This window comes from Balearica regulorum, chromosome 5 (genome assembly GCF_011004875.1).
Source record: "Balearica regulorum gibbericeps isolate bBalReg1 chromosome 5, bBalReg1.pri, whole genome shotgun sequence".
Classification (NCBI taxonomy): Eukaryota; Metazoa; Chordata; class Aves; order Gruiformes; family Gruidae; genus Balearica; species Balearica regulorum.
Genome location: NC_046188.1, coordinates 11,102,160 through 11,240,278, shown reverse-complemented (window position 1 = coordinate 11,240,278; position 138,119 = coordinate 11,102,160). Strand labels below are relative to the sequence as shown.

Below are 138,119 nucleotides of genomic sequence, written 5' to 3'. Positions count from 1 at the left end.
TGCACATCAGAGGGAGATGTCAGCCAAATCCATGGGAAGGTGCCAACAACATCCTGCAGCTTCGCTCCGCAGCCTCCTCCATACACAGGCACTGCCAGGCTTCTGCAAGGTGTGACCTGATGCGTGGCACATTGCACAACCAGACAGGAAAAGGCCAAGAGATCGTTCTGTTGTCCTGCAGCAGCAATAAATATCACAACAATAAATAACCACTCTCTCAAGCCGTGGTATTCCTTCATGTCGTCTCAGCTTCAAAATGGGACCAGAAAAATGGTGGCCAGGAGAAATGTTACCCAGCCAGAACTGCCCACTTCATAGCGTATGCAGTATTTCCAAGTACAGATGAGCCCCGTTAATCACATGTTTCTGTGCACAATAAATGTGTTTCTTCTGGAGTGCCACTGTTGTAGACCCTATTAGATTCTTGTTCTTGGTGTTTAACAGTCACACACCCCGGTTTTAAGAGCTTACAAGTGAAATTAGATGAGACTCCACACAGTGAAAGGTGACAAGAAAGGGGCAAGAGAATGACAATAGTGTTTGTTTACGTCAGCTGGTTATTCCTACACCTTGATTTCCAATTATTTAACATTCAATGATTAATTATCAGCATAGAAGGGGAATGACAATCCTGGCAATTCAGTAGCAATGGTCACGTATAGCAAAGAAAAGAATTTCAGGATAAAGAAAAAGGAACCTTAATGGCAATCTTTGGCTGAGAGATAAGGAGTTATCACAATTAGAACAGGGAGTTGTAAATTAATTCTGTCATACGCAAGAAGCTGCTGCGCTGGAGAGATTCTCTGAAGGTGATGCCTGTGCATGAATAATTACACTTTGTTCAGGGTGTGCAGCTTCCTTCCTGGATATGTTTTGCTGTGGATCTTTGTGACCAGGTCTCAGTAAAAGTGGGATTTTGATGCATCAAATTCTTTCTGTGGCACATCTGAATTTACGATTCCCACTGAAGGGTCAGTTTTGGGTGACATGATGCCCAGCACCCTTGAGACAAGACATCCAGCAGAGATCTCTGCTGAATCCCGTAGAGCTCCAGGGCTTCAGGACAAAGGTGACTGCTTGTTATCTCTGCTGACTGAAGTGTGATGAGAAGTAAGTCAGTTTATTTACTTGGACCACTTTGAGCTCTCTGCCCACAACTATGTCACCATTCACCACTGTTGTTTGGAAAGTTCTACGTTCAAGGACATCATAAAACCAGAAGTATGAGATGTTGCTAAAAATTACCATGCTACTTCACTGCAAAGTCACACTCTGTATCTTCAGTGGCTTGAACCAGCAGATACAAAGGAAATCTCAATAAATGGTCAAATCACTAGTAATTAATTCCTTTCTGATGACTTTATGGGACTGGACACGTAATTCTGATTGATAACTGAAAAAACAGCTGGTTGGTGAACATGAAAAACAAAAGTCGGTACAAGGTTTGTGATGGCTATTGCAATTAAGCATTGCAATCAATTACAAAGTTATTAAAGCACACTTAGTGCATGGCAGCTAATCTTAAATATGAATTGTTTGGCTGAAATATTCAGGAAAAGGTAGTGATTCCAAGTGTCAGCTTCCAGGGTCTAACCTGAACCTTAATGGTAGAACAAAAGGTGGCTGGCATTTTATGAAAGTCAGCTCCTCTCATAGAATCAGGCACATGGGAAGTGAGGCATTCAGAATTACTGGTCATGTCAAAATTGTGTTCACTGGCTATTTAATTTGTATTTGTATTTCAAATTAAAAAAAACAACCCACAACAAAACAACACAACATAAAAAAGAGGCGAAAGGAGAATTGATAATGAGGAGATAATAAAAAAGTAACCATGAGACCAAACTTTCCTGACATTTGGTAAAAATACTAGAGAGATTGTTTATCCAGAGTTGATTGCAAAACAGGACTCAGTGGATTCCATTTCTCATACACACATCTCCAACTGCCATCTCAGCCGCACTGCTGTGGCTCCTAAGCTTCCAGTGGAAAGTCATGGCAAAGTAAAATCTACACCAGAAGTGCAGAAGTACCTCCTCATTATTTGCAATATGCTTTTCCTAATATTTTTTAGGGCTCCTATAGCCGGAGTTGAAGCTTCTTAATATTGAGCCCTCGATGCAGAGGCTGACGTACCTCCCAGGACACATCTGTTTGACAGCTCACATGCCATCTCTGCAGCACAAGGATTGTTTTTACAACTGCCGATGCACAGGTAATTGTACCCACTTATCCAGCCTGCAAGTCTGCAAAGCCCTGAGGTCTCCTAATTCTAGATGTGTTATTAAAAGAACTGACATGTTTAACAAATAAATAAAAAATTTGAAGTAGAAAACAGAAAATTTGTACTGTTATTTACTGCTAGCTATTGTGCTACTGTATACAGACAAAGCTTGACTTGAAAAAATCTCCCCAAAAGGAAAAAAGTACATTAGTTCGTATAATGCAATTTACAGAGTTAACTCCTGGAATGAGCAAGCTGTTAAATCAGAACAAGGGAAACGGTGAAGAGCGGTATTACACACTAAATTGGTATGTAACCTCAGGGACAATGAACTGTCTGTTTAGATGGAGCACATGAGATACAACCCCCTCTCCTGCTAAATTGATAACTTTGGATTTAATCAAAATTTTGTGCATACAATGGTGGCATTTTCCAATAAAATGTGAATTCTTAGCTTCACATGAAGATGTTAACCATATTTTAATTTCTAGCAAATCTTTATTAATTTAGCTACTGAATGGCAAACCCCCAATCTTTATAAAATTTTTTGGTTAGAAAAACATTCCACCCCATCTTATTTCTGTATAAATCACTTGATGTTATTTAGACATTAATCTCAAAAAGCTTCCAATTTTGAGGAAGCATTAGGCCATCTCTCAAGGTGTTTATTACTGCAAAACAAGTTACTATCAAGTTATTATTATGTTCACATTGACGCGTAGTGGGCTGCTATATTGACAAATGAGTTTGAACCAATTAAAGTAAACAAGAAGTTGCTCCATCAGTGTTTGCCATGAACATATGGAATGCTGATTTCCCAGGGTGGGAGAAAATCCACTTGCACAGAGGTTTTTCTGTTTACCAGGCCCAAGAATGACAGGTACTTTACAGGACATGTGGACTCCAGGTCTTTGTTTAAGAAACTTCCAACCTAATTTTAGGTGAGCGATAATGAGCAAGAACAGCAAATCAGTAGGGAAATGATGAGGAAGGTAAAAGTGATAAGCTGAGAACTGGTAAGCTCCATGTCCAGGCTTAGTTTGCTTGTTGGATTTATTTTCAGTTTAGAATTGTCAGATAAAACATGCTGTAGTACAAGGAACAGAACTTTGAGTTGTCCCGTGCCCTTCCATGATATTCCATACCGTGGAATAAGGTATTAGCAGGAAAGTATTGGGATCTTTTGCTAAAGGCGTGTGGGGATATTGATGGATAAAAATGATAGCACCTCCCATTTTACTCCACATCATTTTTTCAAAGTAGAACCCCCTTGAAATATAATCTTCCTCTCGTTACCAGAACATTCATGATCTTCCCTATTCTGCCATGCAAACAGCACACCCTTTTATGTCCTCCCACAAGCTTACCCTTCATCTTCACTTCCTCCCAGGCCAGCTCTTTGTCTCTTACAATCACCCCTGGCATTATGTCTCCTTTTGTGCTGCCCTCTTTGTTTGACGCTATCAGCTGATTAGTATTTGCTTCCTCCTTCCAAGAAAACTCTGCCTGTTGTACAAGGTGCTCAAACCACCATGTTGCATGTTACAGTGTACAGGTTTCAGGGGTGTCAGTGCAATCAGAGAGCTCTCAGCATCTAGTCAGATGAGTCCACACTGGTGGATAGCATAGTCCTTTTTATTGGGTTTGTGCCCCTGAACCGCAGGCACGTGGGGAACATACCTGCTGCTTGCTTAACAGGGCATTTATTGCACTGTGGTCCCTTAAAAACCAAGCACAGAACAACTGTAGTCGTACATAGGCAGCTGAAAAGAGTAGGATATAAATGATACCTAGTTTAACCATCAATAGAAATTAAGGACTAATTACTGTTCCTTCTAATACAACTAAATTTTTCCCTCTATACAATTTCAGAACCTATTCTATTATTTCAATGCTTCAATAACCTTTCATACCTTCACAGACTAATACATGGCTTCTCTCTTGTGTAGCACTATCTGTCCATTTCTACTGTTAGGCACCTCTACCCTTCTGCCCTTTAAAACCTGCAGCCTATTCTGTGAGACTCCACCTAGCGAAGGCAGGTAGCAAGACATTAGCTTTCTTACTTTTATAATTGGGGGTATATGGGTGACGAACTGAACTTACATAATAATTACATAAATAAATTAAGTGTACATTTTCCCACTGCTCTCTGACATGTAAGTTACTTAAAAAGTACATTTTTCATATTAGCAATCTAAGGGAATGTATACATTGACTAGGTGGATCCCTTTAAGCCAATAAAGTTGACCCTAGCCACACCCTTACATACCCCATGAAGAAGCATGAGACTTGTACTCTCTTTTATTATATTCTTCCCTGGAAAAAAACCAAAAACTTAAACAGTCAATAAAACCACCAACATTTATTAAAAAAAAAAAAAATCCAAAGCAGAAGATGATTCATCCTGCCTAAGCCCCATACAGGTTCTTGTATCTCATTCCCCCTGGGTGCCTCAGGCAATTCCCCACTTAGGGCTCAGAGTCCTTCTTTAGGGGCCACCAGCTGTGTGCATCTGAGCGTTGACCTGAACTGCGATGGGATCTCACCAGTGCAGTAGTGGGTTCTGACTGGTTTGGCTGGAAAGGGCTTTTGCACCCAGTTAGTATGAACAGTCAGGTTATTACTTAGCTGAGTGGTACTGTGGAGCCATGGGTGTGGGTTTGTGTTTGTCAGGGGCAGGCGAGAGCTGGCAGTATAGTTAGCGAGGGATTATATATAGAATACAGCTGGTGCGATCGTGTTGTGCATGCTGTGTACATCACCGGCAAGAGTGGGAGACCTTGGACACTGTGCCATAAAGCAAATGACTCTTCTCACAGTGCATAAAGAGCTGCCTTGCTTCCATAGACTTCCACTGATGCCAAGGACAGAGGTCCCCTTTCAATCAACGCACAAATAGTGCACCAGGGAAAGTGAATATCCTCTTGAGAGAATGAAAAGGTCCAGAAAACCCTTACGGATAGGGCTATCTGGAAGAAGACACAAAATTAACTTCTGGGTTTGAGTCTGACAGGGCAGAGTAGAAGAGCAGGAGCTGGTTTTACCAAAGTGGACTGAAATGCCTCCGGCCTAGATCCAGGGAGCTTCCTCAGCATGAGGTTTGCATAGGCTCCTGGAGCAACCTGTCTGCTCCTGCTTCTGGTGTGAGCACAGCGTTCACATGAGTCGTGCTGGAACAACTGCTGCACAGCCATAAAGGCTTCTCCCTCGCCTGCTGCTCTGTGATGCCTGTATGGGCATTTCCTCCAGGACCGGCTCCTATATATTTTTAAAGGGTCAAAGATCATAGAATCTGGAGCACCAAAATTCATACACAGCACTTAGTTCTTTAAACATTCAAAGCACTGTATAAACATTAGTGAAGCCTCATAAGATGAGGTAGGTAAGCATTATCTCTCCCTCTGAAGGTGTGGTGAAGTGACTTGGCTGAGGCTGAGTCACTGGCAGAGCAGGGTTTACCATCGACATCTTTTTGAAATGATGTCTCCTGGGCTGGCTGGCGAGAGCAGCGTGTGGTCAGACAACGCAGGCAGCCTGGCACCACCAATGGCCGGCATCCCCACTGCCACCACAGGGAAGCCTGCTGTTAGGCTACCACAAACCCCATCCTGAGGTGACAGTGTATGAAGGCCTTTCAGCTTGCCCCAACAACATGGATGCAAAGCCTTAGTGAATTACATGTCATTCCTATTCTGTTGATGAAAAGAGTAAAATTGAGAGGAATTAATTGAAGAAGACCAAACTCAGAGATGGTGGCTCCCTGAGTCGTGGCTATGTGCCTGATGAGGAGCAAGCAGCCTGATTTTTGGAAGTTCAGGATGTCCTCCCTGTTGGCTGCCCAACAGCTAAAATCAGGCCCTTCTTCATGTCTCAGTCTTGGTTTCTTAGTCCTGCCTTTCTGAAACCAAGTGGTGTGATCTTCACAAGGCAAGGAAACGCTTAGCAGCAGAAAGCAAGCTCCAAAAAGGTGCGGTTCTCCCCAGTGGTGACTCCTCAGATGCCTCACCTGGGGAAACTTCTTGCGAGGAAAAACTTCTTTACTCTGAGGGTGACAGAGCACTGGAACAGACCGCCCAGAGAGATTGTGGAGTCTCCTTCTCTGGAGATATTCGAAACCTGCCTGGGCGCGATCCTGTGCAACCTGCTCTAGGTGATCCTGCTTTAGCAGGGGTTGGACTAGATGATCTCCGGAGGTCCCTTCCAACCCCTGCCATTCTGCAATTATGTGATTCTGTGAAATGGCAGCAGGGCTGTGTGGAAAGGAAGATGGTGCAAACCCAGCCCCCTGCACACAGCAGGTGGTTTCTCACACCATTGAGCTAAAAAAAACAAACCCCACACTGAGGAGAGTAAAGCTGGCAGTGAACACTTCCAAGCTGGGCAGGGGTACCACTGTGCCACCCTTGTGGAGAGCAGGGCAGCACATGGCAACACCACCAGCCCACACAGGGAAGCCAGGGGGCTTTTGCAGATTTTTTTCTGCAGGCAACCCTCCGCCTCTCAAAGAATATTGGCTGGTGGGGAAGGAAGAGAGACCTGGCTTCGAACACCCGGCATGGCAGGCAGGAGATAGGGCTTCTCCACCTCAGGCCTGCCCGGCGGCTGGCTGGGTGGGGAGTGGCCTTCCTCAGCAGGCGCGATGCCACGACAAGCATGGAGCCTGGGCCAAGGCGGGTATTCACACTGCGGCGCTGAAATCCCCCAGAGAACGTGATGGGCCGGTTTAGGGCTTTTTTGTTTTGTTTTGTTTTTTACGGCTGGCAGCCAGGCGAGGGGAGCCGGGAGGGTGCCGAGGGCAGGCGGCCCGTCAGCGGCAGCTCCTGTCAGGAGGGCGCAGGGTGGAGTTTCTTACTCACCTCCCGGAGCCACCTCCAGCTTCGGTGAAACCTGTCGAGCAGTTTCCCCCCGGTGACAGGGCGGAGGGCGGGCGGGAGGAAACGCGCCGCCTTGGAACAGGTTTGTCCTTTTTTACCTGCTGACGTTTGGCCGCCCCTGATGATGGCTGGAAACAAAACCGCCCCGTCAGTGCGAAGGCAGCCTGGAAAAACTGGTCGTGTCAGGGGCGAGGGCTGCATTCCTGGCTGCCGCGGCAGGGGACGGCTCATCCACCGCGAGGTACCCGCGCGGGTATAAAAGGGCCCCGCACGGCGAGCCGCGGCAGAGGGGCGGTCGCGGCGGGGGATCGGCTGGCCGGTACTCGTCCTGGGCTGTCTCCGAGCAGGGTTCCCTGAGGAGAATGACGCTTTTTGTTGTTGTTGTTGTTCTTTTTAAACTTTTTTTTTTTATCCTTTGAAAAAAAGCTTGTTGCCTCCAAGCTTTCAAAGCCCCAGCGCAAGGCCAGGGGGATGTTCGCGGGACGGTGGCCATGAGTAAGTGGCGGCGCTGAGTGAGGAGCGGGCGGGGAGAGAGGGCGGGGGGCACCGGGCCGGGCAGGGCGCTCTCCCCGCGACGCTGGAGCCGCCCGCCCGTCAGTCCCGTGTGTTTTGTCTCGTCCCCAGGTCCGCCGTGGCGAAAGGAAGAGCCAAGCCCGGGCAGGAGCGAGCGGGAAGCCCGTCCCCCGCCCCGCTCCCCCCCGCGGACCGCGGCTCCTCAGCCTCCTTGGTGCAGTGGTTCTTAACAGTTCAACAGTTCTCTATCATAATTGTGAAATGTTTAGGACCACTTGACCAGCGAGGCCCGGGCATCGGGCCGGCAACGGCGGACGAGCGAGCCCCCTGGCGCCGCCGGAGACCTGCAGCGCCGGCGGCAGAGACGGGCCCGGCCCCCGGCCGGGGTGACCCGGCGGAGCGGGGAGAGCTGCCGGGCCGGCGGCGGGGAGAGGGGCGGCCCCGGGGAAGGTGGAGCTGCACGGCGGGCCGGAGGCCGGCGGGAACTGCCCGGCCCGGCTCCGCCGAGAGCTCCCGGGCTCGGTCGCAGCGCCGGGGGCCCGGAGCACCTGGGACGGTGGGCGAGGAGAGGGAGGCGGAGGGCCCGGCGGGGCAGGAGGAGCGTACCGTTCCGCCAGAGCCGCCGCTCGCCGTGGTTCCCGCTCTGGGAATGGCAGAAAGAGTAATGTCAGTGCAAGTACTTTAAAAAAAAATAATAAATTATTGCATGTACTGTGGGAACGGAGGAGTTTAAAAGGAACAGGTAGGATAAATCCTTCTCCTACAGTTGCTGTCAGCTGGCTCTGTTAGAGGAAGGTTGCTATACTTAGTGCATAACCACTTATTCTCTCCTCTATTCCCCCCATACATTCAGGTACACAGATTTAAAAAAAAATCAGATTGTCTTTGACTCTTCAGGCTCCATTCTTCAGGCTTCCCACCTTTCCACTGGTAATATATGCAACATATTTTTTTTCGTTTCTTTGAGTGCCCTTTTATTAAGGGCAGTGTAGCCTTTATGCTGTACTGGTTTATACTGCATTTGCCCTGTATACACTTACTGCAGGTGGTTAAAGGATTATCTGGACTTGTCTTAACTTTGTCAGAATTACTTCAGTGAGAATCTGCTTTTAAGACTGTTGCATTGATGGCCTGACTTAAAGGTCTGTGGATTTAATCAAGTTGGATGGACCTCAGATAAAATGCTGGATCTTTCAAAATACAGCTGAATAATTTTGAGGTTTTTGAAAAGAGGAGGGAACCCCCCCCCTAGAAATAGCAATTCTGACAACAAATTATTTTCCTTGTAAAAGATAGCTTTGTAAATGACAAGTTCTTCCTACCTTGTGCTCATTTTTCTCACCCTTACTCTACTCTAAGAATCAAATGGAACTAGAAATGTTAGGCTTTTTTCTTTTTTGTTTCTTTTAACTTGCATCTAAATAAAGCAGCCAGTAGAGTAATTCATAAAGTGGAATTTGCTTGAAACTTGACCAAGGAAGCTTTGTGAGCCTGCCTATGTATATGTTCTAAACCTTAAACTAACAAGGTGTATATGTGTATTCTCATAATCACTTCTGTGGTATTGTGTTTGCTTCAAAAATACACTGTCTGGCATGAACATGAGGTGTGTGAGTATAACTGCAGGTGATTCTCGCCTCACTAAAGTCAAGAAGAGTTCTGATGTTGCCTGGAGTTGAGCTGCGATCTTTAGAAGAAGAGCTTCCAGGAGAAGCTGGAAATAGTCAAAGAGCAGGCAAGCCTGATATGTAAAAATGCTTCTCCAGGACAGCCTAGAAAAGCATGATTTTTACCTACTGCTGTAACTCAGAACAAGTTAGGCAAGGTTAATTACAGCATAATAGGGTTTAATTTAGCTGGGAATGAGGGTATGGTGGCTGCTAGCAGTGTTTCTCAAACTGCAAGACTGGCCTCCTTAGGCAAGCTTACACAAGCCCAAGGCAAATGGAAAAACACACTTTGTCTGGGACTTGGCAAAGGTGGAACCCCCACATCTATTAATGATGATTCCTCATTTGCCAAGGCAAAAATTGAAATGCTCTCCCAAGGAAAAGATTAACGACCTGTCCCACTTAAGGGTCTGATGATTCAATACCATTCTGTCTGGGTTCTAATATATGGCACTCATTATCACAGTCTCTGAGCACCTCCCAAATATTTTAAAAGAAATAACACTAGTGTTCTGCACACACAGTTCTCATTAATTTCAGTGGGTGTTGTGAATGTTTAAACACAGCAGAGCAGAGCCCTGAAGAGTTGAAAATAGACTTGCAAAACACACTGTGGGTTAGATCCACAGCTGGCTTGAATCGGCACAACTGAGTGGAGTTGTACTGATTTACACCAGCTGGGATTTGACCCAGTGTTTTTCTCTCCTGCCCCATCTCCAGTTGATAAGTCTCATCCTCTCAAGTGGCTATATCCAAGCTGTCTGCTGGCTTCAGTAGGAATATGAACTGTGCAAAGTAGGTTTTCCTGTTTGCAGGGAATCCTCTTTGCTCTTCTTAGTGCAGATCAAGATGATGTAAGTGTTGGGGTTTTTTCCTGTGTTTGAGTGCAACGTGTCCTGATAAAAGTTTGAAAGAAACCTGTCTGATAGGGGTAAAAAAGAGTTTTGTTTTTTTAAAGGATAGTGTCAGTCATTCTGGAAGAACAAACGTGTGGGGGAGGTTCTGCTTACATGAAGGCAAGAACTTCATGTTCTTTTACTGGGTTGTCCATGTCAAGACAAACTTCTACTGGTTACTTACAGAAACCGATGTTTCATTATCATCCATGGCTGAAATCAAGAGAGCGTTGCAATATTATTGGAATGTCTTTCATGTGTGTTGTGTTTTATTCTGTGACACTTTAAAGGTATGGAATCAGGTTGACTTCTAACCATTGTTTTTCTTCTCTCAGACTGGGTGAACTCCTGATGACAGGCTTGTAGTTTTCATAAGCTGGCAGTAAGCCATGTGGATGAACAAACAAACAAACAAAAAATCCCCAACAAATACGCAGTGAAAACCTCTGGGCAAACAGCCCTTCCTTGTGATATTGTCTAAGCTAAGCAAAAGCCTGAGGGGATGAAGGGAGGAGACTCTTCTGCCAAACTTAGCAAAATGTTGCCCAGCAGTTGCAGAGCATGTCTTTAGCTCTTACTATTAACATCTCAGACAATCTTTCAGTTTCTTATCATTGAAATCTTGGCCTTTGGATAATAACTTTTTATTACCTTTTTTTTTTTCACTCCCTTTTAAAATGAACAGCAAAGGTATGGCCAGAATGGAAGCATGGGTGGATTAAACCTTCTGGTTCTGGACTAAACCCTAGTCTAAGGAGGCATTTCTCATTGTCTGCTCTGCCCAAGAACAGGAAGTAGAAGCACATTCCTCCCACCCTGCCCTTTTCTGTAGGCTGCTTAATGCTTTGGCATCATCTCATAGTTTCAGTATACACAAATATGTTGTATGGGATGCTGATTGGTCAGAGGTTCAGGTGGCAACACCTAGTAAAGTATGCATTCAAATCAAATTCATGTTCGAATTCAGAAAGGTGTGTTTCAGTTTGCTCTTTGTCAACTACTGAATAACACTCCTCTGCATATGAGCAATCTAGATACTTCTAGAGAAGCACCAGCTTCTCAGCTATTGAGTAATGGTGTAATCAGGGCATCTTAGACATCATGCTTAGGCTCTTGAACAAGAGGTAGTTGCATCTCTAGGAGTCCTGTTTTATGAAAAGCTAATACCAAAACCCAGTATTTCTAGACATCAGTAGTCAACATTTACAGAGAGTTTATGCTTAGTTCCTGGGATGGTACTTGCAGTGTTGTTCACACAGTAATTTCCATACTGAGAGACCAGACATCCACCACTTTGAGCATCAGAAATTCTTAGGCCTGATCTGACCATTTGCTTTAGTGATCTAGGGGGGGAGAAGAGGCTCGCCCACTGCTGGCAGCTTCTAGTCCCATAGACATGAATTAATGACCAAACTTTCAGCCCATGTAAATTGGCATATTGACTTCCATTTCTGTGTAGCTATACTGGTTTACCCCAACTGAGGTGCAGGCCTTGAAATTATTTCTCCCTGAAAGTATTTTGTGCTCAAAACTGATGATAGAGAATGCAGATAATTTTTGAAAAATATATTTTCCAAATACAGCTAATTGTCCATATCAGCAGTAATAGCATCCCTATGAGATAAAAAGGTGACAAAGTCTGTGCTTGATTACAATGAAAGCATGATTTTTTTGCTAGCTGATTTGTTTCTGATTCCCTTCTTTGACAAAAATTTATCTGGCAAGCTGTGATTTTAGAATTTGTATGACTTTCGTTTTAAAGGTGTTCATCGTATCCAGCAATTTATACTGGTAGCTGATGAGTGTTGGTGATCATCTCACTAAGTAGTTTTTGTTTTCTCTCTGTCTGATAGAAACCAGTGATTTACATCTCCCTTTAGCTTACGTGGCTTCATGTTCTTAGACAGACCCAGCTCTCAGATAATGGTTTTTACTGGTATCTGGGAATACCAGTAAAGAGAATGCCTTTTGAAAGCACTAATTCCGTACAAGCATGTCCAGCAAGTTTGTTATGTCTACTGTTGGAGCTTGTTTCCTTCCCTCCATTTTTATGACAAATTTGGGTTCCAGGGAGTTGTGGTGCAGCAGTATTTGAAGCTGGAGTAGTGTTCTGCCAATTTACCTTTTATTGGACACTTGGATATGATTCACCTGAAAAAATGTAAATAAAACATCTAGTTGCTTGAACAAACTTTATGGTTAGTGCAGACAAATGGCTGTTCTCAGCTGTGATTGATTTCATCATCTTAAACTGGATGGCTGAAGTAAGGGAAACTAATTCTACCTTAAAAGTACCTGTTTCTCTGAGTTTGCTAGAAAGTGGGGCAACATCACTAAATCAGCCACAAGACTTATACATTGTGGACTATGGTGACTTGAACCCCCCTGTGAGTCTCTCCGCAGTCTTAGTCCAATACAAACACTCTAGCTGTATGTTGCTGCTCAGCTCCATCAGTTAGATCCATGTGGTTCCTCAGCTGCTAGGTTTATGTGAATCACCTTTTTTCTTGCTTCCTGGAGTGCAGCAGGAAGCAATTTTTAGAACAACAGGCACTAAAATTAGAAATAATTCAGTGACACTTTTATAGTAGCCGCATGCAGGAGTACTTGTTCTGTAGTAGTTTAACCTTCACAGTATCATAAAACAGCTGTAGAGCTGGTTTTGGTGTCAAGATGAAATAAATTTATAATAATGTTTAGTTACCACATTTCATGAGTCTTACACAGAGCTATTTTGCCGGTAGCTTGTTTCCTGACTCCGTTAGAAATCAGGATGGGAGAACTGGCCTCAAACCAAAAGCCCCAACTGTTTGTTTGGGTGTGAGGTTTTGTTTGGTTATTTTTTTTCTCCCAGGAACATTGTGCATAGTTGATCTGGATGAATACCCAAAGTGTAATATATTGGCCCTTTTTTCATTTTAGGCAGTTTTAATCTGTTCTAGCAAATGCCATCTTATCTGGGTCTTGCAGCATTAGCCAACCTTATGAACCTGTTTGATATCAATGGTTCATTAATTGCTCTGGTATTTTCATCCCAAATCCCTTGTTAGCTGGTGTCGTTCCTTGTTAGCTCATTTTGTTAGCTGTTTTTTGCCCCAAGGCTCCAGCTTCAGGATTCACGTGATTTAAGGATAACCGAGAATCTTTATTTAAGACAGTTCCTAGCTCTCATTGTGGCAGAAGGGTTTGAAATAGTATTCTGACGACACAGAAATGCTCAGAAACTGGTAAACAAATGGAATCAAAGCCATTTTTACTCTCATGATTTTTGTTGTAGAGTGAGGATGAATGATTCATTATGTCCTCTTTTTTCCCTTCATTTTCTTAATGCTTGGAATTGGCAATATTACATTGTAATAAGCCTCTAAAGATGTTCTCTATTAATATTATGACATCCAAACAGCCAAATCTTTTCTCTTTCACATGGGCTTAAAACCAGGAAAACACCAGTTATTTGCATACACTGATGGAACAGAATAAACAAGCAGAAGATACTAAAACTGCTACAATGATCTGTGCATTTGTCATTTCAGGTAAAAGCAGGGATTCCCAATCCCAAATGCTGTCTGGCCCAACCTGTGTTTTGTTGATCTTATTACCAGCTCAGAAGGCTTGTGAAGCTGTATTGGTGCATGGAAAAACTACTTTTGGTGGGATGTTGAGAAGGGCAGTTTAAATACTGGCAGCAAGAGATCTGGAAGAAGGTTCCCTTGATGCCTCTGTTGCCTGGGGGGTGGAATTCCTAAGCACCTGGCTCCAGGCACGGGAGGATTTGGAGTATGAAGAAGTGGCTCTTTGCACCATTGCCTTTCTCTTTGCAGTGTCTTGAGCTTCCTCCTGAATTTTTCCTCTCCGAATAAGCAGCTTCCTATGGTGTATGCTGACTTTTGTGGATCATGTTCCTGGGCACCTTAATCTCCCCATTGATGGACCAGGATCTGAAAGGTGATGTAGAATTAGGAGGAGAAAGTCTGGCAGAATTTTTATTCTGATGCGTTCCTTCCACTCGCGTTGCAGCCTGTGTATAGGCTTGCCTCATCAGGCCGTGCTTACATTCACACAGCTTGATGTGGGCTCAGCAGAGATGTGCAGGTTTCTTTGGGGACCACTGTTGGCTTCATACCTCAGCAGCTCATTGCCAAATACTGGAGGTCAAAGTGGTGCCATCCCAGGCTCCCTCTAACCAGATTCAGATGTAAAATTGTAAAAGGCAGTTTTGTGCTCATGTCAAATTAAATAGTGTTTTATTGTTTTCATAGACTCAAAGTTTATAAGGCCAGAAGAGGATATTCACATGACACTAATTTTAGATGGCATGTGTGAGAGGCTTATCTTCCCAGACATCTCCAAAGGAGGACAGAGGACTGTAGTGAGGCTTCTGGACAGAATCCCCTTTGCTATAGAGGGAACATAGAAGACAGGCTTAAATCAAATGCATGTCAGAGGCAGTGTGAATGGCTTCTATTGGGATAAGCTAGTTCCCTCTCTTGCATAACACTGGTAATAGGATGTCCCTGGAATATTTATGGTTTGGAGTGGAACACATCTTTTACAAAGACATGTGGTCCAATTGAAAAAATAAGGCAATTTCCAGACTCTAAAATAAACAGGAGATTCATCACATATAATAATGTTGTTCACGTCTTCCCTCCCTATTTTTCTTTCCCTAGTAAATACAAACATATTTTTCCTGGCTCTTCTTACGCGTTCCATTTTATAATATGGGTTTAAAGAAGAAGCAGAGTGACCATGCTACTTTAAAAACAGGCACTGGATTTTTTATGTTTGTGCAGACCCTGCATTAAACATCTAATATTCCAAAAGGGGCCAGCATCTTGCAAAGTCGTGCCTTTCCATCCCCAAAGCCTAAACTTAGCTCCAAAATCTGTATTTAGACTTAATTGTAAGTGGTCTAGAAAGTGAACTGGTAAGATACTGCATCTTTCAGCCTGTTGGCAACCAGGAATATGGGCATTACCAGTATTCACTTGCTGTCCAATAGTCATCACATCTGGGCTGGTGTCAGTTTGAATCCATACAGCCATGACTTCAGATGCTATTTAGTGATGACAGAGCGATCGGTGAAGGGTGTTTCTATCACAGAAGTTTCAGCATATGAGTATGGCTCCATGAAGCTATGAATTATTACTTAGTATTTATTGATCAATAAAAACAAATAGAGAATGTGTTTGCATAAAACTATTTTTTGTGCAGAGAGCGCTAACCTGGCTTCAGGTGGCTCCTCTGAGAGCAAGTATCAATAATCTTCCATGTACCATGAATTCCAGAAAGAGCATACATTAAGATTATATTTACACTTTTTATATGATTTCTATTGAGAAAATCCCAATAGCTGTGAATTTGACTTCTGAATGGTTGGGAGTCTGGGGTGAGTACATGCAACCTTTTGAAAACTGGGGTTATTTCTGAGTACTGGAAACTGAGCAAGATCTATTAAGGAGCTGAAAATAATAGGCTATTATGGGGCTAGAAGAGCTGCCATGTTGCCAGAGGAGCTGGGAGCTCTTGCTGTTCATGAAGTAGAGAAACTGTGGATTGGCGGTGGGTGAATGGGGCGTCTCACTACAGGATCAGCGTGGTGAGGAGCTGGCCTAGGAAAGCAGCCAGCCAGTGTGTTTATTGTGCTGTGCTAAGGTCTTGCTTCTGGGTGGGTTTGGTGAAAGGTGAGTTGAAAAGAAGGCAGAGGGGATGGGTGCCTTGGTGGGGGAATGTGTTAGGAAAAGGGTAGAAAAGAGAATGTCTTAGGTACTCATTTACTTTGGGGTCTTTTTCAATGAAGTTTTGACCCCTTATCTCTCTCCCCCATTGGGACGTCTGCCTCTGCGTGGGAATGCTACTTTTTCTGGTGTTTTCTTAGCCTTCCCTTGCCCTCTCTGTTTCCCTCTCTTTTCCTTTTTTTTTGTGTCCTTTCATCTTCATGCATCTTCTTCCTGACTGTATTTCCAAAATCCTGTTTCACTCTGGCCTCTTCTCCCAGTCTCACCTGCCAGAAGAACCAACAGAGGAGAAAGTAACCTTTGTTGCTCAAAGATGTTGCAAGTTTTTCCAGGTAAATCCCTGTTGTTTTATTTAGCGGAATCAGTGAACCAGGGAGATTGCCTCTCCCAGTTATTGTTTTGGTCTTGTGAAGAAGATATTTCTGAATTCTTTCCTCCCCCACTGGAAACAAACTTTTCTTTTGTTTGAATGATCCATTTGCATCTGGTATATGATGGACTGTTTTGGCTTGATGCGTTCAGCAGAGCTGGCTGAAGGCTTCTCAGCTATGCAGGCAAAGCAGACAAAATTTGATACATTACCCTATAAATAAGGGCATGGGCCAGATGTCTTCTGCAATTAGAAGCAAAAATATTGGGGGAGAGATTCTGGGTTGGTATCCCTACTCTTACGGGGGAGATGTGCCTGTATGAGAGAGCCAGAGAGACCTTCCCTTTTTCCACAGCAGGGCCCGTAGCTTCCAGAGTCTCTTTCAAGAGCTCTGGCAAAGGGAACGGAGGCACTGGTGCTCATGGTCATTTTGCTGTCTGGTTGCCTACTGCTCTAGACAACTGCTTGCTTTGCCGGTAGCTGGAGCTGGTCCCGCTTTTCATGCCCTCCATATTTGTTGCCTACTGGTTTAGCATGGCCCAGAGATACAAATGCAAGGACATCGGTAAGCCCATAACAGCCTCATGCAGCAGTAAAGTATTTGTAGCTTGAAAATGTCTGGGTACGAGTGGGTACAGAGGGAGTGCTTTTCCAGTTTAGTGAACCATTTGTAGTTTTAAGTGTCATATTATGCAAGAACCTGTCATCACTCTTTGTGTCATAGGCTCTCCAGCAATGTTTTCCATGTGCAAGACTGATGCTCTCACACCCCCTTTTCGCCTTGTTTCACAGAAAACTGCATTAATTCTCCTTTGCTTTCTCAGGCTGTCAGCGCCCTGACATGGGTTCAGCTCTTCATCCTCTCTATCCTAGGACAGAGAATAAACAATATACAGCCAAACTTCAGTGCAAAAGTTGAATAACTCAAAAAAGAAAGTTTTCTGAAGAAGACCGATGAATTGGTTGGTCTAGCCACTTGATTTTAAAACTTCCTTTATAAGGCACCCTCACGCAGGATGGCGGGGGGGGGGGGGGGGAAGGAAACAAAGGAGAACCATTGATGGTCTGCTGATTCATGTGTTTATTACGGTATGTGTTTTATTGGGACTTTTTATAACGTGCAAAAGGCATGGCTAAACTCCAGCAGTTGCCATACAGGTATTCCCTGCTCCGCTCGACTTTAGGCCTTCCTGACTGCCGACTTTTCTTCGGTGCCTCTCTTTAACTCTGGATTAGAGGATTTGAGAGCCGTTCCTGCAGCAGCAGAGCAGGGGAGGGCGCCGGGTTGCGGGGCCGGTTCCTGGCCGAGCAGTGCCACCTGCCGAGACGGGGAAGCACAGAGCCCGAACTGCTGCGCCGCGGCTCTGGAAGCGCTGCTGCTTGAAGGCTGATAAGTACTCTTTGTTTTGTGTTTACTTGAGGTTTGGGATTCCAGCTTCTCTGGTGTAGTTCACAGGATTACCAGTGTTTCTCAGTCAAAAAGTTCTTGCGTGTTGCTGCGAGTGAAATCTCCTCTGAGGAGTCACTAGGCTGCTGAAAAGTAATCACCTGCTCTGTTCTTTGTCTCTTACTGACAAAGCAGCCACATTTTAGTTGAGATACACAATTTTCTCTTTCCAATCACATATATTTAAAAATTGAATTTAGAAAATAGAATCTTTATGCTTGGTTAAAGGATTAAGAAGGCACTTGGCTTTGGTCAGGGAAGGAAATAAAACAGCAACTTCTCCAGTAAGACAAGGCATTGGATGAGCTGAGAGAAGATACTAGAGGAGGCCACATCAAGCTCTCCGGAGGACGTTTTCTGACTTTGTTCCTTACAATATAATCTTCAATGTGTAGGGGGGGACAAGGAAGGGTAGGAGGCTGTATTTCCAGGGCCATGCTTGATATGTTTTCAAGTCACAAAAGCTGTAAATGCTTCTGCTGTGTGTGGCCAGCAAAGCCAATTCTTTCTGCTGGAACTTCCTGGGTATTTTCATGTTTGTTGTGATGCTATTTTACCTTTGATGAAAATATGGTTGTGTAGAATTTGATGTTTGATTTTTAAGAGTTGTTTGTCACAAAGCAGAGTGTCCCTGGGAGTGCCTCCGTGTGCACAGGGAGACGGCAGAACTATTTGATGAAGGCTAGAAGTCAGGGCTGGTTTGTTCCCTCACTCTTTCCCTTCCCCTATGCACAAAGTCTCCCCTAGGTCCCGTTTGCTGCCCAGGATGCTCACAAGCCCACGAGATGGTTTCCTTGTCATCCGGCATCACTCCACTACTGTGAGGAGGAGAAAGAGGAAGACACTTGATTAATCCCAGTTCGTGCCCCTGCAACAGAGTGAAGATTTGCCCGTGCTGCCCCCTGGACCGCAGCAGCGGTGGGCAGCATTGAACTGCTACCTTCTTTAAGGCACGGGTGATTTTTATTGCTTCTCACGCTGTTTGTGCGGGCTCAGTAACACAAACCTGCCACGGGAGAGAGCAGAACAGTCACCAGATCACCCACTCCTGCGGGAGCATCTGTCACCACCCATCCCTTGCAGCTCCCGCGGGATCCCTCTGCCAAAGTAAAGAGGAGATTGAAACACAGCCCCAAAGCTACTACCAGAAGCTTTTCTGGTGTTTGTTTGTTTGTTTGTTTGTTTTTTAAAAACCATCTGCCCCACACGTCCGCTGAGGCAGGGCCGTCTTCTCCTGTTTCTCCGCAGGAGGAGCGGCCGCTGGGCGGAGGGAGGCGGCAGCGGCTCCGCGCTGGGCCCGGGCTGCAGCGGGGACGCTGTCCAGGGTGCTGAACCGTCCCCTCGCCGCCCGGCTCGGCCCGCTCCAGCCCCGGCAGACGCCGCGGCGTCCCCGTCCCCCGGCAGCACGGAAAGGGGACCGGGTTTTGTGTCCCCCCCGTCCCCCCCCCCCGGTACTGCACAGCCTTGCGACGGACTCTCCGGATGCGTGTCCCTGCAGCGCAGGAAAAGGTGGTTCTAACCAAGTGGGCAGAACTCGGAAAAAGTAATCCTCACTCCCACCAGCCCTCTTAAAAACCATCCCACCAAAGGTTAAAAGGAGTCAAGAGGGTTGTGGGGGGTTTTTTTGCCTGTCTTCCTATGGGCTGCTGCTCAAATGCATCTGGGCAGAGGGTAGTGAAATAGTATTAGAACCACAGATCTATAGTGCAAGCAAGACACTAATGTGTCTGGGTAGGCATGCTAGGGCTGAGCATAAGAAGCACCTAAGCAAGCAAGTGAGGGTTAAACTGGCATGATTAGGGTGACAAGAAATTAAATGGGAGACCATGGGCTGCATACTGTCTCTCTTTATGACTTGCAAATTAGAATGGAAATTAAAAAGCTTGAACACAGAGATCCCCACGCCTCCCAGACACGGACAACTGAGCAAAAGATTGTCTGCAACTGTCTTTCATTAAGTAGTGTCAGGCTTTCCTTCCTCTGACCTTCACCAGTTGTTTATAGGAGGGCTTTCGATCTCCCCATGGAGAGCAGGGTCTGAGACCAGCTCTGAGCTGCCAGGCCCAGGTGGTGACAGGAGAGCGCTTGCATCAAGTTGTTTTATTGAGCGCTCTACTACAAGGCAGGTCATGACCTGGGGCTTGCTTAAGCTCCTGCTTTGCTCCAGATGCGTGAGATGCACCTGAATTGCCCCAAGTGTGGGTAGAACGTGGCCCTGCCATGGTAGGGAGCCCTGCTGCTGCCGTGGAAACTGAAAAGGGGGCCTGCAGGCCAGGCTGGACCCCCAGGATCACAGGGGTCCAAAGAAGCTCCAGTGTAGTGAGCAGAGGGCAGAGCCCCAGTGTCATGGGGAAGAGGCAGGCATTCAAGTGCAGAGCTGGAAGGAGAGCTGCCTGGAGGCAGGACGGAGCCTGCCAGCCCAGCTTACCTCGGGGACAGAGAAGAAACTTGCCGCGGGGTGGGGGGAAGGGTGTGAGTTTGCCCTCTCTTCTCCATGTGTCCTTTCTGGCCCTTCTCGTTCAGATGCATCCCACCCATGGCACCACCGAGCAGCCGTCGCGGAGCCAGCATCTTCCCTCTCGCAACCCTCGGGCTGCAGCTGGCAATTGGGAGAGGGCTGGGGGCTTCTCTGGGTGTCACCCCGGACCCCAAGGGCGTCTCCGAGGCGGCCGGTCGGGTCCTGCAGCCTCACGCAGTCACCCCTGGGTCTTCGGGGTGCTCGCATCCCGTCTGCGTCTGAACATGTGCGGGGAGGGAGAGTGAAAGTGTTTGCTTTTCACACCGGTTTCACCGATACGATGGTTATTTTTCTCCAGGGTGTGCAAGGGCTTAAGTTTCCCTTGATGGTCTCAACTGCCCGCCCCGCAAATCAATTAAACGCCGGCACCCGAGCCTGATCTAAATAAAGGAGAGGCCGCACAGCAAACAAACAAACCAACCAACCCACCCCAAACAAACAGGCGCCCCCGCGGCTCCCAGGACGCCCCTCGCGCCCCCCCCCCCCCCCCCCCCCCCGCGCAGCCCGGGGTGGGGAGCGCCCGGGAACACCCCGAAACCTGCAGCTCCCCGCGAGGAAACTAGGTCCCCTTCACCCCGCCCCGGGGAGCGGGTCCGGACCCCCCGGTGCCCCCCGGCTTCCCACCGCCGGTGCGCGCTGCCCCGCGGCCCCCAGGTGTTCTCCGGGCGGGACGGGGCCGGAGGAAGCCGCCTCCGGGGGAGGAGGGAGGGGGGGTCTCCGCGGGGTCCTGCCGAGCAGCGCCCCCGGGGCTTTCCCGTCCTCCTTCCCAGGTTTGGGCTGCGCTTGGGTTGCCCTCGGGGCCGGCTTTGAAACGGGACGTGCCCGCCTCCTCTGGCCGCGCTCCCAGCCCGCTCCGCCATCTATCTCTTTAAAGAACCACTAATTTATCGTGTTTTCCTAATTATGTTTTATTTAGCTATTCATGAGCTATTTGGTGTTCCAGTGTCTAGGGCTATTCCTGCTCTGCTTTCCTTTCTCTCCCTCCCCCTCTTCCCTCTCTTTGATGTCCTTTTGCATATTATACAAACAAGATCAAAAGCTACTTTTACCACCTCCGCCCACCTCACGCAATATTTGTTACGGGAGAAAGTGTGTTTCGGGTCGAAACGCTGCCTTGTTAGAGAGCTACTACCTGGCTGAAACCTGGGGCGGGGGGAACAGAGAGGGGGGACACGACACCAAGTACATGAACTTTAAAGTGAGCCCTATTACCACGTTATTTAAAGGTCTGATCGTGTCAGGTATAATACTGAAGAAAAATGTTATGTCGAACAAAATGCTTATATTTTCCTGCGGTATTAATGAGAAGCTTGCCCTGGGCTATTTCCCCATCTCAGAGGGCAGCAGATGCAGAAAGTCCTTGGGGAGTAGATCTTTGAAATTTCATCAGCATTCATGGGTGACCTAGCCTTTTCAAACACAATGATAGACATGATAAATCATCTTTACAACGAATTCTAATTATCCTTTATATGGCCGGGTTGCCTCTCGAAAAGCAAAAATCTAACACTTTTCCATATTGCTTCCAGATTTTTGTGAGGGTGTCAAAAGTCTTGTGCCATCCTTCCTCCTTGCTGCAGACCACACTGCATGACATTAGCCCTAAACCTGTGAGTGTGCAGGAGTCAAACTATTAAGTTACACGCTTGCCTGTATTGAACTAAATTTAATTCCTTTCCTCTCTTACCCAATGAAATTATGTGGCGCGGTGTAAGATAGGATTAGAAGTATATCATTATAGCAATTAATACTATAATGCCTCCATGATTAGTGTGCTACATTGAATTTCATGGATTTTTGCTCACTGTTGCCTAGATTTCCCTTGGGTCCTCTAGCCCAAACCATTGTATTCTTAGTAAATTAAATGTGAAATCACAGCAATATACTTAATAAATCCTCTATCACCTGTATGGTGTATTAATAAAGGAGTCCAGTGCAACCTGTACAGCATCACCTTGCAGTCTGGGATGCACACTGGGAAGGCCTTTTCCCCCGAGGAGACGGCAGCTGCCTGCTGTGTCCCTGCTCTCCTGCCCAACTTCCTCTCTGCTTGCACAGCAGGTCCAGGGGAGCAGAACTGTGGGAGCCCAGCACCGCTCACCCCAATGCAGAGCCCAGGGAATACGGATTTAGGCTTTTGGCTCTCAGAGGGAATGCCTCACTCCATGGTTACTTATGGAAGGGAATGCATTGCAATGCAGTAACCCTCCACCCTGCCTGGGGACTTGGATGAAATCCCCTGCCCCTTGCTGGCTCCCCCTTCCCCGCACAGGGAGGTTCAAGTCTCCCCATCTCCCCTCGGGGAGGGAGGAGGTCTTTAAAGAGGAGCCTGTTTGAAGTGGCCCTGATGGAAATGGGGTTATTTCAGAGGTACAGTAATGGCTGTCTGGTTATCTGCAGCCAGGGCTCTGTGGCGGGGAGATAAGATATTTATTAAGAGACCCATTTTAATGCTCAGGGATCGCTTTCAGAGGGCCCAAGAAAAATGGACTTTATCTAGTCTATTATTATATACAGTCACCCCGTTGATGTTTTACTTTAGTTTAGACACCGTGAATAAAAGCTAATAACTTTCTCTTCAGCTTGTTTATCAGCAAGACACCTGAGGGCAGTGGGGTGGGGAGATACTTGCTTTAATAGGGGTGATTGAAGAGAGACTTTCCAGGATTAGGGGTGAGGTTGGGGTTGCATGGGGACCCTCAGTGCCTGATGTTCAGGGCATATTTTAGACCCAGACCTTCCTAGAGTCCTTGCCAAGAAAGAGCCTGGGAAGAGGGGCAAGCTGTGGTGCAGAAGGGAGACCTGGTGGGCTGGCGGTGGCCTGGGGACAGGGAAGAGCTGGGCTTTTCTTGGGGGCAGACCAGCACGATGTGAGTGCTTAAACTTGGGTTCGGCTGAAGATGTGGAGATGAGGACAGATGCCTCAGGCTGTCTCCAAAGCAGGCAATGGGCCTCCTTGGCCATGTTTGGCTATGCCCTTGGATGTTTCCAAGCCTCTTTCTCCAATGCATGGGAAATGAAGTTTGATGCTTTGTGTCCTGGTGATGGGCACAGTTCTACCTCATGCTGAGCACCTGGGCTGAGGGCCTTGTGGGAAACTCTTGGACAGCTGATGTCCAAACCACCATGTTGCTTGAATTGGTTTTCTTCTTCTGCCCTGCCCTTCACCCTCTTCTTTCCACTGCCTTGGTAATGTGGCATCTTCCAAGCATGGGGATCTTCTGGGGCAGGGGAATGTCCCACTCGTGCAGGGGAGGGTGGTGGAAGACTTTGCATGCATAGTGGTGCACAGAGACAGGCGGCTGGGATGGGCTTGATGGGGGGGTGAGAGGATGTGTCTGCAAGGTGGCACAGGGGCTGGTCCCTGCAGACTCCGTTCCCACGTGGGTTCAGATGTTGGCACATGTCTGGTCTGAGATGTCTGCATCAGGAAGGGATGCAATAAGGAGTCAAACAAATCCTTGCCTCTTTGCTGTAAGCATCTCACCATTCCTTTCCTCCTCTCCTTCATCCCAGCAGCCCTCCTGTGCCTGCCTGTGACACCTGTATTCCACCTCCATTGTACAGAGCCACCCATTAACTCATCTTCCTCATCTAACACACAGGCTCATCATTAGCTGGAAGCCCAGAACAGGCAACCTAGTAAATTCACAGTGAAGAGAAGCTATGGTGTCCTCCTCTCCTCTCCTCTCCTCTCCTCTCCTCTCCTCTCCTCTCCTCTCCTCTCCTCTCCTCTCCTCTCCTCTCCTCTCCTCTCCTCTCCTCTCCTCTCCTCTCCTCTCCTCTCCTCTCCTCTCCTCTCCTCTCCTCTCCTCTCCTCTCCTCTCCTCTCCTCTCCTCTCCTCTCCTCTCCTCTCCTCTCCTCTCCTCTCCTCTCCCCCCTTCCCTTCCCTTCCCTTCCCTTCCCTTCCCTTCCTTCCCTTCCCTTCCCTTCCCTTCCCTTCCCTTCCCTTCCCTTCCCTTCCCTTCCCTTCCCTTCCCTTCCCTTCCCTTCCCTTCCCTTCCCTTCCCTTCCCTTCCCTTCCCTTCCCTTCCCTTCCCTTCCCTTCCCTCTCTCTCTCCCTCTCCATCTCCATCCCTCCTTCCCTCCCCCGCCACCCCGCCACAGTACCCACGGCCACGCAGCTCACCTCCGACGTGCCGGCCCCCGGCCGAGGCCAGGCTGCGGGGCAGGACCTCAGCCCTGCCCAGGGCCCAATTGCGGGTGGGAAGAGCGGGACCGGCCGCGGCTGCCCATTGCCCCCCCCCCCTCCCCAGCAGGGCCCGGTGCCCGGGCGGGGCGGCCGCAGGAGCGGGGGGGGGGGGGAGCCGCGCTGCCCCGCGGAGCCCGGCTAAACGGATTATTCAACTCACTTTCACTGCAGGCATTATGAAACGGGATAATGCTTTTGTCAGGGGGTGAATTATTTGTTTAGCGGGAAAGTACACGGGAAGGGATTAACGCTCTGCCCAGAGCCTCCTCCCCCGCTTTGCCGGGGAGCCCGATCCATCCCGCCCGCCCCGACGGGACCGGCCGCGCCCCGGCGGGGATCCCCCGATGCAAGAACTCTGCCCGGGCCCCCACACTGGGACACGCGTGGGGACAGACGTCCGTGGGGGCGGCAGTGCCGCGGCGGGGGGGCGGCCGGAGAGGCGGCCTGCAGGGAGGTCTCCCGGGGCGGCCATCAGGGGCCTGTTTCTCGGCCCCCTCTTGCCGTCCTCACCCACTGCAAATAAAATTAAGGAGGGGGAAAAACAGAGGGGGAAGCTTTTCAGAGGAGTGAAAGGCCGGATCCTTTCAGGAAAGTGCTTCACTTCTGCTTCCTCAGGCTTCCTTTTTTTTTTTCCTCCCCCTCCTTTTTTTTTTTTTTTTTTGGTGCGTGTCTTTTTTTCCCCTCCTAAACTGACTTCACTGGCAGCTTTTCCCTCCTTGCGCTCACCCCGGAGGAGGAGGAGAAGGAGGAGGGGAAGAAAAAAAAAAAAAAAAAAAAGAACCCAACAACCCATCCACTAAACCCACCCAGCAGTGGATGGGGGGAGGCAGGAGGCTCGCAGTGCGGGCTCCTGGCCAGCGGGCGGTGGGAGCCCCCTCGCTCGGCGAGCTGATGGCCGGCGGCGGGGGAGCAGGGCGCTGCCGGCCCCGCGCACCCAGCGCAGCGGCAGCCCCGGCCGCGGTGCCGGCGGGGCGCTGAGCGGGGCCCGCACCCGCGCTCGCCTGTCAGGCAAGGTGCGCTGGAGGGGGGATAAAACGGGAGGGAGAGCGGCGGAGAGAGGCGGAGAGAGGCAGGGAGGCTGGTGGGTTTGCCCGGCTGCTGGCTACCTCACCCCGGCAGCGCGTATCCTGGCAGATGAAGGAGTAACTCACCCGCGTCTGGCTTTTTTTCTTTTTTTCCTTCTTTTTTTAAGGGGTGGGAGGTGTTTCCTATTTTATCCCTTTTTTTTCTTTTTTTTTTTTTTTTATTTTTTCTCCCTCCTGTGTGTGTGTGTGTATACAAATACATCGCCTCCGCTCAGGGAGTCGGATATTTCCAACCCCAAACTATGGCTTTTCAAAAATCGCCCGATGCCTCCAACGCCACGAGGAAAAACCCCAGCCTGCTGGAGATAGGAGCCTTGTGCTTGGACTCGGAGATCATCTTCGGCTTCACCAGCCACCTCCTGCGGAGGAAAGCCAAGGTAAAGGGACCTTGCCCCAGCCCCGGGGGGCTGGGGGCCGGGAGGGAGTCGGGGAGGGGGGGGGTGGTGTCCGGCTGCCTCCCCTGCCCCGAGCTGGCTCACGGGAAGGGGATGGCAAACTTGACGATGCGAAGTTGGCGGCGTCCGTGCCGGGGCGGGTTTCAGCACCACGAACAGTCCTGGCGGCTCCGCGGAGCGGCGCGGAGCAGCGCGGAGCGGCGCGGAGGGACCGCGCTGCCCGGTCCGCTCCCCGGGTGCGGCCCCCCCCCGGGCACCGCGGCACCTTATGCTCCTCGGCTTGAAATGGGACGGGGGACACCGTGTTCCAGTATTTCCAGAAGGGTTTTTTTACTTAATAAGACAAGGAGGTGGCTCAGTCCAGCAGCGCGGCTCAGATCTCAGCCTAGCGCCGGTCGGGGAGCACACCCCTTTACCCCCCCCCCCCCCGCCCCGTCTAACCTGAGACTTGGAGCCGAGGGAGCGTTTTGTAGCCGTTACTCGGGCACATGAAATTTCGAATCAAGTTCCCGGAGACTCGCAGAGCCCCGAGCAGGCGAGAGAAGGGAGCCGGGGCGCACCGCCCAGGTGCCTCTGTCTGTGTCAGCCCCGCTTCCCCGCCTGCCCCCCCCTCCGGGCGAAGGGGACGAGACGGGCACACGGCAGCCCCCGGGCAACAGCCCGCCCTCCCCCCATCTCTCCACCTCCCCACCCAAACTTTTTTTAGGCTCCGGGCGGGCGGTCCGGGCGGCCGTGGGGCAGCGGCCGCGGTGCCTCGAGGGGCTCTGCCCGCCGTGCGGGGGCCCCTCAGCGCTGTGCCGGGGTGCACATGGCCCCAGCTCACCCCCGGGGCATGCACCCATTTGGGGGAAGGCGCTTCGGACACGTGTTAGAGAGAGCCAGGAAAGTTTAAGCGGCCGGGGAAGGTGCCTCTCGGGGCGGGTGGATTTTTTTCCCGTACATATTTTTTCCCCACTCTTTGTGCTCGGCGCTGCTCACATCACCGCGGACCCCACCCCACGGTTCAGCGCCACCAGCACCCACCCGCGTGATGGGGGGGAAGGACACAAGGAACCGCGTTTGGCAGCGTCGGACAAAGCCGCCGCCGTCCCCCGGCGCGGCCCCGCCGCTCCCCCGCGGAGTGCCGGCTCCGGCTCCGGCTCCGTCCCGGGTGGGACCGGGGGCTCCCGTGTGCGGCCCCGCGGCGGCGCCGGCAGGTGGCGCTCTGGTCACAGGGACGGCGGCGGCCGCGCTGCGCCCCGCGGGGCCGCTCCGCAGGGCCCGGGCACGTCCCGGCTCGGCCCCTGCCCACCGCCGGCCGCCGCGGAGGCAACGGGACCGGGCAGCCGGGGCGGGGAGTAATGACAGACAGTGGCGCATATTCCTTTCTCTGGGGAAAAAGAACTCTTAAAAAAAAGTGCTAAATATACGAGCCGGAGCGGCAGCCAAGTAGACAATTAGCTGCGAACGTTAATTTCTCCATCTGTCAGGTCAATTTTCGCATGTAGGAACATCCCATCGCGCCCGCCGAGCGGCTGGGGAGCCGGCCCCGGGGGGGGGGGGGGGGGGCGGGCTGTGCCCCGCGGCACCGCGCATCTGCCCGCGGAAGGGGGGGGGGCACCGCGGCGGAGAGACACCCGCGGGGGGGACACCACAGCACCGCGGGGAACAGCACCAGCGGCGGGGGTGGGGGGAGGAGACCCCCGTTTGCAGCTGGCCCGCACCCACAGCGTCCGCGGCAGGGGCCGACGCCTGCGCGGCTTTCCTGCCTCTGCGCTCCGCAGCGGGACCCGCACCCCCACCCCGGCCCTTTTTGCCTCACTCCCGAGGAACTTGGGTGGTGGAGTGTGAAGGAGGCAACCGCGGGTGTGCCCACGCTTTACTCACACCGGTTTGGGACTATCCTGTAGGGTCACTATGAAAAGGCATCTTCCCCCGCCCCCCAAAACCCCAAACCTAAACCCCATCCCGCCCCGCTTACCCCACCCCACCCGCCCCCGCCCAGCCCCTCCTCCCCTGCCCTCCGAGCACTTTTCCAGCTTTTTTTTCCGACGTGCTCCCGTGCTCCGGGTCCTTTCCCGTGCTCCGGGTCCTTCCCCGTGCCGCCGTGGGGAGCTCACTCCGCCTCCCTCTCCCAACCCAAACTTCATTCCCCTCTCAACATGGGAGGCAACATCACCTAGCGCGGCAGCCCGGACGGCGGGGAACCGGCGAGATCCCTGGTGGCAGTCCCCGACCCCCGCCCCGCCATGGGCGCCGCGGGCCGCCCGCACCGCCGGGCACCGCGCCGCCCGCACTAGCGGAGCAGGGCGCAGGGCAGGGGCGCATCCCCCGCTATCATGATCGCGGCCGCCGGCAGGAAGGGTCTGGGACCTGAGCCCCGGGCACCGGGGGTAAGTTGTTACAACACTCCTCCCCGCGTTTGGGCTTCTTTTAAAATTTTTTTCTTTTTTTTTTTTTTTCTTTTTTCTCCACCTTTTTTTCCCCGCGAGGGGGGTGGGAGCCGCGTTGCCTCCGCGTTCCGCGGCACTGAGCTCTGCTCTCTCCGCAGGTGGCGGAGGGGAGCGCGGCGCGGGAGCTCTCCCCACGGAAGAGGCTGCCGGCCGCCGCCGAGGAGGAGCGCTGCGCCAGCCGCCCGCCGCCCGAGGGAGCGGGGGCAGCCGCGGGGGCCGAGCCGCGGCCGCTGGAGCGGGCGGCGGCCGGGGGCTGGTGCCGGAGCTGCCAGGCCCAGCTGGCCGAGCTGAGGAGGCAGGCGGCGCGGCTGGCCGCCGGCGGCTGCCCGCCCAACGCCCCGCCGGTAAGTGCGCCCACGCCGCCCGTACAGCGCCGAGCACCGCCGGGCGGACGCGGGAGGCGGGGGAGAGCGGGGATATGGGGGGGTGCGCGGGTTGCGGGAGCCTGGCCCCCAGCCTTGGCGGGGTCAGGTGTAATCCCCGGGGATTTGGGAGGAGATCGTGACGGCAAAGCCGGCGATTTCCAACCCAGGAGGGTTCTTAAGAAGTTCAAGGCTATCCCGTCCCAGGCCTTATCAAAAAGCGAAACTGTGCGGCTGGACGCTCACCCTCTGTTACAGTCACTGGTTACCAGAAACAGTTAAAAAAAATAATAGCGAGTTTGGCAAGAGGAGCGGGAGAGCAGACGATGTGTGCGGGTGCCGTCCGGGACGCGCACTCGGTGGAGCCCGGAGCCGCTCCGAGAGCCCCGGTGCCAAAGGAGCTCCCCATCCCGCTCTGCGGGGGAGCCCCCCCGGCCTGTACCTCCCGGCCCGGGTGACACCGTGTCGGGGATGCCGGCTCGGTGCTGCAGCTGGGCTTTGCAGCGCTTTCATCCTTCCTAGGAGAAGCTGCCGGTAGCTGCGATCCAGCTCCTCCTCCTGAGGAGCCCATAAAATGCAGCTGAAAAACACCCACTCGCGTTTGTGGCGCTGGAGCAAAGTTTGAGCGGGATGGTTTTGCTGAGCTTTCGCTGTCTGGGTGCTTCAGTGTACCTCCCTGGCTGATGGGCTCATTCCCGTCCTCGGTGTCACTGGGGCAAGCCGGGGCTGTGTCATTTTCTTCCAGTTTGTGCCTCGCGATGGCCCTTCACATCTGGTCGTAAATGGAGAAAGTGCACGAGCGTGGCAGAGGTTTCCTGTAACACATGCGTAGCTTGATTTGTGTGTATTGTAGTTGCCTGCCCATTTGCTCTTTCCGTGTTTGTTTTCTGTATATCAGAGGTCTTTATTATTGTTGTCCCTTTTCCTTTAGTAAGGGATGTGAAACAAAACTTTTAAAAGGTGATACAGGTGAAAAAAAATACAGACTCTTGATACAGAGGCTTGCCTAGATACCTGAAGAGATCCTAAGGGTTAGCTGATGGGGCAAAATGCAACAGAAACCCCTGAGATTCTGTTCCAGCGCACACAAAACGTGTGTTGGGTTTTTGATAACATTTGGAAGTAACGTATTGTTTTCTAAACAATGCTTATCTGGCTGTTTGCAAGAATGGGGGGGGAGGGTCTGAAGAGGAAGCCAAACCCTACTGACCTTCATTTTCATTCAGAGAGTTCCTGTATGATCTACAGAATTTCCATTGAATCTAAATATAGTTTTGTTTGAAAGCGCATTGTGGAGCAGTGTCCGAATGCACTGTGAGGTTTGTATTTTCAGGCCGGATCCAAAGCCCTTTGAAATCAACAGGAGTCTCTCTACTGACTTGCTAGATTTGGAGCAGGCTCTTATTTCTGTGGTGTAAAAGGTCACGTATCTTATCTCATTGAATTCAGGACTGCTGGACCTTTTGTTTTCTGGATTGCCGCAAACGGTGGAGAGAAGTTTAATTTCCCCTCGTGAGGTGCATGCGATAGGCTGCTTCAGCGAGGAGCGCATAAATCCCTGCTCCTGTTGTTGGGGTGGGCCTCTGCCGTAAAGAATAGCGTCCTATCTGGGAGCGGATCTCTGTCATGGGAAAAAAAAGCCGCCAGTGCAGGAGAGTCAGGGGGCCTTGGCCAGGTGTTCAGGTGAGGAGACCTGTGAGCAAAGGGCTGTTTGTGTGGTCTCTTTTCTGCAAGTCTCGGGGGACTTCCTTGATAAGCACTTGATGATGGGTAAATTAATCCCCCTTTTCTGCAGGGTTTCAAAGCATGCCTAGGAACGTTAATAAAATAGCAGTCATGATAGTGTCAGAACCTTGACAGGCCTGATCACAGAGTAACAGATACCTGGAGTTTACTTATTGAGTAGCATACAGCAGAGTTAGATGTTTAAAAATTTTTAAAAATACATTTTCTAATGCTTGTGAGACCTCTAGCCTAATTGCAAGCTCAAACCCCCACTAATCCTAGTGTAGCGAGCAGCTCCTCAGGAAGGAAGATGCAATAAACAGTCCTACTTACTGCCTTCTGAGTGTGAAGTAGGTTAGCGGGAGATAACAGTCAGAGGTTCGGCTACTCAGCTGCTGTGAATTGCCCTTGCAGTGGGAATCTGATGCAATATGCTGGCAGGTTGAGCACTGTGTAATGTTTGTGCCAGAAAGGCAGCTTGCCTTTTTTTTTTTTTTTTTTTCCTCCTTTCTTGTTTAATTGTATAACAAGACATCTAAAAAAAGCAGCTCCCCTCTGTAAGAGTTCCATGCCCGTGCAATAAAAGTCCAAAGAGTTTCTTATAAGCTCTTCTAACATGCTGTCAAACTAAGCAACTACTGGATGAGTAAACACCAGAAGGCTACTGCTTGGAGCACGCTGCTCTCAAAGGATTTACCTCCTTTGCCATAATAATTAAGGGATCTTTCAGCACAGATTCAGAAAGATTTCCACAGCTGGTTGAAAACCCTTTGGAAAGGTGGGTGGGTGCCTCAGAGATGAAAGAAGGGCTAGTTTCCTGCTGTTGATATCTTTCCTGATGAAAGAGAGGAGGTGTATTCTCATGCGTGGGGCAGCTGACAAGGGATTGAATTCACATTAGAATAAAAAGCCAACCTACTGTTTGCAGTCTGCAGGGATAACAAATCTAATTGCTTGAGAGGGCTATGATTCATACAGTTTATGTGTTGCTGTCCTTTCAATTAGACGTATTTAAAATATATAAATAATTTAAAGTTTCGGTGCTCAGATGATGTGCATTGATTACAGAATACTGTTAGTTGTTTGTGTCTCTTTAAAGTCCTCCAAATCTCTGTGGACAGCTGATAAAAAGATACACCTCTTTGCTTATGCTAAAACTCTTTAACTGTTCTCCCAAGTACAAGATTTACTGCACCCTCCACTGTCAGTTCCCTTCTTTTTACTGCTGCTGCCTTTACAGTTTGCTGCCACAGTGAGGCCTATGTGTGAATCAAAATGTGGTTTTCATCAAGCAAGGATGGAAACGAGCAAAGTTTAATCTGAAATTATTCCAGATTAGCATTTTGGTATTGCAGTATCAGCATCAGTTGGCAGATCATGTACTGAACTATTGGAGGAGAGGGGAAAAAAAAAAAAGTGCCTTTAGGTGCCTTGGTTTATTCCTAATTAAAAGTTTTGTATGTGCCTTGCAGGCTGTGTCCCTGGGGAGCTGGTAATGGGATACAGGATGTCCTACCTCCAGGGTTCTGGCTGGAGTGGAGAGCAGGTTGCTGTGCCTGGAAGTTGTTGCTGTTGGCAGCTGTGGGGCAATCCACGGGAAATGAGTTGGTGGTCTCTGTCTCACTCCCAGTTGGCAAATAGCCTTGTCGCAAAACCACCACAACAATTACTGCTAATTGGCATCACTGTTGGCAGTTTCACAGGAGAGGCTGAGAACTGAATGGGGATGTAGATTAAATTAGTAATAATAATACTTAGCACCTAAAATCTTCACAGTGCTTCACAAATGCTAATTAATTAATTTGCATGATGCCCCTGTTTGGTAAACCCAAACGTGCTGTCATTTCTAAAGAGGTGCATGTCAGAGCGAGGTGTGTGTCTGAGAGGAAGGGGACGGGCAGGGACTGTCCAACACCAGAGATGTATGTGCTCCTGCAGCTGCATCGCTGGAACTCAGCTCTGCGCTCATCCTTAAGGATGTACAGCTACTGTAAAATGGTTTTAGCTAATCTCTTAGGAGCAGAGGAGGAAAGCTCTCCTGGTATGAGGAACAGACACACTGATACAACTGCATCCAAAGAAGGGTTTTATACTGGCAGAAATATTTTGGTTATAGAAAAGTAATAATCGTACCCAGCTATACTGGAATAAAAGAATTGTTTTATCAGTACTGAAAGGGGGCCCAGATCAGCAGAAGTTCACTGTGGAAGTGTTCAGCATTGAGGAATGGGTTTCTCCCAGCCCAGGGATTCAGACACCTCATTTCACCTCTCCCATCCATACTCACCCTGACTCCCCAACCCCCCCAGCAGTCTGAGCAGTTTGTCATGTACCTACTGCCAGTGCAGGCGGGTGTTGGGGGCAGGAACATGCATATTGTATTGTAGCTTGAGTTCAGCCAAGTACTTGCTGTCGTCTTTTTTGAGAGCTTCTTTTCTATCCTGTCGTGTCGTGTCCGTGTCATCTCATTGCCCCCCCCCCCCCAAATTGCATTATCTGCTCTGCACACCACTGAACGGCTTCCTGGCAGTTTGAGGGACAAAGGAGCGAGTGTGTGCTCTTTATTGCTGGTGGGATGGACAGCGCTTTTTCTCTGGTATCTAAGAAAAATGAGTATTATCTGTATTCCCAGTTGACCGGGTAAGCTGTGGTTGGGGTACAAAGAGGCATGCTGCCAGCCCCGGTCTGCAGAGAGTCTTGGTGACCAGGACAGGTCATGCCTTTGGTTGCTAATGAACCATGAATCATTTGAGGGAGCTAAGCAAGTCCTAGCCTGCCATGTCCTTGGCAGGGCTCTGTGTTACACCAGCAAGAGTTGGAGGAAGCCCAGCTTCTCCAGAAAAAAGGGGAGGATAGCAGTGGCTTTAGACACACTGTTTGCACTGACGTGTCTGAGCTGCGCAGATGCCACGCAGTGCTGCTGGATTGAACTCCCACCACGCCTGCTTCTGATCAAAGCAATGGTCTCTTGGTACACCTCTATGTGCTGCTGATCACATCACCTGACGGGGAGATGAAGAACAAAGTTTTGGGAACGGCATGCTCTTTCCTGTGGGTTTCTCCTGTATGCTAAATAACCCCCACACATTCCCGCGAGCAGCAGAACTAAGGAAGGATGGTTTGTTAGGATGGTTGCTTTGCTCACCTCCTTTGCCCTTCCCATCCCTCTGCCTTAATCCCAGCTGTTCCCTCCTTGTCCCTGGTGACTCGATAAGAGGCAGCACCTTCTCTGCATCTGTGGAGTTGCACACATACTGTTTGGTTGACAGTAAGCTAGTATTCCCTGGCCATCTGGCTTCTGTCAAACAATTAATAACAAGTGAGTCCTGCTCAACTTCTCTCACTGCCAGTTTGTGGAAGTTGTAGGAACTTGCTCTGAGCCTTTGACCTCAATTTCAGATCATTTGACAGGTTCAAAAGCTGTTTAGGAAAGCTGGCAGCCAGGAGGATGGAGAGAAGGGCAATGCAGCAGTTTCTTTTTGGAAAACCAGGCTAGGAGGACAGGCATGGGATTGAGGACTGTGGTCTTGATGTATGAGGGCCAGCTATGCTTTCTTATTCCCACCTTGGCTACTCTGATGGCATAGTATCAGCAGGGCAAGGAGCGCTTGCATAATCCCTGGTACTGGTACCTGGCTCCTCACTGTTGTGTGGACTGTTGGGTGCTTCAGGAGCCTCCACCGCACATCGTGGAGCCTAGGAGAGGGCTTTGTGCCCTTAGCATTTGCCTGCAGGCTCATGCTTCCCTGAAAGCGCGAGGGTTTGGAGCATGTGGGGACTTCTCTCAACATTTGACGTGCACTTGGAATAGGTCTAACCCTTTAGAAGCAACCCCTCACTTTTTGCGGACTTTTTCTTCCCATGCCCATTGTTCTCTATTAATGCGTCAGCCCTTTCTACTGAGTGGCACAATCACCTGGAATTTGAGAGTCCTGGTGATGGTTTAGAGACCCTGTGCTGTCTTGCCTAACTTTGGGGCCCTCGGTTACTGAGGGGCTGCTTTTTCTTTTCGTGGGCGGCCTTTCTGCAGCTGGATTGATGTGGATGAGGGGAATTGAGCAGGAGAACTGTGTCTTTTACAGATTCCTCTCTAGAGGAATCCTGGTTTCAGGGCTCTCTACAAGCACTAAATGCACCTTAAAATGTTCTATTTTTAACACTTAAAAAATGCGTAAGTGGAAAAGTAATGTCTTAGTAAATACGAAACTACAGGGCATTTTTTTTGAGATGCACAGTTAATATTTAATTTTGTGAGAGAGACTCTTGTAGAGACTTGGCTGTGGAGCGCTTCAGGCTATGAGCTCAGATGTGGATTTCGGGTACGTACGCAGCCTAATAATGGGGTTAGTGACAACACCGTGTCAAATGTGTTGACATGAGCAGTTCCCTTGTTTCAGTCAGTGCAGTAGTCTCCGTGCTATGTGATAGGCTGCGGAAACTAATTGTAATGAGTTTGCTCTAGACATTTAGGATTTTCAAGCATGCCCTTTTAAAATACAGGTGAGCAGGATTATCTTGCAGTTCAGATGCCAGAGGCAAGAGACCTTCTCACTGGGGGTTCTGAAGTGGGGGAACGGGGATTGCGCAATTAGCTCAAGGTACTGCGGTCTCCCGGGTAGCTGAGGGTAATTAGTATTGCTCCGGCTCTTTCTCTAGCTAATTCCTTCAGCACCCTGCCCTATTAGGGAAAAGGGAGGAAACACATAAACCATTTCAAAATCCCAGGGGGTGGAAGAGAGCATCTGCTCCTAACATCTGAGGTTACTTTGAACCTGTTGAAATATGTAGTAGCTGCTTTATTGTTTTTGCCAAGAGTTTCCACCTACAGTGATCCCAACCTCTGACTTGTTAGCAGCGGGGTTGTAGGAGGCAGTAGTCATCCTCCGCTCCCCTGGCCCACAGCAGCTGATAGTGGCTGCTGCTCTGGACCTGGCACCACAGGGTGCTGGAGCGGGGATGGCTGAAACCACCAAGAGATTTTTCTTTCCCAAGACCAGGATCGCCCACCACACAGTTGCTGCATGGGTCTCCTGCCGCTTGGGTACCCCATGGTAACTGTACCCTGTGGGTCTGAATCCTTTTTTCTACAGTGAGGATGCTGATGTAGAGAAGAGCCCTGGGTTTTCAGCTGGCAGATGAACTTTTTGTCATGAAAAGTGAGCGGAGCTTTTGCTTCACCCTGGCTAGAGGAGGAAAATCTATCTGGAAATGTGTGCATGTCTTAAGGAGGATTTTCCGTGATGATACTTTTGCCTTTCTTAAAATTGGATTACCTTCAGGAGCCAGATCTATTAGGAGATGGCTCACATTGAGTGCAGCAGACAGCTGTCCATTTGGGAGTATTGTATACTCTTTTTTTTTTTTTTAATTTACTGGAAATCTATGGAATTTACTTTGCCTGGATTTGTCTCCCTGTCCTCTGACTTCAGACCTGCAGCACTGGAATAGCTATTTTGTATTTACATGTCCACTGTATCCCCAAATGGAAGGCATCTTCAGGAAGGCGGGACTCTTGTCTCTGTCGCTGGCTGTGCTCGTGATCAGGAACAGGCTGATTTCTTTTACAAGTGTATACTAATTTTGTGTAGTCTTTCAGATGCGCGGCTTATGGGAGACAACTTGGCCTTTACTTTCAGGAGAATCATGCCTCCTGCTGCCTTTGTTAATAGGAGGAGTTGTGTCCATTGCAGGGATGCAAGGCCTGAATTTAATCCCCAGATCTGCCACTGACTTTGTGAATTTGGGCAAGTTGCTTAATATCCATGTGCTTAATTTCTGTTTTGCTCATCAGAGAGGAAATGCTTCCATCTTTTGTTCATTTCCAGTAAAACTCTTTTTTGTTTTGTTTTGTTTTGTGATGGGAACGCTCTCTTGCTTGTATGGCAGCGAGCATCATCATCAGCTGTTCTTAGTAGAGCTGACTGCTCCTGTTAAATGCATAACAACGAAGAATAAATAATAACACAGGGACACAGAAAACAGTGGACTCTGTGACTTGCAACTGAACTTTCAGGTTGGATGTCGAGGATGGGGTTCTGGGGTTTCTGCAACAGCAGAAACAGCAAAGCAAGCCAGGGACTTCAGATAAACTGTGATGATAGTAACAGACAGTCCTGAAACTCTGCCTGCTCACCAGGAGGGGAGTGGTGAGGCCGTGGAAGGGGACTGAAGGTGCTGCAGTATATGTTCAGGCAAAGGGGAGCTTCTTTAAGTAGCAGGTATCAGATGAGCTCGGGGAGCATGGATTAGAGCTGTGCCGATGCTATCTAAAAGGGGTTTATCTGCATACTGCGCTGTGCCTCCCTGGGATGAAACTAGAAATCTGATGTGGCAATGTGGTGTGGCCTTGTAGGAAACTGGGAACTCGTTAGTCACTTCAGTCCCTCATACTGCTGTTGAAGTTTATGCCAAAGTGTGTTACTTAATAGTTTTTCATTAAAAATGTTTTATTTTTAAGTGGAAAAAGGAAATTTTGTCGAGGAACCCAAGAGCAAAGCTTCAAATGATCTAAGCAAGGGGTGGGGGGAGGTGAGGGTATGTCACTTTGCAGGAGCAATGTATTCTTCTCTAGGATAAGTTAAAGTGAATGCAGACTTTTGGTGTATAGTTCTTTGGATTGACTTCTTTGCTTTGAAGCTGTATGAGCTTTAAGGTGTAGCTGGCAGATGTTCATTTTCATGTTGGAGAAAGAATGTTTAACTGGTATAAATATATCCACCTATTTTAGGCAGCATAATGCCATTGTTGCATGTTTGTTTTATCACTAAGAGTCTGACTGTTGTATGCATCACCCTAATGTACAGTGAATCAGCGAAATCTCAGCACTTGCTCACCAAAAAAGGCTGAGGTGTGCACAATTACCCTTTTCTCAGAGTCAAGCCTTAAAATCAGTCTTTGATCACCATTCCTGGAGTTCGGTAGGCTGCTCTCAGTTTCATCGGGGGCTGGGCCGGCATTACCATACGTCAATACCTGTGCAGAATTGATTGGAACGCCGGATGGCTGTGGCAAAATGATCAATTTTCATTTAGCTCTTAGCAAATCTTCCCCTAACGTTGCCGAGGGATTTTACACTGCTTGGTGAATGGGATGGGAAGCCTTCTGTACAAAACTGAAACGTGATACTTCTGGCTAGGCTGGGCATTGACTGGCTTTCAGCATTAACTGTGAAAGTGAAGCATTAGTCCTAGTTCTCTCAGCATTCAAAAGATTATGTTTAAATGGGTTTCCTGTTTTACCACAACATACAATTTGTTACAGCATGGATTGTGTCACTGTCAGTGTGTATATATTGGTCAGTGCTGATTATACTGAAAATGGGCAACGTTTGGCTTTGTGTTTTAAGTCATTTGGGAAGTTAGATGTACACAGTTTGCATTGTGCTCTTTTTTTATTGCCTTGTGTTGTTCTCGCTGTATTGTGCGTTGTAGCAGGTATTTACTCCTTTTGGCATTGTTGCTATTCTCCTGGACTTCAGAGTACAGCAGTACAGCTTTGCCCGTAGCTTTATCAAGTACAATTTTTTTGAAGGGGTTGCCTGCTGCTTTTGCATCTTACATGGCTCCTGAGCAGTTCAGAGGTGGTGGCTGTGCCCAGGGTACATCACGCAGCCCTCAGCAGAGCAGTACTGCTGAGTGTTTTGGAGGAGGTGAGCCTGCTGGGGTGGTTTAGGTCAACGGCACCATGCTGTATCAGTGGTACACATCTGATTCCCATCCAAAAACAGGGCTGTTGTCATCTCCAGACTGTGATGTGTCTCCAGGGACACTCTGGGATGTGGCAGTTTCATCAGCTGTCAGAAATATCATGCAAGTGGCTTGTACGATCAAGAAGTCTGGCCATCCTTGTTTCAATTGCTTTACTACTTCTGGGTCGTCTGTAGAGGCTCTGTGTACTGCTTGGTGAGGAGTGGTGAAAACATTCAGCTCTTTCCTTGGTAGTTGTTGAGTCCTCCTTGAGCGCCTCTGGACAGAACATGCCAGTGTTGTGACAGACCATCTCTTTAACACCAAATTGCCTAGTGTGGGGGTGTAAAACCAACTGCTTGTATCTACTGCCCAACTGCAGCCAGGCTGTAACGACCAATGGCACAGTTCCCAGGAGGGTTAACTGGCCAAGAGCCAAACCTTAAAATGTGCTCTGTGCTTCGTCTGTGGAGTGCTTGGTAGATGTTGGTGTGGAATTGGCTCCAGAAGCCAAGACAACTTCTAGGCCTAGGTGACCAGTCACCAGCCCAGACTGGGAGCATCCTCCATGGCCTGTTTCATGAAAGGAAATGATTTTCAGCTGCAAAAGTTGGACAGATCTGGCCTCTGTTCAGCAGGTGAAAAAACTTGACTAGTGATGCCGGAGCACCTGACGTCCAAATGATTGAAGGAAGGGTAGGGAGACAGTTGAGTGAGCTAATCCCTGGCAGCCAGGGCAAGGAGGGCTTTGCTTCCCATGCTTAGGAGAAGTGTAAAGAGCATGCCAACCTCTACCAGCGTTGGACTGTCTGTTGTGTTGAAAGAGTAGCAGAGTTGTGTTAGTGTTTTGGCTTGGATTTAGTAGAAGTGATTGCTGAGCCTTTGAAAAAGGGATGTTTGGCTGACTTGGGTATTATTTGAGAAACGTTAGCCATGTTATGATAACGCATCAGTTTTGTGTTGAACACATGTATGTGTTTTTGTTTGTATAGGGACCTGGCCGCTCCAGTTGTGAGAATGAGTGTTCTAGTAACAGAGATGAAACGGAGTTCAACCTTTGATGAAAATGTCACATAATCCCCACACGCACACCCTAATGCTGGGTGTGTCGTGAGGAAGAGAGGTGTTTCCATACCGCTGCCTGGCCCTGGGCCATCTGGTCCCAAGGAAACAGTCATTAGTGATGAGAAACAAATTTGCTCTACAAAATTTGGCCTTTGAAGGATGGAGGCAAGGCATGAGTGTCTTTGCCACTGTCATTTCTGGGCAACACAGGTCCTCCTTTTCTGGTAGGTGGGCAGAAGACGGAAGGGCTGGTTTGTCCCAAATACCACTTTTAGAAGAAGTGTCTTAGCCTTAATATGAACTACAGATGCTGCAGAGCTTTTGTAAGCTATCTTGAAAACTATGCTGTGGGTGAAACACAGGCCAGGATTTGGCCTGTAACTATTTTGCCTGTAGCTTGTAATTAAATATAAAGTTAAACCCAGAATCTCCAGTTAAAATGTTCAGGTGTTAGTGTAGCTTGTATAACTGTGAATGCAGAAGTGAGCTATTTTGCTGCCTTTCTCTGAAGATTTTGTTGCAAAGAAAGGCAAGTACATTTGACATTCCTCCAACAAGCTCGCACAAGGGTAATTTTGTGTGGATGATTGAGTGGCATGGAAACACTGTAAGATATTGTCCTTTTGTGGGTTTTGTAAAGAGGAGATACAGTTGAAGTAATTTATAATATGCAGAGTCTCAGTAGTCTGCTGAGAGAGCTTCTTTCAGCAATTACCTGTAAGAATAAAGTAAAAAGCATTTATTATTGATATTCGCATTCCACATATTAAGAAATATTTCTTCTGATATTGTTAATTTTTTATTTGTAGGCTCCAAAGGAGTATAGAGTAAGACAAATGTGGTCGAGGAAGAAAAATATATGAGTTAATGTATTAAGTTTACATATTTTTCATTTGATGGATTTATGGTTTTTAATTACACCTTCATGTCTTGCATTGGGATCCCTGGGGGCCCTTTCTGAATCTCATGCTTATACTCTTATAAAAATGAGATGCTTTAACCTGCCACCTTGTGCAGTCTTACTGCTGCTTGACTGACCTCTGGTAAAGTTACTTTTTATTTGAGACCTCCGCAAAGAGCTAAACGATTAGAAAATGATTTGTGTGATTGATTTAGAGAGTTTTTCAGCCTGCCATGTTGAAACACAGGTTGTAAATGTGTTTCTCTGGTGGTTGCATGGAAGGGTGGACTTTGTGTTCAGCATTTGCCAGTTTGATTGTGAGTAGCAACACCCTGGCCTCAGCTTATGGCCTTACTGGCTCCTGGTGGGGTGTTTGGCAGTGAAAGTAGTCGTGTGTTTGGTAATAACCCTTTGGGGAGCCATGACTGAGTTTAGGGAAGAGTATTCTCAGTAATATGTTGTCCTGAATCTGGCTGTACATCTCCCTACTTCTGTCTTCAGTTACATATGGCACTGGATTTTCATTTCATAACAGTTTGCATCGTGGTTCTTTTATTGACAGTGGAATTGAAAACCTGTGTTAACAGGTGGAAAATGAAGCCTGTTGGCGCTGTATAGTTTCAGTTGATTTACAGTGGTGAAACAGAAGAGGAAGCCAGACTGCAGAACTGGGTCAATGTCTGTATTCCAAATCCATCTCTGTGTAGGTATCATTACCTCTGTCTGCTTTTTTCCAGCACATCCTCTTCATTTTTCTGTTCAGTGGGATCATAATTGCCTGTACGTGGGGGGCAAAAAATAGTGCCAGGATCTGTTTGGTATAACTGAGACGTAGCTTACCCAAGAGGCAAGCAACCCAGGCTGATAATACTCAAAATTTCCAAAATAAATTTGCCTTGGGACTGACCCTGAGCATGAATATTCAGCCACAACTTGAGCCCCTTCTCCTCAGATTTGTGCTGCGTATCCTTTTATTATTCTGGTCATGGCTGCTCTTAAGCACGTGCAGCTCAAGAGCAAAATAGCTCTGATTTGTGCTGTAAGAATTTAGTTGGGTTTCAGCTTCTTATTGCCAAGTCTTTTGGTGACATGAAAGATGTTATATGCAGGACTGGCTTTTCTGACCCACCCTGTGTTCTTCACTGAGCTTTTTATTGCTGCGGGAGGGCTTGACTCTTACACGATTGGGTGCAATGAAAATCATGGAGTAGATAGTTAAGAACTGCAGTGCAGAATAAACACTTGACCCTGGGAAGTGAACACAAGTGAGAACACAAAGGCATTGTTCTCTGAGGTGATGCATTGGAAGATCTCTGCTTTTCTGTGTTTTCTTTTTGTAGTTTGCATTTTAATTCTTCTTGCTAGTCCAGGTTCAATCTGATTTTTCTTTCCTCTTGCCACTGGAGGATCAGCCCTGTTTGCCAGTGTTGGGAAGTAGTCTAGAGCATCCCCTCCTTTCTAAAGGCTGTATTTCCGCTTTCCTGGGAAGCGGGGAAAGGTCTGGTACAGAAGGTCATCTCACTAAGCATAATGGTACAGGAGGAGTTCACCTGCCTCTAAAGGAGAGAGCTGAAAAATGTCTATGATTGTTCAACAAGAAAAAATATAGATGCTGTGTGAAAAATCTGCTTCTTTCTGTACCTTGACAGGGTTCCTTAAGTCTGTGCAAGAGCCAAGAGTTAAAGTAATCCTCATCTTACAGAGGAGTTAGTTAACCCAGGAGTCTTGTAGCTCAGCTGAGTACAATACAGGAGTGACATCAGTGAGAGATTAGAAGCAGCTTTGTTATCTTCAAAGACTGTTTACTTAATGGTTGGGGAATTGCTGTGTTTGTAGGTAGAGGTAGGAAATGTCCTTGGGCAGGCAGGAGCTGATAGCATTAAACAGAGGAGTAGTGTTTCTCCTCAAGCATTCTTACATTGCATGTGTGCTTCTCCCAGCCTGCTGGCTGCCTCTCCTTTTGTGTACACCACCAGTACCGGGGTCTTTAAGAGATTGTCAAGGTAATTTTGGATGCTAAGCACTGAACCCAAGCATACCCTTCTAGCTTTTGGGTTATTTCTTCCATGTCCTACCGACTTTGGCCCTGCATAGGGTAATTATATGGACAGTCTGTAGCCTCTGGCTTGTTTTTTCATTGTTTGCCTCTAATTTTCTTCCAAATTCCTGTTAATTTTCAGGGGAGATGTGCTTACAGGGTAGCATCTGAAAGCATACCCTGAGTTAGTGTATGTGTCTGTGGAATGGTGGGGAGGGAAGGGAAGAAGGGAGCAGGGTGTGCTGCTTTTCAGTGCTGGGCTACTGGTGCTTTGTCCAGTGGTGCGATGCGATGGGTGCAGGGCATGTGTTGCTCTGCGGCGTTGGCTCTGCTGGGAAGCACGTTCTGTCAGGGGAACGAGTCCTTCTGATAAATGTCCCCATCCAGCATCCAAATGGTGTAACGACCTGAGGAATCAACTTCTATGAATCCTGAGGCAGTATCACTTGTATTTTTCTTACATATATACATCTGTAAGTTTTCTTTAAAATGCTGGTTAGAGGCATTTTAAAAATCTCAAAATTGAGCAGTGTTACCTACCCTTGGATAGTCCAGCTATTGCTTGTAATCATATGGAAGAAAATACGTAGTTGGTTTGGGGTTTTTGGAGGATTCTTGTGCAGGACTTGGATCTCTTCTGCAGAGTTCCTTTTGACAGCAGTGAAATTACTTCTGATCTCCAGTAAAAAGGACAGTTTGATTTGCAGATTGCTATGTAAAATCTGCTATAAACTTAATTTGGAGTCCACCAGCGTATGTCCCCTGCATGCAAGTGTTTAGCTCTTCCATTTTTCTCATGAAAAGATTCCTGTAAAAGTGGTCTCTGAAGTTGTGCCTCACTGGCATTTTTTTAAAGACAAAGCAGAGATGCAGTGTTCCAGGGAGATATATTTTTGTTCGCAGCTGTTTTGAATGCTCATTTGATGTTAAGTCTTTGTTCAGTCCAGTTCTATGTCATTAATGACTCTGGAGTAAGTAGGTATGCAGAGCTGGAGGAAATCCTGTTTTATACGTTCCTATTCTAGGAGCGCCTCAGAAAGACTAACAATAATGCTGCTTGGTGAGGTAATGGGTAAACATAGTAAGAAATAAAAACGTGCTTACTCCTTACTGAAGCAGAAAAATAGCTTATGAAGCATAATGTTGTGTTTGATACGTGTAGATAATCTGACCTGCTTCAGTCTGTGGATTAAGGCATTAGCTGGGGCAGCCAAAATGGCTTCTCATTAAGAACCTGTCCCTCTGGTTGTAAAGGAGTTGTCAGCAAATGCTAATGAGAATAAAAAAGAAGGAGCACAGTCATAACCCAGTGAAGTCACTTGAAAGGTTTGCCTTGACTTCAGTGTTCAGTTAATTCCCACCTGAGGTGGGAATCAGTGTTATCACGAGTCCAATATGGGCACTGGTTCTAGTCAAGGGGGTGGGTAGTGCACAGCAAAGCTCTGGTGAAGCCTTGGGTTTGTACCTGTCTGCTTCATGGCCCTTTCAAGGTGCTGTACGAAAGAGAAAATGGGGGCATCCCCTAGCTTGTCCTTCCCTTTGCTGAATGAGTGAAGTTTAGTAAAGAGTATTTATTTTCAAGAAGAACCAGTGTTCTCATAGGAGGTCAAATTTCTTCATCAAGTTCTTGAGGAAGTCAAGGCTGGACAGCCTTTCAGTACGTAAAGGGGGCTTATAAGAAACATGAGGACAAACTTTTTAGCAGGACCTGTTGCGACAGGACAAGGGCTAATGACTTTAAACTAAAAGAGGATAGATTTAGATTTGATGTAAGGAAGAAATTTTTTACAACGAGGGTGGTGAAACACTGAAACAGGTTGCCCAGAGATGTGGTAGATGCCCCATCCCTGGAATTATTCATGGTCAGGTTAGATGGGGCTTTGAGCAACCTGATGTAGTTGAAGATGTCCCTGCTCATTGCAGGGAGGTTGGAGCAGATGACCTTTAAAGGTTGCTTCCGACCCAAACTATTCAATGATTCTGTGATCTTGGCAAGTAGATGGACCAGCAGTAGAAAAACAGGATGAAATTTTGGTAGCAGTTTTGGGAAACGACTTTTTTTTTTAAGAAGAAAATGTGCAATTGTGTAATTTTTCCATCAGCCATCTTCCATAGCAGCATGTGTGGGTACAGTGAAACATCTTGGCTCCAGACTACTTGCACTATCTGTGAGACAGGGCTACCTAGGGACCTAGGGCAAGTCAGCTAGCATTACGTTTTTAGATATACTTACCCCATCTAGCATATGCATTTTGCTCAGCATGCAATTGCACACTAGTGAGTTGCATGTATATATACGAGAGCCCTCCTGTTGGTGTTCCTTATATATGCACCATTTTTTATGTGCATTAATCTGGTACATATACTTCAATTATATTTCTAATCTCTCTCTGCCTTCATGTTTTTGACTGTGAAAAAGCAGTGATCTCTTTTCTTTGAGTAAGTAGGCAGAGTCATACTTGTGACATATTTTAAGACCACTTAGAAGAGATAAACTTATTTAAGTGCTTGTGACTTACATTGTTTTGCTTTATTTGATTCCTTAAATGTCAGCCACTCTGAACAGTTCCTCAGGTTTTCCTCTTTTATTTGGGAAGTGTCAGCTGACAAGACGGCAGCTGGTGTGCTGAAAGCATCATTCCCTTAAGAATTTGGTGTGTGATGTGTTTAGCTGGGGAGAAAGCACAGTGACAGTTGCCCTTTTGGTTGTGTGTTGGTGGTTGGTTTTTTTTTTTTTTGGTTTTTTTTTTTTTTTTTTTAGTTTTTCCCCTAAAAGTTGCTGTCTTGCCCTGTTGTAGTTTTCTTTCACCATTAAACCAATGTGTGTAGCTGTGCAATGCCTTTCAGGTAGTGAGATAGAGCCCCGTGTGCGTAATTGGCTGGCACTTGGTTGACCTAAGCTGACGAGTCTATACATAGTCCTGATTCCTGCCTGCCAAAAAAGCATCTGATGCAGACAGCTGCTGGGAGTGTGACCCCTTCTGGGTACGTGGATCGTGCGTGGGCATGTGCCTTCCTACCTGTTTGGTGGGTGCGGCTACCTCCAATGCTTTCTGCTCTCCTTCTGTGCTTTTGGAGAGGACAACCCCACCAGAAGGCCTTGTCCTAGGTGGAGGGAGCTGGGCTGCCTGTGCTTATCTTCTGTAGAGGAAGAGATGATCGTGGCACCCTTATGCAAACACTGCTTCTTGGTGGAGTATTCAGGGTAAGGGAGTGAAGAGGTGAATACGTGTTGGGCATCACAAGCTTGTAACTGCCGGGTGGAAAGTGCAAAGGGGAGGTTGCTTGAAGCATCTCCTTCCTCCAGACCCCAATAACTGCATTGTTGGCTCAGGATGTAGGATGGAGGGAAACTATCCATTAATAGCGGCTTTCCAGAAACACTTGAGATCAGAGTCTAATGAGTATGTATCACCTCTAGCCTATCTTGCTTGTTTCAGGTTATGTTGTGATGGCAGTCCTGATCATTATCTCATATTAATTTTCTAGAGCATGATGTATGTGGATACACCTACTGCGCTCAGAGATTTCACTGCAAGATTAGAGACATGTTTAGGAAATTAGTAATGAGAGAAAAACGCGTAATTAAAAATGATATCAGTTTGTAAGCTCATCCATCTTCAGCCAGCTTGCTTGAAGAGAAAGGAGTCTTACACAATGCTTAGTGGTGGGAAAACACACTTGGCTTTCTACATTTTAAACAGGAAGGAACTATTTAAATGACAGACTTACAATAGTAATCGGGGCATTTACTTGGGAACGTTGGATCACATATTGTAGCTGCATAATGTTGAGGTCACACAGACCATATAAAATAAAGACAGATCTCATTATGTTTGGGGTTGTTTTTTTTAGTGATGCATTCAGACAATTTTTTTTTTTTACTTATTTGGACCCTGTTTAAAGTAATTGTCCTTGTACTGAAAATAGCATTCATATTTTGAGGTAGTCAGATTTACATATGCTGAATATTGGCTGTAACGTTAAGAGGTTGCACACTTAGCAATTTATTTGTTTCCTGAGATATGCAATTTTATGTGAAATGTCTTAAATTCAAAGTCTGCAACAGAATTTTAGCTTTTCATCCCCAATGACCATTATAAAATTGCCATATGCCTAAAAATGTGCTTAGCACAACTGTGATTGTTCAGACTGTGAATTTCCTCTCATTTTATGATGGGATCCTTAGTTCAGAATAAAATTATTCTTCAGCAATAGGAAAAACACCATTTGGTTGTATATGGTTCATTATAAAATGCGGTAACTTTTAGGCATTTCAAACAGTACACATGCTTTATTTGAGTTTTTGTGCTATTTTTCATGAACCATTAACAGTACCTTGTTGTCATTTTTGTCATGATATATCCATAAACTCAATTATCTTTCTCTTTGGTCCAACTTGCAAACACATAGAAAACCTGAGCAGATGTCACAGCAATAACCGGGTGTACACTGTAGTACTTTGCAAAGTTTTAATTGCTGCAGGGATGTTTCCTAGTTAATGGATCTGTTTATTAAGTGTTTCTATCTGTGTCTTGTTCAGGAGCGTACCTTAAACATGGTATTTTAAGGCTGAGTCTGGCTATTTTATCTAGTGACAGCCTCAGAGTAACTTTGCAGAGGAACGTGCTTTTTCAGTTACGATGTCCATAGTGCGGTTAGCAAAACTGCCAAATTGCTTGTTGTGTCGAGTATTGTGTAATTTGTGATTTTTTTTTGTAAACTCATTAAATGCTTTAGAGTTGCGAGTTTGACACTGGGGCCTAGACCCAGATGGGCCTATGAATGTGACTAGTGTGTAAATATTCACTCTTATTGCCTCTGTAAGCACTCTGGGGTAGGGCTGGTCATGGGCCATGAAAAATGGTCGGGGAGCTGGAGCACCTCTCCGATGAAGAAAGGCTGAGAGAGTTGGTGGTGTTTGGCCCGGAGAAGAGAAGGCTTCAGGGAGACCTTATTGTGGCCTTTTAATACTTAAAGGGGGCTTAGAAGAAAGACGGGGAGAGACTTTTTACCAAGGCCTGTAGTGTAGGACAAGGGGTAACATTTTTAAACTAAAAGAAGGTAGATTTAGATTGAATATAAAGAAATTCTTTCCTGTGAGGGTGGTGAGGCACTGGAACAGGTTGCCCAGAGAAGTTGTGGATGCCCCATCCCTGGAAGTGTTCAAGGTCAGGTTGGATGAGGCTTTGGGCAACCTGGTCTGGTTGAAGATGTCCTGGCTTATTTCAGGGGGGTTGGAACTAGATGATTTTTAAAGGTCCCTTCCAACCCAAACTATTCTATGATCTTTGGGTGGCTGCTGATGGTGGCTGTTGGGTGTTCACCTGTGAGCGATGATGGCTATTGTCATTTGGGAGAAGGGACAATGGTTGAGAAAGGTATGGCCAAAATGATTCTCCAAAGACCAGCAGTTCTCAGTGGTGTTTGGAGCAGGGAGACATTAGGTTGGTCGCCAAAGACCCGTCTTGTCTGGGAGCTGGAGGTCAGCAGCTGTGATGGAGAGTGTGGGCAGCTCCCTGGTGTTCCCTGTTATGCTCACCGATGGAGAACCAGCTTTCCTGGAGAGCTGTGAGGGGAGGCACAGTCTCTCTTGGCAGCCACTTTTGGGGTCTGCACTTGTGTGTGTGGAATGGGGAGATGTGGACGCGGTCTGAGGATGTCTCGAGTTGCCCTGTGCTTACTGCCCAGAAGCAGCTGCATGGCAGGAAAAGGAGACCTTTGGTTCATGGCTCTGGGCAATGCTGGAGATTTGTACCCAGACCAGGCCAAGGAGTCTTTTATGAGCAATATTATGTATTGATGGAACAATGAGAGAGAAAATCTTTTCCCAGGAATTAAATAATTGCTTCCTTGATGAAATGACCCAACATCTGGCTCTTGTGTTTCATGTATTTTGTCATGTAGATGTAACTGTTTGCTTTGTTCCTGGCAGTAATGTTAACTTATTAATGTATGAAGCTGTTTCCAGGTCAGTGGAAAACTGCATATAAATCTTTATTACACGTACTTGATTGTCTTTAACTCTTTGTAAGATATAATTAGCATCCAGTAATCATACTGTGGTGCTGTTGCTGTGATTACACTGGTAGTTAATGTGCAGTGCAATTCTGGTTTTATAGACTGGAGCTAATGTTAGCTTGATTAAAATAAAGGATAAACATTGGCCAGTGTTGTGGGCCAGTTAATTTTCTCACCTTTCTGCTGACCAGTTTCATTGCCTCCTACAGTTCTGATATGTGACTGCCTGCCACCGAGTGGCTTCTGATTAAAAAGCTGTGATTTTTAATATGTGGTGCTTCAGGCTGAAGTGGAGCCACTTTCAGTAATGGGTCTGTGATGGGAGGGAAGAAGTGGATTGCGGCAGGGTCTTCAAGGACAGTGACTTGGCAGAGTGCTAGTGCCTAGAAATGTTTTGATCCTATTGTAATGAATAGCTGCTAGTTCCTGTTGTTGTTTCTGTTTTGATTGAGTGCCCAGCTGGTGTATGGTGGAGATAGGATGTTAGGGCAGGGAAAGGAAGTAACTGTCAAAAGTGCATCTCCCTTAGGAAAGCAAGAATGTGGAGGCACGGTAGAATTGGGGTTTAAATAGCACTTATTTTTCCTTGGTTTTTGTAGCGCACTGACCATGTGCAATTTTCCACATGCTGGGTAATGGAAAGTTGGCCCCAGAGGAAATCACTTTGTAAGTCAAGTTTGAGATTATAAAATCAATCACTGTTGGGTCACTAATTGGTGTGGAAGATAGGAATTTCCTATACAGTATGATAAGTTCATTGGCTTTCTGGCAGTGTGTGCACAGCGAGCTGTTTAGCCAATGATATTCTTTCCTGGTTCTGTTGTTAACTCAGGAAAACCATCAGGTCATTTATAGCTACACCCAAATCGCTGGTTTGTTTCTGAGTAGTAAGGGGAGGGCGGGGGGAGTTTGATGTAATATAGAATCTACATGTGTTTTATGAAGTTTGTTTTCATCTCTTTGTAGCATAATAGTGAAGCTTGGCAGCCACATGGGAGTAGTGAAGATTGATTGCTCTTGGTGTTAAGCATCTCACATCTCTGAGTTTATATCAACACAAGCCTTCTTCCAGCAGCAGCATCTGGCTCATTGGCAAGATCTGCGGGCAGTTGTTCTGATCGCTCTGGAGATGCCTCTGGCTGTCATGTGGCTGCCGCCTTGGCTGTGCTGCTTTGTTATTCTAGCTGGTCCCATTTTCACTTGTTTATTTTTTGGCTTACCTTTGATTCTGATGAATTGCTCCTGAGACTGTGGTCTTGAATAAATCTTGCCCAGCTTCCTCATGCAGGGACATCCACGAGATGCTGATGTTAATTTATTTCAGTGACTATTTGCTGATTGGAGCTGGAGCAATAACGTCCCAGTCTGCGCCTTCTGTGCAGGTTTTCCCTGTGAATCACAGCAACACTCTTGTGAAGTAAAACACACATCTTTGAGCACATCCTGCATAATGGGTTTCTCTGAGACTGGAGCTGCAAGCATAAATCAAATATTACCAGTAGACAGTCAGTGTCCAGAATGGTGCTGAGAGTCCTGGAATCAACCACTTGGATTTTTCAAGTTGAGCATAGGGAATAAAGTTTCTGGCCCAGCTGATATAAACTAGCACAGGAGCAAAGAATAATGTATGTCAGCTCTGGATTTACATCACCTCAAATGCTGTCCCTGTCTGTTTGATTGTATGTTTTTTATTCATATACCTTGTGCTTTAAAAACATGATTCTTTAAGCAGTACTGTGGCTTTGGAAGACATGTTGGGCTCAAATAAAAGTGAGTGTTTCTTAAAATACTGAAGCATCTATTTTCATTAAATAAGCCCATCAGGGTCACTGACTCTTCTCGTTGAAATTAGCGGGGCTGTGATGTGCTGGAGGCCGGACAAGATGGCTATCTTCACTGGCCTTTAGCTCTAACGATCTGTAGAACTGCTTCGGCACTGTCCACAATGGGAGCTGTTTGGTGAGCTGTCGGATTTTATAAGGATGTTAGCAAGGCGTGATTACACACAGTTTTCTGGTTTTAAACGTGTATTTACATCTAGAATAGTAATAATAAAGCAGCTTGAGTGGCATGTATGTTTGTTAATTGATTTACTGCAAATTTGACGTATTATCTACAGCCACAAGACTTCATTTTAAAATGGAGGGCGAAGTCTGCACACTAAGATGTAACTTAACTCATCACCCAACATTTCATGGGTGTTTTATGAAATGGAGAGGCAGGTTGGTGAAAGAGTTCATTGCTGATTTGAGGTTAGGAACGGGGATGCTTCAACTTAGAGAGGGAAATATCAACTTTGCATTCAGTATGAACGTTGCCATGGATTTCTTCAGGGCCCAGGTCTCACTCTGGGGCTGTAATTTCTCTTCTTGAAAGAACCCTTTCCTCCTCTGTACTTGGCCTTTTCCAGCAGGTGATGAGGCAGCTTCTTTTCCAGGGTCCCAGAACACAAATTAAAATAAAAACATCCTTTTATGTAGTACCTTCAATTGAATGGAAACATAAATGTATCCTATGATGTTAGGCATTGTCTACATTTGTGGAATTTATGTCGAAGCAATGTTAGATACCATAAATGTTTAAGAGCCCTGTAAGTGTGACTGGTAGGACAAGCTAGAATCTTTCATCTCTTAGTTGCTGGGTTTAATAGGATCTGGCTTGAAGGGTTTTGAAAGCTGTTGCCAGGTATTTGATTGCTTGTGTGTCTCAGGAGATTAGTCTTTTCTGTGCGTGTGAGGAGCCTGAAAGGGTTCACAGAGATATTTTAGCCAGCCATCTGTGGGTATGTCTACATGTATGTGTGTTATAGGCAGAAAAAAGCTCACTCTGCCCATGCATTTAATATGTTTATATCCCATGTTGCAGCAGAGTGTATAAACCCTATTAACATGGCTTCCAAGATGCTCTGAGCATGGGTGGAGTGTGTTTGTGCCTGTGGGCATAGCCGCATTGATTTATGTTTGTAGAAGAGAGACCTTAGGCAAAGGGAGTTGGTCCTCTTTGATTACACCAGACTTTTGGATGGGGAGAAGTTGCACATCTTGCAGGTTTCACCGGGCAAATGCAGGGCTTCTTACCATAAGGATTACAGGTGGGTGTTAATCACAGGAGTGTTGTCCTGCTCACACAAGTGTGATTTGCTGGGCCTACAAAAGCAATTCTTATTTGTTATTTAGGTCACGTAGAAAATGTACAGTGCCTTTTGGTGCCCAGTCAGGTATTTTAGAGGTTCAAGGCTGTATACATGCTTTATCCGTCACAGTGCAGTATTGAAAGGCTCGTTACAAGACTGTATGATCAAAGCGTAACAGCCAACTTGCAAAAAGTGGTATTCTTATGGGAAGCCAAAGTACTGTCATGCAAAGCAATTGATTGATCTGACATGGGACTATTAGATATAAGTTGTTTTGTAGATAAGGATTATCAAATACTAATCAGGTAATGACTGTTGAAGACCAACAGGATCAACAAAAACAGCAACAAGACAATCTCACTACTAATAATAATCACCTTGTTCTTGCTTTGTTTCTACACAGTGTCTTACTATGACAATGCTACTTGTTCATGGTTCACAATGTTGTGGTGCTAGGGGCTGAACTTCTCATCTAAAGAAACTGTTGAAATAGGAGAAGTCTGTAAGTAAATTATAGCCATAGAACACACTGGGCTATTTTAAGTTTTCAGGAGCTTTTTAAGTAACTTGTCCTTATTGTTCTTTGTTCAGTGTATATATTTAGGTTTTTGATATCTCTGTCCATCTGTCATTTGTGTGGGTATCTGGGGGAAACCATACCTTTTTTTTTTGTGATTATCTGTTACTCTTGAAAACATGATAGAAATGTTGCAGGGTCAGAGGAGCAACAGGTTTATTGAGAAAATTTTTTTGAAGATGCTGTAAAATGTCTTGATGGCAGAGCTTCTAGAAACATCACAGATAAGCTTGCAGATAGCTATGGATTCATCTATCTCATGCCATCCTGTTACCAACACTTCTGGTGTACCATCAGCAACCCTGAGATGTCTTCCATTTGTAATCGGGAATGGCTAGTCTGCATTCCTTCACATCTCCCTTTAGTGGGCTTTGAAATGGGGTGAGTGGGTTTGGTTTTTTGTTTTTTTGTTTTTTTTTTGAACCTTTGCAAGGAGATAGTCTAGTCACTCTAATGCAACTAGTACTCTCTGGTGTTTTTTTTTTTTTTTCCCCTCCAATCCTCATTTCTGAGGTTTTAATCAATCTTGATTATTATGTTTATTTTCAGAATGTTATGGACAGATAGGAATGGTTTGACTTACGTCATCTAATTTAGGCATATCGTTTGGATTCCTAAAATTATCCCCTGAACCTGTAGGGAATGAAATGTAACAATTCTGTACTTTTTGAAAGTACAGAAAGATTGAAAGTGGAATATATATGTAGTACAGTTAATGATAATGTTTTGAGTATCATGGTGATGGGCTGTGAGTATTTGGCAAAAGAAGAATTATTCAAGGTGATACAGAGGGTCACGACCAGGGCAAGAGGCATGGAATTAATACAGGAATGATATAAGTTGAAAGACTTGCTGTGAGCAAGTACTGAATAGTCTGCTAAGGAGAATAGTATTTTGAAGTCTATGTTCCTTTTATGTCTGTGGCACTTGAACCCAAGCAACAAACCTGTCTACAAATGTGTTACTCATCTTTCCAAAACTAAGATCATAAGAACATAGGGCTGGAAAAGGATCTTCAGATCTTTAAAAAGTAGTCCAGCTTCCTCCACTGAATCAAGATGATCACCTCCTATGGATGTTTCTCATCTGCTCTTCAGAACCTGTCATGAAGGAACAAGATTTCTCAACATCATTCTGTAGCACTTGCCAGTATTCACTCACTTTTGACAGTTTTTCTTTGCTGAAAAATAGGATGATTTCCTTTCATATCCACCTTTCCCAGGTGGATATGGAAAGTAGTTGGTCACCAGTTTCTTTCTAACTACTTTTTGTGTACTGGAGGACTTTGCTTAGTTTTCTCTTCTAAACTAAATAAACCACACTCCTTTGAACTTCCCACAACGTTCTTGTTCTCTAAACTGCTTTTGGTCCTATAGACACTCAAACGGTCTGTCTCCATCTGCTGTTTATATGGCTGAGATCATACTTCACCCTAATGAGATTCCATAGGAGGATCATTTGATTCTTTGGGCAATGTCCCCTACCTGCAGATGTCCCTTAGGATCTGCATATTTATCTTTTCTTTCTAATGCAAGATGGGGCCAGCAGCATGAGGTTAATTACTTCTATGCACCAGCATCTTAACTGAAACCAAGGGACAACCACGGACCTTATTTCCATCCAAGTCCAGAGATACTGGAGTTGCCAGGACCCCACTTTCCAACAGGTAGCTGATGGAAAATATGTGAATTTACTTGCTGAAGTTCCTCTGCTGAAAAGTGGTATTTAAAAGAGCCACCCAAGAATCCATTTTAAAGAGCTCTGTGGGATGAACAGATTGGAGAGGGAGGTAGTGTCTCACACATGTGCTACCTAGTAAGCAAAGGAACTAGGGCAGACTCTTCAGGCAGTGTGTGGCTTGCTTGTGGTTGAGGAGTTAGAAATACACTTCTTCATTCCTTTTCTGTTCATCCCTGCTTAGAGATTTTTTTTCTTCTTTTTTTTTCTTGATTAAGTCCAAGCAAGGAGAAAAAGGAAGAACTCAAACCCACTACAGGACTGCTTAAATTCAGATTTAAACCCAAGATTTTTCAGCCAAGAAGTCAGTTTTTGGTGAAGCACTTAAACTGAGGCGGTGGCACTTTAATTAAGATGAAGAATAAGTGTAATCCACTTCGTTTCTGGAGACAGACTGCCTAGTGTGCTACCTGTGCACTATATGCACAAATTTCTAGCCTGCAAGAGGAGTGCACAATGGGCAGCGCTTTGGTTGGGAAAGCTAAATAGTTTCTGTACGGTTCTCAAGTATTCATTTACCAAACAAATAATTGATTAAATGAGCAACTGAAAGAGACACTAAGAAGGTGTGATCCAATGCCAAGCACTGGTTTTCATAGTTGATTTTAAATCTACATTATGCTAATGATGTTCATTTAGAAAATGTGTCCACTCCCTAACTTCTGCCGCTGAGCATTCTTTTAATTGGATTCAGATGGTTGGACTGAAACAGTTGCAGGGTTTGTATACCGATGTCCTGAGTGCTCCAAGCACTTTTTTTCCTATCCACTTTTTCTAAGCCAGAGTTGCTTTCGCTGAGGCTGGTGTCCAGACATTCTTGAACTCCCTTGTTAAAGGTATGTCTGATACAAATGGGCACAGTTCTACTGGGACAAATGCAGTTATGATCACTTAAAGATGCCAAAGATCTCACCTGGGGCGTTAGTCCTCTCCTACTCCATTGGGCTGTCTGGGCTGGGTTGCTGGTCTCCAGCCCAAGTTCATCAGCAGTGGAGTCTATCTCACAAGGCTTACCATTGCAATTTGTCATTCTGAAAACGTGGGCTGTCGCCTAAATAATTGTAATAGTGGAAGCATCCTTTTGTTTCCAATATGGTGGTATTAAGAGTTGATGTTTCTGAGGCATTTTGACAAGGCAGCATGTTTTCTGTGTAGTGGGTGCTGCTCTCTGATTTTCATCCCTATGTTGAAATTCAGAGCTATGGTATTATCTGAGCAGCCTGATGGAACTCAAACTGTATGTGGAATAGGTAGCATTGAATGTGATGAAGGTATCAGAGAGCATTGGTTTCCAGAGTAGTTGTTCTAACACTATTTGTAAGCACTCGGTTTGCTTTTAAGAGGAAAGAAGTTGTGACTTTTTATGCAGTCTAGTAGGCAGAGTTTCTATAATCTGATTTACCATACTCATAGGCTAACCAAAATTTATTCTCCAATTTCAAGGAAGATATAATTAAGGAAGGAAAGCTATTTATCTTTTAAATAAAAGTGTCTAATTTCCATCAGAAGTTTTTGTCTGAATTTCTGAAAGGCAACTTCGTCTAAATGGCTATTTCTGAAAGTAATAGTCAACAAAGGCTTTTTAGACACCAAAGTATTGTGTGGTGATGAGTAGGCAACTATTTCCCCAAACACTTGCTGCTGTTGAAAATGATAATACTTTGATGAAGGTTTTTTTTTTTTAAAAAAAAAAGGAAAAACACAATGGGTATTGGAAGACTGTGTTTTCATATGAACAAAATCAGTACTGAATTTGCATTGTGAAGTTACAGTAAGCCACAGACCCAAGAGGGAAAATTAAAGGATTACTTAAAACCAACAATAAACATGCAAATTAAAAGTAATCATTTTAAAATTAAGTCATACACTATTAAAAATAAGCACAAAATTACATACTAGTTTGGATGTGTAGTTTATAGAATACACCAAATGTTACAATTGAATGAAATTAAGAAAAACATTTTCCAAAGGCAAGTAAAATATCTGTTTAATTAGATCGTAAAGAAAGGAGATTAAAAGTAATATTTTGCGATATAGTAATTACTGTTTTTCAGAAGTAGTCAGGTTCCTGTGTGCTGATCTAAATTTAACTGTGATAGCAGATCTCTTCGGGGTCTTTTGTTTTGTTTGTGTCTTTAATTATTTTAAATCGCAACCACTACCTTTATTTTGTTTTCTTTGCACTAAACACACTGCATGGCTGTTTGCTCCAATACTCTGCCAGCTCATGAACACAAATCTGGGAGATCAGCTCATACCCTCTGGTTCTGCGGGGTTAAAAGCCAAATCATTGCAGGGGACTATACAGCAAGATAACAGGAAAGGCGGCTGAAACCATTGGGAGGTGGGTTGAGGTGCTGATGGGAGCCTGAGATGTAAATAAACCAGATTGCTCTCATTTCCTCTTTCCACTGTATTATGCATTCCAATAGCACTATTCATCTTTATGACAGACACCTATTGCTTTAACTTTACTGCGGGCCACTGAAGTACATTAAAGTGGGCAGGAAATGGAAATAAATAGAGTTCAGTGGAGGCTGCAGAATAACTAAACACGCCGCAGTCATTTTTAGTGTGGGGTCATGCGTTTTTTACCAGATTTATCGTATTGCTTGACTTTTGTTAGAAAGATGGGCGCTGTTTAAAAGAGATGCAGTATTCTTATAAGTAAGAAAATGTGCTTGGATTTTTTTTTTTTCCAAACTCTTTGGGATGCCAAAGATGAAAAGAAATTGAGTTGAGTCTCAGCTGGGTAGAGTCAGTGGGATATGTCTGTGTGCAGTACCTGAGGTTGTGGTTAGAAACAGAATAATGGGATTGGAGATTTGAAGAAATCCTGCTAGCGGACAGCATGGGAGGAGGTCCACAGTCCATTGGCTTAAATTAATCTTCTGCCTAAAGGTAGTGAGACGTTCATGAAGAGAGGCCAGATAGAATTTGGCCTTAAAGATGCATCTATTTGTTTTCTAATGCATGCACATTTTGCTCACTTTGCAGACGTGGATTGCTCTCCTGCTTATTCAGAGGGCTGTTTTCAAGGACAGCAAAGTTACACTGCAAGTTCCAGATACTCTCAACACTCAGGAAATGGGACTTGTAGTGAATTCTGTTTTTGTGAAAGCTTTGTATGTTTGTTTTTCCTTGATTGTTTATATTCTGATAAGATTAGGTCAGTAATTGAATGAATTCACAACATGAGTTACTTGAAGACTTACAGATCATATTTTCACTCCCTTGAGATAGTCAGCTACTTGGAAACTTCTCTTTTTAAAAATAAAAATTAACCATTAGCACTGGGGTTTTTTTGTTTGTGGTTTTTTTTTTCCTTGATTACACTGAAGAGTCTCTGGTTTTGCTGACTATAGTGTTCTCTTTTTCTTCTCTTTTTCTGATAATGACTACTGTATAGTTGAAAGCAAGCATCAGCCTTCAAAGTATTTGTCAATATAGAAGATATTAGTGGATATTTCACAATGTCATGTAAGATAAAAACTATTTTGTAAGCAGCACGGCAGAAATCTGGAAAGACAATTAAGAAAAAAAATCATTAACATTGATTCTTTTGCACTGGGAAAGTACATTCCTTTCTCCCAAAGCATCTGTTAAAAATGTTGTTTACCTAGGTCTGTATTTAAGTATATATTTCAGTGTGACATTCAGTGATTCTTCTTCCTTCTTTTTAATTATCTTTATATCAAGAATTTAATTTAATTCAATTCAGAATACTGCTCCAGATACACTTGCCTTGCAGAAACTAGTGCCAGGCAGAATTGCTGGTAATTACTGAGGACGGTTGTTGGCAATTTGACTTTTCATCATTTGTTCGTCATCGTTTGTTCACACTCTGTGGATAGTTCTTCACTGAAAGGATTAGGTTACAGATGGGTGGGTATTACTTCAGGGACTTCTTAAGTGAGAATCCAGATGCTTTTCTGCATCCTCTCCTCTTGCTTAGTTTGGGAGTTACAAGTCAGTAGCTGCAGGTAAGATTTCAAGCTTGTATCTTTGTTTCTCTTTTGCAATGGAGAAGCTATCTATTACTCCTTGTTAACTGAACAAACGATCTAACTGCAAACTTTAAATACTTGGGAAATTATAGATTAGGCTAAAATTTCAAAAGAATCTACTTTTTCGTAAGCACAATATCACTGACAGACTGCTTCAGGTTTTCAAAAGAGTTCAGCTCCAGCAAGGTCATTTGGTGTTGCATGCTTTTGAAAACTTGGCTATGATTTTGGTGCCTAAGCTGTAGAGGGGCTTTTCAGAGCTGTTGGCCTTTGGCCACATCCCAGTAGCTTTGAATATGTCTGTAGTTTCAAGGGCAGTGGTCTCAGGCTGTAATAGTTTACAGTTGTGAGATGTGGGTTTTGTTTGCATGCCCCACATGCAGGACATCGGTGTTACCTGCATAGCTGAAACCCTGCTTGGTCCTCGCTGGGTTTCTCGGGGAGGCAATGCAGCACTTGAGGTATACATCAGAGAGGGAAGCGTGAATGAAAATTAATTTGTTTCGTTCTGTTCTATGTTGCTGGATGTGTTCTCAAATCTGAGCTTGTTTTCCCTACTCCTGGTTTCACAGATAAAACCTGAAGGCAAACTCCAGGCTAAAGGCAGCTGGTGTCGAACTAAATCGGTGTTTTGCCGTGTGTTCTAGTGGGAGCACAGTCCCGGTTTTCCAAGTTTGCCATCCTGCCCGGTTGAGCTTGGAAGGACTTGCAGACCATGTCCGTGTGCTCTTTCTTGTGTGGGCAATTTGCATGCGTGTGGTTAATCTCCCAGCAGCAGTTTGCAAGAAGAACTGTAAGAACTGCTTGCTGAAAACCAGGGGTAAATTCAGGTGTTTCAGAACACCTCATATAAGTAGATGTCATTATTTCATGCCTTGACCTCGCTGGGGGCTGCTGGGCTCCCCAGTGCAATTGTCCCTAGTGGGATCATTTATTTTATCTTTCTAGCAGTCTGTGATGTTTGAATATCTAAAATTTGTATGCAAAAGTTAACAAGCTGAGACTGAAATTAGGGTTTTGGTTTCTGTAGTCAGAGAGGAAGCTGTGAATGTTACAGCATCACAGTATTTTGCTTATCCTGCTTGTTCAGAAGGTAAGAACAGCATTTGGAATGTAGGTGTGACAAAGACAGCACAGTTTATTTATGCTGTGCAGGAATAAAGGAGTCATCTTCTTTGTAGCACAGCAGACTAAATTGTTTTTGGAGCACGGTTTGGAATACAGGCTTGTATGTTGTGTGTTTAATTTTTGTGCCAATCCCCCCAGCGACTTGCACACTGTCTTTGGCTTGCCTGTCTGCCAGCGGAGCTGCAACAAGGACGGCTTTAACTGCTCCCCCCCCACCCCCCCCGCCGTGTGCATCTAACACATTTGGTCACTCAAGTTTTATTTCTTCCCTCTGTAAAACATGAGAGTGTAACTTCCACCCTGCCTTGTTAGGGTGCGAGCTGCATGAATTGGGGGCTCACCAGGACCAGGCATTGTCACGGGGTAGTAAAACCTCTTTAATGGGGCTGGCTTAACTTTTAAGTTATGGTTAATGTTTTTAACAGTAACTTGTGTTTCCTCTGCCCTTCACGCCCAACCATTAGCCAGGTGTTTTTGTCGCACAGAGTGGAAAAATCAAAGTAATCTAACCACACAGCTGGGCCCTCAGTGAGGTGCCGGAGGAGGACGGCCACAGATGCAAACTGGGGATCACAGAGTCTGCATGAGGGGGTTAAAAGGCTCCTTGTAGATGCCTGGCAAAATGCAAGCGCTGGAAATTAGATGGCTTTTTTTAACTATAAAAAAAAATCAGAAGTTTTAAACTTGGCATAGCATGTACTTATATGATTTGCTCTGTGTAATTTTCTAAATAAATGAATTTTTTTAATTTTACCGTTTTTTTGGTTTCCCCCTGTAATACGGCATCCACTCCATTGCCTTGTAACAGCAAGATGGGCCCGACGCTGATCTGCCTTACGCTGTAAACCGTGTTTACGGAGCTAGAATTGGGGTCATTAATTTTCTTTACATCAAAAGAAGTAGTTTCTTTTAAATGAGAAGCCTGTTTCACCTAGTAATCTGCTTTAATTGCTTATTTGAAACTTTTGACATTCGATAGCAATTTTAAACACTGCCAGATGAGGCTCAGGCAGTCGGGACCCGCAGGTGCTTCCTTGTGTGCCCAACTTGGATCAAAGGTGCGCGCTCCGGGATGTGCCTGGCCGCGGACGGGGCACCCGGCGCTGGAAGGTGCTGTTTTCTGGGGCTGTTTGAATAGATGCTGTGTGTCAGCCTGGGCAAGAATTTGCTCAGAGGGCTCTCCCTTGGAAAGGTTTCTGCAGAGCACCGTGCTGTTTGTTTTTCTTGGGAGATAGACTGCATCGTCTTTGTTTTGCTTGAGGCTTAATAGTGCTTGTGGCACTGAGTCTTTCTATTTTTCAAGTCTAACCAATAGCACTTTCTGCTGAAGGGTTGGAAAAAAGTTTCTAAAATAAGACTTTTTTTTTTTTTCCTGACTAATATCTGTTAATTTAGTGTTACCGTCTTCAGGGAGGTTTACAGGGAAAGAATTTTCTTGCTCAGGAGGGTGAGCAAATGGTGCAGCTTCAAAGGCATTTTTTTTACCAGGATCTAAACCTCAGTAAAGAGGAAAGAGACAAAAATGAAACAGTGTCTTTCACTTGATTTTGTAAACTGGTTCACTAATGTGAATGCAATTTATTGTTCAGTCAGCTAATGTGAATGCAACTTATTGTTCAGTCAGGAGTAGCTGAGTTCCTTAGCCTGAGAAGTACCTTCCCCCCCCCTCCCCCAAGTCAGTAAATAAACAATAATTTAGATTACTGCGGAAAAAGCAACTTTTGTTAATGGTTTTTGGCTGTGGAATGATGTGATGCTAGATATGCTCACAATGGCTTCTGTCAACACCGTACTGTGTCTTGTGAGATAGATTAGAAACTATTGCAGGAGTAGTCCAGCAGCTGAAAATGAGATAAATTCTGTGCTGCTGAAGTTAGGCAGTGTTTCAGGACTTTCTCAGTTCAGAGCAAAGGGAAATAGTGCAGTTGAAAGAGAATAATGAGCAAAGCCAAAGTACCAGTGCCAAGACTTCTTAAAAGAGTTTTATTGATGTGTGTTGTAATTAAAACCAGAATTAGTTAGTTTTCTAATAGGACATTCATTTCCTAGAGAGCAATTGCAGCTTGGCATAAAGTATCGCATTTTAAAAAATGAGTACTGATCTGGGGATACCCCCAGCATATGTTGGATGGCTGACTTACTAGCTTTGTGTGCCCTCATTATTAACAAGCAAATTAAATATTTTCGCTTTAAATAATTATACAAATAAACCTTTGGCTGTGCTGTGATTTCATTAAAACCTTAATTGTTTAGAGAGCTCAATAAGAGTGTGTGAAGTTGGGTCAGTTTTAGTGCACGGCATTAGTCTTGATAGCAGATTTACAACAGGACTGGATTTAATCTCTTGACTAATCTTTACAGTAGCAGGCTTGGGACGGGAAGGTATTTGTGTGTTTCAGGAGACAGGTAATTCTGTCTCTGAACTGGAAACACAGAGCTGGGTTTTAAAATGTCTGGGCAGCCTTAAAATGAACTAGCAAGGGCGGGGGGTGTGTGGGGGGGAATTGCTCTGTGGAAACAAAATAGGTGTTGCTTTTAAATCAGCTTCTTAGTGTGCACATTGTCACACCTTCACACATGGCTGTAGGCTCAAATCTATTTCTCATCAAAGCAACTGTAGTGTAAGGGAATATTGCGACCATCTGGGTTGCAAAGATCAGAAATAACGGTCCTCGCTAGCAGAGGAGCCAGCTGTGGGCAGCACCATGTAAACTGGTTTTTATGCCACTTGATTAATCATTTCTGAGGGTGAGGACAACAAAACATTTACCAGGTCATGCACTAATTTTTTGAAATACTTTTAAAGTCTAATTTTCCTGGGTTTAAGGTGGTGGTATGCCTTTGAAACACATGATGATATTTGTAGGTTCAGCATTTCACTAACATTGTTCCTGAGCATGGGAAACACAGGTACTTGAGATGTCTCCAAAGCAGAGTTAGTAAGAAGAATGAGTAGTTGTCAAGTACACCACCACAGCTCCACTGTTCAATTCTGATGATAATTTTCATGCTGGGTGTAATACAGATGAATTCACTTACAGTTTATTAATCTGCTGTGGCCTGTCTTTTAGGGTATTTGGGGGGGTGGGGTGGGTGGGAAGGCTGAGAGTTACCAGAACAGATTTAAAGTACTTCCATGGGTGGAGAGCAAACCACAGAGAACTTTTGTCTTTTTCTCTTTCTGCATTATTTTAACTCAGTATGTTTTTTCTGCCTTTCTCCCCTTCATTAGGACCCACGATTATCAGCTTTAATTTTTGACAAGCTTCAAGTGCCTGACTATTTACAGAAAAACAGGAATGAAGGAGAGAGCAGATGTGAAACTTGTGCCACTCACTTGAATCAGCTGAAGCAGGAAGCCATTCAGATGATGCACACCCTCAATCAAGCCAGCTACCCAGAGATGCCCGACCTCCCGCCCAGCGCCGGGGCAGTGACCAGCGTGGTACCCAGGATGGTCACGGTCTCTTCCCAGAGGGACCTGCCGCTCATTGCTGGGCAGGTGGGCAGGCAGCCTGGAAAGTCACCGAATCTCTTCTCTGGGGCGGAGAGGAAGAAGGGGCTTGGATGGTCTCAAGGCGGGGGCAGTTTTCCGAACTCCAGCGTTCAAGTCACGGTGGCCCCCAGTGGTCTCAGCGGCGCTCTGAGCTCGGTCACCATCCAAGCTCAGCAGTACCTCGAGGGCATGTGGAGTATCTCCAGGGTGAACAGCTTCCTGCCTCAGGCTTGTCTAGTAAGTAGCGATAATTCAGATGCTTGAGTTTTGTTTACATGTGTGTGGATATACAGAGAGGCAAAGATAAATTTTGGGATATATACATATTTATCTTAGAGGGGATCAGCTAATGGTATTCTAAACCATGTTTCAAGAGCCGAAGAGCTGAAAAAGAGCTTTTAATGATGATCTCTCAGATGTCCCAGGGAATTTGCTTTCTTATCTGAGATGGTAAGATTCTTCCCTCAGATATTTTTGCACCTTTTTTAGCTTCACGTCTGCTGGTGATGTTATTTGGCTGTCACATACCTGGCGACCCCTTCAGAAAAACATAAAAGGCCAAGTTTGTCACACATGAAACTGGGAGCTTCATGGGATTATATCAAAGATGAACTTGACCCTCAAGCCTAGCGCTGAACTTCGAAGGCTGTGTTCAGTTCAGCAGATGCTGTTGATAGGCTGTGATGGAGAGCATTAATCTTCAGGTTAGATGTGCTGCAAAACAGTTTGCTGTAAAGGAGGGTGTTCAGAAGGTTGCTTCAGAGCTGCATGCCTGTAAATGTCATTGCACTTGGATTTTAAGCATTGATGTTGATTTCCTGTGTTCTGTGTATATTTTAAGAACTCTTGGGGGAAATGAAAAAGCTTTATAGAGGTGCATGTTACCTTTAAAAGCAAGGTCATTGCAGATTTGTGACTATCTATGGAACCATGCTAAGAAGGAGGATATAGTGACTGATTTTGACTAAGATTTATTCCTAAACCATTTTCCCATGGTAGTGAGCAGGGGAGTGTGAGTAATGATGAAATATGTATGAACAGAAGTCATGGTTTTCACTTAAAAATGTTGTAGCAGAACTTACAAGACCAGGTATGTTGGTGCTGGGCAGCTTTACATTTAAACATAATGCCTTATGTACTGTTGTATATAAACACTACCTGGTATTGCTTGGTAGCTTCAGCTGGTTAAGCTCCAAGATCATCAGAGATAAATATTTAAGAGTGCTGCTGTATAACATTACTTTCACAGGGTGGCTGTGGTGTTGCCTTCCAGAAAAGGCCTGGAGACGTGATTCCTTCCTCCCATACTTCTCTCTCATATGGAAATTTGTGAATGGACACACATCTCACCTCTGAGGGGTCCCCATTTAAATCCAGTGAATCTGTACTGATGTCAGATCACTCTCTGATGATTTTACATTGAGAAAAGGGGGAAAAAAATGGCCCATTCAGCTCTTCATAGTTTATGAGGAACTACTGCTAGGAATGCTTTTCTGTAAAATGCTGCTCAGTGCATTAGTGATCAATTTGGCCAATGTAAGGCATATGATGTTACTTTTTAATTATCTTTTAAATTCTGTGTATATCACAGAAATGTAGAAAAAACTGGGAAAGCTACAGTGTTAAGAAGCCCGTACTTTCTGGAAGCTGAAATATTTCCATTTCTCTGCTCATTCCTTGTCTGCCCTTATTCTTGTCTTAAATAATTCACTAACAGCCAGCTCCAGATTTCTTACTGCTTAACCAAGCTGACTGATAGATGTGGTTTTCCCTAACCACTGCATTGTTCTAAGATAAAACTGAGTTGCCTCATTTAACCCCTGTGAAGGAAAAATGTGTATAATGCAACAGAGCTTATGTGTGATCTGGAAATGTGCAAAGAAACTCAGTAGCCTGGAAAACAGTGACCTTTCATGAAAGGACAAACACTGTTAGACTGTGAGTGTTGAAGACTGCTTGGATGTGATCCAGTCACCTGCATGGATAGTTTAGATTTAGAAGCAGTTTTTGGAGAGAAGCTAGTCTTCACTTGTTTTTTCTCGCTCTTTTTTTTTTTTAACTTAAATTTTTAGTCATTTAAGCCCAAATGACTCTGTTGTGCATCTCTGCCCCGATTGTGCTTTCTGTGTCTGTCTGAATTATTCTACTGCCTTTTGTATTACTAAGAGCTTTGTGTCTGTGAAGCTATTTGGGTGGGTGAGGCAGAAAGTGCTTCCCCTACACTTTTCCCCAGAGGAATCACAGGTGTCAGAGGAAATAGGATTGAAGGGATTTCAGGAACCCACTGGTCTAGCCCTTGCCTAGGATAGCATCCGCTGCAGGACATTCTTGTTGAATGCTCGCCTCACGTCATCTTGCAATTTTGCAAAGGCTGGGATTCCCCGACTTCTACTGATTGTCAAGTCTGAACTTCCTTTCTCATTAGAAAAGTTTTCTTGATTTTTTTTTTTTTTTTTTGGGTATTCTTTCCTGAAGTTGGAGGCAGTGTTTAGGTTTAAGATTAACCCAGGAGAGAGCTGTGGATATACATACTTTTTGGACGTCTCTCTTTAAAAACCTTTCCCATCTTCTCGTGGGGCAAAACTGGTCTGGCTAGAGGAATTCTGGAGCAAGAAGAATTACAGTAGAAAGGACAAAATTGAATGTATTATTTATTATGTGTCATGCAACTGCATCTTGGAATCCGCAGTCCCCATCTAGGTGAGATACCAGACAAATGCAGAAGAAAAGATGGTCCCTTCCCCTGGGAGTTCACACTGTCAGTAGTGACGTGAGTTATTTTGACTGCTCTGTAAATACCCCCTGTTTTACTTGGAATCTCTAATTTTGCCTTGTTTTCTTACCAAAAGGTTGTTCTTGAAACAAGTGCTGAACTCCCTGGTAGGAAACTGTTATCCAAGCACTTTACATCTCGATGATTTAACTTGGTGGTCCATCCAAAGTGAACGTGATTATTTTTCTAGATGGGAAGGCAGACACAGATAAAGGCTGGGGTTTGTCTCAACTATTTTTAGCTGCCAAAAAGATAGATGTTTATTCTAAGCTAATTACAGAGGCTTCCTTTATAGTTGCAGGAGAGCAACAGGCACCTCCAAGAGGTGCGTTGTCCTTCTCATCTCTTGGATGTCTGTCTTGGCTTGCCTTGTCCACTGAAGATGCCTGTTGCAGAGCCCGGGTGGGTGAGGCAGAGCAAACCCTTGCTTGGGTGGCCAACGCAAGGTGCCACCCGCCTGGATGCAATCGTGCACAACCTGCTCTAGGTGATCGTGCTCTAGCAGGGAGGTTGGACTAGATGATCTCCAGAGGTCCCTTCCAACCCCTACTGCTCTGTGAATCTGTGCTGTGTGCCTAATGCCTTGCAGGGGGGAAAATACACCCCAGCATATGGCTACCAAACCTCCAGATACCTTGTGCCTACAAACGTTTCTCCAGGATTCATGTTATTTATTTATGGCTAGTTTTAATATTGGTGGTACTGGAATTGTCTGTGGAGAGGAAAAAAAAAAAAAGACTTGATTTCTGCTCTTCCCATCTCCCTCCCCCAAACTCGCATGTATTACCTTGTAATGTCACTTACGGTTGTGAAAGCACTTCTGGGCTGAATGTTGGGGGTCAGAAGTGCAGGACATCGTAAATTTTTAATATATGTTTGGAGTTCAAGTGTGAAAATCCATTATATCGATTATAAATTTTTTGAACAGGAATGTGTCTTCAAAGCATTGTGTGGGTGCTGCTCAAACCAAAGTAATAACTGTAGGCTTCAGGAGCCGTCAAGAGGAACAGTAATTAAGGATCTGGAGGAAGGTCCAGGGAGGGGAAGACTAGGATTGCAACCAAGGTGCAGAAGGTGAAGATGTAATCAGCTGCTTTACCCAAGTGACCTGTTGTGAAAAATTGCAAAAAATAATCACCAGTAGCAGTGATAAGTAGTCTGACCAGACAGCGAGCACTGTGGAGGGGAGGGAGCTGGTATAACTCTAAGACAGCTGATTTGTGGTGGACGACTGACAACTTTAATTAATAAATAGTTTTATATTGATGTTTTTAATTCTAGACCTGCCAAGTGAATATAAGGTTACTACTCAAATGAAAAAACATGTTAGCAGCGCTCAGTATTGCCGCTCAGTTTAACACAGGAGCAGAGGAGTGAGGGGAGTTTAGGCTTCCTAGATGTGTTAGAATCTGGCTGAGAGACAGAACATTAAAACCACTGAAAATACCTTGTACACCTATTAGAAGTACCTGCATGTATTGTGTATTGCGGAAAAAAGAGGTCTTACTGTATGCTTTCAATTGATTGTGTTATTAGTATGCAGTGTTATGCACTGCAGAAAAGTGGTAAAGTAGCCATGCCATGTGCTATAAAGACATCACAGTGAAATAGAGCTTGTTTTGTAAATTGCTTTTTCTTTCATCTTAATGCAAAATTAAATCCTAGCCACACTGCATTTCTAATTTGAATATATACAATTGGTATGGGTTATAAGGCAAAGTATTGTGGCTCCTCGAATCTCTACCAGTTTTGATGTTGCTTTAAAAATATATTAAAAAATGCACCATTGAGAAATTGGAAAAGTTGAAGCACTGCAAAATTGAAAGTGAGTTAAGTAAAATTTTTAAAGCATATGTATATAAAATTGTAAATTTATCAAAAGTCCAATGTACGTCCCTGAGAGCATTCACAAATTTAAAGTTAGGTATAAGTTTATGGCCTAGTTTGATGAGGTTGAGAGAGGGAGGGTTCACCCACAGCACTTATAAATGGGTGCCTATACTCTAAAGTTAAAGGAGTTGTGTGTGTTTTATGTGAAAAAATCTCTGAGTTATTTTAGTCACAATTCAAACTTTCCTGTAGTTCCTAGGAATAAGTCTTCTGCTTGCCCTAATCTAAACCAGATGGATTCATCTGAGGGTAGTTCAACCTCTGTTGACTTTCCTTAAATCCTCTTTGTTTGTTTATAGCAAGGATGACTTACATTTTGCTTAGTAGATGCAATAAAAAGCTGGCTCTGGAAAACAGAGGAATGACAAGATTTACTTTCCAGCATTTACTTTTTTACTTCAATAAATGTCATACTGAATGGATTTTTAAATTAATTTTTAAAATCCTTCTTGATAGCTTTCTCAGTGACCTTTTATTAATACAATGTGTGAAATATATTTTGTAACAAAACAATTAAAATATAGTGCTTTGACCATAAATCTTGTCTGTGAGCCATCTGGATGACTTTGAGCTTTGGAACATTTTTCAGACTCCACATCTAACATCTTGATTCTGTAGAGGTCAATAGCAAACCCCGGACAGGTGGTGGGGCAAGGGCTGCATAGAGGCTGTTCTGTTTTCCCTTTCGCTTTAGTGGTGTTGGTATTACCGCTCTTGTAGAGGAAGTACCTAAAGGAAAGGGGGTGGCAAAAATAAATAAATAAAATCTTCACAGCTAGCGTTGGTCAATCTCCGTAACAAGTCTGAACAGCAGAAGGAAACCTTTTGATCCAAGTTACTAAATGCTTTCTCGTACTAACTAATTGATAGCCCCCATGGAAAAGACTTTTCCTGAGGCTGTTGCACCTTGGCTGGGCAGCAATGCCTTGCGTTGCACTTTGCTGCCTCAGCAAATGCAGAGGGAGGGGTATGGTGTGGGAGGACGATGCTGCTACCGGCACCTTGGGTTCAGTCAGTGAGAGCCTGTCCCAGCAGCCAGGTAGCAGACCAGCTTAGAAAGTATGGAACTTATTAGAAAGTATTGGAAATTCAGCCTTAAACACACAAACAAAAATGTACACCTCCACTTTGTGTAGTTGTTAAGGTCTCCGTGTCCTTTTTTTCTACATTGCCCCTAGTGTAGGGTGTTGAAGGTGAAAATGAGGTTACTTTTTAAAGTATCCCCAGGTATCAGAGTGACTTAGGAAAAACGTTAAGAGTTGACAGAAAGGGTATTGGCTACACGGTGGAAATGAGCATTTTCTGAGGTGAGGGTGTGGATTGCATCTCTTTATATTGTGTATTTGACACTTCTGTCATACTATTGGTTTTACAGTTGTGGGACAGGGTAACTATTTGCAGTACTCAGACCCATTTGTGGCTCAAATTACCACCTGAAAACAGTTCTTTTGATCCTTCACCCCTCTAGGCTAAGCAGTTGTTGTTACAGCTCTCATGGGAAACAAGTCCATACTTGCCTTTGTTGACAATTGAAGTCAGCAAGCAATAATGAAGAATGTTGGCCCAGACTTCACCTGTACTCATCAGGTGTAGATTTAAAACAAGCAAATTTAGAGATTATGTGCAAATAATCCACAGGATTTACCTTTGGCCCACAGGTCATTCTGTCATCCAGCACATGTATCATAAGCTACGCTAAGATAAAAAATCCCCTCTTTTTTTTTACTCAAAATATTTAAATTTTCTACTCTTGCATTTGAATTAGTTTCTTTGGGATGGCCTTTTCTGTTCACTTAGTTCTTTTGGCTTCTTCTGCTTCCTGCTCGTCCATTTATACCGTGCATATGCTCCACTATGAATTCTCCAGTGAACTGATTGTTAATCAATGCATCCCACACCACCCCAACATTAGAAATCACTTTACAAGAAAGGCTCATACTTTTTGGCTGGAGCTCAGAAGTGTAATCCAACATTTGAGAAATCATAAAAGCACTTCTACATCAGATATATAGATGAGGCCACCGTTGCTCTGCACTGCCTACATTGATTGTTGAGGGTGGGCTGGAGCTGAAGAATGCCGTTTGGTTTCAGAGGTGAATGCAGCAGAGAAACCAGGTAAATTCAGGCTGAGCTCAGACCTCAGTTGTGTGCAGGCTGGTGCAGAGAAAGTCTTTCACAGTGGTCTCTGTATACAATGTGGAAGGAACTGATTTGCACAGCTGGATGCAAGTGTGGATTGCCCAGTCGTCCTGCTTGTGTAAAATAGGATTGAACATTGTACATTTTTTGGAAAGTGCTTTGAATTTAACATTTGCTCCCTAGACTGTGTACTGGAATGATGGCGTGTTGAAGTTGCAGGACTCCAGGTAGTCAGATTGTGCAGTGTGAGCGTTGCCGAAAGCATCTCCCGTTGTTTTGTGGCATGAGCGGCTGAGCATATGGCAAATATTGATGCCTTTTGTTACTTGCAACTAGAATCACTGAAATGCTCTGGGCAGTACCTTTGGAAAGGAGGTTTAAAAAGCATCAATAGAAAATGTATCTACTTTTCTGTTTCAGCACTTGAGAGAGAATTTATGATGTATAGATGGAGTTCATAGATGTTTCAAGCATTTCATATGTGTGTGTTTAATGGAATGGATTGCCACTTTACTGAACATAGCATCAAATCAGCTCTGTTAATTGAAAAAGATTTTTCACATTATTGCTAATGATGTGACAGTTTTGTTAGAGATGGTGCATAAAATAGTGCTACTTGAAATGACATTAATGTATGTATTTAAATTCCTTTTTCCCATTTACGTGCATTATTGATTTTATTTCATTGTTGAGGAGATAATGGATTTATAATTAGAATACAGTCGCTGTAATCAATGATGAGATTATTAGACTTAGAACTTTAAAACTACGATGAGGTAATTTCCCAGTGTAACGAAGGATCAATAATTAGAGGTTCGCTTTGAATCTGAAAGTAGTACTTGTAAAATTCAAGCGTGAAACACTTCTAGGCAAGTGAGTCCATATAAATTATTATACAAACTGATGCTGTGGTTAGGCATTTTCCAAAGCTGACCTATTTATTATTGTTACTTTTGTTTGGTGCCTAAATGCTTATGAGTTAATTCCTCTGAGTTTGCATAGCTGCCACTATATCAAAACTGGACGAGTTTGTTCTTTTTTGATACCTTTGGTGAAGGAAGGGTTTGAAAGGTGCTGTAGGCAGGAGTCCATTGCTGTGTTTTTAGTGGTGTTGGGCAAAGATAATGGATCTGCTGTTCAGAACCTCTCCCCTTCTGCTTCTCAAAAGTCACAGTGATAAAGCTGGGCAAGGCAGTCGGCTGTTGTAGGGGGGGAGATGACAGTGGAAGGATGAAGAAGAGGAGAGTGGCCCTGGTGATGCCTGGCTTGGGAAGGGTCTGGGTTTAGTTAGTCCACGCGGAGTAGCTGTGTGGATATTCCCTTGAGTGTCAGCACCCGCTTCTGGTGATTCTGAAATTCTCATGGGGGCCTATGGGAATAGTGCAGCCTCCTGTTACTAGTTTAGCTAAGAAAGACTCCAGTGAAAAGATTGTATGGGAATGATAAGAACATTAGTAATATTCTACTGAGTCTGAGCTGCAGACTGTCTAGCCCAGGGCTGTCTCCAGCTGTGGAGATGAAAGTGGTGTTTAGGGAGGGCTGTGGAGCCTGGTTGCTTTCTGCAGTCTGCTCATACGCCCCAGCAGGCACACTTGGGGAAGTCTCAGGGACACATCCCATCTGTTCCCTTTAGTATCTGTTTATGGACCTGCTATCCAGGAATTTATCTAATCCCTCTCTGACCCTGCTGGCGCACTCTGCCTCCACAGCCTCCTATGTCAGCAGGTTCCATGAGGGCACTATCCCAGTGCAAAGAAGTACTCACTTTCTTTCAGCTTATCCACCACCTCCATGACTTTATAAACCTCAGTCAGGCCTCTCTTAGCCTTCCCCTCTCCAAACGAGAGTTCCAGCCTCTTTCATTTCTCTTCCTGAGGCAGCTGCTCCATCTTCGTGACTTGCTTGTCTCTGTCGTTTCTGTTACTCCGCTTCCCCATCTTGTTCCACTTCCCCCATCTGAGATGCAGGACTAGGACTGCCCTGGTACTCAATATGTGGACACTCTCCTTATTCTTTGTGCCCTGCCTGGTGATGTCCAAAATTTGTTTGGTGTTTTTTTGGTAGCTGCTACATCTTGATTTCAGAGGAACTGTCAATGACAGCTCTTCCAAGTTGTAACTGCAAGTTATGAGTTCAGCATTGTTTAGAAGTGGTTTAGGTTATTTTTCACTAAATACATGGTCTTATCTGTGTCAAATCTCACCTGACACTTCTTTGCCCACTCACATTTGGGAAGTTCTTCTGGAATTCCTCATTACTGTCATGGCATTTAGCTACTTGAAAGAGCTTTGGGGCGTCTGCAGACTTGCAGATTTCAGTCCAGTCAGGGTGAATCATGACTGTTTGTGTGTCTGGGTTGCATGGTTTCCCCATGGGGAATAAAGAGCAGGTCAGCAGGGAACTGCCACAAGGGAAAAAGAGCAACACTTTTGCAACTCCATCCCTAATTTGGGACCTCAGTGTCCTTCAACAATGATAGCATAGTCAAAACTGTTCCTGTGTTCGCAAACTTAGTGCTGCTTCATGACCTTGCCTGTAATCCAACATTGTTCTCTAGATTTGGGTGTACTAAAGACCCAGTTTTCCCTGCATATAATGAGGGCTTGTACCTCTTCAAGTGACATGCTAGTCAATGGGTGCATTGCTTGTGGTAGCTGTCAGGCAAATTGGTCCCAAGGGATGTTCTCTTTAAAGTAGTTACATCTAATATGTAAGCAGTTCAAGCATGATTGAAACAGAAATTAGGTATGACAGTCTTCATCCACCTTTGCCTTTATTTGCTGACATTATATGTCAATCATTATAACAATATAATGATTATAATAAACTTGTGAGTCCTGTAATTCTGGGGAACATGGTTATTCCATTTTGCTGAATAGGGAGTAATCAAGGTACAGTGAGATTTTGGTTGAGCTGCCTAAAGTCATTGAGAAATTTTGTTGTGGAGTCAGGAAGGTGACACAAGTTCTCCCGATTCAAAGCTCTGTATGTGTCCTGTGTTTTGCTCGTGTTAGAGACGCATCTGGCCTGTGGAAGTCAGTCCTAATGGAAAAGCGTTTGTCTTCTTGTAGGAAACCCTATCCTAAGCTGACAGAAATTTGCATTATTATGAGGTTGTTAATGAATTCCTTTGCTTGCTCATATCAGCTTCTGACAAAAAGCAGGGATTCAACTGTATATTTGTCCACTTGAATAAACAGTTCATTTTTAGTTTTGACCACAATAGTAAATTAAAACACCCAGAGCAGTACACAGCTATATTTTTTGGCTTTGGAGGCTGTAGCTATTGTAATACGTATCAGCAGGGAGAGCTCGGAGCAACACTTTCTGATGCTTGCCTGGAGGCATTAGAAGAAACAGTTCCTCTAGCCTGGCTGTTTTAAATCTCCTGCACATGAAAAGTCCCAATTTGAGAGTGTTTATGTGCAGCAGGATCTACGTCCTTCTTAATAGCCCTTTTTCATGTCCTCCTGACTTTCCAAGTGGTGGGTTTACATGCGCAGATAGGAGGGTGAAGTTTGTGTGACTGGTGGTCAGATAGCTGTGAAGAAGGAAAAAAAGAATATTGCTTGCTGCCTCTTTTGGTACCAGTGTCCTGAGTGGCTGAAATGTGAAGTAATTGGTCCATCATTACCTGGTGCCATCTTTGCACTACCAAAGCCCTGGTTGCAGAGACCTTCCAGCTTGGGAACATATGCAGGCTGAAGGAAGGAATGGACATTTTCTAGACAAAGGAGGCCTGCCCAACACCTGTGCAAAACCTTAATAAATTTCTCGGGAACCAAGAACCATGGTTTAGGAGAGATCTGGGTCGCATTGAGATCAAGAGCCCCTGATCAGAAGGGAACAAGTGCTGCTTCTCCACCCTTGTACTGCCAAGAACACCAGTGCTGGATGCAGTTTGGTGCATGTGCCCTGCAGTTGAAGGATGAGGTCTTTTGTGTGCATGAAGCGCGGACTGCTAGTGATTTTTGGTGGTAAAGATCCAAACCCTTAACCAGTTGTAGTAATTCAGATGTTAATCAAAAAAGCAAAGGCCCTGAGGTTGTCTTTGGCTCTCCTCTGTTACTTTCCAGTCTGTGACAGCAGATGGGCCCTCCTATTTCTATTTAATTCTACTTCTCTGTGATTTTTCTTCTTCTGTCTTATCTTCAGGGATCAATGATAAGCGAGGCATTAGCAACTCTTGTAGCTGAAAACCTGTTTTGGGGGAAGGGATATTAGGCTCTGCATTTGATTCACACCGAACACGAGATGCACATAAAAGTCTGAAACTACAGGTTCAGGCATTCTTGTTACCACATTGCAGCTGCAGGTTATAAAATGACTACAGTAGTGTATTGTAGTTATAAAATGCCCTAGTTATTTTATAATGAGCCCCAGCAGAAACATTGTCAAATAGCAGTAAAAAGTTTATCCAGAACATGGTTTACTTCAACTTGGCATATACTGCACTGTTAACTTTACGTAATGCTAGTCAGTCAGGAGGAGACATTTCACATAGAAGACGTATGCAGGCTTTATCCACGCTTATGGGAAAGAAGGGTTTATAGTGTGAGCATTATCCAGATAGAGATTTACATCACATTTGTTCCAGTTAGTGGTAGTAGGTCATAAGATTCTTAGCATGAATCATTTAGGGAGAAAATTATTGTTTCATCATATACAAACAGTAGATTTAATATATTGCAAAATCATTAGATCAAGCAGTTTTTACAATTTAATTGGCTGTGATGTTCGTATCTGAAAGGGGAAAAGAGCAAGTTAAAGCAAATACTCATAATTCTGTATGTCTGCCTGTTAGTCAGAAAGGGGTAAAAACAACTTAGAAAAAGAGAAAAAAAAAAAAAAAAAAGAAAAAAAAAGCAAGCCCCAGTACAGACTCAGGCTTGATCTTGCTAGAGCTTCACCTGCAATTCACTTTTGAATGCTTTCATTATGGGACCAATTTTCTGAAATAAAATAAATTGTATTGAGTTCTGACTCGGATTACACAAATGTGTATCAGACTCGTTGATGCTTTCGTAATTTTCTCCGTTCCCTCTTCTGCGATCTGTTCTCAATACTTATATTTAGACATCATATCTGATTACTATCCAACCTTCTGTTGGATAGTTTTCTTTACCATTGCAGTGCAATCCTGGGATTGATCTATTTTTCTCTAGATTTTTATATTCCCATGTTTTTTCTTGCCTGTCACCAGGCACATATTTTGCATGAGTTAGAGACAAAGTGGCAGCACCTAGCTTGGTTTTTTTGGATCCCTGGACAAAGGTCACTGTCCAGAGAATGGAAATATTCAGGAAACTGGAAACATTATAGCTTAGTTTTTGGCTTTGCACTTCAAACTTATAAAGAGCTTGTTAGAGTTGTAATTGTCATTTAGATGGTAATGGCCTGACGGTGTACCTGGAAATTTAATCTATGGCCAACTTCTACAGTGTAATTTTGAGCTAGTCTGACTTGTTTGAACCTGGGCAGATGTTTCCTGCCATCTGGTCACAGCAGGGAACCTGTGTGCTGGGAATTGGGGACGGGGCAGGGGATGCTCCTGCTCTCCCCAGCACACCATTACAGCCTGAGGATGCCAGGTCATCTCTGGCCCTCCCCCCAGCCTTTGGCCATCTTAACTGGGAACAACTCATGCTGTCATGGCTTCTTGTGGCCCTGCCAACCAGTTGCGTGTATGGATGCTGCCAGACAGAATGCAGCATGTCCAGTTCTGCTCCCATGTCCTCAGGATGGGCACTGGGACCTGGTACCGAAACCCTCCTGTCCATGATGCTGGCACCGAGATGGAGCACCAAGACATCGGTCATTCCTGAACGTGCAAAACACCTGGTGTGACATCTTCAAGCGTTGTCCTTGTTGTGCTCTGACTGGTGCTGGTTTTCATATGGCGTCAGAGAGAGCAGAGGGAAGGGGTCCTATAGAGCAGTTCTGGAAATCCTTCCTCTGAGGATTAGCTGCTTTCCGGAGGGTTAATGGCTTTTGTCCCCAAAACTTTTTCTTCTTTTTCTTAAAAAATTAAAGCAAACATTAATCTCTGGATGCGGAGGCCTATGACACTTTAAATATTCAGTGCAGTCAGTAACACTTTGTAGTGACAAGGTTGTGATTCCTGCGTTTGATCATGAGTGATTTATGAAAATTTAGTAAACTGTGAAGCGCAGTTCCCTCTCAGCTGCAGACTGGAGTCTTCTCCCTGTGCTGACTTGTGTGCTTAAAAAAATCCTGCAAAGTTGGTCCCGTTCCTCTAGAGAACGATATTTTCCACACACAATCCCCAGAAGAGCATGGGTTGAGATGAGGGAGATGCATGAAATAATTCCTGCATTTATTTTAAAAACAGAGCCCCATTATCCCCGTACCCCTTCAGCAGCTATAAGTGACACAAGCCGAAACCATGGTGTGACAAATCTGAGTGTGCAGGAGAGTCCCATTACTTGTCTTTAGTTTTCCTGCCTCGGGGCAAATGACTTGGACCTGACAAATTTCCTCATACCTGAGCTGTCCTCATCAGCTGAGAGATGTAGCTGTCTCAGGAAGAGCTGAACATGGTTGCGCTGAAAAATGCTTGCACTTTGGATGGTGGAAGCAGTCCTTGAAATGAATCCTAAACTTGGAAGAACTTGTTTTGTGATTTTTTCAGCTTCTCACTGTGCGGCAAAACTGATGTTACCTCTGTGTTTAAGAATAGTAATTGGGTAATTGACAACAATGAAAAAGGTATGGGTTGTCTTCTGCGCTAGTCTTCTGATGATTTTATCTTGCATGTCTTCACTTTTCCCCTCCTTTACAAGAATCAATGCCTTCTCCTTGGCTTCCCCTCATCCTCTTTTCATGCATGGGCAGAACTGAGAATAAAACTTCCAAATTTACCCAGAAATTACAGTTTGAGTTTTCAAAAGTGTCTAATGTGGGAATGGCAATTCACAGATATCCAACTTAGATATGTTGGTTTGGAAAGTATGTTAACCATCTGGTATCTGAAATATCAAGTTTGATTTGGATATTTCAAGTTGGATGCCTGATGTCCACAATCATTGGTCTCTTAGAAATGTAGGCTACTAATTTCTCATAGAAATAAAAAAGCGATGAAAAAGGAGTGTATGTTATACATCGCTCATGTTCTTAAGTCTGAATAGCTTTTACAGGAATATGTTAACATATTCCAGTAAGTTCTTACAAATCTGTTACATTTTGCTGTAAGATTCACTGATGTTTCATGCTAACTCTGCAGACTTTCTATTTAGCTTCAGATTATGCCATCATTTAGATGATTGGTTAGAAACATGTTGCTGCTTCTGCCTTCTTTTTTCAATATTTTGCTTAAACATGTGATTTTCTTTGTTTCAAGGTCTTGTCTTCTAGTATAGCCTCTGGTGAAAGTGAATGGAAAAAATGTGTCTTGGGAAGTCATTTTGACCCTGTAATTTTTAGTCTGAGAGAACAGCACATGTGACAGAGTGTTACAGTTGGCTTCCTGGCAGAACATATGGGAGTATTCAAACACTAATGTTAGCCTGCCAGTGGCTTCTAGTAGGGGTTTCCTTCTCTTGCTGGCCATCATGCCACTGGCCACTGTGCATGGCAGCCCCTTGGTGTGCCAGTTTGGGAATCCTATGTACTGGCTCCAGAGTTTCTGGTGTAGATTTCTTAGCCTGTAAATTGCTAAGTCTGTAGTAAACTCCGCTAATTATTAGCGCTTTGCATCAGTTCATGTAACTCAGAAGTTCAGATGTCACATTGGGAAAGATCCGCATCTGCATTGTTTTCCCCATGCCATATACTTTCCATGGCTGGTATAGGTCAAGACCACACATTTGTCGCTTCAATTTGTTAATGCTCAAGTACGTGCTCATATTGCCGGCATACCGTTTTTTGTGCCAGTCTTGATCTCTACCACTGCTTGGTCACTGCCTTTTTGCCTGCATCGCTAAGTCTCCTGAGACTTCTGTATTATGAAGTGAAGGGATTTGCAGAGGGTTAGTCAAAGGTTCCAGTTAGGCTTCTAGCATGAGTACCTTCACTAGGATTTAGTTCATCTGCATGAATATTCTTCTATGTCTCAGTCTCAGATCTCTTACGTGAGCTTTATAAAAGTACTTTTTTGTGCAGCAGCCTATGGTAAAGCATTAGTCAGCCACTCCATAATACTGATAATAGTATTAATCTTTAAAGAGCAGACCTTCAAAAGAGCTGGGTGCACTTTCTTCTCGTTGACTGCTGGGAACTGGGAATTCAGCACTCAGCCTATGGGAATGAGTCCAGATGAAACTCCAGATGACCTTTCATGCACCAGTTGAGCACTGCTTGGTTGGCAGAGTTTTCTTTTACTTGATACCTAATAATGGGGTTGCCTCAGTTCTCATGAGAAAAACTCTGTTTTGGGTTGTCAGTGTATGAGAAAATTGAGGGTGTGTATGTAGCCGGGAAGGCCCTATTACCATGTCTGCATATCTGTAGTTGTAAAACGTGATCTATGGCAGCACAAAATTTAAAATTTGGTGGCTTCCCAGGAAGTACTTAATTGCGTTTGTGCTTCATTACAAGGCTGTCTCCTTTTCTGGAATTTATTTTAGCTAATTAGTTGGAAATGTCAAAGTAGTATTTCAGATGACAGAAACATCATATATTACCATACATGAAGCAATTAACTCTTTTGACAAATATTTATTGTGGTGTCGTCTTTAATTAAATCTTCAGTGCTCCTAGACATAGAGCAGGTTCTTCCTAAAAGGAAGCCTTCCCAAGCACTGTCAATGAGCATTTGACTGATGGGACTTAATGGAACTTGGTACTGAAAGAGTTGGTGGCCTAAGCATGACGATATTGACATGACACAGTTTCACAATACAGATATCTGATCTTTTGGCAAAAATCCCAAAACAATCACGCCCCTCCCCTCTGTCTCAGATACTGCAGATGCATTATGCTGGAGAAGATGCATCTCTGGTCACTCCTGCTCTTCCACTGGAACGGTTTTCAGGAGACAAAAATGCCATGTACTTGTGCTGGTAAGACAGATAATCCTGAAAAGCAGGGCTGTATATATGTTTTAAAAAATCAATTTTTTTTTATTTAGTTCTTGGGGTTATTCATGTGGAAACATGTTACAAATGTGACTGTTTGGTTAGTTCCTCTTAAGCAGATAGGTCTTGTAGATGATGTGCCACTGAGAAATAATTCCTGACAGTTATAACTGAACCAGATAAACAGTTCTGCGAGCTCCTAAATAACACTATAAAACAAAAGGGTTCTGCTTATCGTTTTCCATTTCTTCATGCCTGTCAAACTATTTAAGTGTGCATTTACCCATCACAAAGGGTCTCTTTGTTTTTCTGCTCATCTGCTGTAGTCATGGTTTTTACCCTCTCTGTTGCAGGACATACTGCAGTACGCTTGTCCAGCTGTATTGCTTCTCAGCCACTGCTGATCTTTGCCTTCACCCTTGCAAAGACACCCTTTGGAAGTGCTGCACGAGATTTCTCCCTGTCATGGCCATTCAGCAAGTGTATTAACCTGTATATATGTTGTTGTTTGTTTTTTTTCTTTTTTTTTTTTTCTCCAGGCAGAACCAGCACCAGAAAGTGGCCGGGATGGTCCCAATGTTCAGATCAGCTCAGGGCAGAACAACTCCGACCCCACAGGAGCAGGCGGCTCGGCAGCCTCCCAAAGCCTGGTTGCTCCAGCCGGGGTCTCGGCAGGTACCTCAGCAGCGGCTTCATTCTTCATAAGGTAGCTTTTTACCTTTCTGGTTTCTGTAACTGCTTGTGAGTCTTCAAACGTTTGTGAAGTGCTGTTGAGTCCTTGTCATGGGTAGAAGGTTTTGAGTGTGGTATTGGTTGCTGAGAGGTGGTCACCTGGTCATGACTGTGGCTTTCCAGTGCCACCGGGGAGCAGGAACGTGGTGGTGACAGCCTGTTTCTCCTTCTGGAGACCTAAGCAGGAACTTCTGTTGACCAAAACCCAAGAAAATGAGTGTTGGTCTTTGTCTAGTCCTTAATGGACCTTTACACCTGTAGCAAGTCTGTTATTCTGTAGATTTCCTTGGAGCAGAAGCTGAAGTAACAAGGATTTTCACTCAGATGTAAATAAATAAAAGTTAGACTTTTATTCAGTAAATATTCAGCATAGCCTATGTGTGCAAGTAGAAGTTTTTCCATAGTTGGTATCAACAGTTAAAACAGTTTAAGACGTTCTGTTTTTAGCAGTAGCCGAGGACAATCTTCTCCCCCCCACCCCTGCCTTGGGTCTTACAATGAAAATGATATGTTAGTTTTCTTTGTGAAATGTTTGTTGTAATTAGCAATGTTGATTAAATGCAATACGCTGTCAAGCAGATGGTATTTAAAACAACAAAATTCAGGGCTTTGTACTTGCATTCCAAACTCCTTTTTTAATTCAGAACTGAACATGTTTTGAGACAATATTCAAAAATGTGTATCTGTGAATGGCATTAAAGTCAAATTTACGCACTGAGTGAGGATTCTTCTTATCATGTAATGATGATGGTAATTGTATTGTTTCCTTTTCCTTGATCTTTAAAATGTTTTGCATTATTAAAAAAAAAAAAAGATGTTTACTGTAAGTTACAATCTGACCTCAGAAGGAGCTCAATTTACCAAGTCCTGGTTTTTAGAAGAACATAGTACAGTGAGTCTTAAGCATCGTACGCCTACATATCACAGTGTCTGTGCACAAGATGTTGGGAAATGACTGCCCCAAGAGTGCTGCATGTAAGGTAGTGTTTTGTCTCTGTGCTAAGTGCTGCAGGTTTGAAGTCAACACAAGGAAATGATTGCCTGCAAAGGACAATTTGTTTCATTATAAGATAGGTGTCTGAAATCAGTGGGAGTGGAGAGGAAAGGTAAGGGGAAAAGCTCTGACATCTCTCTTCTTGTTTAGTTACCTAAATAAGGACAGGTGTATCCTCTCCAAAGGACCTAGACTGGACAGCAGCATAATTTTCATTACTGTATTTCATATTGTGGGTATTAATGGTCTGGTTTAGCTTAATCTACTTTGGATTCATTTCAGTGTGAATCTGTATGTTGTAAGCAAATGTAGAGACTGCAACTTTCACTGGGGAACACAGAAAATAAAATACCCTCTTTGTAATCAAGAGAAAGAAGTCAGTGCCTAATAATCTGAAATAAAATCCAAAATCTTTTCTCTCAGTGATGCTTCTGTCACTGGTCAGCAAAACTCAGTTCTGGTTTTATTGTAAAGCGACAGATCCTTACTAATGATTGTTGTTGGCTTGATGCAAAGATTGTTGAAGTCAGCAGCAAGACTGCAAATGACATCATTGTATGTTGAATCAGGCCCTAATTGCTTCTCATGAATCTGTCTTTGCCTTGAGTGAATCAGAGTTTTATAGCTTTAGCAGCTATGTGCTAGCTAAAACATTTTAAAACCCATTAGTACATTGCTTATTCCCTACCCATGTTTCCTCTGTTCAAAATTGATTCTCTTCAATTTTTTTAACCACAGAGCAAGACTGGTTGAATTTTTTGTACAAAGCACTTCTGTTTCTTTTTTTTGTGTTTGTTGGAGAGAGAGACTTAAGTGAGAAATAATTTTCCTTTAACAGTTATCTGAATTAGTTTTGTAGCATTTTCATGGTCTTTCATCGCATTGCTGATGAATGTATTTCCGCATTCATTTCTCAGTATTCCAGAACCCATCTAAGCATCTCAGGTTCCCTAAAAGAAACAAGTTCAGTTATAACTGTGATTAAAAATACAAATTGAAATGCAGAAAATCTCACAAAGGATGGGGGAGCGAGGTTCATTGTTAATCCCTGGCAGTCGTAACTATGTTGAGCAGGTCCTCAGGTGGGTACTGTTGTGTAGTCCTGGCCAGGCTGCTCCATTACCATTGGCATTAACCTCAGGAGAGGCTCCCTCTCCCACTGCTGCTTCTCTTCGACTCCTCCTGGCATGGAGACCTTATGGATCAAAGTTTCCATGCTGAGTCTTCCTCCCACCCTCAAGCCATGCAATCCTCAGTAGGAGGGGAGAGGAAGAGGAGGAATGAGAGAGAGATGCTGGCAGAAACTGGGGTGGAAGCGGCTTATCCTGGGACGATGAATACTGGGATATCAACAGTTTTGGCTGACAGGATATCAGGCTTCTTTGCTACAGCCTTTCCAGTCCTGTTTCCTCTTTCCCTTTGCACCATCCAGCCTTGAGGGTATTAAGGCAGAAGGTCATCCCTGTCTTGTATCCTTTGCAGCAGCATCCACTAATGTCCTTCGTCTCTCTGTACAGCTAATCCTCTCAGCCAGCACCCAGGGATGAAAGAGGAGTCATGGCACTAGCGTGATGCTGTAGTCCCTATTCATTGTGTTTGCTGATTCTTTCCTTACCATGTTTCTCTCCTCAGACACTGAAATTGTGAACTTCATAGCAGGGCCAGTGTGTTACTTGTGTTACGCAGAGCCTGGCACATTTTGTTCTTTGTTCTGTACTGGAAAAGATGCAGTTAATATATTGATAATCTCACACACACACACACATATTTATTTTTTTCGAATTGGTGCCCCCTCTTTGACAAAATCTACTGTACCTCCATCTTTTCACAAGAGGCCTTTTGTAAAAGAGGTTGTGGTTGGGACTTCAGCTTGGGAAAAGGGCTGTTTTGTCATAAAGTAGCTAGGCAAAAATATGCATGTGTACTAACGTTCAGTGTATTGGGGTGTGGGGTTAGTTACTTTCAAAGACAAAGCCTTCGTAGGGTGCTTGTGGAAACTGCGTCTGTGATTTATTCGTCAGCAGCAACACTAGATACGGATTTTTTTCCACATAAATAAAGGATTCTAGTCTTGATCTTCATGAAACAGCATTAACTGTGTTTGTACAGGTCCTAGCACAATTAGCTTTTGGGCTGTGGCATGGTTTCCTGGCAGCAAATAAATGTCTTTTTCACATTAAAACTAGAGTCTCTATGCAGTGAAATAATACCCTTTGACTCTTGCTTGTGAGCTGTCTTGTGCCTGGGAAGGAAGGAGGTCTGTGCAATTTTCTTTTGGTTGGTTGGTTTGTTTTTTTACTCCAGTTTGTTTTTCGGTGAGAGTCATAGTTTTGTGTTTGTAAGGTCACACTCTCAAAAGACTGTACAGGGATTTCATGTCCTTGCCTGAAAAATAATAACTAAGAGCTGCAGCAAAACATTTACCTGGTGATAAGAAGTACCCATGGTTAAAATGAGTATCTCTAAGATAGCGAATGCAGTGAATGCATTGATTTTGTTAAGCATATGTGCAGCCCAAATCTACATATTCATCCAAAGCTCTTTCTCATTTGAATGTCATATTTAATTTCTTCAAGCTTAATTATATTCTGCTTTTCAAAAAAAAAAGTATTTTATTCATTACCTAGAAATGCAGAGTGTCTAGCATGGAAGTGCTAAGTATTTAAAATCAAAGTCAAATATTAGAGCCAGCAGACAGAAGCGTATTAAGAAATTAAATCAGTTTTAAGCTTTTTAACTCATTCTGATCTGTCATAGGAGGAGGAAAGCTTTGATTAACATCTGTGTCACACAAGGAAATTGCCAGACATTACTCAATGGTCGTGTTACTGAAGGACCAGAGGATTTAGCAGAAAGTGCAGCTTCTCAGTAGGTCACTGACAAAATAAGAAAGCCAGAGCAAAAAGTGCAGTTCATGGGCATGGATGGCTCTGAAGAGGCTCCCAGTTTACCCTTAAAATGCAGGAGGAGAAGTTTAATCTTGCATTCTTCAGATTTAAGAAGAATGCAGCTGCGGTTTTTGTCCCTTGATGTGGCTTGAGCCATGCCTTGCTTCATGCTCCACACTTTATACCTATTTCCAGTTTTTTCTTCTGTATAAGGAACCTGGACAAACTTTATATTACTAAGTGAAAATATGTGAGATAGTTGTAGGACCCTCCTGTGGGCTATGCTTGCAACTAAGTAAATATTGGCATATTGTGGTATAAAGCTGTAGTAAGCTGTTGGTTTTTTTGTCACCCGGACACCTGGGGAAGAGAGGAACTAGTGTTTCCATGAACAGGCAGGAGGATGAGGAGGAGGAGAACGGGCACGCACTTGAAGAGGTTAATGGGCTATCTGCCAAAAAAGAAAATACCAGTCCCTTGGGAGGAGAATCACATCCCTGGAGAAATCAAAGCCATCAGCATTAACGTGCCTTTTCTGCCTGTTGGTGGCTGGTGACAGTGGTGGCAGCACCGCCTGTGCTGCTGGGTGGGGGTACGGCATTTCGGCGAGAGCATCCGTGTCTGGCCTTGGTGCGCAGGGGCGAGCTGGAAGGAAGGTTTGAGCAGTGACAGGGCAGCTGGGAGGAATCCAGGCTGTTTAGAAGAAAATATGTATAAAAGCAAGCAACTCTGAGCAATGTTGAGCAGAAGACAAACTGTACTAAGTCCCCCTTCTTAAATTTTAATTCTGTTTGATGTTGGGTTATTCTCACATCTTTTCAAACTGGTTTGCTCACAGGGTTGCACTTGCTGCCGTGGGACTGCTGCCTTTGAAGCAGGGAAATAGCTGTAGAGTTGCAGCTACTTTCCTGTGCATCCGCCTGCTTTTGTTTGACAAATTAGTCTTCCAAACGTCTCTGGACTCACTGTGCAGTCACTAGTTTTCAGGTTTCTAAATTATTTGCAGTGTTGCTGGGCTTTGCTAGATTAAGACCATTTAAGTTAATAAATCTGGAGAATCACAGTGGTGAACCACACCCATTATATTTCCACTCCCATCATATTCCTGCATGTTTGGGAAACTTGTGTCAATTTACACATGATATAAAACATTACACGACATGCTTTTTACAAGCAGCTCTTCTTAACAAGATATAACATACAATCTCTGAGTAATGTAATTGAACATCTTAAGAGTTAAAATAAGTATAGTTGTCTTTTTCTAGATTCAGGATATTCCATCATATTTTAATGCCTCTGAGTTGTGGATTAAAGAATCTAATTATTCACTAATGAGCAGTAATGGTACATATAAACTAAGGGTCACTATCCTATTACAGGCACCTGATGGTTCACTGATAAGCATTTGGTCATTAGATTGACCATAAAATATAGTCAATAATTGAGGTTACTCATAGAGCAGACACCTTATCAGCTTTAGGCATGGTGGGACAGCTTGTCAGTACTCTGTGTACTGATTGTGCTGTGACTGAGCATATGATTAGGGTATTGAAGCAGTCTGTATCTAATGAAACTGCAGGAAAGGCATAGCAATATTAGCACAACCACTAAATGACTAATGTGTTTTTGTTCCAAGCCTCAGACACTTCAATTAGTTCCAATAAACTCTGATCTAGTGTAGCGGTAGGCAGAGAATTCAGATATTTTGTGTACAAGCTTTCATTACACTAGTCAAAATTTGTAACATTTCGGGGACAGATTAAATCTGTGTGGCTTTAAATGAAAAATGATGGAAATAATAAAGGCTGTTGTTACCATTTTTACTTCATTTTTTTCAGTTTTATTTTTGCATTTTTTAGATTTAGAATACTTTCTGAGACAATGCCTAGTGCCTGATTTAAATGATGAAGCTGACAGCAGCAGATTAGATGTCTACATATTCTGCTTTAAGGTCCATTCATACAGTTCATGTAGGCTTGTGCATATAGATCTAAACTTAGAATGTGTTCCATAGCATTTTGTACCATATGGAACGTTAGTCAAATAGTCTAGTTCTTGAAGGCTTTTGTAGAGATATTGATTTTACTGTGCTTCAAACTGTTGCTGAGAAAATAACCTCAGAACCTATTCTTTTCTGATTTTTTTTTTTCCATGCGGATGCCTTAACTTTCATAAATTATTTAATATGGTGGAGGATGCAAAATGCCTTTTGTCTTTCTGAACTGCTGTTCAGGCTTCTGTGATGCAACCTTGGAAAGTAACCATAGAAACATGTTAAAAGCATCAACCGAAAATCAGTAGTTCGGTTTGACAGTGATGCAAATTCTGTGAAAGAAGATTATGATGTATTAGGAACACTTGAGGCATATATTACTGCTAACCTGTTAAACCTGATTATTCCATGACTATCAGTACTTTCAGAATTTAATGCAGGGGAAAAAAGCACAAAAAAAATGAAACATACATTTTTTTAAGTTCCCATGTTTAAGATGTTTCTAGTTAAATCACTTCAGCCTGTCATTCTCTGTCCTGTTAACAGCAAGAATTATATTTCTGCTAAGCCCATAATGTAGTTCACCAGTTCTGTGTATTTAATAGCTGTAAACTTTTGCCCTGTACCCTGCTGGGATGCACTGGTATCTTGCTTTGTGCAGAGCTGGCACAATTTAAATCTCTTTGACAGATAAAGTGGATAACTGGGTTATGAATAAGTAGTAGTTCACCAAAAGGTGAAGAAAATGTGTGACTCATTGGATCCTGACTTAGACCTTTTTGTGCTGACCTGTGGTAGTTAAGCTAGTCTGTGAGGCTGAAAGAGAAGTGCTTGCTATAGTTACAGGTAACCGTGGTAAATTCTTGGTGAATGACAGGTCAAGGGAAGAAGCGGAGTCAGTTGTTAAAGCTTCCTCATTAAACACAACCCACGCCCAAGAAATCCTGTGTTGAGGTGATGTGGGAAAATTAAATTTGAATTAATTACCTAGGAAAGCAGGGTACCAGCTCTTCCCAATTAAGACTTCCTTGCTGGCAGATGTACCCAAAACCCCATTCATGGCTTGTCCCTACTTCGCAGTGTTGTAGCAGTGTCACAGGAGCTGTGGGGCTCTGCAGGGGCGTGATGGCTTGCTGGCATTGACGCAACTCAACAGCCGCTTGGTGCATCAACCCTTCTTCGTTAAATGCCCCACAATGTCCCACTTTCTCTTGCTAACATTTGATCGTTGTTGCAAGCCAGTCAGGAAGGGTGCCTAAGCAATCTGCAGCTTGGGGGAGAGCTACAGATGTGCAGATGAAGTGGAGCATCCAGCTGTTTCAAGGGGAGCCAGATATATAATTAGACCTGTCCCCTTAATGAATCTCTCCTCTGAATCTAGTGGGCTGGAGCAGCCTGGTCCCTGCAGAGCGTCCTCCCCACTGCATGTTGCTGGAGAAGGAGATGCCTTCCCAGCCCCCTCTTCCTCTGCATGGAGCCGGGGAGAGCAGAAAGCCCTTATGCAGATGTGCAAATGGAGACGGAGCGGGTGCCACTGAAGGGCTTGCCTCATCTTGCTGGTGCCATGCTGCGGCTGCTGGAATGTGGTTGCTAGCGGTCCCCGGAGAGTAAACATGACCCGTATGTAGCATGGCGCTGTGTGGGGACAGGACACAGGGCAGGGTGTGCAGCATTGTGCCGTATCTTGTATCATCTTAGGGCAGCTTAAGCTTTCCTAGTTGCTGTGGCAGCATAATACTGCCTATAATTACGGACAAACAAAACAGCGTGTGCTTTAGGTATATCTCATTTTGCATTAGGCTGTAAGGAGGATAAATTAGAAGATAAGCCTGAATTTAGTAGGCTTTGTTCTTGGAGACAGAAATGACTCTCAGGACAGCGTGTTTAAGAGCAGAACATTACTGGTATCATTGCTAATACTGCATCATCCATTTACACAGTGCTTTATCAGCAAATGGTAAGCCAGGCTCCCTGCTATGAAGAGCTCATCCATGATGACTGAGAGACTGATGGAGCAAACGGAGAAGAGACACAGAGCTGTATTTCAGCAAAGGGAGGAGGTAAAGAAATTGGAGTCGCTGAGAGGAAAGGGAAGGTAGAGTTTTGCACATCAGCGCTGCTGAAGCATGAAAAATGCTCCAAAGGCCAATAGATCTGTGATCTGGATATGGCTATTTAATTAGAGGGGGAAGGCACTGAATCATTAGCCATGGTGGAGAGCTAATAGTCAGGATTTGAGAGAGCTTGAATGGAATTGGCCGAGAACGCAAGGGTAGTGGTAACCGGATGAAGCAGCATTGGGAATCTAGGAGTCATTTGTCTTGGAAAACAAAGCTCCCCAATGTAGAGGGTTAGGGATGATGGTACGAACTGAGGAGAGATCGTGCAAGACATCAGTGTCAGGGAGGTGTTTGAGAGGACAATCCTAATCTGGATACCATAGGTCACAGGGGTTATATGGGTGCAGGTTGGGCTACACTGGAGGTGGCAAAATGAAGCAAGGAGCAAGCCTGGTGCCAACCAGATTGGTTGGAAATAGGAAAAGGAGGAGACAGTGAAAGAGGGGAGAAAAACTGATCTAGTGATGTGGGAACCTCTCAGTGAGGCTGGGATTTTTGGAGAGGGTGTTCTAGGTCTTTACTCCAGTTTCACAGCAAAAGCTGAACTGGGGCACAGCAAAACACTTGCAATGTTTCCTGCTGACCAGATGCCTTAAAGATCTTTATCATGTGAGGCTGCCTCTGGGGAGGGCTGAGGTTTGTCAGCCCTGAGTGCCTTGATGGATAATAGAGGAGGTTCTGGAGCACTGAGGCAGCCCCTCTAGGAGACGTGGCAACCTTTCGAGCGGCTCTAGGTGGATCAGTGCAGACTGCTCTGTTGCAGCAGTTGGATTTTGGATTAGCTCTATATTCTGAGACATTTATGATGTCCAGGAGGAAGAGTGAAGCAGAATAACTTAAAACAGATGTGCTCACAGATATGTTGGAGGGGATAATCTGTGCGTTCAGAGCCACCAAAGTTTGAATTTACTTGTAGGGGTAAGCAGTGGTCAGTGGAAGGGATTTTAAACTATGGAAAAGTCTGATGTATTTATGGATAATCTTGACTGGAGATGTGCAGGTATTTCTTCTTACTTTGTCCTCTCTCTGATATTCTGCTTTCCTGAACTTACCATTTTCTCCCTTAATTAAGGGATTATTCACATGATCCTGTCTGTATTTTCTAATTTATCTGTAACTGAACACACCTGCTTATTCTGTTTTCTTGAATACAAGGAATTTCACTGTTCTTTAGCTACCCGAGTCTCTTTTTCCTTTTGGCTTCTTCCCTTCTTTCTGCCCTTCCTAGTTTGTCAAGAGGAACGCTTCTCTCGCCTCCCCCCCACCCCAGCCCCCCCAGTCTGCCTGCTTTTTTTGGTTCCTGGACTCCTGAACACCAGTGCTTGCTCTGACTCCGTTATTTGGGGCTCCTCAGCTCGGCGGCAGTGGCAGCTGCGCTGGTGGTTTTGCTGCAGTGGGAACAGAGCATTCCATAGGTAAAATGATAATGGTGACTTTCCTGCAGGGATGTAATTTGACAGTTTACACCTGTTTTACAACTTTATTAGTGACTTTCAGGCTCTTCCAATAATGTATTTTAATATTTTAATACTTTAAGACAGACAGACTTAGCAGGCAAAAGAGTAAAATCAGACTGATAGTTAATTGAATATTTAGTTCTCATGGCTGACTTGCAGTCACTCTCACACTCAGTTTACTGTGTGCAGGACGCGGTTTGCAGGGCAGATGGACTTTCAACTGACACTGTCTCTGTTCAGAGCAAGACTGCTTTGCTTGCTTGTGCTATTGGCAAAATGAGGCATCCCATGTTATCATTTATAACAAAAATGAAATGTCAAGCCAAAATAATGCACCAGGACTATAGCTGCGTGCTTGACCAACTGCAGGATTACTCTGAAAGTGCTTTTAAATTCTCTGTGAAATAGCAGTGAATTTTGGCTTTCTAAAACTTCCCTCATCCTTCCTGCTGGGGGATGGAAGATGTTTCTTTTGGCGGAACATTTCAAAGAGCTTAGCCAGTACCTCACTCAGCATTAGTTAGTGCTGCTTTGCTGGTCATCAGAGTGACACTCTTGGGGTTGCTTTCTGCTTTGTTGGGCTTTTCTTGTCCTCAGTGGTGTAGCTCACTTATTAAGAAGCAGTGCCCTATGGAGTTTTTACTGTGAAGAAATGACTCAGTGGAAGTTAATCAGCATAAAATGAATCTAATCTAAATGTTATTAGTGAAGCTAGTTGGGAGTCCAGGGCAAGCTTCAGAATATTCTTTGATAGTGTGTCTCAAGCATCAAGGTCTTCAGGAGTTGCTTATTTCTGCTGAAATTTGTAGTTAGCATCTTTGGGTTAGAAATAGTGAGAGAGCTCTGTCTGCAGTGATGGAAGGACATGCATCTTCCATTTTCTTGCAAAGTGCTTTTTTAAATGATGCTGCAATTTCAGCCTATTATACCTTTGAGAAGTATCGTTTAAGAACTGATGTCAGTTAAATAAATCACAGGAACTCTGGGCTTTAAGAAGCGCATGTGTCCCTCCGCTGCTTAAAAATACTCACTGTGTGGCACGTGACTTCTGATTTCCACTGCATCATTTAGTGCTGTCAGTGCCCATTTAACTTGCTAACAGTAGGAATAAGTAAATGCCCCCCTGAGAAGTTATTTGCTTGGCAGTATAGGTGTCAAGCCTTTGATTAAGTATCTGAAATAAAACCCGGCTGAAGTAGGGATGGATCCTCTGTGGATTTTCTAGATGTGCACTAAAATATGGAACTCAGGGAGCTGGAGGTGATGAGGAAGGTTTGTCTGTGGGGATGGTGTGTTGGGGCAAAGGAAGGTAACCTGGAAAGATAACCCACCCCAGAGCTTTTATGGTAAAGGAGGCTTTACAGTCACGGATGCTAACTTGTATTCAGACCGCTATATGTGAGCGGGAATGTGAAAATACTGGATTTCCCCCTCTTTCCTGTCTGATGTTTGCCTGAACCTCATGCTTCAGATGAACCCCTTGTTAGCCATGTTCTGCATTTTGTCTCTCGTCCTTTCCAATCACGAACATGCCTGTTTCGTCCCTGGAGCAGCCTGAATGAGCAGAATGCTTTTCATACCAGATTGTTTTTGATGAATAGCATGGCGTGTAATATCCTTTGTAAAAAAAGTAATTTATTGCCTGCTAAGTCATTTTGATACTGGTTTCTTTCTGTATAGTGGGAACTGATATTGCAGGGCAAAATTTTAAGTGATCTATTTAAGTAATTACCTTAATAATGAAGGGCTAGCTAGCACCATTGTTTCTGTTTCCTTACTTTGTAGTTTTAAAAATGTCTTTACTACTTTTTCTTGATAGAATACAAATGAGACTAGAATTTTATTTTCCTCAACCTGACTGTTTCATGAGTCTATGCCATGTCTCACTGGCAAATAAGTCCAAATTTTTGCCTAAGGAGTGTGCTTAGATTGATGTGGTTCTGCCTGCTTTAGCTCAGTTAGTTCATGAAACAGAGCAGGGAAATATTGCTGGCGTTCAGGTAGCTGCATTTTCAGTACATAGCTAGCTGTGCAGCGTGCAGCCTGGGAACTGACATATTTCTATATTAGGTGTTGACAGTCTTGCTTACATAAAGATTAACCTACACAGGTTTTCAGCAGTTTGTCATATGGTACAATTGTAAACAGCGAGTATGGAAGTACAGCAATATGTTCATCTGCTCTTGTTTTGTTTAACATCATTAGAGAACAGAGCTGGAAATGGTATGTGGCAGGCTGCGGTGAGTAGCTGTTATTCTGGTGTATATATATATGTAAAAGAAGTCAGTTCCTGAGCCATGGTCCTGGCTGCTGAAGCAATGTTCTTTGGCCAGAAAAGTGTCTTAAATCTGCAAGCTGAGGAGAATATGGAGCTGACATCACGACAATTTTGTAGCAGCAACCTCAGAGACCACCGCTTTGGGAGAGTGGAAAAAGGGGTTGGAGTGTAACAGTCGGTTCTCGCGAAGATCTGCTCTTTGGTGTTTCTTAAATCTTGGGAAGAACTACAGAGAAGAGCTGTGAAAATTCCTTCTTGTATTCCTGTATGCAAATTGCTTGAGTGCTTGAAAATGGCCTTGTTTGGTTGCTTCTATTTAAATAAAAATGTGTAGCTGAGAGGAGAGATCAGGTCTTGGGTCTGTGCAGCATGAGGAAGCGCTTCTGATGTCAGGGGTACCCTGCAGATTTGTTTTAGCTTGTCATCTTCCAGAGGTCTTTTTGAGTTTGCCTGATCTTTGTGTGGTGCCTGAATTCAGGTGAGTCTCAATTACTGCTCACTGTTGCACAAAGCCTTCGTTCTGTACTTTATGAAGATGTGAACAGAGTAAAGGGAGAGCAACAGAGAAGGCCAGAAATCAAGGAAACTTGACCCGTGAGGAAAGGTTAGAAGGATTGAGACTCTTTCATTTGTCAAAGAGAAGAGTGAGGTGTGGTTGTGGTCTTCATACAGATAACAGCTGCTGCAGCAGAAGGAAATAAGCTGCTCTGCGTGTCTGCTGGGGAGATGGGGGAAAATAAGGAACATGAATTCCAGCAAGTCAGATTTGAGACACGTGAGGTGTGAATTTTCTAACAGAATAGTTAAAAACGAATTGATTGCCTCAGGTGGCTCTGGACTTGTTTTCACTGGAGGTTTCTAAGAACAAGTTGGACAAATATATTTTGGGAATATATTAGGTAAAGTTCATCCTACTATGGAGCATTGGGAAAATGTAGATAAACACTTAAAATCCCTTCTGGACCTGTCTTCTCTGATCAGCTGTGAGCAGATGATATTCCTAGTATGTCAACATAGCTGATTTTTATTTCTGTCTTGCTGATTTTAATAAGAGATAGTAAGAGAAAATTAAGTGGTCACTCAAAGTGATAGGCTGAAATTCAAGCTTGAATTGCAAGATTGTGCTACGTGCAAGAGGCAAGGCATGAACTTAATCGCATATTGGAGATACTTTCTCTCATAATGTTGGCTTGGTAATATCCCCACAATGTTAGATGTGGTTTGACATTTTGGAATGTTTCAGAATAATGGTTTTCTATTGGAACTGTATTACCATCACCCATTATAAAAATGCTATTGTTTGAGGCTGTGCATTGTGATCCAGATGAACGAATTATTTATTGAGGAAGTTGAAGCACTGAAATAAGGAACATTGTTTGTTCTTCCTGGCAGTGCTTCCCAACAGCATTGCTGGGACAGCTAAGCAAACAAAGGTTTGGTGCTATACTTGTGTAATGGTACTAACGTGAGGAAAGCCTTTATATCATTCTGAAGCTATATATGCATCACAGGAACCTAGTAAGCTTGTTCTAGAGGGAGAAACAGACCATAGCATCAAAATTTAACGTATACTGTATAAGTGACTCCTTGGACAAAATTTACTGTACAAATACAGATAGTTTCTGTCCTTTCCAAACATTCATGACAGATTTAGACATTCCCAGTTTTCTCTTTAAAAATTTCTCTTTCTGAACCAGATTTTATTTTCCAAATCTAATGCTGTTAGTGGAAACAGATACCTTGCTTATTTTTAAGTTTACTTGGGGTTTTGGGTAGCAACTGTATTATTTCATTGTGCTACCTTTCTAATTTTAGAACCACAAATCAAACAGTAATTGCGATAATAAAAGTAAGAATGCCAACGCAGTTTATTCTGTGAGTTGCGGAAGGCTCAGGACAGAGTGCTGGAGGGTGTATTGTAGGACATCCGTCTATTTGTTGTCTGTATTGACGAGTAATTAAGGAAACAATAACTGGAACTGCAGATACAATGACAGACTGCAACTTTCCCACTGCTTCCTTTGGAGCTGGTTTGCAGTGGGAAAGGCCTGGGATACTGGCTGTGTGGCGGACTGATGCCTTATTGGGCTGGGAACTGGGAAAGTTTGGAATAGTCTTGCTTTATAGTAGACTGATTCCCAGCGTAAACCTGTGTCCAGAATTTTGCAAGCTTTGCAGATGGTTCAGAATCAGGAGAAAAATTGCTCCCGTGATAGCTGTCAAGGTCAAACCAAAACTCTTGAGTAAGTGTACTCTTGACTAAACTCCAAAGTTCAGGATGTTTAAGGCTTGGACTGTACAGTTCTTTGTTCTTGACCCTCTCCATGCAGCCCTTAAGCATTCTCACAATATGAATAATAGTGATCTCTGAAAGATAAGGCTGGCTAATAACACTAAAACTGTTAATATGTAATGAGTCATGCTGAAATGAATGTGCAGAAGTTTTCTGTTATTATTTTTGTCAGTGGAGCCTAATAATGGGAAGCAGGACTCCTAGTTCTATTTCTGACTTGTGGCGGTTTGTCCGTAAACCCACCGTGTCAATTAAATCCTCTGTGTATCTCTCAGTTGACCTGTTTCCACTATGTGTCCCAGAGTATATTTCACATCACTCTGCTTTCTGAAGCTTAATAAATTCCACAAAGTGTTAAGCAAAAATTCATAATTTTGCATACTTATAAAAGTTTCAAATCTAGTTTTCTTTTTCATGGAGAAATTATGCCCAGAAGGAACACTGTTCTTCAGGGATTTAAATTGTGCTGTTTACTTTCACAGCTATAATGTGCAGAACGTGTACAGTGAGTGTAAGCTAGAAGCAGCTTGCTGTACATCAGAATATCTGAAATGTCATGTTAACCACGTAGGCAGAATTTAAATTAAAAAATTGTATGGTTCTTTTACTGGGCAGGCTTTGTAGCTTCTGTTGTTGCAGAGTCTTATTCCCTAGATGCCTAGCACTATGCAATTGATCTGGCCATGCTTTTCCTCACTGGTCTCATCCATGCATGGCAGAAAACCTAGTAATCTGTAAATTGTGTGAGGGAAAGAGCAGGTTAGAGACTGTCCCTTGTCATTTGGTATTTGAGGGGCCCTGCATGTGCCATATATTAGTTTTATTTTCTACTGTGACACCTAACTATGAGAAAAGAACTCTCCAGAGCATCTTAAAAGACATCTTCTGTTAAAGATGGAAAGAGTTAAGCAAAACGCAGACAGTAGATCTCACAGCCAGAGGTAAAAATAATATACGCTGGTGTGTCTCATGCTTTAATTGGAAGAGAGGCATAAGAGTGCGGAACTTAGTTTCCCTTGCAAGAATGTTTTGTAGAGGAGTGCTTGGTGGAGGTTGAGTGGGGAAAGCAAAGGTAGGTGGAAAGCATACATCTGTGTCAAAACTGTGACAAAATGCTGGGAAAACGCCCAGAAAAACAAATGACTGTAATGCTTAAGTTTTGCATAGAGTGCCCTACAGGTCATAATTTTCCCTGTGAGGAAGCAGCAGTTGATATTGGAGAAGGTCAGACAGCCCACTGTGGTGCTGAAGATGGATGTGAGGGCCTCCTGTGCAAGATTAAATTTGAGAATAAGCAGCAAATCAGGAAAGAGGCATGGCACCTAATTAGGCTCCTACGGAAAGTGATCTGCTATGAGCCTGACTTCTGTCTTTCTGGTGCTAGGAAAAAAGGGCCCAGTTTATGAGAGCTTAAACTTCCCTGTCTTCATGGGACAAAGTCCCTCTGAGAAAAGGAATGTTGGAGAAAAAAAGGCCTGGAAACTGAGGTGTAAATTCAATAATGGGTTGTTGGATAAGGACTGCAGAAAATCCAGCACTCTGGAGTGTCTCGGAAGGGGCTCCCTGTAAATACGTACTCTCATGAATTTTACTGAAGTAAGGGGTTTTGTGAAGATGGATTTTATTTAATTTAGTTGGGACCATGTCCAAACCAGCTTCGCCTATATTTTGGCCTAATGAGTACTTGGCTGGGATGCCACAAAGTATATTGCTAAGAAGTGCATAGAGACTGATGAGTCCTTATGTGGTACTCTTTGCCTGGACCAGTCCAGGACCCCAAGCAAAGCGTGTGAAAGCTGCTGCTCAGCTGGCTTTTGTAGTAGTTAAAGAATTGACTGTGCTTTTTGTACGAGCTGAGGATGACAATTACTTTAATTCATATTCAGAGTCTACAGTTTGATAGTGATGTTTCATTTTGTCTAAATTGCCCTATTCTTTCCATTAGATCCCTAACTTTTCCCTTTCCTGGGAAAAAAAAAAAAACCCACAAAAAACCCAAACCAAAACAACAACAACAAAAAAAACCCCAGCACAAAACAAACCCAACAAAACCCAACAAGCTGTTTGATACTGCTGGTACAAGATGTCCGTGAAGTTCCAACTCCGGAAACAACCTCATTTTAATGCTGGGCAAAGTAATTCTTGCATTCAAACACAGAGAGGTTGTAATTAAGCTTTGTGCACTGCTACCTGAGACGAGATGCTTTTTAAATGTGAACCACATACATCATTATTAGTGCAGTTGGCCTGTTGCCCATCAAAGCACTGATTATTTTCTACAACAGCTACTCCAGTTCCTCTACTTTTTCAGTTTCCTGTTATCTCGCATGGACATCAGCAGTCCCTTTGCCAAATTTCTTAGTAAAATTGTGGCACTCCAGACTCATAGGAAGAGGATTTATCAGCACCATAGCAGTTAATTGCTTTAGCTAGCATATGGCACTGTCCTTTGAACAGTGGAGATGCAGAAAGTGTGCATCACTTTGAAAGTTGTTCTGTCTTGGTGGGGAAATTAAGACAACTAGTAATGGATTTGGTATCTTTGATCTGCTTTTTGAAATTGTCCAAAACTGCGTTACTGACCTATTTTGAGAGATGCTATACTTTAAAAAGGCTGAATTTGCTGTTAATTTGTTTATATACCTTGCTTAGCTTGGCCTTTTTAGGTGCATTTACTCATTGAGTTGTTAGTGCTTAGTTAGGTGCTTAAATACACAATTCCTGAGTAAATTTGTCCTTTGTATCTCATTCTGTTTCACGTATGCTTCCCAGAGGAGCTCCTTCAGCCGGATCTATTGAAGGAATAATTATTTCATCAGGATTTAATGTATATCTTGATTGCACTTTGAAGACATTCTCTTGAGGAGTTTTTATCATTTCAACAAGGGATCATAGCATGTAAACAAGGAAATAAACATCTTTCATATTAATCAACAAGATGATTAAATAATAACCACAATTGTTAATTGGTACTTGGAGATAGAGGGTAATGACTGTCTGGAGTTCAACAATGAGAGTACCAACAGGTAGAGACTCTTTTCTGCACGATAAAGCTGCATATAATTTAGGAGGCATTAACGGTTTTAATGTGCAGCTGCAACCATAACGAAGTTGTGCAACTGTTTGCCTGGTGTCCTATTTCAGGCATATGTTTTCTTGCAGAATGAGGTATTAGCAAGGGGATTTGAGATTTAGGCAGTTAAATCAGTTCTTATTGCCACCAAAAACCTGAGGTTCTGTATAAGTCTGTGCTTGCAGTGTTTTGCTTCACAGTGGGATGCAGTTCCTGCTGGTTTCAGGATGCAGCAGGAGTCAAAAGCTGCTTCTTTCCTCAGAAGCAAGAGTCCAACTTGTCCCTCACAAGATAGTGGTCTGGCTCCCTCTGAGTTTGGAACTACAGCCTCATTTTTTCACCACATGAGCCTTTTTCTAAATACTGCAGTGTTTGTACAGGGAGAAGGAAGCATGTGGGGGGTCTGCATCTCTAGAAATTGATGAAGGAAAAAGGTCCAAGAGTTTAACACACATGCTTGGGAATGTAGAGCATAGGATGGGAATGTTGGAGATCTGTATTGAGACTCATGCCCCTCGTACTGACTAGCAGTCTAATCTTGACCCAAGTGAGTAATTTTCCTCCTCAGACACAGCTAATTCTTTGTACTGTAACTCATTTGAAGCAAGTAGTGCTGCTGGAAGAAACTGCAGCCCTCCTGCTTTCAGTGGTCATTTTTGCTTCTAGCTTGCCATAAATATAACCAAAGGAAGAGTTTCCTTCTCTGATCAGCTTCCTAAGCTGACTCAGCCTCAGGCTGCCTGATCACTGGATTCATGGCAAGGTTAGAGATCTAGATTTACCATGAATTAGGTATGACAGCAAAGCACTGCCTTAGTTTCTCCATGTGTCTGTTGCTTATAATACTTCACAGATGCTAATGCCAGCTCATTCTCACTGAAAAGTACGTGGAGATCCTGGGCTGAAAGGCATGATGAAAATATAACGTAGCCATTGTATAAAGAGATTTTTTTTGTCATCACATATTTGTAAACGGATTTGTCCAAAGCGACAGGCCTTTATATTGCAAGCATGGATCAGAATAGCGTTTTGCCCTCAGACCTGTAGGCATCAGTAGCACAGTCTCAGATCGCCCACAGATGCTGGCAGTGTGACACTTCACATTTTTGCTAGCTTAACAGTCATTGAAAGGAATGTTGAAAGATAGCATGTTGGATGCTTTTACAAATGTGTCTGAGAGTGGGCTATCTACTGACTGTCTTATTCAGGTGGCAAGGCTCTCCTTTGCTTTGGCAGAGCTGAGATTTCACCCTCACTGCCACCCCCAGTTGCCTAGCACATGCTCACTAACACATATATTTGTTCTACTTAACTCTGCAGGGTCATCTTTCCCATGTGGGTTTTGATGTAGAGTTGCGTTTCTGTTTTTGTTTCTTGCTATACTGTTTGGTGTTGCCAAAGGGGAATAGCAGAAAAGTGGATTATGTTCCTATTCTTATTCACAAGGAAGAATGTTACAATTTTAATTGTATGTTTTAATTTTTCCTCCTTCTTCATCTTTTATGTTTTGAAATTCTGCATTTCAAAAGCAGGATCATTATCATTCAGAACATTAAAGCATGTCTCTTTAATAGCTTTCCCTTTTAATGTGAAAGAATGGAATTGAGGAGGAAAAACCAATCTGTCTTGAAGGAAATTCTCTGTTATCAGTAGGATTTTCAGTGCAGCCAGCAAGAGAGGATCTTGAGCTTAGCTGAGTTGGAGTGTTATTCTCTGCCTTGAGTAACTTGTAGAGTACAAAGAACCACTTTCATAATGTTATCACCAGCAAAGTCCATCTGGTCCTGCCAGTGACAAGGGGATTATTTCAGCTTTTTATTACGTCAGTGAGATTTTAGCATTTTGGGATTCAGCTGTCAAGCTGTTGGGGAAAAGAGGCAAAAGTTAGATTATAATTGGAACTCTGTTGGGGGAGAAATTAACGGAATATTTTGCCAGTAATTTTTCTACCCATATATTCCTTCTATTAGTCTCCTGATGGTTTATCCTTATGAAATCAGATTAGAACACAATGACTTGATTTGCTAAGCAGGCAGTGATGACAATGAGCATCTGTTTGTCTGGTCCAGATTCCCATTAACACCTAGTAACATTGTCCTTTCTTGCTATTACTTTTATACAGAGCAGCACAGAAGCTTAACCTGTCTTCGAAGAGAAAGAAATACCATCCGCCCCTGCCACACACACACGACTTCTCTATTTATGCTACTAACTTTAGTGGCATCCTGCAGCTCTGTCCTCCCCCAGCACCACCATGCCTTCTGAGAGCTGTGTCCAAAATCAAGGACAACCCTGGCATTGGAAAGGTAACTTCAGATTTCGATTTTTTTAAAAAATAGTTTTCTAGATGAATTTTAACAGGGCTGGAAGCTTTCAGCCTAGAACAGAGTTGGATAGGCTCAAGGGGAAGGGTCTTGGGATAGAGAGCGAGCCACAACCGTTTGGATGTACCTGAGCTGTTATCACCCGTTGACTTTGGAAAGAGCTGGCGGCCTCACAGCAGATTCAGTGCTAGAGTGTCGGCTTCCTTGGAGCCATTAACATCACTGACAGCAACAATGGCAAAGGTTGTTTTGTCCTTCCCTCTCTTAAAGTAAGAGACAAAATTTCCTTTGACATCATTGGTCCAAAACCAATGCAAGCTTCACCTTTGGCAGAAGTAGTCTCTGCATTACCAGCAAGGCTCAGCCGCAGGTGCTGGTGCTGCCTGTCTGCTTGAGGTTAAGGAGATAGGTTGAGGGGGCTTTGTTTCCCTCTGCTTCACATGTAATTGTAAATCGGGAGTATGGAAATGGAGTAGCAGGAGAGAAATACATGTCTCTCCAACTTAGGAAATACAGCATCTTTCAAATTGTAAAATTTGTACTAATTTTATTTAAAATTAATTAAAATACAACCAAATTATTGAGACCTTCATTCATATTTATAACTGTTTAATCACCCACACAGCAGAGTCTCAATATTTATTTACATAGGTTACAAGAGATTAGCGTTTGAAGATAGAATTGAAGTGCACAGGAGAGCTAAAATACGCACCTTGAGTAACCATACAAATCAGCATTAACATAAAGAGATTGTCAGCCTAAATGCCTGTAGCTGATGCTGTTGCTCACAGAGAACACTATATTTTTTTAAGTCAGTGAGTTTGTGCTAAATGGAAAACAAAGGAGTAATTTGGGCTATTTTAAGCAGGGGGAAACTCACAGATGAAAATGGTTTCTTCTCCTGTTTTTCCAGTGTGTTTAGAAAAGAGGATGTAGTATTAAATGGTGGATTACAGCAAACCTGGCACAGTAATTTAGAGATTCCCAAGTGGAGGAGGGTTTGCTAAGGAACACCGTTTCTATGTGTGTGTTTTAGTAGAGCCCATTTGTTGTGCCTGCCTCTTCTCTGTGAGGCTTAGCACCAGGAATAACAGAGCGCGTGACATTTCTGAAGCACTTTGCCTTCGGAAGATCTTTAAAGCATTCTTGTATCTCCTTGTGTTTGCAGCTCAATAAACTGTCTTTGCACCTCACTGCACTTGTGTGCCTGCAGCTATGTGTAGCCAAGAGACTTCAACCTTTATCCTACATGTTGAGGGTGGCTGGTGGAGCGTACCAGCATGACTTGTGCCTCGTGAAAAGCTCTGGTTTATCTGGTGTCTTCAAATAGATCAACAAAGTCTAATAAAGACCAAGTGCATGGTCCCAGATGGCAGGAGATTATATGCCTTGGGTCATGTGGTCTATCTACTTTCTTCATTAGTGAGCACAGCAGAAGGCTTTCAAAGAGAAGAGCTCTACCCCAGTTCCAAGGGGCATGGCAGGACCTTGAGCAGCTATGCTCCTCCAACATGGGATATATATGTAGCATGCTGGCAATGTGGGTGATGGAGAGAAATCTCTCCTGCCTGGCACACTACACCAAGAATTTCCAGACTTGATAGGTCAACAAGCTGCTGTTGACCCTCAAAGGTCTCTGTTGTTTAGTTCTCCACTGAAAACATTATTGAAGATACTGTTTGTTTGAGCCCAGGGGTCCAGCTGTGTCCTTCTCACCATGTACTTACTGACCACAATTTGGAAGAATCCTGTGCTGTACTGGAGAGGATAAGACCTCTCTGTTAATTGAATCAGCCCTTTAGTTCTTGCGTTAAGGTGAAGACCATCCAAATGGTGATGGGGTGTACTAGTTACTAGTTTTAATGCTCCTCAAAAAATAAAGTAACTAGGCATCTTCCCTGATCCACCGTTTAAAATATGCAATACCTATTCAATGTCTCTCTTAACCCATTCCTCTTTTGCAACTTTATAAATGACAGTGTTTGCCCATTAATAAACCCCTCCAGCAATATAGCTTTTTGTAAAAATTATGAGTCAGCACAAATGAAATCTCAGGTGTCCTAGTTCTTAGAACCTGTGGTCAAAGGAGAATTATTGGTCCTATATAGGTGTTCTTTTAATACTAAACACTCATAGTCTCACCTTCTCTGAGTAATGCCAAGTAGCTTTTGGTAGCATTTAGCCCACTGTGCAGTAACATTCTCCATTATAATTTCCTCTTCACCAGCTTCTGCTGATCAAGAGTTAGTCAGCTAGTATCTCATTATGAGGATGATGGGAATAAAGTAATTACCTTTCTTCTTCACTGCTTTAAGTGAGAGCAATTGAGAGAACAATCAGCAAACACTGGCAGATGTGCTGTGGTCCTCTGTTAACTTCAGTCCCTCCTCTTCTAACAGCTTTTTACTTTACACTTCTCCTGGTCATGTTTTTCCTCGGCTTTTTCTTGCAGCATGTCCAACAGTAAGTATGAGATGCACATAGAGGCCAGCACCAGTAATGGATTCTGGAGTCACTTTTTCCTACCGCAGCATCTGTGGCTGTGGCTGGTGCTCTCCTTGGTTTGTGCGATCGTTCCCAGATCAGCGGTGTCCCTCGCCCTATTATTACTGTGTGGTTACAGTGGGTTAAGCAGCTGGTGGGGCAGCATTTTCTTTCCTCACCTCTGTCGTGGTTTAACCCCAGCCAGCAACTAAGCCCCACGCAGCTGCTCGCTCACTCCTCCCTGGTGGGATGGGGGAGAGAATCAGAAGAGTAAAAGTGAGAAAACGCATAGGTTCAGATAAAGACAGTTTAATAGGTAAAGCAAAAGTCATGCACACAAGAAAAGCAAAACAAGGGCTGCCTAATTCCCACCAAACTGCACTTTACTAAGCTGAGAATGACCCATTGAGGACCAGTCCTTATTGTCCTTAAGGGAGTGATTGAGCACCGATAGCTTAACAAGTTTTAATTCCTTTCTTGTCAAATGGTTTCTTTCAGAGCAGGACAGGATTCCATAGAGAAACATGCCTTTTCTTACCATGAAGGGGCTGAAAAGACAAACTTTAAGGACGAGTATGAGTTGTGTGAGAATGAAAAATAGAGTAACAAACTGGAAACCCATGAAGTGTCTGAGATACTTCAATGGGAGCAATGTGTTGCTTCAGTTTTATGAAAAGCTGAAGAGGTGAATATGTCAACTATGCAGAAATACCATTTATTATAAGTGAGTAAGGCCTGAATACTACAATGACTAATTATTATCTGTAGTGATACACTCTAGGTAGTGCCATTTCTTTTGTAAAGCTGCTGACACCTTAGAGCAAAGTACACGTTGCAACATTTACAATGACTAACATGATTGGCTTTCTGTATTTCCCTGTGATGGTAATTGTTAACATTTTTTCCCCCCCACTGATGCTCAAGGTTGTCTTTTAGCTAGCATTCAATACATTATAAGAGATGCAGGAACAGAATGTGGAAAATGTGATCCCACTTTGGGGCCAAAAAGGAAAAAAGGGCTCCAGAGGGAATCTGGAAGTATAGTGTCATAAGGCTGATTTTTCAGACCAAAACAGTATAATTGTTTATTATTAAACAATAATAAAGATAGAAATTAGCAGGCAGGGATTAATGTGATATAGTAGAGATCAGTTGATGAAGCTTTTACAGGTGGAACACATATGTCAGTGTTCTGTGGAAGAGTCAGCAAGCAATTGAATAGGGTTGGTCTAGTTGATAGAGTGTATTTGGATTTTGAAAAAGCTTTTGACAAGTGCCCTGACCTAGGTTTCTTAAAAAAAGCCCTAAGCTGTCATGTATTCTCTAGTGGTTTAATAACTGGCAGGAAACGAGGGCAGATTTCACACTGGAGCAAAGTTAGCAGTGGTGTCATATGGAGGTCCATGCTGTTCAGTGTCTTCCTAAATGGTTTGGATGAGGTGGTTAAGCTGTGTATTCAAAATGGCCAAAGCTAAAATTGACTGTGCAGACTTGGAAAAAGATGTCATGACACTGAAGTTACTGAGTGTATAAAGAGGCAGATGAACTTTCATATTGATTAATGCAAGGTAATGTACATAAGAAAAGGAGGTCTAACTATGCATTCACAAACGAGAAGCCGTAAGGAAATCAGGCATGACCGTAACCCGTTTTATGAGCCGTCATGGAAGCTACAGCATTAGGTTTGTTCTCATGAGTCTGAGCTTCTGAAGAAATGCTTTATTGACTGTTCAGGAGGCAAGAAGATTAAACATCTTTAGTTTTAGGGAGTCTCTAACAGTATGTGATATAAATACATGTTCTTCTTCAGGCTCATAATGCTTAAATAACAGTCACTCAATGATATTTTTTTTCTTTACTGGCCTTCTTCCTTGAGGTAGTATCTTTAAAGAAGTTTAATAGAGGATGGTTACAACTGAAGAAATGTACATATTTCCCCTCCTCCCCCATGTATTTATCTCTAAATTACCTTCTCAGTGGGGAGCTATTGCTGTGTCTGAGCGAGGGAAAGGCTGGATCCCAAGACCCCAGCATGCAGAAGCAGCAGCAGTGTGTGTTTTGCTGCTGGTACAGGCCTGGCCCCAGTAAGCCTAAACCTTTGGAAAAAACACCTCACCAAACAAATTAACACCCATACCTGGAATTTTAACTTCCTTATTCGATGTGCACTTTAAAAGGTCCCTTTCCATGACTATTCGCTTGTCCTGCCAAAGAAATTCCTTTTGGCCAAAGCACCGATTCAGTGGAGAACTTCCCCATGCATTAAGTCCTTTTCATTGGTTTCCAAGTTAAACACATGAATAAGAATTATTCTGAATTGGGGTAAGGGACAGTGGAATCTAAGGAGCTGATTGAATTGAGCATAGGCAGCATTGGGACTATCTTGGGTGTTTCTGTGGCGACTAGAATTGGAATTAGTCAGTCTGGCTCACAGGTCCTGTCACTGATTGTGGAAACGTGTCTTGAACTTGTGAGTTCAATGGACATTTGGGGAAGAGGCTTGAATTCTTGCTTCTTGCTGTATGACTATAGCAAAGGCAGTAACTGTGCATTGTCAGAACTGCTGGAGGAGGCAGGAATGTGAAAAGATTGTGATGGCCAGTTCTTGCACTTGAACTCAGTTATTATTTGAGCCCAAGATCTAAATTTATTCTTAGTCTTGCATCATCATCTCTGTGCATATCAGCATTTCACCACAGCAGAACTGTGTATGTGGCTTTTCATGGTTGAATACATTTGTTAGAGACTTACTACAGCAGAGACCCTATATGTATCTTTTGCAGTTTCTATTTGTAATTTCTCATTGTTTCAAGTACTCTCTTGGAAGGTGGGAAATAAATGTCGTATTAATTTCTTTTACATTTCACAAATACCAATTTTTCCCCTTTATAATAATTTCAGCAGGAGTGTGTGGACTTGTCCTGTGATACAAATCTTTAATTAAGCCTTTTGCTTAATTTTCTTTACTAAGAGTGGAAAATGTTATACACTCTTACATGTGCTTGCAGGGTTTGTCCATATTCAGGAATACCAAGTAGGGTAAAGTTAAAAAAAAGAAAAAAAAAATAATTCAGGATTATAGGTCTATCTGGGACCAATTTTTCATAGAATCAACAATAATCAAAGTCTCATTCACAAAAGAAAATCCCACTACCAATGCAAACTGGATACTGAAAGGAATTTTGCTCACTACTGATAAATGTTATATAGCAAATTTCATACCTTTCTCTTGAATGTGCCAAAAAACATCAGAGTCCAAATCATTTAGCTGAATCCTACTTAAAAGGCAATGATCCAGTACAGTATGATTCTTGTAACTGAATCATTTTTTGTGGTCTCTCTGGGTGTTATTAAATTTAATGTCAGAATAGTAGGAAAGACGTCTGAAAGCCATTTAATATTGTCACTGGAAAGAAGTTAGATTATGCTCAATTTCTGACATTAATGTGCTACTTAAGATAATTTATCATATTGTGGTATTAAAAAAAGACATCCTTTTTACAGTAGCTGCTGTGTAGCATTCTAATTTGCTATTTTTCTTTAGCATGGTAGGAAGCCTTTTTCATGCAAAATGTTTTTTTCTGGGGTTCTATTCAGCTCATTCTTTATAATACTGCATCACTTACAACAGCAACCTTAAGTGCTTGTCTCTTCCAAGGATCCTGTCAATTTTTTATGTTAGAATGACAGAATCCTCTTATGTGAGACAACTGAAGTGGAGCATTTAAAGAGAATCTGAATTGTCAGACATGTTTCTTGGACAGGTATATACATACTGGTCTCCATTTGTGTGTGTTAGACATTTACTTTCATTTATGCTTTACCAAGCCATAGCTAAGGTACTGCTAATATGATTTACTGATCATGCAGGGTTTTCTTAAGTGTGCTGTATGTCCCATTCACTGGTTCTTATGATGGTTTGATGACAGATAACAAATAGGTACTTAATTTTGTCGTCTTTATCGCTGCTTGTTTCCTAATGACTAGAGTGTTATTTCTGGTATAAATCATGTATCATACTAAGTACTCTTCTGTCCATGTATGTAGTCTTGTATCATCCAAGGCACATACATCCCTGCTGAAATGCTTTGAACTGTTTAAGCAAAAATGTGGCAAAATTAGATAAAACCACACAATTTCTTCTACTTCGTTTTCACCTTTAAAAATGAAATAGTTTTCTTCATGTCTCCTGGGACTAGAGAATCAATTCTTCTTTAATGGAGTACAATACAGAAGTGATTTCTTTTTCTTTTTCTTTTTCTTTTTCTTTTTCTTTTTCTTTTTCTTTTTCTTTTTCTTTTTCTTTTTCTTTTTCTTTTTCTTTTTCTTTTTCTTTTTCTTTTTCTTTTTCTTTTTCTTTTTCTTTTTCTTTTTCTTTTTCTTTTTCTTTTTCTTTTTCTTTTTCTTTTTCTTTTTCTTTTTCTTTTTCTTTTTCTTTTTCTTTTTCTTTTTCTTTCTCCCAGGGGAGCTAGATGGTCTATGCTAGCATGGCAATTTTGCATATAAATTTGCCATCCATTGGTAGTGGCAGTATATGAAAGGCTTGTAAGAACTACCCACAGTAAACCAATTTAGCAAGGGTTATATATCTGTCAGTTACAATTAAATCCATGAAAAATATTGGCTCTGAACTAGGACTTTTGTAATTTGGTTTATACTGTAGTTGAAAAATAAGTGATTTCATTGGAAAATGGTCTTTATTCAACTAAATGTGAATTCCTTGTAATTTCTTGCTGAGAAATCTTAATTCAGAATGGTGGATATTGAAACATAGTTAGTTAATTAACCTGCTGTTATACGCCATTTTGTGAACATTGGACAAAATTAACTTCCTGGCTGCACGATGCCTGTCAAGGATGTGTGTTTCCAGGGAATATTTAGTGTCCATTCAAATTTGATATAATGACATTTATTGCTAAAGACCAAATTGCTTGTTCATTTAGGGATTATGATACTGCTGTAATACAGAATATGACCAGCATTTTTAGAATGGATTCCAGTATAGTGCCAGCACTTTCCCAAAATACAGACAGATAAACTCAGAATTTATTTTAGTAAAAAAGGCTTGAGTGCATGTATTTTAAAATTTTACATGCTTTTTAATTCATTCCTTCTATTTTTTCCGTCTCGTTCTGTCTAATTTGAAACTTGACAACTATATAAGCATCACATGCTAACAAAGCATCACTATAAACACATGAACACTGCACATCCATTGATTTCAAAGGAGGAACCATATGTTACAGTTATGACTGTGCTAACATAATTGGCTGGGTCAGGGTCTTAATTTCTTCAGTATTCAAAATGCCATGGAGTCTAGTCATTACTCAGTGAATTAGTGGAGTCCTCTCTGTCTACATGCCTGCCTCAAATTAAACAGCATAGAGTATTTGGCACCCTTCACTCCACTGAAAAATGAATGACCAACACTATATATATCTTTCTGAGAGAGATATATATAGTGGTTTTTTTGTATTCATTGTCTAAAACATGTAGTAGAGGTCTGTGATAGTCTTAGGAACAGAATCCAACTCATCTGATTCTTTAAGTGTGAGACTGTCCTTCCCCTTTGGTCTCAGAGTTGATAGCCCTTCCATCTCTTTTGATTATGGGGTAATAATCAATGCGAACCTGACTGTCTCAGTCTCCTGGCTGTTTCTGTCTAAAATTGTGTAGGACTGTGTCATTCTCTCGGCTACCACTGGCTCTTTTCTCTACAAATTCAGCCTTGGACGTGATTTCTTCTGGGACCATGCATGCCTCGCTGGTCTTGGAGGAGTTTTATGTTCATTGATACATGGCTTTGCCATAGCTTCATTTAATTCAGCATACCCAAAATATATGGGCTGTATTAGACAAAACTGCTAGCTCGCCTCTGGCCATCAGTCTCACATTCATGTCAGAGAGTTGCTTAGAAATTGGGGTTTTCACGGCTTTTCGGTCTGTCTCTTGCTTTTTCCAAACCTGCTTTCTGACAGTGACATATGCTTGATGTTTTGCACTATCTTGACCAGTCCTGCAGCCAGCCCATTATTTTGGTTGCTGTGACTCACCTGTCCTGTTCTTCTCAACTCCAGCTGATTTAGTATGCAGGGGGAAGCCTGGAAATCACGAGTCCACACAAAGGGGCATGTGGGGATGGTACTCCTGGAGCAGGTCACAGCACGGGAACAGTGACTGCCATGTCATCATAGGGCAGAAGATCTCTTCTTGTGACCCTTAGGTGTGAAATGGGGTAAACGGTAGCAACGGAGGAGGAGGGCTGTCAGAGGAGGAAGGGTGGGTACCAGCCAGGATGTATGTCCCTCAGTTTCTGAGATGTTTCATTGTTTAGATCAAAATTGTTCAATTTGCATCTATATTTGACTTTCATAAGGGTCAAAGATGTCAAGGTCTAGAGTTTTGGATCAGGGCTCCCACAAATTACCAGTATTGCAGTGTACTATATGGATCTGTAGTTCTTTAGTAGTCTTATCAGATGTTTCTAAAACTGTATGGGGTTTAGCCCCATAGTCCTCCACATAAGGGACACTTTTTTTCCTCTCTCATTTTTTTTCCGGAAATCTGCCCTTTGACAGTTTGTCTCCCTTAAAATTCTTTATGTGTGCATAAAACTGTGGTATAAAACCACTTGTTTTTATGCTTCGGCATCCATCCACTGGTTTGCCTTTGCAAAGCTGGAGCAAATGAATTCTAGCTTGCAGTTGTTTGCTTTTATAGCTTTTCTTTTCCCTGACTTCCACTGTAGGCTGTCAAACATATAAACTTAAAAAAAAAAAAAAATTCCTTGATTGCTGTGAATCTCTCTTCTATCCTTGCCAGTGACAGTTAAAATTATAGCCGTTATTGTGTGGGATGAGTGGGATTCTGACCTTATGCCACCCATTTCTAGGGCTTTTCCAAATTATGTGCTCATTTATTTATTTGTTAAATTATTTATCTTTTAATGGTAAATTCAGGATGTGTTTGCCATCTTCTTTTCCCAAATACTTTTGATTTTAATGGGATTTCCTTCAGCAATTCTGCTGACCTCCTGGTTCCTGCAGAAACATGAATTTGTAAAGTTCAGCAGCTGAGTGTTAACCCCCAGTGTACAAAACCCACAAAATTAGTGTCAGTTAATTAATGAAATCCTTCAGTGGTTTGCGTGATTTAGGCTGTCTTCAGGCAGAGAAAAATGTTAATAAAGTGCAAGTATTGTGATTTATGTGTTTCTTTTATTTTTATTTGCAGAAATTGAACTCGAGTACAAACATATCCTCTTTTTATATCAACATTCTCATTAAAATGGAGCCTCTATCCAATATTCAATGTCTGTATGAATGTCTATATACAAATCCATGTATCCTTGATAATGATAAACTTCCACTTGTAATTCTTTTTCTTACTCTGCATCTTTCTGTGACATCAAAGAAGAAATACACAAAAAGGGGGGGAAAAAGGAGTTACTAAAAATCCCCAGTTCTAGCAAGCAGGGTCACCCTCATCACAGGAAGGATATGCCATCTTAGCTCTCCTTAAGGAGTCTAAAAGTGGTCAGGGCAGAGATGCCCTGGGCCTGAGATGACTTTTCTGGAATGACCATATTTGTATTGTCTTTCATTTTTTGTGTTCTTCCCCTGGCCCTATTGCCATTCATTTTAGTTCTCTCTCTTCCTTTTTTTTTTTGCCACTCCTGTTCTCATTCTTTCAGACCCATCTTATTCTTCTATTTCTTCATTCATTGTCCTCTAAGTTCCTTACCTTGTGTTTGCTTTGTGAAAGCGTTACAAGCAGCTGGTACTGCTGCAGTTGGAGCTGACCACCAGAAAGCTGGCCATATTGGTGAATAACTGCCCACAGAGGGTGGGTGCGATCCTGAGTGAGCCTGAAATTAATGTCATTGCACTTAATTCTAGTCATTCATTTTCATAAGCAAATAAAAGCATTAGAGTGCAGTGCAGGTATTGCTGCTATGCTCCCCAGTTATGGGCCAAGGTTACTTTAAAATTTGCAGGTTCCCATGGTTTTTTTTGAATCCTCCCCTCACTGCTAGCCCTTGTATCTGGATGATTTCCTGCACTGCGTGTTGCTATCTCTACAGACGAGCGTGCCTTTTGTATGAGAACTAGATAAAGAGACCCAGGAGAAGATGCAGTTAAGTTGATTCTTAAGGCAGGAACCATGCTGGCTCTATAGAATGGTGCTTTTTCTGCAGTACTCATCCCAGAAGAGTACTGGGATGAACTTCAGAGATGAGAATATAAACCTGTCACTTAAGATTGGTCCTGAAACACAGGAGGGCAAGAAGTGTAAGAGGAATAAATAGTACAACACCAAACCTTAAATATATGTACTTAGAAGCGTGTGCATGCACCCAGGATCTGCCTGCACTTAGTTTTGTTGTTGCGAAGGGATATGTTTGAGTAATCTTTGTGCTTGTTGCTACTTTTATGAGCGTTTCCACTTCATTTCTGGGTGAAGTCAGAGTCTGGCTCAGCATCATGAATGAGTTGGTAGGCATCGCTTATAGATAGATTTAGTGGACAGAGAAACTACATTTGAAATCAGCGTGCTTCTATTCTGCAAATCAGCTTTTATACACAAAACACTAAAAGAGGAACTCCCTCGAGCTGCTTTTCTTTTCCCCCTCCCATTTGTCTTGAAAGCTCACTCCCACTGTAAAAATGAATATGACCCTTGAGGCCTGTTAAGTTTGGGATCTGATCCATTATGGGAAGCTATTTTAGTATCTTTCTGCTTCAGAGAGGTAGTTTCAAAAAGCTGAGTTGACACACAAGGTTTTTCTGGGGGTGAAGCCATCTTTGTCTTAGGGGGAGCAATGCTCTGATGGAGGTAACTTGCTGTTTAGGTCAGGAGCAAACCAATTTTCCTCTTATCCAAGCTCTGGTTGCTATAATCTAATAATAGGTGGAAGAGAGAACAAAAAGGACTGTTTAGAGAAGTGCTTTAAAAACAGCATATATTTTAAAATTCATTTTAATCAAGTGACCCTGAAGTGGGCATTTGTATTTATATATATATTTAGGTGTGTGGGTTGTTTTTTTTTTTTTTTTTTTCTCCTCAAGGAGGTTATTTTTCTGAGCACCTTCATAGCATGTCAAGGTTGAGCTAGCAGGCTAATACACAAAGCTGGCTTCATGGAGCTTTTATGGGGAAACAGCCTTGAGTGTGTCACCTCTGATGCACTTTGCTATTGAAGCAGCTGTTTCATTTATTCTAAGGTTCACTTATTTTCTGGGACTGTATTTTCATATTCATATTGCTATGAAAGGGGAAAGAAAAGAAAAGAAAGTGATGAAATTGGGGGACTGCTTGAGTCAATAGGTGGAAGAATTTGCTGCTACCTTTGGTGGAGTCTCCTGCAGTGTTTACTGGAGGGGTCAGTTGTTTCTTAACCTCTTTGTTTGGGAAAAAGTGCTGGGGAAAAGCTTTTATAGCCGCTTTCTGGAAAATATTTTCTGTAAGGATGCTTGAGTAAGTGTGCAGGGATGCCTGTGTGCAGCTTAGCCCCTGTAGAAAGTAGGAGCTGGAAAACGAAACTGTTGAGGACCTAAATGAAATCTTCAAATTGCTCACTCTCCCTAGTTGATAAAGAAAGGGACAGTTCTGCATGGTGCTTATTGCTGCACCCACACATCTGCTGTGGATCATCCTGGCCTGGGCACTACGTTTTGCTGCACCCACTGGGTGCAGGTGTCATCACCTCGTCATCTTGTCTGGTATGAAGGGCAGTCCTAGGTGGTGGCTCAGCCTGCTCTGGTCTCTGTTCGATGCCTGCGTTTCCCATGTTGTGCTGTGCTGAAGTAAGTTTTCAGCTTTGGTTCTTCCTTTGCCATTATTTCTCTGGATACAGGAGTGACAGGGAAGTGCTGACTGCAAAATGCATTTTTTTGTAAAGACACAAAGAATGTGTCAGTGTAGTAAGTGCACACCATTTTAACGAAATAATGTTCTCAGAACATAGTAAATAGGAGTCAAATTGTTCTGACATATTTAAGGTTAAATTTAGCAACAAAAAGTTACCGAAAAGGAGGATCATTCTTCATCAGAGATGGTTGCTTTCCAACCCGGCTTCCCCATGCAACATCCAGCTCAGGGCTAAAGGTGGACCTGACTCAGATCAGCTGGTGATGGCGTGCTCTGTGTTTGGAGAGTTCACCTGGTGATTTGCAGCAGAGGGGTTGCTATCTGTCACTCCCCTTCCACTTCTTTTACAGCACTTGCACCTGATTTGGGTGTTTTGTGGGTCAGTAGTTGCATTGCAGAAGATGAAGCTCCTGATGGGTGCTCTGGAGAGTACGGGTGTAAATTGTTCCAGCTCTGCTGGCTGTGGTGCATTACAGCCATGGAGGCTTTTCACCCAGTGAAACTAGATGGTTAACACTGGTGCTGTGAAAGTTGTCTGGTGGTTGGATAAGGAGATAATACTGTTGTAAAGGTTGTTTTTGAAACACTCTGGCCGAGCATTGCTTTTCTCTTAAGTTTGATCTGCTGGGCAGTGCAGAAATGAAGATCAGCAAAGTGATTCACTGCGCCTGTAATAGTCATTTCCTTCAGTGCAAGGCATATAAAACATGTTGGTTCTGACCTGGGAGCATTTCATAAGGATAAATGGTCATAAGTGGGTGTGAGGCAATATTTCACAGTTTTTCAAAGTAAGAGTATGATTTCCAGGAAGCTTAAAAGCTTCCTGGCTGCAGGTGTGCAGCCTTTGCTGAACTTTAGTGAGACCCAGTCACTTGGCTCCCATCAGCTGCTTTGGAAATCACAGCCAACATGTCTGAGCTCTAAAAACGCTGTCTTAAAATGTCATATGTAGGAAATAGGCGTTTGCAATGCTGCAATAGAAATGTACTTTGTGAGTGGTTTCTTTTCAAGCTTTTTGACCTTTTAATGCTTTTTTTTTTTCTTCCCTTCTTTCCCATTAAATCTACAACTAACCACTGAAGAGCCTAGCAATGACAGCATAAAGGCTTCTGCCTGGGAAGGCTATTAGAGAAGCACCTTTTTATTATACGAACGTGAACCAGGAATTGAAAGTTTCTAGATTTAGTTCAGTTTGAATGCACTACCTGTTTGAGCCTTGTGTTATTTGGACTGATTTTTCAGAGTGGATCAGTTTGTGCTTTCAGTCGCATTAAGTACCTGAAAGACAGGAGACTAGAGTTTCCTTTTCTTTAGGCATGGTATTATACCTACAGTGCATTATACTTGCAGATCAGACACTTATAAATTGAAATTGTAAAACTGGAACAGAGTCAACTGAAGAGACAAAGCGCGCCTTTAAAAGGTAGTTCAGCGAAGACCCCAGGGTGGAAACCAGGCTGGAAAATCTGGCTCTGGTTTTGTCCCACGGTTGTTCTGACACACCTAAATATTACAAATGAATATGTCATGGGATGGGGGAGTGGGTCTGGGAGGAATGCTTTGCATGCGTTTAGCTGGGAACTCAAGTTGTTGCTTTCTTCTGAATTCTTGCAGGTGAAAGTGATGGTAAGGATTTGTCCCTCTCAAGGAGCACATGAAACATCCGAATCCATGTCCTTCCTAAAGGTAGACCCGCGAAAAAAGCAAATCACGTTTTATGATCCAGCAGCCAGTGGGCCTTCCAATGCAGGTCACAGGAGAGGAGTTGTTGCTGTCCCAAAGATGTTTGCCTTTGATGCGGTTTTCCCCCAGGATGCTTCGCAGGTACTGGAGTCATTCGCATAAACCTCCTGAGTCTTCTCATGGCCATTGCATTTGATTGCCTTAAGAGTTCTTTCCGTTCCTGGGGAATTTTATTTGAATGAGTTGCCTTAATGCCTGGAAAAAACATGGTAATTAATAGACAAGTGGGTAAATTCTTACATTTTCAGTTTAGTCGAGATGTAAAATTATGGAGTAATAGCTGAGGAGGTAGATTTGCTGACTAAATTATCTCCCTGCATGTTCTTTTGTTAGAGAAAGACACACAGCCAATTTGAAATTCACTTTTCCATCCAGTTAGGTTTTAACCTGTTTGATGTCACTGAAATAAAGTCCTTCCCCACTGCTTTCAATGGGAAATGAACATGTGCTTAATGTTAAACTAAATGCTGTTGTTAGGAGAAGAGATACAGCTAACCCTGTGGGATTGCTATACTGAAACAGTTAGGGAGCTTTTATATTTTCCTCGCCTTTTCCAGTTTGTTTATACTGTGTTTTTGACTGATTATTTTATCTTGATGGTGGTGCTGATGGCTCATGCCTTTCTCTTGCCCTGCAAAAAGGTGTATTTGTAAAGTAGTAGCCCCAGACCTGAAATCTGATACACAGGTGGGATGGCTGGTATTTGAGAGGATTATGGGCTGCACTATATTTGGTGAGATTTGACACCTGAAATTTCCTTCTGGGAAAAATATTGGATTCAGAAAAAACTCCTAGAACAACTTTAAAAAGAGGAAAAAAATTAAGCAGAGTACAAAGAACTACTTCAGGTTTGAGCTGCCTGAAAAACATTAGGGTTTGATGAAAGAAAATAAACCACAAAACATCCAAGGTGAAAATAGTATATTAATGTTGAGAAAACATGACAAGATCTAGTTTAGAATCACACCCTCAGATCTTCTCCTAGGGTTTTGTTTAACTTTTTTGGGTCTCAAACTAGAGATATGAAAATATCTATTAGGTCCAAGTTCTAGCCAAGCGCTAAAGATGGAGAATAACCTCCCACACAGATCAGTGCCTAAAGCAACGGTAAGCACGCCAGGAAGCTGGTTTTAAGATTCTGCATAAGCTCAAATGGCATCTTTGGGGAGAAATATGCAACAGTGATCTCAATGTTAGTCCAGAACTGGAAGTGGCTTTTTCATACTTGGGTTGCCCGCTCTGCTGCAAGATGACCGGTCACAGCCTGCTTCTCTGCTGGTTTTGGCACTAGTCCTTCAGGTTGTTGACCCCTGGTTTGGGCTAGGCTCTTTCAGGTCCTTGTGGAGGGCCTGTTGGGTGGCCTGTTTGTGGTGGTTTTGGGTGATGTTGGCCAGTGCAGCCACTTCCGTGCAGGCATCATTGCTCGAGGCAAGCTTGCTGCCATGCACCTGCAAACAGAGCCTTATCGTTTCACTGTAGTTACATATTTACACCAACCCTCTCCCCTGCCCCCAGTTGCTGTACTTAATAGATCATCTTATTGTATATTTGAAACCTTCACTGACGTGGATAAACTGGTTTTAGTACACTCAAATATTTTTAACAAGTTCTCTTTATTAATGATGATGTTTCCCCTGGAAGAGGAAAATGTGATACTATGAAATCTTATTCGGAGATCTTAATGCATTTTCTCCAGTATAAATGTCTTTTTAATTCCTGTGAGCACTCTTGAGTAGCTTAATTTCAGTGGAGTTGCTACTATTGCTGAATAGTCTTGGCTAAGCTATTATACCAGCAGGAAGCCTGGTTGGGTAGCATTCAGTTTGCTACATTAGTCATAGAATCAATATTCCAAGAGAATTGGTTTAATAGAATTGAGAACTATTTTAGGCTGTAGTAGCATATTTTATTATTTTTTAAGATAGCATAGTTACTAAAATAATAGGACTGATGCCATAAAAATGGGGAGAATATTGCGCCTCAAAAATATTGAGTCATTCATTTCATTACAGAAGAATAGTACAAACCGTAGCAGTACATGCTCTTTTACTTATTTGTCTCCAATCTTTCTTTCAGGCTGAAGTATGCTCTGGAACAGTAGCAGAAGTAATCCAGTCTGTTGTGAATGGTGCAGATGGTTGCATATTTTGCTTTGGTCATGTCAAGCTTGGTGAGCTCCCAAATTCGTTACCGTTAATTACTATGTCAGCCTGGTAATTACATGCTGTCAGCTCCTGGAACAATAAACCTGGAGTATATGAATAGATTAGAATTTCTTTTTAATTAGCTTTGCAAACTTATCATGGTTTATTTCTACACTGGGATTGTAAGTTTTAATTTGAAAAGGTAAAACGTAACATCAAATTAGCTTATTCAAGAGCAAGTTTATATAGGTGCATTGTGATGAAAATCAAAAGATCAGAGATGTTTTTAATGTTAATTTGCTGTGGGTCTGAGTTACAAAAATTGCAAAACTAATTGAATAAATAGTAATGGATTAATAACTAAATACTTTGCATTTTTGCATCTGTTCTTTCCCATTATCTGTGCAGCACATGGCATTGCATGTTATGTACAGTGGTGATATGAAGAGACACTATCTTGTACAAGAAAGGTGAATTAAGTTCATGTTTGTCTTTTCCAGGAAAATCTTTTACCATGATTGGGAAAGATAACTCCACACAAAGCCTTGGTATCATCCCCTGTGCAATTTCTTGGCTCTTCAAATTAATCAATGAACGTAAAGAAAAAACTGGGACTCGTTTCTCTGTTAGAGTATCTGCTGTGGAGATCAGTGGCAAAGATGAAAACCTTAAGGATTTGTTAGCTGAAGTAGCCACTGGCAGCCTGCAGGATGGCCAGTCTCCTGGGGTTTATCTGAGAGAAGATCCAATATGTGGAACCCAGGTATAATGGATATCACAACATAGATTTTTCTGAGCCTGACTTTCTTCTGCTTTTTATTTCCTTTTATCTGACAACAATTATGACAACTTTTAAGACAGAAAAAAAATTTATTGCTTTTAATTTATAAACCCTTCTCCCATGGTGTACATATTTGTTTCTTTTAGTGCCCTAGAGATTTAGCCAGTTCAGCAAATAATAATTAAAAAAATGCCCCTGTGCTAATTAGTCATTTTCTTGTTTGTATTCAAGCTTCAAAACCAAAGTGAGCTAAGGGCCCCGACAGCAGAGAAAGCCGCCTTTTTCCTTGATGCTGCAATTGCTGCCAGAAGTACCAGCAAACCTGAATGTGAGGAAGAAGATAGGAGGAATTCACATATGCTCTTTACGCTTCACATATACCAGTATCGCATGGAGAAGAGTGGCAAAGGAGGAAGTATGAATGTTCTTACCATATTGTTTATTTTTAAATGACATGGGTTTGGGTTATTTTAAACAATAATTTGCAATAAACTTGAAAGGAAAATATGAAGTGAACTCTCCAGCCAGTCGAGTCACCTTTAACTTCGGTAGCTGTGGCTAATATCTGGTTTCCTTGCTATTAATATTTATTTTGGTCATCATCCCATGCTGTATTCATTATTTTCCTCATTTGAATACATTTTGAGTACCAACTTTGGCTTGAGTCCATGCGAGAACATGATATACAACTGTTTTTCTCCTTTTTGTTTTAGTGTCTGGAGGACGCAGCCGTTTGCATCTCATTGATCTAGGGAGCTGTGAAAAAGTGCTGAGCAAGAGCCGAGATGGAGGAGGCTCTCTGTGTCTGTCTCTCTCTGCCCTGGGCAATGTAATTTTGGCCTTAATAAATGGTGCTAAGCATGTGCCATATAAGTAAGTGAATTATTGCCTGCATTATCTTAAATTTGTGGCTGGTATTAGCAATGAATTGCATCAACAATTTACTCTTTACCTAAGATGAAGTTAAAGGAAGTTCTGTCAGAGTGGAGTCTGTCTTCTTTTAAGGTCACTTCTATGTTACAGATACGTATATCTATTCTGATACCTGTCTATACATATATATACTTATACAACACTTTTTAAATGTCACATAGTAACATGAAATTCTCAATTACATGGCCAAAATTATATGCATATTGGTATATACTTAAGTTGGGTGAAATGTTGGGGAGGGTTTGATTGTTGAAAAAAACAGGGGAAAATGGGCAAAATGTTTTCTTTCCTTCTAGCTCCTCTTTGTTTCCTGGGGTTGGAATTTAGACCGTCTCAGGCAGCTGGACATTAGTGAATGATTTAATCAAAATTTCATAGAATTTTCTGTCCTTTTTCCAAATTTTAAAAACTGTATTGAAATTTCAGAAAATACTGGAGAGTTTGTCAAGTATGGTCATCAAAGGTTGTTATTTCTGTATGCCTTTTTGAATGATACATCATTTCAACTAAAAAAAAGATGACCACCATAGTGCACATTTGCTTAGCAGAAGCAAACATTTAGGTGTGCTCCTTTGTGGAGTGTACTTGACAATAATATTATGTCAAACACACCTGTGGGGAGCCCAGCTTAAAGACAACAGCCACATTGTAAAAACCCTCACCAGAACTTGGCCTTCAGTCCTTAAATTTAATTGCTGCTTGTCTTCATGCGTTATAACTTTGTGCTGTTGTTATCAATCATGTCACTTCACGTATTTATCTAGTGCTACATCTCAAACAGGTGTTCTTTCTTTCTTTATTAGGCAGAAGGATAATTGCCTCAGGCTAGTTCCTAGGTTTTTGGATGGAGTAGAGGATGGATGGGTTAGAATAGGGAAGGGCAGATCCTCAACTTTGTCACCTGCCATGGTTTAGAGAGCAGACATGATGGTAGTTCCCACATGTTGGGCCAGCTTAGGGGGGATAGACAGCAGCCTCCTGGGAGTCCTGGGGAAAGATGTCTTGGAGACTAGTGGAGGGCAAAATGTCACCTGTTGTGTCAGCTTTGCTGTCCATGATGGAAGACTCATATTACCAGGAAAGTCTTCAGAGAGAAGTTCTAGTTCCCATTTGCTGTGTCAGAGCAGATTACAGCAGGCAGAATGGAAACTAGATTAGTTGGGGTGGCACTGATAGTATGTTTCTGATATCTAACATTGTTATATTTGTTAAGAGATTTCTTACCATTTCTGTTGACTTATTTTTTTCTTATTATCAAAATTGTTTGCATAGAGCTCACACAGCTTAGCTATCCAAGTACTAAGTCTGCTTAGCTGAAAATACAGCACTCATGAGCGCTTTGGATAATATTAGCTAAGCCTGAGATGACTAAACTGGTTATCAATCAATTGTTTTACAGTTGCCTAAGTAACAACATGACTTACCATACTGCAAATACACAGGCAGATAAATAATTAGAATATTGATATCTTTGTATGTGTACATTTAGACATGTTTTAAGTGTGGTCAAATAATAGGTGCATATTTCTTATCTACATGTACCATGCATGCATATATCCTATGAGAGTGAAAGCACAGCTTGTAGTGTAAAAATCTGCAAAAAAAGATTGTGATTTCTTTAAACCACCTTGGTGTTCTCATTTGTTACATAGGGACAACAAGTTGACAATGTTGTTGAGGGAATCACTTGGGAACATCAACTGCAGAACTACTATGATTGCGCATATTTCTGACTCCCCAGCCAATTATGCAGAAACTCTCACCACCATTCAGCTTGCATCGCGAATCCACCGAATGAGAAAGAAGAAATCCAAGGTTGGTTCACAAACAAGCAAAAATTAATTCATTTGAAAATGAGTTTTCCTAACCTCTCGGTGGGGGAACATGGGATTTCTTGGTGGTAAGAAGTAATACAAAATGCATAAAAGCTCAGGAGAGGAACTGACAAATGATTTGGCACTGAGCCATCATCCTGCCCTCAATCTTTAATCCTGAAATTCCCTTCTTTTTGTTCCAAACACATACTCTTTCCTTGCTGATATGTAGAACTATCTCAAAAGCTCCTATTTGTATTAATTACAAACCAATAAGGAAGGAACAGAAAACTTTTAAGGACAAAGCCAATGCATAATATTTAATGGAAATTATCTGAAAAGATGTGATTGTTATATTACTCTTAATACAGTAAAATCTATGTAGCATGACCTTGTTATTTTAATTCACACTCTAACATTTTTCCACTGGATGTAGTTGTGATAGTATACACAATGCAGAGAGTATACAGCAAACCTGACATTTTAAATAAATTATATGTACATATATATATTTATATATCAATTAATATTAATAAATTTTCCCTTTTTGATCATTTGCAGTATGCATCCAGCTCGTCTGGAGGAGAGAGTTCATGTGAAGAAGGACATGTCCGAAGACCACCCCATTTGCGACCATTCCACCCACGAACTGTTGCCCTTGACCCTGACCTTCCTGTCCTGAGTATATCTAGTGATCCTGATTATTCCTCCAGCAGTGAACAGTCTTGTGATACTGTCATCTATGTTGGTCCCAATGGTGCAGCTTTGTCTGACAGGGAATTGACAGATAATGAAGGTCCTCCGGAGTTTGTTCCCATAATCCCATCCCTAAACAAGAAAAGAAATAAAGACAATTCTGCTATTGGTAGGAGTTCTGACAAGGACCATTTTAAATGCAACACTTTTGCTGAACTGCAAGAAAGGTTAGAGTGCATTGATGGAAGTGAGGAACCTATCAAATTTGCTTGTGGAGAAATCTCTGTTGTGTCCAATTGTAGTCCAGTCCCTGGAGGTACAGAAAATGCACAGTCTAAGCTGATAAAGGAAAAAATATCTTCTCCTTCTGGAGGATTTAAGAAACCAGTTCCACAAGAAACTGCATCTCCCAAAAAAGGACATAACCTTCCTTTCCAGGCTGTTGCACCAAGGGGTGGCAGTGGCAATTGTCCTGAAAAGAGCACACCTCACTTGAAAACAGAGCTTTCGAAGCCGCAGAGCAGAGCCGACAACAAAATAATAGACTCAGTACTGGAAGGAGAAAGAGAGACAATCACCGATTCCCTGCAGTCCTCAGCGTGTAGCCCTTCAAGGAATCTGGAGCAGAATAAGGCCACAGCTGAATGTGTCATTAAGGAAAAATCCTTATATGTGAAGAGACCCTTGCCAAGCCCAGCACCTCCACCTCCACAGCAGAAAGAGCAGGTGCCGAGCTCCAAAGCTGAGAATTTGGAGCTGGACAATAGCAATGCAGTTCGGACTCCTCCTGTGGGAATGAGCAAGCAGATGGGAAACAAACCTGAGAAAAACCCTGTAGGAAGCACATTCCTGGTTGGCAGCAACACCCAGAATCAGTCAGGTGCGATAGAGGTACATAGCTTCAGGTCAGCATTCAGAGGGAAATGTTTTGATCGGGATATACTAACCACCACAGTGACTTTGCAGCAGCCTGTTGAGCTGAATGGAGAGGATGAGCTTGTTTTCACTGTGGTGGAAGAACTATCCATTAGCGGCATTATGGATAATGGAAGACCGTCCAGCATCATTAGCTTTAACAGCGACTGCTCCCTTCAGGCCCTTGCATCAGGTTCAAGGCCAGTCAGTATTATCAGCAGCATAAATGATGAGTTTGATGCTTATACCTCACAGGAGACTTCTGCTGGTGCTACTGGTGTAAATATTGATATTGTTGTGCCCTTTGCTAAGGATCCCTTTACCAGCAGCAGACGTTCCTCCATCAGTTCGTGGCTTAGTGAAGTCAGCATCTGTACAATCGAAAGTGATGGAGCCCAGTCTAGTGACAGTTTCATCGCACAGTCATCTTACAGCTGTAATAAGTCTGAGGAACCCTTCAACTTGGATTCATCCCATTTATCCGTTCCCCTGAAAAGCGCTCTGAACGACAGTGGATTTTGCTTCTCTGAACTGGAGAGTGAGAGCTTGAGTTCCAGCAAGCTGTCCTCAGGCATCAGCAAAAGCCCTCAAACCTCTGAAACTACCAAAGCAGCTCAGATTAAAAGTGCTTTTTGTGTCACTGATCAGCCCGTGAAAATAAAATTTAGTAATTCTCGCGATACGCCTGTGATAGAAACAATACATTCTAGTCTTCCTAGGAAAACAAAAACTACCTCGTCTCCAATCCACAATAATACTGTCCTCAGCTATAAAGAGCTGCAAAATCCACATGGTATGTTTGAAGATCCATGGCTGTTGCGCACTGATTATCAGTTGGAAGCAAAACCTACAGAATCACTGCTGTCTCCCAAATCTCATGCATTTGGTGCTGAGAAGCAGCCAGGAAAAGCTGCCCAGTATTTTGGTGCAGCATCCAGGCCAACAAAGTCACAGACTATGCTCGCCTGTTCACAGAGGGTTGTGGATGGTTGCGAAATGGCCTGCAAATCCTCCAGCGGAGCTGCAAAGAAGTCAGAAGTTGCGATGAAGATGCCACAGCTGAGGAGAGGAGCCACCACGTTGGGAGTGATGCCAGTGTCACACGCTAACGGTACTTTGTCAGAGGCTGTGACCCGAGGGAATTCGGATGCTCTCTTGGCCACTGGCAGCTTGAAATCATCACTGGGAAAGAAGAGTGCACCACAGAAGTCAACCATGTTGCCCAGGCCAGGTGGGCCAACACCACCAACGCCTCCTGTACGCAAATCGAGCCTGGAGCAGAAACCTGTCGGCCTGGGTAATGGTGGGGGAAAAGCCTCTGGCCTGGACTTTGCCAGAGCTGCCACGCCAAAGGCTGAAGATGAAGCAGATTTGCGGTTGAAAGCTGGGTCTTACTTCAGTGAAAGCGCCAGCAGTAAAATGAACCTGAAGGGCGACCACTCTTTGCCCAAGATGACGTCAAGCTTAAAGGCAAAGGCATCAAAGAGCGAAGCCGTGCACCGTTATGGGAGCCACATGTCCCTGGAGAGGTGCGACAGCCTGACGTCAGTCGGATCCAAAGCAAGCATGGCGAGGGAGAACGGGAGTGCCAGCAACAGCCGGGCAGGGCGCTCCGTCCCCAGGCTGGGGGTCCCCCCTGTCACCTCTGGTGTAGGTTTACCACCGTCCTTCACTGCTTCTGTGCCTGGTAAAAACAGCCAGGCAAAACCCACAGCTAACCAGAAGGTGCAAGCGAATGGGAATAAAACCCGGGGCCTCTCTGCCAGCGGGTCAAAGTCTCTCAGTTCCTCTGTGAAGTCCCTGGCACAGCCCGCAGGTAAGGGCTCTGGCGTGGCCCCCGGCGGGAAGGCAGCACCCCGCTCCATGCAGCCCGTTGGCAGCAAGCCTGGCCGAGGGACTATCATGGGGACCAAGCAGGCCATGAGAGCAGCCAACAGCCGCGTGAATGAGCTGGTGTCGGGCAGCTCTGCCAAGGTGGGCCACTTCCGAGGCTCCACTGACTCCGACAGTGGCAATGACAGCGGCATTAACCTAAGCGATGAGAAGTCGCAAATCCCAGTGCTGCCGTCTCCATACAGTAAGATAACGGCACCCCGGCGGCCTCAGCGGTACAGCAGCGGGCATGGCAGTGACAACAGCAGCGTCCTAAGCGGGGAGCTGCCACCAGCCATGGGGAGGACGGCTCTGTTTTACCACAGCGGGGGCAGCAGCGGCTATGAGAGCATGATTCGGGACAGCGAGGCCACTGGCAGTGCCTCCTCGGCACATGACTCCATGAGCGAAAGCGGAATGTCATCACCGGGCCGGATGAGGAGCCTCAAGTCCCCCAAGAAACGATCAACAGGTAAGGAATGAAGCGGAAGGCGGCCAGGCATCGACCAGTGCACTGCTGTGTCCCTGAGGGGGTTTTCATGGCACCTCTGAGGGAATGAGAGAGGAGGTTTTGGGGAAATGCAAAGCTGGGGGGGTTTGGACTGCCTGCATGCGGTTGCGTGTGCACTCGTATCACTGTGACAGCAGCTACTTGTCATTTATTTCACTTCAAAGCTGCAGGTGTGACACAGGTGCTGTGGTGGAGAGGGCAGGAGAGGTGCTGGGCGCCCCGGGGCGCCGGCAGCCTCCCTGCGAGGGAGGAGGCAGCAGATGGCTGCTGGCAGACAGGGGGACGTTCCTTCCTCCCACAGCAGGGCTGGCAGCAAGAGCGGCCCAAAATAGAAGGGTGTTACAGGTGGATTGGGAAGAGTGAGGGTGCCGGGTGGGCACTGATGAGTTTTAGTGAGTGTCGAGGAAGACTGGTAAGAGAAGGGCAACGAGGAGAGGAGGAACTCTGCTGTCAGGTGTCTGTGAGGGAATTTCAGTGAGATGGGCCGGGACTGTAGTTTGGAAATGAGAATAGGCCTGGAGGGGAGAAGAGCGTTTGTGAATTAATGAGGATTGCTGAATGTGTGTTAGATTACCCAAAGGTAAGGCTTCGGGGCAGAGCAGTAGAGTGCGTCTGTAAGACGCATCAACTCTTACGTTAATGCTACCAGCTAATTGCAAAATTACTGTATTGCACTGTAATAGTGTTTTTATAAAGAAATTTTAGAGTGTGCATGTGGATGCTGTAAGCAATAGGAAACCGACTGGGGAGTGGCTCAGAAGAGGCAGTTCCAGCCCACTCACTGTGCTGAGGCAGACATGTCTGACTACGCCACGCAAAGGTGGGCGTATGAGAGCCGCGTCCCCTTTCCTGCTCTCCAGTGCCTTTCTTATTGCTTTCACAGGTGGTGGTCATGTAAGTGCCGCTAGTTGTAGCCAGCTTCAAAATCAGACTCGTATGACTGCTGTTACAGTATTCATTTTTAGTGATCTAGGTTGAAGTCCTGTAGCATCGTAAAGAATCGGTGGCAATTGGTGCCATGTAGCTAATGACCAGCGGCCTCATTCAGCAACCTAAGCGTACTGACTGTTGGAAATATAGCAGGAAATAATATCAGCAATGCGCCGAATCTGAGCTTTTGGTTGGAAAGTGGTAATTATTGCAATCCCTGTAGACACCCATGATGCTCGATTCTGGCAGTACAACGAAATGAGTTAAACTGATGTAGATCTCATGATGCTTTCTGGTCAAAGCAACTGAGTTGCTTCAGCAGGTGATAAATCATTTTGGAAACTTAGTGCAACATTTGCTGCAGTTCTCTTTCCATAGCTTATCAACCTCTTAAACCTTTCCTACAAATCAATATTAACAGCTGTATAAGTTGCACACATATTGAGAAGGCATTACCCACTGATGGATTTGTATTTGGTTTTGCCCCAGGAAATGCTTATAAGGTCTTTAAAAATGACAAACTATTTCTTTTTCCTATTGAAATTGCTCTATATCAGTAAATTATGTATTATTTTTTGGAGTGCTGTAGACTTCGAGACAATAATGTGTTTTATACATGAAATGAGGTTTCCTAGGAAGATCATGAAATATTTCTCACAAGAAGTGTTTGGTGCAGACCCATTATTGGCCTAAAATTTATTGTAATCATTGCAAAGTGTTAGAGATTCTTGGAGTAATTTATGTTGCACCAAACTGTGTTGGAGTCATGCAGTCTCTGGATTTAAGGACCGATCCTACTCCCATATATGTCACTGGAAACCTTGTCCCCTTATCCTTTAACTTCATCTTTGGAGAAATGACATTGACCCTGGCTGGTGCAGTGGAAGGATATGAAGTTTACTTAGTATATGTGTTTGACTGCATATGTTTGGTGCCCTCTTCAGAGGGATCCTGCTGTCACCAAAGTGGTTGCAGGATCAGTTACAGCAGGTGATTTCAGCAGGCAGGACTATAGTGGTGATTCAGGCTAAATGATTTGGGGTTGTGAGAATGATGAACAGGTGTTGGAGAAGTAGAATGAAGTCTTCCCCTTTCCAAAACATTCCCATTGTGATTGTTCTTGTTACTTAGAAATTAGCAAGGACGCAAGTAAGAATTACGGATGTTTTTCTTAAGAATATATACAGCAGGTAACTCTTCAGGCATCCATGGAGGTGTGTCACTTTGGGGGTACCTGCTAGGATTTTGTCTCCATTTCATGTTGAAGTTCATGACAGGGCTTACCTGACAGACTTAACTTGCACTTAACTCTCCTATAGAGATCTCAGCCTGGAAATTATTTTGGCAGCAGTGTCCTCTGAGCAGCGCTGTCTCATCTGTTTGATGTACTCCCTTTTGTAAGAAGACCATAAGAAATAAGACCTCTTACCTCTGAGTTGTTTTTTGATAAGAGGAGGAAATTAGGCACTACATTTATTGTCACCAGTCACCCAAAAGCTACTTAGACTTACTGCTACCATGTGATACTTCAGCTGTTTTCTGGTGGCCTTCAGGGACGGGGAATGGTGGTTGCAGTCAGTTCATCACATGTTGTCTCTGCTGCTCCTTCCTCCTCAGGGGGAGGACTCCTCACACTCTTCCCTTGCTCCATTTTGGGGTCCCTCCCACGGGAGACAATCCTCCACCAACTTCTCCAACGCGAGTCCTTCCCACGGGCTGCAGTTCTTCATGATCTGCTCCAGCGTGGGTCTCTTCCACGGGGTGCAGTCCTTCAGGCCCAGACTGCTCCAGTGTGGGTCCCCCATGGGGTCACAAGCCCTGCCAGCAAACCTGCTCCAGTGTGGGCTCCTCTCTCCATGGGTCCACAGGTCCTGCCAGGAGCCTGCTCCAGCACGGGCTTCCCGTGGGGTCACAGCCTCCTTTGGGTACATCCATCTACTCCAGCGTCAGGTCCTCCATGGGCTGCAGGTGGATATCTGCTCGACCATCATCCTCCATGGGCTGGAGGGGGACAGCCTGCCTCACCATGGTCTTCACAGGCTGCAGGGGAGTCTCTGCTCTGGTGCCTGGAGCACCTCCTCCCATCCTTCTTCACTGACCTTGGTGTCTGCAGAGTTGTTCGTCTCGCATCTTCTCACTCCTGTATCTGGCTGCAATTGCTCTTGGTGGTTTATTTTTTCCCCCTTCTTAAATACATTATCTCCGAGGTGCTACCACTGTTGCTGATGGGCTTGGCCTTGGCCAGTGATGGGTCTGTCTTGGAGGCGGCTGGCATTGGCTCTGTTGAACATGGGGGAAACTTCTAGAGCTTCTCACAGAAGCCACCCCTGTAGCCCCCCACCCCGCTACCAAAACCTGGCCACGCAAACCCAGTACACACCTTAAAGCATTGGTAGTAGTTCTGGAGGGAATTGTTTGGTCTTTGCAAAAAGATAATACACTGAGAGGGATCTTATATAGCCTTGCTTGGCTTTAACTGGAGGAGCAGATTTCCAGACTCACCTGCCATTATCAGTATTGGTTTGAAATTATTCACTATCTCATTGACATTGCAAGATTATGAATACCATTGTAGCCCACCAAAGAAAAATTAGTCCAGGCAAAATATTTTTGTAAGGAGAGAATAAAGAACTGATGCTCAGGCATCTGCTTCGGGGAGGAACTGCTGCTACTGCTATCCATGAACCAAGTGGAACATACCTTGTCAAAGCAGTAACTCATTAGCAGCCTGAGGGTATTTTACTAACAGGAAAAGATCAAGAAAAGCATTTCTTCCTAAGTATCCTGAGAACCTAGTTCGTTCTTTAATTTACTGGAGTATGTTCTGCAGTCTGTTAGTTTCTTAGAGTCTGAGGAACACTTGTCTCTTGTATTTTAGGTCTCCAGCGTCGTAGACTGATTCCTGCTCCATTGCCAGATGCTGCCTCCCTAGGAAGAAAACCCAGTGTTACTGGCCAATGGGTTGATCTACCACCTTTGCCAGGCACTTTAAAAGAGCCATTTGAAATCAAAGTTTATGAGATTGATGATGTGGAACGATTACAGCGACACAGACAAGAGGAAACTGAGGTCAGCACATAATTTACAACAACTGTAGACAACTTAAATTACAGTATACAGGCAGAATCCTTGCTTGAATGCTGGAATGGTGTTCAGGAAATTGATTGCAATTAAAGCACTATAATTATTAATTTTACAATTCATATGTTGGGGTACCCTTAACACAGAAAATGAAAATGATTACTGTCTAAAATTAATTGTGTCTAACATGACTGATAGTGTAAATGGAAGTTACCAATGAATACATTATGAGAAGACTTTATAATCTTAGACTGGCTGATGAAACATTACAGCCTCCCTCAACTATAGGGTCATTAACTCTTTATGTAAATGACAGGATTCTATTAAATCAGGGATACACTGAGTTTAATTTACTTGTAATTGGAAAATACTTCAGCTAATTCTATTTTGGAGACCACAATTCTATATTCTTCTGATGCCTTTTTCCCATTTTTTTCATAATAGCCTTTCCAGGATGTTGAGAAGGTAGGAATGCTTTTAAGAAAATAAGAATTCATATGTTTTAGGATTAAATAGAACTCTTACATTATTATTATTAGCCTGTGTTTATCATTTGTGCTGCTGGAAAAAAAAAATCCTCTACAAACAGTAGTAATTTCAGAATATATTATAGATTTTTGCTAATTCAGAGAAGTGCAACAAACGCTTGAGTGATGTAGCATGCTGTTCCTCTAGATTAGAATTCATTAATGTAAACTTCAAATAAAAACTAATAAAAAACCCCACCAACCCCACAACCAAACAAAACAACCCACCTGCTAACTCTTACAACTAATGAGCTGGGAGCAATTTGTGTCAAACTGTTGGAGGTCAGCTCATAGCAGGAAAATTCATGAAACGGTCTTTCTGTGTCTAAAAAGGGTCTGATGTATTTCCATACCAAGCTGAAGATACTAGAAAGGCGCCAGCAGCGAATCAGAGAAGTAAAGGCAAAGCATGAATTTTTGAAGGAAGAGTTGGAAGAGACAAAGTGCAGGCTGATGATGGATCCAAATAAGTGGAAGGAAGACTGTAAGTATTTTGCAAAACCACAAGTATGATCAGCATGTAACAAATTTTCAGCATGTGAGCAGTCCCACTGAAAAAGTTAAGTACTTGCTAAGATATTTTGCTGACTTGATCCCTAAAATACGTTGTGACTCCATTAGTATTTCTGTGGTACGGGATTTGTTTGGTGCTGAGTAGTACTGGAAATGAACAAAAAAACCCGCTCCAAACCAACCAGAAGAGAACATCAAAACAATGTAGAGACTCGTGATGATGTTTGTTAATATTAAATACTTGTATAACCTTTGATTATCCTTCTTTCTAACGAAGGAAAAAATGTTTTGGATCTGAAAAAAGTGAAAAAAAATTCTTCGTTAAAGAGAAATAAAATTGTACTCTACATTATTGGCTCCTTTGTGATAGAATAATGTTTTGCTATGAGCTGTTTCTCTTACTCATTTTTTGTCTGACAGTTGAAGTGGATCCTGATCTTGATAAGGAATCACAGGAGTACCTGGAGGCACTGGAACAAGTGACAGAGGAACTGGAGCAGTGTGTTAATCTGTGCAAGTCACATATCATGATAGTGACGTGTTTTGATATTGGAATAACAGATGCACAGGATGGGGTAAGGGAAGTGGAGGTTTGAAGAGAGGTTTTTCAAGGGACTGAAGGAAGTGAAGCTGGATCATATGACATGAAGAAAAGAGATTAAGTAGCTGGGAAGTGAAGGAGGAAAGGTGAAGACTAAAAAGCAACAGTGAATGTTGTAAGAGAAAGAAACAGCTGAGGGATGGGAATGTTCATAAATCATTTGGTGCCTCAACGTGACCTGAACTGTACAAAGATAAAAGTAGGATCAAGTATTGCTTCTACCAGAAGGAAGCGAAGAAATTTAGTAAAAACCAAGATGTTAATTAACAAACAAACATACATACAATGGAAGTGCCTTTAAAGTTCATTTGATTTTCATTTTTGTATTTGGTGCTAGAATTAAAGCCAGCAAACCTAAGCAGACCACAAAATGTATTCCTACAAAATATTTTATACTGTATAGTGTATTTATGACTATATGTAAAAAAACAAACAACATTGTAGCAAAAGCAATAAGTAAATTATGTTTTCATACCTGAACTTGCCTTCTTGTTTCATGGAAAAGCTGTTTTATGTAGCAGAATTAAAATTGTATTATAATTGTTTTCTTGGTTAGGGTTCAAGATATTTTTATGAACATTTATCTATTGAAAAGGTGTATTATGGCATTTTGAGATAATTGTTTTACCTTCAGGTTTTGTATTATTACTTTTTCAGATCAAAATAAATGTTTGTTTTCCATTTTATATATACATATATAGATATATATTAACTGCTTACCTACTTCCTTGGTTACTAACCTCACTTATCACAGACCTGGTCTTTTTGGAGTCGTAAACTTAATGTGAGGAAGTCTACAAAGGGCACTGTGGTTTGTTTTGGTTTTCTTTTTTCCTCTCTGACTGCAGGAATTGAGAATTATGTTTATTACCAAAACCATAAAACAAACAAAAAAAAAAAGGAACAAAAAGTTTTTGTAAATGTTAAGTTAGGTCCATATTTTTATATAGTTTTGACTATAAATATAGCATTTGCATTTTGAACTTTTAAGACAAATAGTATATCTTTTTACAGTTTTTCTAAGGAAGGCAAACCCTCAGGATCAAGTTTATACATGCTGCATGAGATTTGTGCTTTTTTGAAGGAGGCCACTTAAGTGTGGAAACTATTGATAAATTGTTGCCAAACAAATACTTTTGAAAAGGTTTAATAGTGTATGTAATACCACATTTCATAACGAATCATATTTTCTAATCATCTTCCTTTTTATGGTTTTTTCAAATCCTTTGTACAAATATGTATTATAACAGCTTGCTTCAGTTTTTATCTGTGAATAAAAGATACATCTATTGTTACGATTGCTTCTTGCTATTGTACATGATTTTAATGTTCAGAAGAGAGAGGATGGCCTGTGGTACACTGTATTAAATGTCATATTATCTCTTTGCCCAAGAGAGATAACTGCAAGTAGAGTTTTGACATTAGTCATCGTAAACCAATTGGGAAAGAGAGACAAAACACTAAAGGGTAAAATAAATAGCGATGATAATACTTATATTCTCTTAGCACTTCATAGTTTACAGAACAAAGACCTACTTGTTTTCCCTGATGAGACAAAGCAATTAAAAATCAGTCTAAAAACACAAGAAAACTTTAGGAATCAGAATCAAGCCCTGGGCCCTGTAGGTCCATCGTAGCAAACAACTACCTTCATTTCTCTCTGATACTGCTGGGTTTGCTCCTCATCTCCCACTGATGCTGCCTGGAGGAACTCCAGGCAGATTTAATGTAAAGCTAGTGCTCCTAATGACACCATCTCGAGTATTTTCCAGCTATTTGGCCAAATAGCCTGTAATGTGTGAAATTTTCCCCTCCCTCTTTTTTTCTCCTTATGTAGCCTTAACAGCATGACATCCAAGCACCAAGTTCTCTTACCCTCACAAGAGGCCTGTGGGAGGGGGGTAAATGCTTTCCTCCTCATTCTGCAGCTGGAGAAGTGGGAGAGGAGAACAGCAGTTTGATGCTTAAATATCTTTGTGACTTTGCGTAGGTTACAAAGGATGCCCTGCTCTTATCTACCTCTCTGTGATTTATCCCTGGAAAAGGGTGCACTGCGTTGGGTTGTATGTGGGGGAATGTGGCATTTAGAATTTCCAGAGGATCCCCTTGCTGATATCCTTGAATACCAGTTTATTAAGTTGTAAATTCCTGCTGTATTTACTTTCTATACTTGTGCAGAAAGTCACAGTTCTTCCAAAGATGGAATCAGAACCATGTAGTGATTCAATACATTGCAGGTTTTTTCAGAGCAAGGATCAGATAAATAAATACAATCAAAATAAAAAAGGCAGCAGCATGCTGAGGGACAAGTATTTCTTAGCGAAGGGGAAAACCTCCAAATGAGAGGGCTGAAGGAGTATATATTCATGGGGAGCTCTGCACTGTGGTGTTAGGTTTTGTGCTGGTGCCATTACACTGTCCTCTGGAGATGCACATCTTAATGGTGCTGCTGCAAGATGCGTTGACCTGTGTTAGCCTCCGAGCCCTGGGCGCAGCAGGGCTGGGCTCACCGTCTTTTCAAGGTAGACTGGAAGGCCCTCTTGAGCGGACACAAGAGTTTTTGTTTCTTTTATATGCCAGTCACTTCATCTTCTCTGAGGTCTTAATTGTTTCTTCCCCCCTCTGGCAATATTATAATCCTCTGAAATAAAAATCAAGCCACTAATCACCCATCCCAATTTTTAGAAACCTGACAATTTGTTTAGTGTTTGCTGATCAGGCCTGCATCCTTTGATACTTTCTCCTTAATTTCTAACTATGCTTATATTTGCCACAAAGTAGCAAGAGAGACATTTCAGGGCTGCTTAGTTCCATGTCAACATGGCAATAGCATGCATATTAAATGCATTTAGTCTCTGGCTTGGTGACACAAAACAAGCCTGAGATGCAAAATAAGGTGAGGCACTGATGGATGAAATAGCAGACTTTTCCCTATGCAAATGCTGTTCTTTATCGATAGTTGTGGATAGTGAATTATTTTTCATATCTCAAGACCTGAAAGTCTGTAATCTTCTTTTCTTTTTCGTTACTTTTGCAGTTCTGTCCAGTTAAAATTTATACAAATATATGCTTAGTTTACAATTCAAGCCTATTTTGCAAAAGGCTTAATTATATAAGGTTACAAATGATAATTGCAAAATTAAGCTGGATGCTTTATTTCATTAATTTTCTATTGAGATTTAATGATCTAAAATAGCCATTAAATCACACACTTAAAGATGTGATCTTTTTGAATTTGTTACAGTATCAAATAAAACCTTAGAAACCTGGTGGTGCTGGAGAACTGCCTGAGTTACTTTTGGCAGGGCTAATTCACACTAGAATTCTTTGTCCCTTGGTTGCAGACCTTCCCATGAAATTCCTGACCTTCTCCTTGCTGGGGCAACCCTTTCTAGGTCCCTTGATGGGCCAGTTTACCAAGCAGCTCACATCATGCTTATTTTCCAGCAACAGGAAAAAAAGTGTATTGACAGCTGCTGGGTTTTTTTTAAAGCAATGCAATAGTGACTCTAAAGAAAGCCTAAAGATTACGTTTCAGGAAGTGGGACATAAATTCCCTTTTCCTGAAACCCCCACCTCTCACCAGGTTTCACTAACCAGAGGCCAGAGGTGAGCTTGCCAGCATGTGAGGGGCAGGGAGAAGAGAGGAGAGGTCCCCACTGCCTCAGGCACACGGTCAGGCATCTTTCAGGAAGAGATGAAGTACAGACTGGAACAGAAATCAAGTGTGAAAGCAAGGCTCTTGTCTGGTCCCCAGGGACTCAGGAAAGCCAGGACAACCTTGCATTCTGGACATGGCCTCCAAGCTTACTTTTGCACTTTCCCATCCGATGGTCATGGTCCAATACATAAAACTGCTCCTGGGAGGTGGGATTTCAACTCGCTTGTCAGAATTTGCAAGTTGGATGGATAAGCTGGAGGAGTCAGTAGCCACTCCCGTAAGCTGTGCTGTTGTTAACCCTGTACTAAGCAGTGTACATCTACAGGGCATTGCTACATTGCTAAAAGTGTTTGGAAATGTAGTTATTACAAATATACATTCCTACAGAGAAATCAGATGGTGTGTAGGCAAAAACTTATTTAATGTATGTGTAAATCCTTTTCCTTACAGTGCTTCTGGTCTAACCAGTTCCAGCTAAGGCATTTCTAGGACACCCTAACTGCAGTACTGAAACATCAGTACTAAAAGAGAACGCAATAGAAATATGAGATTATTTGTTCTTTTCTCAGCATGCAGAAAGTGTTTCATTTATTTCTATTTCAAGTTATCAATGTATTCTGTTTCTAGTTATAAACCCACATTTTCCAGTCACTTGCATTTTATTTTTAAAGTTATGTGTGGAACATAACTCCAGAGGCAGCTGTTCTATATTGTGACTATACGTAGGGTTTAAGGCAAAAATGTTAGCTATAAGATGACCTCTGTATCAGATGTCCAAGCTGGCAGAAATGGACACAAATAAAAAACGGTGCTGTATTTGGGCCCCAATTCACGAGAGCACTTAGGCACCTGTTTAAGGAAGCTAGTAAATCTGGTTTGTATCCAGCAAAACACTCCAATTTTGGCTTATATCCCATTGACTTGGATTTTTTTTGCTCCAGGGCTTTAGAGGGTATAAATTGCTTTAGCAGTGGTTCAGTGGAGCTACACTGACTTTCACCAGATGAAGATCCTGCTGAAAATATTTTACTTATCAGTGGTATTTGGGAGAATGGAAAGAATAATTCTGTCGATGTGCAATGATATCACAAGTGCAAATTAGAAAGTGGAAACTGCCTCCCAGGCTGCTCCTGTATGTAGCATCTCATGGCCTCATGCAGAATTTGACTTGCAGAAATCTGTTTGTGGAAAACATAGAATAAGACATAACTCTTGACAGTGTAGATGTTCAGAGAGATTTATTATCAGACCTCAGGGGAACTGCCTGATGCCGGGGTGTGCGTGGCACAACAGTAACATTGCAACAGCTGACATAGGAGCCCATTACTTCACTCGTTCCCTCCCCAAGACTCTCCCCACAAGCCGAGGTGGGGACAGAAGCTGGTGGCAAAAGGAGAGGAATCTTCCAGAGCAACCCACATAGGGACTCCAGGTGTTGCACGCTTCCTCCGTAGCCTGGTTTTACCTTTTTCATATGTCTTTTTTGCTTCTGACTGTTGCATTCAGCTTGAGACAGGTCATTCTTGGATATAGTCCTGTGGCTTCAGGATGAGAGGAAGGGCAGCTGTGACTTGGCTACATCTCACTGGGGATGCTCTTAGAGCAAATAAAAATAACATTTCTGCCTTCTCTCTGCTGCATCGACACTTCCTCAGTAGCTTGCTGTACTTTAATATTAATATATTCTACAGAGATTAGGAGCTTATTCTCATCTTGGTGGTAAGGAAGTCTCTCTGAGAAAGCTTTTGTTTGGTTGATTTGTCTTCCAAGTGGACAGCCGAGGTCCTGGTGTGAGCCAATACAGCTTCATTCTGCAAAAGTTGTACAGAATTTATTTCTTTAATGTAAACATTTCTGTGGCAGCTTCCCATCAGGTCCGGCAAAGGAAGGCAGCAGCGCACACTGTGCTGCCTGGCCTCCCTGGGATGGCTGAAAGAGCTTGTCCTGACTTTTGAAAGACTTGTTTTTGGGGCTTTGCTGTGGGCTTCAGTAGGAGAAGAACCAGGTCATTCGTTAACTTCTGGCATCGCTGGTATTATAGCAATACTAGGTGGCCAGAGGAGCAAAGCCTGCAGTCCCAGGGTAGTGAAAATGCAGGTTTGTGCCTCCTTGTTATCTGGCTCTCCTACCCAAGGTCAGCAGATTGCCTTAGATTCTGCCCTTCAGAGTGTCAGGGACCTAATCAGGGCTGCAGAGCTCCCGACACAGCTCACGTGGCTGTACTTAAAGCACATTTTAATTCATCTGACCTTGTGTGGGAAATACCTTTGGAGTCCTAATGTGCTGCTCTCTGGGAGGCAGACGCAGTGCTGCAGGGCACAGGCAGTAGAGAAATAAGCGGACGTTTCAGAGTTTGGCCTTTGAGTGGAAAACCTGACTTTTTTAATATTGACTCACCGAGACCTTTCCCTGCGTCTGTGACAATGACCCGCCATTTGTCAGCACCTGGCACAGATATACTTACAAATGCTGCTTGTTTTGAAGGGTGCCACTCATTTTGTTGTACATTACCATTTAAATGAGTTACATTTGTACCTAAAGGCTTCAGTCTCATGGGGCTAAGTGCTGTACAAACACAATTTTTTAGCCTAAATAGACAGGGTATGAGGGGGAAGGACAAAGTGGACTACTGCGTTTCCCTCGAAATTGAGCATCTAACAGTTCTTAAAAAATATGTCTCTCACAACATCCTTTGCTGAGTATGGAGCAAAACCTTCGGCCATGGCAGCTGAAAGACTGCAGACAGGCTCCAATGGGGTGTTATTTTTAAACTGCTCAGTTTTCAACATGAAGACGTGTTATTTACTTGTATGACAGGAAATGAGGGAAAGTAAAGCTTTCCCTTCAGCTTTTGGGGAGAGACATAGGAGGAAAATGTAATAATGTGTACAAATACATCCATAATGGAAGAAAATGCCAGTGCCCAGAGTGTGCACTTCCTTGCAAAAGCTGTGTGTTCTGGGCAGGCACAAAGGGGTGGAGAAGATTGAGGGCAGCCATGTGCTGCTCCTCCCCAGTTTATAGCCTTGGCCACATTTCTGCTCAGTTGCCTCCCAAGCAAATCATTTGCAAAATCCCTATGTATAGCTTTGATGTAGCAATTTTATAAAACACTTTTGCAAACGCAAGGTTTCCCTGTTTTCTCCTTTTCCCAGTTCTTAGTGTTCTGTCGGGCATAATCTGTTCTTCTTGCTATTGCCTCTTTGGATGCCTTGCTTGGTCTCTGATTTGCTCTTTGATATCTAATCTCCACCTTTTCTTCCAGCTTTTCTTTACTGATATTCCAGCTGTAAATGCAGTTTGCTATTAGGTGTTGTGCAATGGGAGCTGGCCCCTGCCAGGAGAGGATACAGCATAAGAAGGGAAGTGTTGGTAAAGGAAAGCTGCCTGGTAGAAAAACTGGGAATGGAGTTCATCTCTGGAACTCAAACACTCAGCTGTGTTGAGGCCAGTGAGGTTATGTTTAGAATTGGACCAGTGTGCACAGCAGAGACATTTATAAGTCATCTTCATATACACTAGGTCAGAATTTCTTCTGCCTGCAGTTCACTGAGCTGTGCTCGTATTTGAAATGCATCGGAGAACTGCTCAGTTTTGTGTCATACTTTCATTACACTGCTGGGTATAGACATTGAGCCATGATAATTACTAAGTCCAAGTTCAAAAGATAGAACTTCACACTGCTAGGATTTTTTAAGATTATTTTTTAGGCAACTACTGAAATAATGCATATGCACCATCAAGACAGCTACCATTTGTCTGGGATTTGTCTATAAAATATCCAGTAGGCTGCTGAGGGAAGTGTTGAATGTGGAAACCAACTAATCTTGGTTTACATATTCAGAGCTTACTATGTTGCCTTATTAATCTACTGTTTGGAAAAAACAAAATGCAGAGGATCAGCAATCTAAGGTCTGGATAGTCTTGGGGTGCCCTCGAGCTCTCTTCAATGGTTCTGTGACTTTGGAAAAATTCCCTTGTCCAGTCTGGATGTTGAAGTTACTTGATGGGATTGTCCACGATACACAGCCAACCCAACACAAGCTCTGAAATAGCATCAAAGCATTAAACTTCAGTGACACATCTCATTACTTTTTCTTTAAAGTCATAAACCAGGGAAGTTATTCTGATTAACTCTGTCAGGAGGGACTTCCAGATGTACTGACACCACACTGGCTGGTTTGCCATAAGGACTAAAGATCCCCTTGCAGGCGTGGAAATTGTAAATGCAGGTTTGAAAGCTTCATAAAATTTACCCCTCCATGCTGCTCATGGTATGGATGTGATATTTGAGTGATTGATGTTACAAGATCAGTCAATATAATAGATAGGTCTGTGTATGTTGGGAATACGGCCAGGAATTTCAGCTCTGTATGCACCAGGCATGCCGCTGTGCGGTCCTTGCCCTCCAAGGCTTTTCCCCATTAACAGTGTTAATAATCAGGCTGGAAACGAGCACAGCAGTCTGACAGCACCAGATGCAAACTAACTGGGAACCTTTGGAAATGCTAGTGCCCTGCCTTCCCTTCTCTGGCAAAAGCCTCTCTCTTCCCCTTGCATATATGCAGCTGGTTAATAATTTTCCAGCTGACGGTAACTGAGAAGATGTAGGGCTGCTCCCGGCACTGTAGGACCCATGCAAGTTGTTGCATGCATTTCAAGTGGCTTCCACTGTGTTGCTATTTACACAGAGCTCCCGATACTTTGCAAGGGGTGATTTAACTGTAATCTCTCACAGCAACAAGCTGCACAGGCAGTAGTTTTGCTATTTGTATGTAAGTTTAAAATGTGGCAATACTTCAACGAAGCCAGCGTGGCTTTGTGTTTACAAATGTGTTGCATCAGCCTTGCCTTTGTTGTGCTATCATCTTATCGGAGTGAATGACTGATGTGTTTTGCCAGCCTGCAGTGCATTGGCACATACTCTTCTAAGGGACCTGTTGCTGCCTTTTGTTTCTGGAGTGCACACGTGTAGGCTGGGGAGAGGGTCAGTGCGTGACTGAGCAGCTCCACTAGTTGACAGAAGTATCTGTGGCAACCAGACTATGTAATTCAAGTTCTCCAGCTAGTTCCCTGTCTTTGAAACATCCCAGATCTAGTTTTAGCAATGTCACAGATGTCAGTGCCAGCGTGGCAGGGTCCTGTGGGCCACCTGGAACCTGTCCAGCTTTTGTCCTTATTGCACTGCAGTTGCTGTTTCCTTCTTTCCAAGGCAGGAGTTTTGTTAGCATTTACATCCATCAGGTGACGAACGCTCCCATTGCCCGGAGGGATGCAACACCAATGAAGAAATAACAGATTTCACTGTGCATTTGGAAGAAGGACTGAAAAGGCTGTAGTCTTTTTGGGGTTTTTTTTGTTTTTTTTTTTTTGCGGCTCTTCTGCTCCCGGAGCGCGGAGCAGTGAATCAGTGGAAGGACTCTGCTTTGTACTGTAACCAGTTTAAGTCACGACTTGACAGCCCTGGCAGTGTGCTGGTGATTCACCACACCTAGCAATCCAACAGGAGCTGGAGATTTGCTCTGTATAAAGACAAATTGCTCTTTTTATTTGCTTTATGTTGATTTTTGAGTTTTCTAAGATGCGTGATGAACCAAGGACAGCGGTAAGACGTTTCATAACTTAGCAAACAGTTTTTTTCCCCCATTTTGTCCAAACTTGAACATGTCCAGAGGCCTTTGAAGAGAAACATAATTTGCTTTTTATATTGTGTGTTTCAGACATGTTCTGACTGCATCATAAAATGACAATAGGAAAACTGCAGAACAACCACAATAGAAGAGAACCTGTAGCTATTAGTAACTATCTCTGAGTTTATTTTTCTCCCTTAGACCAGTACCATTCCCACACACACCAGTAACAGACTATGTTAATACAAGAGAGCTTTGCCCCATGGTTTGCACTTCAGGCTGTGTGTGGTATCTGGCAGGAGCGGAGAAGCATGATTTCTTATGGACTTATGAGCACCTCCCCTCCATCCCCTCCCACTAAAGTCGAGCTCCTGACACGTTCCCAGCGACAACCCCAGCAGACAAAAGGCAGCATGTGCCGTGACTAGTGCAGAGCAATTTGCGTGCCAGTTGCCTGGCCAATTGCTGCCACGGGGTCTGCATGATGCCTGCCTTGCGTCCGCCCTTCCCTTGGTGGAGGAGTTAATTTCCTTCTCTATCTCACTGCCAGTTTCCATGAAACCCTGTGGGAATGTAATTATCACTGAGATTTCTGCCCTTGGTCAGATTTGTTTGATGTTGGCCAACCCTCCTCCCCGTTACTGGGGATAAGGGGGGGCGTGGTGAGATGTACAGTGCTGTTGAATAAAAATGGCTCAGCAGTTAGAGGAGTTCCTATGTGCAATATGAATCTAAATAATTTGCTTTCAAAGCTGAGCATGGTATTAACATAGAAAAAAATATGCGATAAAGCTACACACTCTTGAGTGATTCAGTGACTTCTAGTCCTAAACCTGAAGTCATCTCCCGTAGATCTGAAATAAGGTTTTGCTTCTCTCAGTAAATAATGCCTTTGTCTGTTTCTGGGAATGAATTGTAAATAGTTGAGAAGAGAGGATATTGGTGCAACCGGTCAATCTGTGTTCAGTGGGGTTAGAAAAGCTGAAAATAACTCCATCCTGGAATTTGCTTACGATGATTTCTTACAGCTCCAGGTTCTGGTTACAGATTACATCAGCACAGCCTTACCTGAAAGTACACTCAGGTAAATTTAGTTTGTTTGAACTTACATCAGTAATGATAAAAAGAGGATTTGGTCCTTAGGCCTTCATTCAGGAAAGCACCTGTGTTTAGAAAGGATGCTTACACACT

General features: G+C 43.5%; 1 protein-coding gene across 1 annotated transcript; it reads left to right on the top strand.

Annotated features, from left to right (window-relative positions):
- Window positions 1-27,934: 27,934 nt before the first annotated feature.
- On the top strand, window positions 27,935-128,932 carry KIF26A (kinesin family member 26A). Its single transcript, XM_075753437.1, has 15 exons — window positions 27,935-28,298; window positions 28,457-28,702; window positions 61,970-62,470; window positions 78,610-78,776; window positions 98,021-98,204; window positions 112,191-112,400; window positions 114,396-114,489; window positions 114,964-115,226; window positions 115,476-115,659; window positions 115,958-116,117; window positions 117,830-117,992; window positions 118,553-121,946; window positions 125,794-125,984; window positions 126,857-127,007; window positions 127,457-128,932. Exons 1-15 carry the CDS (start codon window positions 28,245-28,247, stop codon window positions 127,630-127,632), a joined length of 6,138 nt encoding a protein of 2,045 aa, XP_075609552.1. The 5' UTR covers window positions 27,935-28,244; the 3' UTR covers window positions 127,633-128,932.
- Window positions 128,933-138,119: the final 9,187 nt, after the last annotated feature.

Bases quoted from the DNA above. Each gene is read 5' to 3' on its own strand.
- KIF26A (XM_075753437.1), top strand. From the start codon at position 28,245: ATGATCGCGGCCGCCGGCAGGAAGGGTCTGGGACCTGAGCCCCGGGCA. The intron at 28,299-28,456 runs GTAAGTTGTTAC...CTCTCTCCGCAG, and splicing joins CTGAGCCCCGGGCACCGGGG to GTGGCGGAGGGGAGCGCGGC. The intron at 28,703-61,969 runs GTAAGTGCGCCC...CCCCTTCATTAG, and splicing joins GCCCGCCCAACGCCCCGCCG to GACCCACGATTATCAGCTTT.